The following is a 144,179-nucleotide window of genomic DNA, read 5'->3' as shown; positions in this document are numbered from 1 at the left end:
ATGCAACCTAATAGGGGATGCAGCATGAACATTTTAAAGTCATTTGTGACATGATTCCCAGGATTGAACATTCCCCACATAGCTGCTTCCAAAAGAAGCATTGCATGAGGGAGGGAGGGTTGGCAGACAGATGGAGAGAAGAGCATGCCAGCAGAGGAGAAAGAATATGGAAGATTTTTTAAGAGGAAAACCCATGACGGAGGGTTGTGAACATAATGATTCATAGACTATGTGCTTTTAACAATGAATCTTACTGAACTGAAAAATCAGAACTTCAACTTGATGGAGCTGAAAGGCTGAAAAAAACAGTAATTCAGGTCAAACACTAAATAATACACCTATTAAACTCCGTGAACAAAGCGTTAGAACATGAGGTGTTGTAGTCACTAAACTAAATATTGGCAGCACATCCCACTAATGTCATAATAACTGTTTGATATTTCATTCTGACTCCTCAGCTGGATCTCAAGGAAAACAAGTAACTTCACTGTGTTTCTTAGCTGGTCACCAATTACAGTATATCAGCTGTGTGGCAGGTAGAAAGAGTCCTGTTGGCTCAAACAAACTGTTCGGTGGTGAAAGTTCACTAAATAGAAGTTGAGCAACATTTTGATTATTAGAGGAGAAATGACATTTGCACCCCACAAACAAGGGTTGGGCTGTGTAGATTTCTATCTAGCCTCGTTCAATAAACTAAATAGCCTTTAGCCCTTTAAGGGCTTGTCCAGCAGTCATTTTCTCCTCATATCTCTTGTCCCCATTTCCCCATGGAATGCAGCAGGGACATTGGATTAATCATTAACCTCTGTGCCGCTGCCTGTCATTCCAGACCTGCTGGTTGGTTGGAAAGAACTCAGACCTAAACGCAACTTCTGCCAGGGAATCTCAGAGAGCATGTGACTAAGTAGTGCACAGGATGCACATGTGACAAACAAGACAAAAACGGATACTCAGATATATTCTACTGCCAAAACCATTCCTTTGGTCCTCATGAGGAAGTGATGAGGACTTGAGTCGACCCTGGTGTAGGATTTATATTTAAATATGTTGATTTCCATCCCAACCATCAGGGTTATTGCTTAAATATGAATCCACTTGACTAGTAAACTAACTTTAGAACTTTAGAGAACTGATAAACATGACAACTACAATAACATTATTTAAATCTGGGCTGAACTCCTCTTAATCTCTGGTGACGTGTTGATGTCAAGTTGACCCCACAGAAAGACAAAACACAGGCAAATGCAGGCCTTTGATTATACATTTTAGGAGATGTTAAAGAAAATGAAGAGGAGGGAGACAAGAAGGGAAACAGATTACAGACTGTAACGTCAACAAAGAAAGTATGAAAGATAGAATACACCTCTCATCTGACCTAAATCTCTTAGCATTTATCAATAAATTAAAACTTTATCAAATTTTTCTGTAGCCAATCTCTCTTGCCTGTCAACAGTACCTTGAGTTAATTATACTCCAACACTGATCAATACTTTCATGCACTGACAAAACATACATTAGATATTTATCAACACTCAACACTTTGCATCTCCAGCGAGGAACATGGACATCTTTAGTCTAAAGAAACACTTTATGATCTTAAGGCTGCAAAGACTACCCTTTTTTCCTTATTTGTTTGCAAATATAGAAACTCACAATTAATAAAAACAGGACAGTGGTTATGGCACAGTGGCACAGAACCTCTCGATGAAAAAAAGGATCTTCATATGGTGTAGCACAATTTCTTAAAAGCCACTAGAAATCTCTTCACTGTCTTGCCAAACCTAGACAAACACAAGCTCAAGAGTCATGGTCAACTGTGAAGCTTCACAACTACACTGAAACAGTTTTAACAACAAGATACAAAAACACTCCAAAGACTCTCACATCATCTGCCTGGAAGCTGTGAGCAAACCACTGCACCTGGCCAAGACATGTTTAGAAAAAACAGCCAAGCAGGAAGGTCTGGAAAGGGATCCGAAAGAGGGAAGAGGAGTGGGTCACACAGCTCCAACATTGAAAGAAGGAATGCTTTCCAATAGTCAAAAGGGACAGAAGGAAGGAGGGGGTGAGAGAAAGTAAAAGAGAGGAAAAGGAGGGAGGGAAGTTTGGGATGTGTGCCCTCTCTGAGAAACTCTTCTGGTTCTCATTTACACATCTATGACCAGAGTGCAGAATGAGCTCACTGTGAGAGGGAAACAACAGCCAAACGCAGATAAAAACTGTTGATCGAGTGATTAAAAGAAAAATACAGGCCACAGGGCAGATGGTAGTCATCCATCCACACAGTTTAAGGTCATATTGCTTACCAGTTGGTAATCAATACAGTGTCAAAGTAAAAAACTAGGTTACAAATGTATTGCTAGGAGGTTAGCACATTGACAAACAGGGGAGAGGCCAGTAATAAAGGGGTGAGACAAAACTGGAGGGATGGAGCCACGAGAGATGCAGAAAGCTTTTTCAATGAGGACAAGCAGAAGGAGGCGATTTGTGGTGGTTCTGGAATGCAAGGGTCAGATGTGTGGGCTCTACTGGGACCTGCTCTGTAAATACGACCCTGCCTCAAACGACAGAATACCCCAAATACACATCCAGGCTCAGCATACAACGCGCACACACATTAAAACCACACCAGGATACAAACAAGCCAAACCCACAGCCACAAAGCATAAAAGATTACCAAACAAACCACAAAAATCCCACTAACACCCCAAAACAAGCAAACAAAACAATAACACAAGAACCAGAGAAGCATAGAAAACCCAACAGTCAAAAACGGGGATGGACTAAAATCTGTGGGTCTTGCCATCAGCAAACAACTGGAGCACATTCATAGATGGACATGACACAGCCTAGAGCCACTTCTTATTTAAATAAGGACATCTGGTTCATCTCACATAATCAAATGTGACTGTACAGGCCTGATGAAGACGGAGACCAGACAATTTGTGATCTAGTCCATCTGGCCTCTTATAGGACTTCCAGCACAGCACACTTCACGGGTGGTCCCCTCTCAGTAGGACTGCTCACACGTGCCAACATTTCCCAACAAATATTTAAGCTGCTTGTTTACCTTAAAAATTAACCTTTTAAAAGAAAATAAGCCTGCAGCTGAATTGTGCAGTGTAATAAACTTAACTTTTGCAAGCATGGTAATCTCTGGGAACACCTTTAGAAGCAGCAGCACGACGGGCTGCGTAAGCTGCTCATAAACTGCAGGGAACAGTTAGACTAGGTGGGCTTGTACAATCACTAATGCAATAAAAATGTTAGCTGTGCAAAGCTGCTTCCAAAAGCTGGCCTTGAAGTCTTTGAGGACGTCATGTGCCATAATACTCACTCCTTTTAACGTAGATATATCAAAGAAAAATTCATACCTAAAAAGAAGATGACAATAGAAGCACAATTATGATTAAGAAATATCAGACCAAGAATGTGAGGTGCAAGGCTCTTAAGTGCTAGAGCAAACTTTGTAGTGCCATTGTCCTCAATCTGATTCAGGAGAGATAAAAGAGCAAGCATGGACAAACACACTTTTTTTTTTTCATGTGTGGCCTACCTGTTGTTTTGTCTGCCCTGATGAAACAACAAAGAATGGATGAGGAGCCAAAATGAGCTTTTTGTTAACCATCTACTATCATCAACATCGGCTGCAGCTAGATTCCAAAGCATCCACTGTGCACCAAAGACACAGAGACAGGGGCACAAAAGGAATAGTGGTACATGTCGAGAGTACCTTTTGTTTGAGGTTAATGGGTGCAAAGATGTTACATCAATATTCATTTGCATGACGTAGAATTATTATTTTCACAAACTTGCAAAAGATAAAGGCTTCCCTTCTACTTGGTGATTGGTCACCTTGAGCCCAACACTCCAGAGGAGGTCTGGCTTGCCCAAGACACAGTTACTAGCCAGTGAAGACATGCTCCATACAGCTGGTCCTGTTCTCTCCACACTTGACTGACCCGCTTCCTGGAGCCCTGCTCTGGAGCTCAGGGCATGACTGGTGAGTTGAAGTGGGCTATCTGTCTGCCTGCCTCCAGCTGGAACACAAATGACCTGCCACTGTGGTATGCACCTCAAAAGAAGTTCTAAGGTGGGTTTCAGTCTACTGGTAGTGGCTTAAGATTGTACAACTGGTCGTCTGCCAAGTCAGAACAACAATATTGCTGTTTTGACAGTTCATGGGGAATCTCACAGGAAGTTGTCTGAATGTGGAAGTAATGTATGTGTGAAAAAATATTTTGAATGCAGGCCTGTTTGGTCATTGTCTTGATTTTCAAGGGAACAAGCAGTTGGAACATCTTCAGAAAGACTTGAGGAGATAAATGCAGCCAAGTCTCCTGCAGGTGAGATCTGACACAATAATTGTATCATCACAATGACTACAAACTATGCAATGGGCGCAGAAGTGGACTGTCTAAGTCTTTGTAAGACTACAAGTCATTAGATTTGACAGATGCAAAGGCGGAGAGGCAGCCTGTGTTTGGCGTCAGGTAAATCCATTCTAGCTAATGAGTGCTGAGGATTAGAGTGTGACACACATCTAAATTCACTCATTATGTCTAATACCTATGGACCACCCTGAGCACTTATGAAGAACCATCAAGGAGAAGACTGCAGCTGTCTCATTAAAAGTACATTTGAAGCGGTTTGCTGTCTAATACTTCCTATCTAGTCCTAAGAACAATTTCCTCACAAGGACATAAACAGACAGCTGTGTATAGAACTCCTCAGGCGCCATGGGTTTGCCCTTTGACTCCCTACTGTAGATCTTCAACCTTGTCTCTTTTTCAACGACTCACTCTACTCTTCCTCCCTGGGGGTGCTCTTTCATTCAGGTTCTCACTTGCCCCTCAGCCTTTGGGGCTTTCTGAGACAGTGAGGCCTGAGCTGACTTTAGCCTGCTGATGGAAGACAGGCAGCAAAGTACTGAGTTGTGGCCTGCGTGGTCTGTTGAAAAGAAAGGGTGTGCCTAATGGATTCCCGAACTTCTACATGCTGTCAAATTGAAAGGAGACACATTAATATACTAACGAGGGAGAGTACGCAAAATCGCTTCTTCCTCTGGCTAATGATGAGACTCAGCCACTTTAATGGCTCTCCATCTGTCAGCCACAGAGTGACGCCAATGTGTTCCATAACTTATGAGTGTAGGAGCCAGAGACGTGAAGCAAAACAGGACCGGCAAATTTGTCAACAAACAACACGCACATGGCAGCTGTAGTAGGGTGTCTGCTTAATAGCTTAACTGACTCACACACACAAACAATAAAAACCCACACCCACATTTTTACTCACACAACTGCACGCTTTCACATAAATTGATATTCAGATAGAGGACAATTAATTATTCTTAAGACGGCACAAAATAGCATGTTGTAACATGTCAGTCTCTTGTCAGTCAGTTGGTGGCATTTTCTGCAAAAGTGTCGTCACCTGCTAAAAACTCAGAAAGGATGTAAACACACACGGTATTAGCAGAAGGACATTATCAGTTCCAAATATGTGACAACAAAAGAGGAAATCAATGGAGGGAAGGTAAAGCTAGGCTGACAAAAAAAAAAAGGAATCCAGATCATTACGGTAGAAACCTGTCATCTGGTTGTGGCATGCTCTTTCATGTCTTTAACTAAACAACATTCACACACACACAGTGATGGTAGCCTGTTTCTAGTTTTCTGCTACTAATAACTAAGATTTTCTACTCATCACTTAATATTACAATGGTATTTTTTTTTATTATAAATTACTCTTAAAAAAAAAAACGTGTTAAACTACTTTTCACAGAATATTGAAAGACTGGCCGATTCTATTCATTTCCCAATTACAGCCAAGAGAGTCAATAACTGACTTTATTGGGGGTGATGACAGCATAAAGACCACCTGTACAAGAGGAAAACAGCAGTGCAGGATGTTACGCTTGCCCCTGCACGCTTGTCAGAAATGACTGAGACTTATAACCTCCTGACCTCTGGGTGGCTGGACACTGCATCTAAGACGGAGCCACAGGGCACAGTTTCTGTCAGCCGTATTTCAGTCAAACCCCCCACAGTCCTGACAAGAATGCATGAAAACACTTGAAGCGACTCAGGCATTTGCATTCTACAGCTCGCAGATTGCTTACTGGCACTAAGCAGAAGCAGAACAATCAATCTTTGTCAAGCATCCCATCATGGACACTTCATGTCCAAACAGAGACGGGAACAACATAGTCCGATTTACAGCAACACTTTCTGTCATCAGTAATTAACAGAAAGAATCAAGTTTATTATCACACCACAAGAAAAACTAACTTCTTGTCTACGTGATAATTGCAGAGTAACTGCTTTTAAGACATATGTCGAGATAGAGATAACCTCAGAGCACCATGGAAACCCTCGTCAGATGTTCATTTAATGAGGGTGAGCGCTTCAGGGAAAAAATTCCACAGTTACAGTAGTGAATGAGCCTCTTTAAAGGATGAATAATGCTGGCGGGTCAACTGTCTGGGATGAACTGATAAGGGTATTTATATGGAAAATCTGGTTAGTCGGAGATTAGAAGATTAGGTTAGATGAAGGATCCAATTCATGTCCAATAACTTGTACTATTCACTACTGAGTGAGTCAGAGTCAGGTCTTTGCTGATTGCGAGCTTGATGGTTGGAGGGAAAGACAGGGATGAAGGCACAAGGGAATGTGTAACATAATAGCTTAAAAGCACTGACATTACCAACAATGAGTTTACCAATGCAGTCATGTGAGCTTTACATTGTGTTTTTATGTACACAAAGAGCAACAAGCTATTTTTCACCCGTGACGCACAATAGGGTTTTAAATATCAATAGGATCACTCAGAGAGTGCATATCCTCTTTGCCAGATATTGCCACTTATCTGGATTAGTGATCTGATCATGGCACCATGATCGTTTACACTTTAAAGGCTTGGAAGAATTTTTTATTCCCATTAATATCAACATAATAGGTTCAAATGAATTGTGATAAAATGCGCAATCTTGATTCGTTCCGGATAAAACTCAATGGGATAATTGACGAACCAACCCAACAAAACCGAGTCATAAAGATCGGTCCATTGCTAACCAAGATATGAATTTTTGAAATTTCACCAATGATGGGAGATAGGGATTTTTTTAAACTGATTCAGAATCATCATTGCATTGATCCGGATCCTCTCCGAAATGCAATGAAACCTTTCATGGCTTAAGGTCAATCTTTAGTCAAATCTGTTGAGTGTTGTTGATGTAATATTGCTAACAATCAAACAATTCAACAAATAAATGCCAGTGAAAATATTACCTCTTTGGTGGATTAAGAAATTGAGTTACTCAAGTAAAAGTACTGTTACTTGATTGATACTCAAGTTGAGTAGCAGTACTCTTTACACCTCTGATCGTTTTAAACAATCTATAACAGATAGTATGAACATATTAGTCTGAAGAAAATGGATTATTGTCATATCATGAACTCTCAATTATTCCCAATGGGGACGTGAGTTAAACCGTTACCAAAATTAAAAAAAAAGGAATTGGGACTGCAAGTATGGGCGGCATTTTATTTTGAAAGCTTCATAGGTAAGCGTGTGTGTGTGCGTGTGTGTGTGTGTGTGTGTGTGTGTGTGTTAGAGTCATGGGCGTTGCACAATACTGGAAACCTCAAAAACCACATCAAATTCATCATATAAAAATGTGCTGGAAACACAGCGATGATACAAATTCCTCGTGCTCTCTAAGTGTGTGTGCTTATCTTGTCCAAAAGTGCTGAGATGGGTCGGGGCATGCAGATTTGTGGGATAGCCCGTAGCATGCTCAAAGGATGCCTTGAGAAAATACAGATAAAATATTTCTTCCACTTTTCAGACTGATACCATGTTATAGGCCACTGTCTAGGCGAAGGAAAGGGGCTGCTGAGAAGACTAAAATGTCTAGCGCTAATAGCATACCTGCAGGGTTTATGAATAATGCAGTAATGAACCTAACTGCATCTCATTTTAGCTTTGTTTGCCAGTGTACTGAGTTTTTAACTGCCAACTGGCCCGAGACCTGTCAGTCTGCCTCGACGGGTTGAGCTTCTTTTATTTACTGAGGGTCTGATTAAGCCCGCGCTCAACAACACTTGCTCTGTTTTCCTCATCAGTCGTTAGAGCAAATGACAAATAGGGAATTTTTATTTGTTGCCAAGAAAGCAATTAAAAGGCATATTGTTAGGGAAAAAAAAAAAACCCTGAACAGACTATAAGAAACAATGAAAGTCAACTTGCCAAAATGAGTTCCTGACCCAGAAGATTGCTTAAGTAGAAATACTTGCTAACACAATCAGCAAACTGGCAACAAAGTTCACAGTAGTTCCAACAACACGCCTACTGCACACACATGGAAAAATGACTAATAATTACATCAACTATAGCTTTATGTGCCATTTGTAGGCATGTTGGTTATTCTCTTTCACACTTCTCTAAAGTCAATATTTTTTGATAAATATTATAAAATATTTCTATTTGATCTTAGGTGATACATTTTACCTTAAGGCTCCACATATTAGAACAAAAATGCAGTAAAACAGTGAATTAGAAGAGCACAAAGCAAAAATGTGGGAGTGATGAAAGTTACACTTAAGCTACTAAACAAAAAATTGCTGTTGCTATCTTTATTGGTATTCTTTTGGCACATTTTTTTTTAATTTAATGACCATTTAAAACTGCTAGAGATTGCCTTTAAAAAAAAAAAAAAAAAAACAGAGAGTGTAGGCCTCATAGATCAATGAATCAATGATCATTTGCTAGATGCAAAAGGTTGAAATTGCCGCACAAAAATGTATTTTAATCTCCACTATAAACACTCCATTTATTGACATTGTCAGAAAAGTTTCATTGTGGGATGTGGAGTCTATAGGAGTGTTTTTACTTCCTTTTTTACTGAGATTTCTTGTGTTTCTATGCAAGACTAGGAGAACAATAATGCAATGAGCAAAACTTTTTTGTTTACATTGGAGATCAAAACTTACTAAGTTATGACCAGCAATTTCAACCTTTCACATATTTTTTCAATCAAACGATCTATTTATTGATTTATCTGAAGAAAAAAAGTGCCTCCAGCAGCTTTAAAGTGAATGAATTACAAGATGACTCATATCTAATTTAATAACTAAATGTATTATTTAATGTCTACAGTTTGCATTTTCTCACTGACTGTGCTCTAACATATAGACTCGGGTTATTTGAGGCTTCTAAATTGCCCATAGGAGTAAATGTGTGTGTGTGTGTGTGTTAATATCGTCCTTGTGATAACCCTCTACCCTGAGTGAACTGGGTTAGGTTCCTCTGACCCCAAACCAATGAGACGAGCATACTGTATGCATGTTTCCATTGCAAGTTTGAAGAGTAAACAAACACTGAAAAAACATGAACTTTTTTTTTATCCTTGTCACAAGTTGCCTATTACATGAGCTCGCTGTAATTGCAAGAATAACAGTTTATGCCACTCCTTTATTATGGTTTTTGACAGTGTGCCTCTCAGTTACTGTCCACATGTTGTTTCTGTCATTCTGTACTGTAGCCTCTGGTGAAACCTGCTGGTTTGTGTCATTGAATCCAATGAAGGCTTCATGCCGAGTGCGGTGAATTGTTTGTGGCCAACATCCAGTAATCCAGCGCACAAGCGTGTTTTCAACATCCCAATTCCCACGTTCTTCTCCCAGGAACTTTGGAGGTTACCATGAGAACCGATGAATTCCCGAGACAACTCCACTCCCCCTCCCGTCCCTTGCGCATGGTGGAGAATGGAATCAACTTTTCTGTCCTGATTGGACTTGTTAAAAACTTTTTTTTTTTAAATCAACAAATGTACACTTAAAGTGAAGATTCATGACCTGAAAGCTCACCTGCAAGCTGTTCACAACTTAAAATAAATGTCAAGAAAACAACAAAACAAAACAAAGTTTGTTTATAACATACAAATACAATTGTAGTTAAAATTGTACAGGGGAAAAAAAAAACATAAAAGGCTCAGTGGTTTAACATCTTTTGAGTGTTTATTTACTCTTACCCATTAGTGGGGGCAAAAAAAAAAAAAAACAACCAATGGATATATTAGTCTACCATTGGGAGCAACATGAGCTCTTCAGTAGATGGCCAATGGGGAATTGAACTACCGACCTCCTCGTGCAAAGAAAAACAATTCGACCCACTGATGAATCCTTGTTAAATTTTGAAGTGAAATCATATAATAGTAATCTGCAAACACATATGAGTGCAAATCATAAGTTATCTTACATTTTTTATTTTTTTATTTTTTTTTTATTTTTTTTTTACATATAAACAAATAATCTAATAAACATACTACACTTAAGTTATTACATTTAATTACACAAAGTCAAGATCTATTTCCATGTTTGATTATTCCGGTCCATTTAAGATAAATTAGGGTCTTTTTGGTAATGTTATTAATGCAATAATTACCAAAGTGTAAAGTTACTTTGATGCCTAATTCACACTTTGTTGATTTAAAGAAGCTGTAGGGTCTTACCAACACAGAGGCAGATGAGATCCAAACCGACTAGCATCTTACTCTTGGTCCAAAACGTGTTCTGGTCCTGCTGCTGGCCGAGGAAATGCCTTCCAGCACCGTTTTCCCTCCCTTCCATGGAGCCTCCGCTGTCAGCTAGCCGCAGCTGGAGCTCCGCGTCCCGGGGCAGAGTGCTGCTGCTGTGGCTGCCGGTGGAGTTAAACTTCTGCATGTCTTTAGTAGAGAAACTAAGTCACGGATTGTTCTACAAGTGTTTGAAGACTAACAGAAGAAAAACAAGAAAAAAACAGATTTAAACTTTGTCAGTCCGTCCTTCGTCGTTTGAACAAATCCATGGCGCTAAAGTTTGACAGCAACGGCCGAGCACACGGTGAAGTTCACTGTAGCGGGGCGTCTGTCATCCAGGGAGCGGTGGAGGGAGAGCCAGGCCGGGCCAGAGTGGAGACCGGACGGGTACAGAGCAAGACACATCCGCCTGAACGAAACACACACACACACACACACACACACACACACACACACACACACACACACACACACACACACACACACACACACACACACACACACACACACACACACACACACACACACACACACACACACACACACACACACACACACACACACGCTGACCTCTGACGCTTTCAAAATAAAATGCCGCCCATACTTGCAGTCCCAATTCCTTTTTTTTTTTTTTTTTGGTAACGGTTTAACTCACGTCCCCATTGGGAATAATTGAGAGTTCATGATATGACAATAATCCGTTTTCTTCAGACTAATATGTTCATACTATCTGTTATAGATTGTTTAAAACGATCAGAGGTGTAAAGAGTACTGCTACTCAACTTGAGTATCAGTCAAGTAACAGTACTTTTACTTGAGTAACTCAAGTAAAAGTACTGTTACTTGATTGAAATTACAGTAAGTACACGCATTCAAGTACAAGTAGCACATTTAAGTAGCACTTAAAGTAAAAGTTACTAGTTACTTTCACCTCCCACGTTTATTTTTGGTAATTTTGCCACGGTTCCCTTGCATCGAGATTATAAGCAAAAAGTGCACTTTTTTTGGGTTAAATTTGCTACTCATGAGGAATAGAATAAATCATCCGTCTCTAGTAACATATTGAATTGCAGCTACTTATTTACCATTTACATTTTTAGTATAATTTCTTTTCATTTTTTTGAATTGAATCGCATTGTACAAAATCGCATTGTATCACATTGTGTAGAATTGAATCGCCATCAAATCAATATCATATCATATCGAATTGGGAACTGGGGCGAATCGTATTGCATCGTATCGCCAGGGGATTCAGTGTATCGCTAATGTATCGTATCGTCACTGATATCGAATCATTGTCAGGGATGGAGATTCACACGCTATTATATTATTATAATTATTATTATTTCGTAAACATCTCGTGTGTAAACGCAAAATGTACTTTATAAAAATAAAACAACACCAATGAATTCAATACTTTAAAAAATTCTCTTGCTCCTTAGTAAAGCTACATTTATGAACTCTACAACAGTGCCGTACCAAATGATGTGCCATGTGGGAAACAACTTTCTTGGGTTCACAAACTGAACCCAAGAAAGTGGCTTTGATCAAATGTATTGAATTTTTAAATGAACTTAAATACTAGTAAAAGTTCTGATTTAGAAAAATACTCAAAAAAGTAGAAGTACCCATAAAAGCAACTCAATTACAGTAGCATGAGTACCTGTAATCCATTACTTTCAGCCCTGGAAATGATACACTTTAAAATGTATTTCATACTTTTTGAATTATCTTTTGTTGAGTAATAAATTTATCCCTTTTTTTTATATATATATACGATTCATGCCTATGTCGGTCTGAATTCCAAGTAGGATATTTAGGTGTTTTCAATTGCACAGGTTTCTGTTAGAAACTGGAGCAGGCATAGCCAAATGGTGGCCAAGGGGCCACATGCAGCCGTTGGCCTATATTTGTGCAGCCCCCAAAGTAAATCCACAAAATGACTCCAAAAGCACACACAATAACACAAACGCACACACAATAACTGCAAGAATACACAAAAGGACAACAGAAAAATACACATTGATACTCCAAAAGTGCACAAGACCATAGAAAATGCACAAAAGTAACAGGAAATATATGAGATGAAAACAAAAATAAACAAATTTACTCCAAAGATGACAACAAAATGACAAAAATACACAAAAACGCTTCGAAAAATGCAAAAGGACAACTCGAAATAAAAAAAATAAATAAAAAAACGACAGAAAAATATGCACTATAATAACAAAAATACTAAAAATGATAGAAAAATATACAAGACGTCAACAAGAACACTCAAATCCTTTGTTCTGTCTTGTATTAATGCTCAAATGTGGCCCTTGGAGACATCAGGTTTGTGTGGCTGTGAATAAAAGTAGCTCATTTCTGGCACAGATGGGTGTCTTAAAAAAAAAACATCTCTAAAAATTGAGCCTCACACCATCTTCAAGTTTGACTATTTCAGATTGTTTGTAACACTTTGGTTCAAACCAAAAATGAAGCTTCAGTTGGTGTTATTTATTGCTTAATTTCTGGTCAGTCCAGAATATTTATCCTCTGGAATACAGAGTTAAATTAGACCTTCAATCTCCAAACTGAGTGTGCATTGATCAGACTGCATTCGATCATCCCACAGTCCTGACATCAATATGAATATACACAGTCTCTTTGAACATCACATTTTCCCCCTTCACATTCCAAGCCCTTAACTGTTTTACAAACTTTTATCAATATTCTTTCAAAAGTTAATTTTCCTTTTTGCCCCCAAAAAATCTTTATCGTTAATAATCCCCATCATAATGTGCTTATTTATCTGGCTCCCAGCCTCGTGCCCAATAGGCACCAAAGCCCTCTCGCTGATTTGATCTTTCCACGTCATTGATTTTGTGACAGTACACCAGATCAAACACAGCCTGGGTGTTAGAGCCACACTGTGTGATTCAATATATCAAATTAATTCAACGGCTCTGTTCAGAGGGATTGATTGATTAGTGATGCACTTGTAGTTGTTGTGTCTAACAGACTTTGGGTTGGAGGAACTCTGCCACCTGCTGTGAAGTCGGAGCAACAGCTGTTTCTACGCTACCCTGGAGCTGCACATCATTAAGACTTTGGCTGATGTTTAGTAGAAACATACATTTTCTGTGGGTGTCTTTTTAAAAATTCATTTATCATCGTCTACAAAAGTATAGGAGACCAAATACAGGCAAAAAACAAATAAATAAATAAAAATATTTTCAAGTTGCTTCAATGTTTGAGTCTCATTAATAGCTTGTATGTTATGGAGGTAGATTTGTGTCTTTATTATTCAATCAAAAAACAAACAAACAAACAAACAAACTTTTCAATCAAAAAAAGTTTACTTTGATTCCAAAATAAATATTTTCAATCAAAAAAAAAAAGTGTTCAATATAAATATATATAAAATAAATATTTGAGCATTTGAACAATTTTTTCTTTGATTGAAAAGAGTTTTTTTTTTTACTTTCTTTCTTTGATATCATTTTTTTTTTATTGATTGAAATGTTTCAATTTTTGAATGAACAATTAAGTTACAAATGTACTACTATTATGGTCCAAATGCAAAAAAAAAAAAAATTAAATGTGTTCAAATGCAAAAAAAATATTATTTGAGACCCAAATAATTACATTTGAACACTTTTTTCTTTGATTGAAGAGTTTCTTTTCTTTGATTTAATTTTTTTTTCTTTGACTGATTTATTTTTTTTTCTTTGATTGAAATGTTGCCATTTTTGAATGAATAATTAAAACACAAATGTACTACCCATATGGTCCAAATACAAAAAAAAGATGACTTCAATAAAACATTTAAAAAAATAAATAAATAAAAATCAGTGTTCAAGTGCAATTATTTGAGTCTCAAATATATTTTTGAATAAAGTAAACTTTTTTTTTGATTGAAAAGGTTTGATCGAAGTTATTTTTTTTATTGAAAAGTGTTTTTTGTTGGTTTTTGTTAGAATAATAAAGACACACATTTATCTCCATAGTATCTTAGATGAATACATTAATAAAGCACAGTGACTGTAATTGTTAAGGTGATTGGAAGAATAATGAAATTAATTCAATTTGAATAAAAAAAAAAAAGAATTCATACAGATTGCAGTTTATCATCAGATTAATGCTTTTTCACTCATGTTCATATAAAGCCATGCTTGGACTGCTAATGCAATCTTTACTACAGTTCAGATGAACCTTGGAATCTTACTTTATTCCTCAATAAACCTAATATAAACCAATCAAAACCACTCATATTTCCCTTCCTGTTCCTTGTTAATAGAGTATTCATTAACATAGTAGGTGATTGTGCATATAGCTATGAGATAAATCACATCCAAACACCATCATTGTTAGGTTGACTATGGTTACTAAGATTACTCATTAGATAACAATCACACTGTGTGCAAAAAGAATTCACTCAAAGCTTGTTAAAAGTAACTTTAACTTAAACATTTTGGTGACATTTTCATCATAAGTAACATGTTAATCTGCATTTCTTGTCATATCTTTTTATTATTTTATAATCGCATCTTATCTTTACTGAAATATGGCTTCTTTTTTCTTTCTCTTTGTCTGCATTTGCTGTCAAACGCTACAAGAAGTGCAATCTTTTTAAGACAGCAATGTATTTTTTGTTATTGTATTTAAATAAATGAACTTATTGTATTGCATAATTGTGACCATCACCAGCACTCCCTAAGGAAGGGTAAGAAACACTTTATTATAGGGAGAATATAAAAAGAGTGGGCAGTGTTACACCTAGAAATATGATTCTGAAATGGTGAGTCACTGTTTATACCAAATTTATTGATTCAGTAAAGCTTCCCTCTTCATATTTGTCATCACAGCGTACTGACGTTAGAGATTTTTCAGTCCACGTTATAAATATTTCTATTTACGGATTAGGGCCAATTTTGATGGAGAAAAGTATTTTTTGGCAAATCAAGAATAAAGTCGAAATGTCGAGATTAAATAGTTCAAATACAATATCATTATAAAAGTTGAAGGTCTGCTAATGAAGTCAAATCTACGGAAGCTGATGAGGGCCAATTCACCATACGACAACAAACAGCAGATCGTGGCTATCTACAAAATGTTGTGTATCGATGAATGCGATAAACCCAAGGTTCCCAAAGTGAGGTACGGGTACCCCCAGGGGTATGCAAATTGTCATAGGGGGTATGTGAATGAAAATTAAAAACTGACAACATTGGAAACTAGAATATGAATAGAGCAGTTAATGATAAGTTAATGTTAATGCTCGGCTAATGCTAATGCTAGGTGAATGTTAATGCTTGGCTAATGCTAATGCTAGGTTATTGTTATTGCTAGGCTAATGCTAGGTTAATGCTAATGCTAGGCTACTGCTAATGCTAGGTCAATGTTAATGTTAGACTAATGCTAATACTAGGCTAATTCTATGACTATGTTAATGTTAATGTTAGGTTAATGCTATTGCTAGGTTATTGCTATTTCTAGGTTAATGCTAGACTAATGCTATTTCTAAGTTAATGCTATTGATAGGCTAATGATAATGCTATGTTAAAGCTAATACTAGGTCAATATTAAGGCTAGACTAATGTTAATGCTATGTTAAAGCTAATACTAGGTCAATATTAAGGCTAGACTAATGTTAATGCTATGTTAAAGCTAATACTAGGTCAATATTAAGGCTAGGCTAATGTTAATGGTATGTTAAAGCTAATACTAGGTCAATATTAAGGCTAGGCTAATGTTAATGCTTTGAGACTGCTTCAGTGTGGGGATAAAGCGCTATATAAATCAAGTCCATTTACCATTTACCATTTAAAGCTAATACTAGGTCAATATTAAGGCTAGGCTAATGTTAATGCTATGTTAAAGTTAATACCAGGTCAATATTAAGGCTAGGCTAATGTTAATGCTAGGCTAATGCTATTGATAAGGCTATGCTATTGTTAATGCTGATGCTAGGTTAATGCTATTGCTAGGCTAATGCTAGTGCCTGATAATGCTAATGCCAATGATAAGCTAATGTAGTGAGACGCGGGCCAGCACCTGCATCTTCATTTGCATTTTCTTCAGGAAATGCAAATATTCTAGTTATTATATATTATTCCTCAACAGGATAGGTAAAATTCACTGTAGGGCTACATTGTATATGACATTACATTATTATGTTTTTAAGTGTGCAGGAGTAGGAGGTACGTGGCTTCAGGTTAAATATCTGAAGGGGTACCTGACTGGGAAAAGTGTGGGAACCACTGCGTTAAACTATACTTCTAAGTTGGGTTTGAAGACAAAGAGATTCTTTCTTTTTTTTAGCTCATAAACACAGCGTTGTAATCTCTTGAAGGAGATATTACCAGAAACTGAATCTGTTCAGAAGGAGAAACCAGTGAAGTTTGGCAGAGGTAGAGCATTCAGTCTGTCAGTGGCTATTGAGGAGTTTACGGAAACAGATTAGACTGTTGTCGTATATGGTGAATTGGCCCTAGTCCGCTTTCGTAGATTTGACTTTCGTAGCAAACCTTTGACTTTTATCAGAATATATTGTATTTTGAGGTTATTTTCTAAATTTGGACTTTAATCTTATCTTTTCAACTTTAATCTCGACATTATATTGCAACTTTATTCTCAAAATTTCTACTTTAATCTCAACATTTCGACTTTATTCTTGATTTTCCCCCAAAAAAATGTCATCAATATTGGCCCTAGACCTCTTCCATAACTATTACTGGTCTGCAAGTAATTCTTTCAACCTTTAACTTTATTACACTGTTTGAGCTCATTTTAATACTTTTTATTCTAGGGACATGTCCGGGCTGGTTGTTTGTTTTTCATGTGACTTAACCATTTGACAGTCATAATGGTACCTCTGAGCAGGTGTAATATTCCCTTTTCGACCTACATATGTGTGATGACACATTTCTATACCCAAACTCATCCTGTTTTGTTACCATGAACCTTTCCCCAGGCAGAAAAAGTTAAAACATGCACAGAAAGTGAGCACAGCAAAGCAAGTACAAAAAGTAAACAATCAATGCTGACAACTATGGTTAGAAAAAGAATCAGTGGACCAAGAAACTTTAGTTTAATTTCCACAGGAACTTAAGCTTGGGAGTTTTGGGAATGTTAAAGAATATAAACTTTTCACAGGAATTATTTAATGGAATTAACTGGAAATTGAGAATGATTTTAAATTACTGTCATACCCAAACATGCATGTGAGTAATCAAAAAAGAACATTACATTGCAATTAGGGTTGCAAACTTTCAATGGATTGAAGGTTGGTCCTTGAAAAGTGTAGGTTTTTGAAGAAGAAGAAGTTGAAGAAGAAGAAAAAGAAGATTTGGTGGGGATAATTGCTTAGAATAACCAATTTACAATCCGTTCTTCCAGCACCACCTGTATATTAATGTTCTTCCTTATTTTTGTGTGAATTGTGATGAACACAAACACGGGGCCTTTCCCTAAACACAAACCAGCCTAACTGGGGCCATCTTCACCAACATGGAGTTGGAAAACCCCTGTGGATCCCCTCCTTAATATAAAGACAGTACAGGCAGGGCTGAACTCAGTCAGAGGTTGGGGCACTGCAGGAGAAACATCTACAGAAACACAGACGTCACGATGCCTCAGCATACCCAGCATCCTCTGCTCTGTACTCTTCTGTTGTGGACAACCATTGTTACAATCACCCAGGTCGTGCTCTTCATCCTTCTCTTCACAAGAGGATGCAACAACAGGGTGAGTTCATATTGGTTTACTATAATACATAGTTTTAACCATGTTTACCTTTTAAAACCTTTCAACAGTTGATTAAACTCTCATTGAACAAAAAGTACTCTGTGGGAAGAAATCCCTGCTAGGTGCATCTGTTGTTTTTTGTGGTTTTGATAATTAAACAGGTGGTGAGACATACAGCTGCATGTGTCTGCGGTCTAGATCCGCCACTGAGCCCCAACATCAGAGTAAATGAAGAAATATCATAGCTGTTTACTATCTAGTTGTGAGATATAGACGATGACTAGAAATGATACAAAGTAATATAGTTTAGGTTTGAAAAGAAAACACTGCAACAACACAGTTATTACATGTCAATAAGGACACACTGACATGTGTTTAGGGAGCTTCTTTGGTTTTCATGTGCAATGTAGTTTTTTTTAAAAAGTATTTTTTTTACGTGCAATATACTGATACAACTGATTCTACGTCTGTGTTACATCCATCCCGCAATGTATCTTGTGTTTTAGACTGTGCTTATTTAATTTTTTTTCATCTCGTCATATTGTGTTTTTATTATAACAAAGTTTTTTTTATATATTTCTTATATATGTTGTCTTTTTCGCACTGAATGGCCTGCACCTTACTTTTCATTGGACTTGTTACAATGACAATAAAGCAAATCTGAATCTGAATCTAATTTTGACATTTTGTTTGATGTTTTATTCTCAGAACAGCGACAGGGCAGAACCGACTCCTGACATGCAGAGCTACACAACTCCTCCGGTAAGAGAGTGTGCAATGACATCATCGAGCTGTGCTCATGTGTGGGTTTTATGTGTCTCTATGCTTACCAACACATGTTTATCTCTAGTGATAACCTATTTAAACAATAGTGTAAAAATGATCTACAGTGATCCAGTCCAATCAGCTGCATTATGAAATAGTGCTAAACACACTACTCATGCATTACAGCTATTCAAACTGCAAATACTTCCGCATAATAAATGTTGTTTCCATATTTGTTTATTCTTATTAACAACCATGTTTTTTTTTTGTTTTGTTTTCTGCGGTGGTGGGGTGGGGGTGGACTGGGGTTCTAGCTATGGAGTTAGATTTGTGTCTTTATTATTAAAAAAACAATGTTTTGCATTTGAACACTTTTTCTCTCGAATTTGGAAATATTTACTTTATTTATCTAAACTTTTTCTTGATTGAAGTGATTTTTCTTTATATTGAAAACTTTTTTTTGATTGAATAATAAAGACACAAATCTACCCACACTTTTTTTTCTGAAAAAGTTCTCTTCTCTCATCAGACATGCAGGGGAAGCAGTGATGTCATTTGGGGAAATGCCACCAAGTGTGTGTGTGGGTGTGTGTGTGTACTAAGGCTAATTGAGTATTTTTCCACTCCAGCCACAGTTTGGTGTCCGTTCGGGCAGAGGAAAAATGTTGACCTTCCGGGCAACTCAAGGTAAAACTTTGTGTGAATATTTAATATTTATAGAATATAGAGTCTATCAATCAGTTCTGTATGCAACAGTGCTAACTTAGAAAGATTTTTAATCATCTGATTCAAATTTATTTCAGAGTTGATCTTAAATTTCGAGTTTTTATTGTTTTAAGCTTCAGTTGACATTCATTAATTAGTACATTAGTATCAGTACGACTTGTTGGTAGCTTTGCCATTTCACACTGTATTACCATTACCTCAAAATAAGCCACTAATTAGACAAAGTAGTTTAGATTGGCTAGAGTTTTCAAAAGCATTCTTGTCAGGTTATTTAATTTTTCTTTGTAATAATGTGAATTCATTTCAACGTGACACACTGCATTTCCACAAAATTGCAAGTGAGAATAGAGCCTATCCATCCTCACTTCACACAGTCAGTATAACCCTGAGTGTAACCCCTCGGAGTCAGTATAACCCTGAGTGTAACCCCTCAGAGTCAGTATAACCCTGAGTGTAACCCCTCGGAGTCAGAATGTGTCAAACATGTTCTGATTTAATTCAATGAAAACATCTGATAGGAAAATCCTCTCTGCCTTGATGTTGTGGTTAATGTTTCCTTTGCCCACAGCCAGCAGCACCATTCACTGGTTTCCAAAAAGTCAAACTTCAGGCCTGATCTCTGTACGAGAAGACCGCCTGACCATCAGGAAGGGCGGATACTACTTCCTCAGTGTTCAAGTGACTTTGACCTCATGTGAGGAAGCACAGCTGAGGCGCACAGTGGAGCTGAAGCTGGACAATGAAGTTATCCTGGTGGGTTGGATCGACGCCACAACAAACAGCACAGGTCTCCTCAGCAAGGTGGAGGAAGTGTCCACAGGAGTCACTCTGATGGTCACCATTAACCCGCCTGTCAAGTGCTTTAACTACGGCGAATCCGTGACTCACTTAGACATTGTCTATCTGCCCAGATGATACATCTGAAACTCTGCTCAGATGCAGTGATGAGGGAAAGTACAGGAGTGAGAAAACAAGTGAACACCAGTTCATACCTGGATCACTCTCTGCATTCAGGTTGGTGACGGGTCAGCAGAAAGACATGAAAAGGGTCTAAAGCAGGGGTGTCAAACTCATTTTAGTTCAGGGGCCAAACACAGAGACGTTTGATTTCAAGTGGGCCACAGATTTTATGCGGGAAAATTAGTAAAGTAAGTTGCAAATACCACAACAAATAAACCAGTTTTGAAAACAAACACTTTTACACTTCCAATACACAATGGGTTTTGCTATTTGTGGAGCTAATTATGTAAGTAAATTTGTTTTCAAAATTGTAAAATTTGTTGTGGCATTTGCAAAATTGTTTTGCTATTTGTATTTATTTATTTATTTTTAGCTAATTAAGTGTATTTGTTTTCAAAATTGTAAATATGTTGTGCCATTTGTAAATGTGTTTTGCACTTCTCAGCCACTGTAAGTGTGCACTCATCCACAGCCAAGCAATAAGTGATAGACATCAGTCCCAACAGGGTTTTCACTTAAAATTTCCTACATTTTGTGATAAATTTCTATTCAATGAAAGAAATATTATGTCATATTTGAGGAAAAATTTAAGTTTTTCAACTGTTTAACATTAAAAATAACATGCAATCGTGCGAAATAAAAAGCGGGGGAAACTTTGAGCCGCTGTAAACGCTGTTGATTTTCATTTACACAATGGTTCATGTTTTCGCTGTCACCTTTACTTTCTTCTGTGGGCCAAAATGGATGCTCTAATGGGCCGCATTTGGTCCCTGGGCCTTGAGTTTGACACATGTTGTCTAAAAGGTTTAACATTCCAAAGTTCTGTCAGACCACTGAAGTGAGAGAAACAGAAAACACTCTAAATAATAAAATATCTTGTTATTAAGGTGTTATAATGAGTGTCCACATGATATGCCAAAGTAACACTTCCAGTGTAGGTATAGTTGGGCCATAATGAAGGGTGCTAAAGGTTTCATCATCTTGAGTAAACACTTTGGTATACACAGAATATCAAGTTAATATATAGTAAGTATTGAGTTGATTTAATTTATTGGCTTTATTTGAATTTTATATATTCCTGTATTCATATAGTATTAATTTATTTTTTTGACTGAACACAATCTAACAAAAAAAAAATAAACGTCTTTTCTTGATAATGATTTATGAAAAATGTCTAATTCTGATTGCTTGCTTACTTTACGGTTATGTATTCAAAACGTTCAAATCTCTGTCAAATTTGTGATACCAAAAAGTTGTATATTTTTTGTTTAATGGAAAGTTTTTTTTTATTATGTAAGGAGAGAAGGAAAACACATTTTGTCTGTGTCCATTCATGTTCATTTTTGTGGTTTTCTTGTTCTTTTTTTTAAATTTATTTACATTGGTTTCAATTTGATTGTTGAGGTGAGAAGAACTATTGTTATGGTATTTTTGAATTGAATTAAAATAAATAAATACATTTGACAACTGTTTTCTTTCTTGCTGTAAAGTAGTAGTTCATGCAACAACAAAAAGCCTTGTTTTTTTCTCTGTCTCATGAGACTTGGCCATTGACAGTAAATGCTGCAGAAACCCTACAAATTACAGCAGGATCCTCACTTATTACTGCAGTATTTTCCTTCAGATTCTGACACAGACAAAAATTACTGCTTAACATTCACATCCACCATCACATCTCCTGACAAGTCCCATTGCTCTACCTGTGACAGAAATCATTATATTTCTACAGAGAAGTCATTGACTTTAGATGCAAACAGCATGCTTTATTATTAATGAAAATCTGTCCTGAATGAAATATAATGTACACTAGGGGGCAGTATTTGGCTGTGAAAGTCATTGATGTGTCTGGAAATCCATAGATTCCATTTGTCCTTTGATCACTGAAGAAACCTGACTTTACTTAAACACGTGTCTTCAGCCACATTTTAAGTGCCGTGTACTTCATCACCATTATTCCGTAGACTTTTAAATCTTTCTCCACATTTAGTCTCATTGTAGCAACCAGGGTTCCCTATAGCACACAGAATACCCAAAACACTCCTGCTATGTTGTGGGGTCATTGATTAACGATGACTGATTCATTGGCAAAAATCTATTTGAAAATGACCATCATTAGACATTATACTGATTTAGAGAGGTACACTTAGATTTATACTGACATCAATGGGTTATACTCTCTCCGAGAGCTTATACTGATTCCGAAGGAAACATTCTGTTTTCGGAGGTTATACTCAGGCTAAGGGTTATACCGACACCACGGGGTTATACTTAGAGGTGTCCCGATCCGATATTGATATCCGATATTGATATTAGCCAGAAAACAATTATCAGATTTTATCGGACTGCGTATAAAAATCTCCGATATATATTATATTTATTCAATTGTAGAATACTGTAGATATTATGTTAAAGGTTAAAATGTATGTAACCATTTGGTTAATAATAAATGCTGACTATTGTTTTCTGATTGAGTAACATCAAGCCTTTTCTCACATTCCACACTACAAAATAAGTATGTATGACTTGTGCTGATATTGTATGGCATTGATATCGGTATCGGCCAATACGCAGCGCTACAATATCGGTTTCATATTGGAAGTGAAAAAGTGGTATCGGGACATCCCTAATTATACTGTCTCAGAGGGCTTATACTGATTCCGAGGGGAAATTCTAACTCTACGGAGTTTAGCTTATATCCATCCCCATTTGCATTTTCTTTTAGAAATGCAGTTTATATTTTGTTATTATATTGGATTTGTAACGTAAAGTCTTTTTTTTTTTTTACCAAAAATGTGTTGAGGGTTTTTCCATAATTAAAGGAATAGAGAACGATTCTCCCGAAGTTTAGAAAAGATACGCAGAGGGCGCATGTGTGCGAGAGAGAGCGTGCACGAGCCCAGTTTTCCTCATGCACAGCTCTGTTTACAAGTTGGAGTCGGCATTGGTCATACAGGCATACCTTTCAAAAGAAGATTTGCACTTTTCCCACTATGTGAGACTCGCCACCGGTAAGTGTAAATCCATTTTCAAAGGACCCGGTGCACCCGAGCACGAGCACGTAAGACAGCCTTACGTGAACATATCACCACAATGATTGACAATTAGGAGGACCAATAGTCTTGATGATCCACCTGGAAGTTGAAGCCAAAATAACATCATCCACAATACCTTTAATAACTTGGGATGTAACACTTGAATTTCAAAATAGTTTTAAAAAAGGGATTAAGCTTTAAGTTTTAGTCATAGCCAGATTAACGCAAAGCCAAATTAGACACGTGCCTAGGGCCCGACTGGGGGGGCCCCAAGTTGTTTTTCTTAATGTTTTGTTACATTAACGCCAGTCAGTTAAGTCCAGTGCGGAGGTTAGCCAGTCAGGACTAAGCGGGACAATTAAAGGTTCCATATCATGCTATTTTTCACCCATCTCCATTTGTTCTAAGAACTCCAAAAACATCATATTTGAGGTTTATTTTCTCAAACTTGCCTGTTTTCCAGAGTTTTAGCCTCTGAAAAGTCACTTTCTGAGCAACTCTACACAAACAGGCTGATTTGCGGCCTACTTATGCATATTCATGAGTGGGCGTGTCTATAGATGGGACACTGACTTCCTCCTCTCCGCACGGTGACGTAGGGCCAGAGGACGGCCCGCCCTCCACCCACTCACTCCGTAGCTGAGCTCATGCTGCTTTATATTATGAGACAGAGCGTGGGGGAGGGGCGTTCGCCGATACATACATAGACTGTAGAAAATACATACATAGCACTGCGTGAAGGACGCTGAAATGCTCACCTTCGTGGGCGTGTCTGTTTACATGTCAATCACGGCAGAGAGCTTCCTGGAGGCGCGGCTTCTCCAGCTCAAATTCATCATCAAAGTGGAAACGCGTCATCAAAATGGAGCGAGGTGTTTGGGCTCACCCTGCAGTAAGAAAGGAGCAAATCACCCTCTAACTAACGATTGACGGAATCAATAAAAAAAAAACACTGGGCATGTGTATGAAGCCCTAATGGCACTTTTATCGTGTTTAAAGCACAGAAAAGTTGATTTAGCTTAGCATGGGCCCTTTAAGCTAGCAGGCAGCCTGGTCGTTCTTTGAGTACGCTAACATTCAAGATGCTTCAGGTGAAGCAAAACGTAAAAAGAACAAAAATGAATGATTTCTGGAAAGAAACATCAACGTCCCCTTTCTCTTTCCCTTCCTCTGTGGTTTACAGATACACAACCATGTGGGTGTTTTCAGAAGCAGTTTCCTCGAACAGACACAGATGAAAGGAAAGTGAGACAGTGAGTTAAAAAAAACCACAAAAAAAAAAAAAAGCTGGTAAGACTTGTTGTTCTCACAGGTTGCAATATGTGACAGCTTTTTGTCTTCTTTCAGTGAGGCGCTGAACGATGGGAGTAGGTTTAATAGCGTGTGTGAGGAGCACCTGCTACACCTTCTGCTCAGCCTGCCTTAATTTGTCACTCAAATTGCAATGGCCTCCGTGTGTCGTCTGTATAAAAGCATTAGTTACCTGAAAGCAGGACACTTTTATCCACAGTGTGCTTTTACTGAGTGGGTGAAACCACTTAACCTTCAGTTCAGCTTCACGTGTCACAGTGGGTACGAAATACACTTTAGTTACATAGCAGAACGGGGAATTTATATCCACTGCTTAAAAAGAGTGACCCCACCAAACTGGCACTTATAGCCAGTTTTTATTCCATTGCTGCTTCCTTAAAACTGATATCCAGAGTTTCTGAGAAATCTATGTTTATGTATGATTCTTTTGAAATGCAAAAAAATACCTAACTAGTCTTTTACTATGGTCTACTGCCGGTGGTCATTCATATACATTAATGTATATAAGTCCTGCCTTCATCTTATAAATCCCGATACAAATAGAAACGATCGCCAAGTGCCCCCAGCCAATAGCGAGGACTGTCAATCAAAGTAAATGCACGTGCTGCGTAAACTGAGCACGGAAAGAAGGTATCACACTGAGCAGCATAGCGTCATGGAGGAGCGCTCCGAAACTCCAAAGGTGCCAACGTATAAACCTTCTACTAAAAGACAAAATAAAAGTCTGGGCACAAAGCTTGTGGATAAACATCTTTGTGACCACAACAGGATTCATCTCGGAGCTACTTTTCAAAGGTGGAGGGACTTTTAAAAGGATTCCAAACGGACCAGGATTTGGCCAGGTAATAAACATGTTTTAATCAAAAGTTACTGTATGGCACTCTAACAATAAATGTGTAGTTTTTGTAGTTATGCGACTTGGTTATGTTTTGCAATGCGCTTGCACAAATGTAGAGGCGTAGCGTCAGGTAGATTGACAGAGGCAGGGGAGGAAGTAGAGCTGTTGAGGGCGGGACATCGAGAAGTACTCTCAGAAACTCTGGATAGGAGCTTTAAAAGCACAACAGAATAAGACAATTTCCCTCAGAATAGACTTTAAAGTTCTACTGCTGGTGTATAAATCTGTGAATGGGTTTGGAATCCATAAGTGAGATGTTAGTCAGGTATGAACCCAACAGGTCTCTCAGATCTATGGACACAGGTCAGATAGTGGAGATATTAAATAATTATTAAATGCGAATGTTAAATATAAATATTAATGTGAAATGTAAATCATAAATGTTAAATTTAAATGTCACGGGTAAAACAAAATATTTAGCTAATATGCAAATTCACTGGAATGAGTTTTTATTTTGGTACTTACAGTGAATTTGTATATTAGCTAAATATTTTGTTTCACCGGTTTGATTTAACACTTATATTTACCATTTAGATTTAATATTTAGATTTAGATTTAACATTTAAATGTAACATTTAGATTTAGATTTAACATTTAGATTTAGATTTCAATTAAACATTTAGATTTAGATTTAACATTTAGATTTTTATGTGAGAAGAAATATCACACATTTCACAAGTATTGCTGTAAATCTGGTCAAAAGTAACATTTCTCACATTTTTTTTAAATGTCGTTTGTTGCTAAATGTTGCAAAAAGTTGCTGCTTATTTTAGCAACTTTACAGATGGCGCCTCACGTGTATAATTGAGAGGGAGATTTTAATCATGTTATTATTTATTTAATGTTTTTACTGCTTTACTGCCTTGTCTATGAAATACACTATACAAATAAAAATGTCTTTCCTTGCCTTTGGGGATAAACATTAACTCTATACACATTTGTCTTTGATAAGTGCACAATGTATATTTTATTGAACATAAAATACAAAAAAACATGTTTTTAATTAAAGAAACAATGTATTCAACCACTCTAAATACAAAACAATTAAAGCATTGGTAGCTTCAAAGAATCTGATTTTTTTTTTTTTAGAAGCAACTTGTTTTAAAATAATGCATTTCATCTCCTTTTTGTCAAAAGGTGAAAATACTTAATAACCTTAATATTCATAGCATAAAGGCACCAAACACATTCTCCATTGCTTGATAGACGACCACTTTTTGTGTGTTAGTGACATTGACAAACAGAGCATCATGCTTTTCAAGGTAGAACACTCCACCCAGGAAACTGTTCTGTCTGTAATATTTATTGGAGGGAGGAGAGTAATTCCTGGACAGCAGGAGGGAAATGCTATGCTCTGCATAACGAACAGTATGCTTCTGAACAGAATGGTAGAATGTATCACTGTCAGTGAAGAAAACCTTGGAATAAATGAAATAATAGCCTTCTTTCTGAATGACGAGACGTTTGTTTTCGTAGTCGATTTCATGGAGGAGAGGTTCGCCGTTCACGTTCCATCCCATAACATGTTGATCCTGATGTGCCTCTGGTCCACCTGGGACACAAACCCAAAACGCAAATGAGTGAGTGGCTCATATAAGGCCTTGTGCAGAGTAGCAACTTAATGCCTCGTTCAGATTGTATTTATGAATGAATCGTGCCAGGGTTGGGGTCAATTATAATTGTAATTGATCATTAATTACATGTATGACTTAATTAAGGGGCCAAGCCCGCGGGGCTTGGGGTTTAGTCCAATCAGCGTGAAACTTGGCACGTAGAGTCTTGAGTTGAACCTGATCTAAAGTTGAGTAAAGAATTTTGTTCGGTCAAAATATGCGCAAATTATTAACGGGTATGACCTTGGGTCACTCCTGAGGCCATATCTCAAAGTTAATCACAATTGGTCAAAGTGGGCGTGGCTTATTACATCATAAACAACAAACATTCATATCAGCTGAAGTATTATGTTGAGGGATGTGAAATTTACAGGGTATATATAGAAGAGCATACAGACCACCCATACCAAAAAGTGTGCCACTAGGTGGCGCTATAATGGATGCAAACGCATTTTGGCCTGTAATGCTAAGTTCACACCGGATGCTTCACAAAATGTCCGTACGTCCAGATCACATGCAAAGTAAATGAACAGATGCGTCCCAGATGCGAAATCCTTCCAGTGCGGCAGTGCGATGCGATCCGCACGTCAAGTGCGTTGGCCGTGCGAGCGCGCTTGCGATTTTACACATATCCGCACATTCGCAAGAGTTGAAAATATTGAACTCCTGCAACTGTTTCGCATGACGAAAGCCAATCAGAGTCTTTGTTGATGATGACGTCAGGCCATCAACACAGACACCGGTCTGTTCACCCATTCAACCATGGAGTAGAAGCTGTGTGTGACCACCTGGAGCTGTATGACACGGCCTTTATAACAAGGACCAAACTAGGAAGGAGAATCGGCGAGGAGGTGGTAGTAGCAGATAAAAGTTCTCTCTGTAGTTTTCATCTTTGAAAGTCGGCACTGAGCTAGGATTACATTAGCCGCTAATAACATCGGCTTTTTTCTCTGGTGGTTTATGTTTATGAGAGGAGGTATAGTGGTATACTGACACCAAAAAAAAGTTCAGACGCCCACACCAAAAACAATATTACCAATAATGTCATTGATAAGGACGACTAACAAGGAAACCAATAGATGAAAGATATAATATATTTATATATAATATATATTTTAGTGTATTTTACAGCTGATTTAAGACATGGGTCAAAACTGACCTATTATCATTTGAGATGCTAACGGAAAGCTAACTCAGTAAGAAGGGTAAGTTTTATGGGGTTATTTATCGAAAGGTTTAGTAATTGTGATTAATTGGAATTTATCTTTAATAATTGAGAATGTCATTGTAATTGATTTTCAGGGGGAAGAAATAATTGTAATTTTAATTGTAGTTAGAAAAAAATGACTGTCACCATAATCATAACTGAGTTGTAATTGAAAATGTATAACTAAAGACATAATTGTAACTGAAAAATGTAATTGACCCCAACCCTGACACAGGTTTACCTGCCAAATGTGCAGCAGGTTTCTGGTGTAGAAGAGCATTTAAGCGCGGCTTAGTTGCAGAAAAAACATCTTCATCTGTGAAAATGCAGAAGAAAAAGGTGTTAGTTTCACAAAAAATTGCATAAATCTGGGTGATGTTAAAGATAAAATGCATCGGATGTACCTGCTACTTGCTTGGAAGACATTGCACAGCTGTCCTGCTGTATGGGAACAAACACATTTCATCTTTAAATGTGCAAAAAGCTTTGATTCTTCTGGGTAATGAAACCAAGTAGTGGAGAAAAAAAAAACCTGCCCCAAATGTCACTTCACAGTCCAGCTTTCACACTGTTGCAAAGACCACAACGTAGGTTGTTTTGGTCTTTGCAGATCTGAGGCACAAAGTAGAAGACACACATGCAACAGGAAATAGACCACTTCCTGTGCTTCACCGTCCTTTGTTTGTTCAATGTGTCGGTATCTGCTCGTGAAGGCCAAACGCAGGCGTTTTCCAACATCTAAGCTTTACCTTGCAGCAGTGCTGGAAACTCCACTGAGTGAGCAGAGAGCAGCATGCTAACTGTCACTATTATACATCAACTGTATAAATCCCTGCCACTCACTTGGATGTGGTTAAAGTTGAGAGTTGTCGTAGTAGTAGTAGTAGTTTATTTCTTTGGTTATTATAAACATTTAGAACACGTCGCATGTTTTCAGATACAAGATTACAATAAGAACACATGTACTTTAAGTATTTTAAGAGCTAAATGATACCTGACCGATGGGGTTTAGGCTGAAATCAATACTGCCTATTCCCATTTACTCTAGTCTAGTAGATATGGTCTAGAGTTCGCTAATATTATCTATTTTTACTCCATCTTCACGATGACAAACAAGATTTCATGATAGGATTTTCATCATTCCAACAGGATTTGTACATTTCACAATTTACAGTTTGCATTTTCCAAAAATAGTAAAAATTCAAACAATGTTCATAAAGTTTTGTCTTTTTATACAAAAAATTCTTTCACAACCACAAAAAAATTTACTTGTAGGATTTGATGCCAGTGATTGAAAAAATGAAAAAATATAATCATAGTGAATATGTAATAGGTTTTTAACAATGAGCATTCTCAAGGGAAATTAGTAGATTACATTTTAAATATACATTCAAACTTTGAGATATAAGATTAATCACCATGTATAATAAAAACCATGTGTTTCTAAAATCAATAAACAACATTTTTTTTTTTTTTCATTTTGAATGAAAATGGTTTGATGAATGAGATGAGTTTTTTGGGAATCGATGATACTCACATATTTCGACTGATGCAGAGAGTAGATGAAGAAGGCTTCAACGACCAAGCCACACAGTGCGAGGGTCACCAGTATGAAGAGCAGAACCTGTGCCACCCCACAGCTCCTCTGTGCTCTCTCCCTCTTAGGCACTGGAGGAGCCCTCGCACCATAGGTGTCCACCATGAACACAGGGGGACCCCCACCCTCAGCCATTTCTTTGGTGCGCACTCTGTGGCTGGACTGGGACATCACTGTGGACTGATCGAGTTCAAACCAAAGCTGTTACAGAGACGCAACAAAATGCACAAGGTTTAGACGCGTCAGTGATGCAAAATGGGTGGGCTCGCTTCTGGTTGTCTAGATGTCTCAGGTTAAAGAGTCAATTCAGACAGGGAGAGAGAGAGTACTCACCAACACGTGACACGCCTACACATTTATGTGGCTTGGCCTAAGGTCTGACAACACACAGATCAACTTAAACATCTTTACCTCTGATTTTCATTTTCTATACTTACTTTATCCAGTGTGAAGATACAAAGGAGAAAGCAAGGAACTCCATCCAGGAAGGTCACAGGGTTCAATTCAATTCTGTTCATTTTTCTTCTGTTTGGTTAATGAACAGTGGAATGTGCAACATGCAGCAACATTTGGGATCCTTGTACTTTTCTCAGGCTTTTTCTGTACAGATAGTGGCTGTAATGTCACCTGAGATTATTCTGTTCATAAAAATAGTTACTTAAATCTTTTGTATTATAATATTGGGTTAATTCATTTGTGGTCAGCGTGAGAGAAATGAGGGGCCTCGCTATAACACCATGGCAAAATGAACAGGTCAGTTTTAAAGTGTTTACACTGGCTCCCATGTTGATGTGGAACAAACTGGACTAATGTCAACATTTTTAAATCCATTTCGAAAGATTTTCTTTTCTCTACGACTTTTAACTGAAAGGAGGTTTTTTAATTATTTTATTGTTATTTCATACTCTGTTCAATGTTGTAATTGTTGAATTTTAAATGTATGTTTTCTGTTGTACTTTTCAACACATTGAATTGGCTTCTGTATGAAATTATAGTGGCATGATCAACTCTATCATCAGTGCTCTGAATTAGTTAGAAAAACACCTTTTATTTCTAAAAAAAACACCAACACATCACAAATGATTGAGTTTAGTGAGCGATGCAACAACTTTTTGGTTGCATGAGTTACAAATATATCCTCAGGAAGTGCACAGTCATTTAGACACTGATGCATTGATAATGCTACTGTATAGGAGTTAAGCTTAAAAAAAAAAAATCAATCAACAACATGTTTTTATTTAAGATATTTACGGTGAATTTATGACTTTGTGAGCACTGCAGCACGCGCGCACACACACACACGCACACACACTGCTCCTTTGCTTGATTAAAGTGGACTATGCTCTGCCACCAAGGCACGATGACTTCTCCAACAGCTCGGCTCTGTTTGTCGGCATGTTTAACTCTGACAGGTTTGACTGTGGCTTCGGGGCTCAACCAGGGGACAGAGTTGACCTTTCTGATCCCTGCTACCTGCACCGAGTGTTTTTACCAAACTGTGGCCACAAATGACAGCATGGAAGTGGAGTACCAGGTAAACGTTCCTCTTGGTTTCCTTATCATTGTTCATTCATCGTAGACTGTCTACTTCACTCATTGTAAATGGTGAATATTACACTCAAAAAATCATGCACTCGAGTTGGACTTTGGTCTTTAGTGCTCTTGAATGTCTCTTTAACAATAAACAGAAGAAATTTCAAAGCTGCTTTTTTTTTTTTACCTGAATCAGGAGTCACGCATAGAAATATAACATAATAAGAATTAGGTTTTTTTAAGTAAACTGTTGACAAAAGCCTAAAAGAGACCATAAACCTTTGAGTCCATAGTGCTAAAGATATTTTTTTCTCATGCACCCCTGACCCTTTCTCCATACATTGTGTAACTCCACCATGACTTAAAGCTGATATCCGGACTTTCTGAGAAATCTATGTTTATGTATGATTCTTTTGAAAAGCAAAAAATACCTAACTAGTCTTTTACTATGGTCTTCTGTCGCTGGTCATTCATATACATTAATGTATGTAAGTCCCTCCTTCATCCTATAAACTCCTATACAAATAGAAACGATCGCCGAGTGTGCCCAACCAATAGGCTTCGACTTCCTGTTTTTGAGACTGTCAATCAAAGTGAATGCGGAACTGTGCACGGAAACAAGGCCGTGAGTCACAACAGCAAACATATATTTTTGGCTCTTACCTGACCCATAGACCTATATCAATGTGACCCGAGGCAACCTTGTTCCGTAATGCGCGTGCAGAAAAGTAGAGGCGTGGCTTCTGGTAGATTGGCAGAGGCAGGGGAGGAAGTGAAGCTGTTCAGGGCGGGACATCAAGACGTTTCTCAGAAACTCCAGATATCAGCTTTAAGCATAGGCGGAGTTTGAGATTCTTGCCGGGGGGGGGGGGCAAAAGAAAAATAGAAATATATAGATAGACCGTCTCGAGAGTTGTGCCAACCACAATGTGTGTAACATATAATAAAGCAAAAAATATTAGCAACATAATTGATAATGTTGACAACAAAAATTTGCGTTGCCACGTTGTTTAATGTTATAAATTCATGATAAAATTAAGCCGGCAGTACTGCTGGGGGCAGTGTCGCTTCACCATTTACATTGTGAAGAAGAATTGTGCAACAGAAGAAGAACCAACCTAAAGTCTCAATAGTTTTGGACCATTTAACTAAAAACTTATACTACACACCTGGTAGAACTTCTGTGACATGAAACACTTAAAATATATTGAATGTACATTATATAAAGATTTGTTGGGTGGGGGGGCGGGGACTCCGCATATAGATTGTGTTCTGATGTTTTGGCCATTTCAGATGTCGAATTTTATCTTCTAAATACCGTAGTTGTGTAACAAATAATTGATCTGATAAAATTGGTAAAAATCAGATATTGAGCATAATTCTATAAATAATCCTGATAATTGATCAACGTTTCCATGTACCACATGCTTTCTGTAGCCTAGAAACCTCAACATTAGTATACAAACTAATTCAAACATTCATACTGCAATGTGAACTATCACCTTAATGATCAGGTGGTACTCGCTAGGTTGCCAAGTTTGCACTCGGAGTGTATATTAAAATATATTTATAGGCTTGTCCATGTGTTGCAGTTTCCTTTTACAAGACACGTCAGGCCAATTTGTAGCCAATAGAGGATTAGGGCTTTACATGGCTGCTCTGACGCCATTATTGTGTGAATATTAGTGACTGTAAAGGGCTCAGAAGCTTTTTAAGTGCGACATAAATGAAGTCAATTTACGATAGACTTGGAATTATAGATGTGACACATCAGGAGTGGATTCTCCAGTGTTTTGTGTGTAACTTTTGCTCGAGTATAACTTTCCTCTACAGGTGATCGCAGGGTCTGGTCTGGATATTGGCTTTGCCCTCATTTCACCCAGTGGGATTCGCCTGGTCTCTGACTTTAGGCAGTCTGATGGCGTTCACATGTGAGTGATTTACCTGCAGTATTTAGTGCATTTAAACCCTTTCCACCCTGTGTGTAAGTGCAGACCATTGACGATGGAGGGTGAGAAGCATCTCTGTTGGCAACTAAAAGGTTGACCACAAACAAATGTTTCTCTATATCCTAGTTTCCCAAATGGGGTACGCAAATTCTCATATGTGAAAAAAAACAACATTGGAAACTACAATATAGCAGTAAATAGACCAGCAGTCAGGAGCCTTCATGCATTACCACAAATTACACATTGGCCTATATAAGACTGCCCTCTAGTGGTGAGAAAAATGAAAACAAAATACAGAACAAGACTTTGCGTGAACTATTCAAGCCAAATTCAGCCAAATTTTGAAGAGTTATGTCCTCTCAACCTCATGTTTTTCATTACAGTTGTATTTCACAGTTTCAGGATGATGAATATGTTGTATAACTGCTAATGTTCAATCAACAAATGTTTGGTAGATTTCTTTTTCCAAAATAAAATAGATTGTTTCTCACTAAAAATGCCAGCAGGCTAGTTCATTAACACCCCTATTATCCTCAAACAGTACAAACACATTTTACCCTGGAGGTCAATCTGACCTCAGGGATATTTGCCTCCAGAAAATGATTTTCAGAAAATTGACCAAGTTTTTGCATCAGGCACTTTGTTCATTTGTTGAATACATAAATAACCTCTTGATAATGAAATAATAATGTCTACTCTAGCTCCGCCATCAGGTCAAACTTTTAAATTATAATCAATTTATCTTGAATAGTTTTCATTCAAATCTTCTCAAATTTATTGACAACATTAATCACCACAAGAATACAAACCTTATTGGTCACAGACCGTTTTACGAAGCTAAAACGGCTTCAGGTCAAATTGAGCCCAGAGGAACAGCAATGACATGGTACAGCACTATGAAAAAATATCATAATTATTTTATGCTTAGTTACAGTAATTGTAACCATCAATTAAAAAAATTCATGAAAATTGTCTACTACAGTTTTTAGAATGATAAACAATGAATGGGGTCAACTTGACCCCAAGGATAATAGGAGGGTTAAATAAATGATAATTGAGTAATGTTGATTGTGTGCTTACAGATTATTATTCTTTATATATATATATATATTATTCCGTAACAGGATAGGTAAAATTCAGGGACAATTTTTACCTTAGGGATACATTGTATATGACATTACATTATGTTTAAGTGTGCAGAAGTAGGGGCTACATGGCTTCAGGTTAAATGTTTGGGAACCACTGCTCTATAGAAAGTACATTCCAGAATATTGTAGACAAGATCTGCTGACATCCTCCTCCTGTGTGTTATTTAATCTCTTGCAGCGTGGACGGAACAGAGGACGGAGATTACGGGTTATGCTTTGACAACAGCTTCAGCAAGCGGTCAGAGAAGTTGGTGTTTCTTGGGGTAATGATCAATCCTCAGAGCAGCACAGCTCAGGAGTGGCCCGATGTCACAATAACAGAGACCATGGTGGAATACAAACTGGAGGAGTTTAGGGTGAGGTGTCCCCACCCCCCCCCCCACACATCAATGCTCTCTCTATAGAATCACACAAGTGTCATCCTCCCTATCGCCCTCCTCTAGATGACAATGGATCAGGTACATGTTCACCTGGAGAGGAGCAGACAGCTCCAGGCCTCACTGAGAGCCTTTGAGGCCAGGGATCGCCACCTGCTGGAGGACAACCTGTGGCGAGTGTCCTTCTGGTCAAGTCTCAACATGTTTGTTATGCTACTTGTTGCTGCAACTCAGGTTTATACCTTACGTCGACTCTTTGATAGTAACAAATTGGTCCGCACATAAAAAAACATCCGATAAAGCAGAGTCGGCGCCAGGCGGTATTTAATGGGGGGCATTAGGAAAATTGCAGGGGGCACAAAAACCCTCCGCCCCTGCAGGATTTTATCTTTCAAATTGCATTGATTATGAGACATCTTTATTTAATTTTGGGAAATTATGAGAAATATTTTCAGGAAAATTGAGTCCTTTGAACAATTTGAGATTTAGAATGACTGCAGTCATGTGAGACAAGCGTGGGAAAATTGTGATCCTCCTTATATTGTGGAGTTACATTAAATTAGTGTATTTAGAAGGGCTGAGATAATCTACAACTGAATTATTTGGTAAAATACACAAAAATTCATATTTTTTCTGTCATTGTTTACTTTATCCTGCGGCCCAGATTTGGCCACCGGGCCTTGAGTTTGTCACTGGGATAAAGATCATCTGTGAAGATAATTTAATGCTTTAATGCACTCACTGCAAACTGCTGATTTATGTTTTTATTTATTGTTGATTCTATTCTCATGTCAACACATGGCAATAGGTCCACAGTTGTGTTTATTTTGTATTTATATTCATCTATGAATCAATTCAATAAATCAATGATTGTTTATGTAGTTTCCTGGACGCCATTCTGGGCAATAGAAAGCGACAATTGCTGTCCAACAAAAGCTTTATTGACTTAAACAAATATTTGGCATTGCTATTTAAAACTAATGGCTTTGTTAAATAGAGGGAGCATCCAAACAGAGAGGTGAACATTTAAAACAACTTTAGTGAAAAATACGGTCTGCCACGAACACATTTACGTGTACGTTTCTTTATCTTTTCTGATACACCATCAGGTTAAACAGGCAACCAGTGACTTCATCCCGATTCATTTCAGGCTGTGTCAGCACCACCTTTATATGAACCCATTTTTCACTGAACAAAATTGTGCTAGAATAACTATTTTGAACTGGTCTGCTAAATGGTGTTTCAGTGATTCTGCATTTGTCTGATATTAAAACACAATATTTGACATCACCTACAGTAGCAGGAACTAACAGGCAATCCTTCACCACTAAAACCTCCTCAGCACTGAGATTTCTTCAAGCAGACACCTAAAAAACCCGAGTGGTTCTTCTTTTCCTTTGCTGATGTCATGAATTTCTTGACAGTTGGGTCAATGTCACCACTGGGTTCGGCGAGGAGTTGGGCGCCTGTGCAAGAACAATCAGCGAACATTAATCTGTTAACCGTGTAACATCTTATCAAAAATGTGTGCCAATCATCACCATCAGACAAACAAATACATATAATTAAGTATTAATATAGATGGGTAGAAAATTAATGATGTGCTCCATTAAATACATCATAGTTGGAAGTTTTCATTTCTGTCTTTAAACAGTGTTTTAATGTAGAAATGTGTTTAAGGGTCAACGATGATATTTAATAAAATATAATCGATTTAGAATATTTTTAAAGATATTTTCAAAACAATTGTGGCCAGACTGTCACACTATTTGACACTTTAAACCCCTGCTTTCTTCTGACCTGCCACTAGGAGGGAAATTTAAAAAAAATGCCTTGATTGTGGGCGGGGCTTCTGGAGCATTTAAAGCTGCAGTTTGTAAGTGCTTTTTTTTTTGCCTCATTTGGTCAAAAACCCATAATAATCTTTGTGCATATTGAAATCCAAAGTGTTCTGAGTGAACAGTGAATCTCTTCTCCTGCTTCACTAAATTAAGTTTAGAAATCCAGGAGCGTAACTCACACGTGTGCTCCATGAGCTGTTTTGGGCATTACTATTGGCTGCTCGACTGAAGCCAGGTGCGTTCACAGACCATTGGGAGGAAATGTGCATTAGCGGGCATTCCAGCAGGAGTCCCCATAACAGCGTTAGGCACAACACTTACACGGCAAATCAAGCGTAAAAAGGCAGACTGATGTGGAGAAGCAAGAGTTTAAAGTCACAAACATACTCGGGGAAGAACGGACTGCTTTGTGTCCTCCCGGATCCCCGTGACTGTGCAGGGTCTGCCCCCAACATGGGTGTCAGAGGGAAGTGAGAACGAATGGGATAAATTGCTTGTAAATCTAAGAGGAGCTTATTCAAGGTGAATTCATTTTACAGTCTGGATGTGGAGTGATGGTTGTCCGTGCCCTGAGCGACAGGCAGCTGAGATCACAGCCAACTGTGTATGTGCTTGTGGCGGGGACGTGAATACGTGTATTCATGTTGGTCTCTAAAACACCAGACAAATCTCCAATAACACAAGATAACGTCTCTATATTTGTCACTAGTCTTTATGGAGAAAAAAGTCGCCAAGAGCATTCACAAAATAGAACGTTCAGTTTTGGCTTCAAAACAAAGCGGAGAGAGGATTTTACAAACTGCAGCTTTAAGACACATCCAGTATGTACTAAAAAATCTCCACTGAACAATCTATGCCATGCTACTCATTACTCAATATACCTCTCTATTCACTCTTCTCTCAATCCATCCTACTCACCGCAGATTGTAGAGCCCACAGGTGGTAGTTGAGATAAAAGGGGCGGAGCTAACAGTTATTGTTTGTGACATGTTGGTCCCAAAACGTCACATGATCTTGATCTCAGCCAATAGAAAATATACAACAAAATAAGCCAAATACTTAGTTACTCTTTAAATAACAATAATAAATACTATATATATATATATATACACATTTTTTAATTCAGTGGGTGCATACAGTACTAAGGTATTACGTATAAGGTTTGTTTTTCTCCATTCAAAAGTAAAAGGTAAACTTTTTTTAACTGAAAGAAATGTAGTTGGAGGGAATTTTTTTTTTTTTATCATTGACCCTTAAAGTAATTTCTTTGAACTACAAGATAAAAATGTTGAATGGAAATTAGCAAACAACTATTGTCCACCTGAGAGGGTTTCCATAGGAACACATTCATGTTTCTATCAGTATGTGTTTTAAATGAGAAGAATGGGTAAAAAAAAGAAAAAACAGAGAATGCTCTACTACAATAATAATAATCGGAGAAAGTGAGGAAAACGATCACTACAGACACAAAGAAACACCAACCACCAGAGCCACTCCCTTTATTGTACACACCTCTTTATTCTAGATGAGATCATGCCATTTGTCCAGATCAATAATTTGCTACAGAGGCACTTCTTGACACGTTTGGAAAACAGAAAAGGAAGAAAATCTCCGTGGGTTGCTGAGGCAAAAAATTAAGGACGAAAGGGGGCGTTGCCAAAAGGCATTTACAGTCCAAGCTAAAGTGACAGGCAGCAGAAAGCTATTTGCCAATAAATAAATTACCATCCGTGTCAAACTGCAATGAAGGGAACTATCTTCATCTTTTAGCTAAGAACTATATATACTTTCCAGCACTGTCACCAAAAGCCCGACCAGAGAAATGAGAAATAAAGTACAACCTACAATTTATGAATCCAGTAAAAAACTTTCCATTTCCTTTGTCCAATTCAAATTTATTCTCCGCTTGAGACAGACATTATGTGTTTTAATGCTAAACTCCCACCACCCGCTCACTTGACAAACCAAATGCAAATCCTGGCTCCTTAAACAATATTTAAAATGGTCAAAGACCTTTACAGGGAAATCATCCAGTATTTGTAAGCAAAGTCACAGCCGTACAAGCCCAAGCACACTCCCATAAGGTTCCCTGTTGCTGAATCCCCCACAAAAACGGGCTGTGGATGAGCTCAGTGTACAAAGCAGACACAGAAACAACCTCCAACAAAACAACAAACACAAAGCAGTGCATAAATAATGCTCCAGAAAATGACCACAGACTTTTTTCCTTTGATGTCAATCAAAAATGTGAGCTTTGATTGTGATCAATCATAGTATAGTTTGTCACTGCTTTGAAATGACACTGGTCATCCATACAGTATGCACCTATATACACAATATTATTATTATTATTATGCACAGCAAAATAAACATTTAGCAGAACTAAACACAGATGTAACGTCCCACCCGACGTGATGATTCTATTCTCTGAAACACAAATAATCTGTCGCTCACGCGCTTCATATTTCAACCCAAAAAAAAAAACGGAGTTAACGTCCTGTCCCATTTATTAGGATGACTAACAAATTACAATAGGAGAAATCTTCCCATCAAGCACACAATGTGAAGTTTCCCACCTTCTTTGTGCATAGTGTTTTGGTAAAAAAAAAAAAAAGACTAAAATTTCCTAACTAGGTGTGGCTCTGTCATAAGGCTAGATGGTTAGAAGTGCTTGGATTGTACAGGCCAGACTGATTATTATTACTGGTTCATTATGAAGCTCCGCTCTCCATTTCATATGACCCCTCCCTGCGACTTCTGTGTTTAGTTCCTCCCTCTTAAGTTTAGCATTTCATTTTAAAGCTCCATTCATACCCAATAATAAAAAGGACACAGGAATAAAATGACACAAAAGAAAGAAAAATCACCCAAAATACCAACAGTGATGACGGGTTTTTGTTTTTCAGTATGAAAGCTGTTCGATATTGAAAACCCAGCAACACAAAAACAAATGGTCATGTGTGTGTATTACTGTTTAGGCCAGTTCTATAGAAAGGGGTGGACAAGTCAGCCTGTATCAGTTGGCATTAAAGAAAACATATGGAATAAAAATTAGATGCACGATTGTCCTCTGATCAAACATCTTAATGCATTTTTTGATCACCTGGATTTATTTTGATGCCTAAAATAGTGAAAAATATTAACTAGTGACAGACTCATTAGCAGCTTAGTAACTTTGCTTGAGGAGACGTATCGATAAGGCTGGATGATGAAAGTTATGCAGCTCTCACAGTCAGTCCCTTCCCCCGAGCCCCCCCCCTCTGACCAATAGTGTGCAAATACACACACACATACAGAGAGACATGATTAGGTGGGCCTGACCACATGTCTAATCTAGCAGGGAGGGCTCAGCAGGGCGGATAATGGTGGGCCGGTGAGAGGGAGCACCAGGGGGTCTTCGGCTGCAAGAAGGAGAGAAGATAAAAGGACAAGGAGTGAGACGTGCTCACAAAGACAGTGGAGAAACCCAAACAGCCCAACAGAGGATAGTGAAGCATGCTCAGGAGAAAATAAATGACGGAATGATTAACAGATGATCAAACAGAGGTAGGGGGACTCCTATGAATACTGAAAGAAACATGCTGTTGATGTGGTGATGATGAAATGCTGCAAATGCAGTGCAACAAAAAAACCAAACAAAACCAAATGCGCACAGAAAATAATGATCAATACAGGAGGAAAGGCAGCTGTACCTGGGCACACCGGGTGGGATGCGAGCTGGACGGGAGGGGATCTGTGGGGGCGCACTGAAGGGGTCCTGATAACTGTTGAAAGCGTTAACGGCGGGGCCCGGTCGGGAGGGGATGGGAGGGGCCCCAAAGGCAGGTGAAGGGTTGAGTGGAGTTCCAAAGGCAGAGGTAGAATTCATGGGTGGCCCTGGTGTGGGGCCCCTGACAGCAGGGGGACGGCTGGGGGGCGGGGCTGCAGCGTGTGGCCCTCGGTGCTGTGTCACTGGGCTGGAAAAAAAATATTACAAAATTAAACATCGTACTTGGAAATCATCAAGGCAATCAACAATCTCAGGGAAATGATTACAATAGAACTAATCAATGAAATATTATCAGCTGTGTATACAGAACCCCAGGATCTTGTGTTGAATTGTTTACAGATGCACTTCTAGAGATGTTTGATAAATGCAATACCAAATCAATAATTCTGTGTGGTGACACCACATGAATGTGTAAATTCAATGAAAAGCACTGGTGGTTTTTCCTATGATAACCAAACCAACAAGGGTTACAGCTCTTAGTGCAACTATTATAAATAATATCTTTACCAATTTAATTGGACTAATACGTGCATTTCTTCATTTATATTGGTGAAATCCCAGCCTCACCCTTACCTGGTTTCTGGAATCCAGCTGTCATTGACTGGTGGGGGTACTGGGGTGGAGATGGTGCTGGTGCTGATGTCACCAATCAGGTGTAATGCCTCTTTGAGTGCGTGATACATGCGCAGCATTTCCTCCCTGCGCTGGGCCTGGTCAGCAGACTCCTCCATCAGGCTGTTCTGGTCCCCAGATGAATAAAGGTAGGCCAGCAGCTCCGAGTGGATAAAACCCTTCGCCTGAAAGAGGAATTTACATACTAAGACAGTAGCCACTTAAATAAAGCTGATATCTGGAGTTTCTGAGAAATCTATGTTTATGTATGATTCTTTTGAAATGCAAACAAAAACATAACTAGTCTTTCACTATGGTCTACTGCCGGTGGTCATTCATATACATTAATGTGTATAAGTCCCTCCTTCATCCTATAAACTCCTATTCAAATGGAAATGATCGCTGAGTGTGCTCAGCCAATCGGCTTTGACTTCCTGTTTTTGAGACCGTCAATCAAAGTGAATGCGGAACTGTGCACTGAAACAAGGCCACACGTAACAACAGCAAACAGTTAAATATGATTTTGGCTCATACCTGACCCATAGACCTATATCAATGTGACCCGATGCAACCTGGTAGACTGGGAGAGGCAGTGGGAGGAAGTGAGGCTGTTTAGGGCGGGACATCGAGATGTTTCTCAGAAACTCTGGATATCAGCTTTAAACAATCAACAGTATATTCAGTAACCATGGCCTAATGGTCAGCAATGCTGCCTGTGTGTTTGCACCAAAGTATAAAGTTCCAGAGTTTATTTAAATATCATTGGACACTGGAGAAGTCTTAGCAGGCAAAATAAAGTGCGATAATTATTGACATCAAGTTTTCAACAAAGCGAGCAAAGCTACAGTCAAACCAACAGGAAAATGTACCACTGGTTTCAAGACTGCTAACCTGTCACATTTAAACCTCAACTTCCTTCATAGCTTGCAACAACAACAAAAAAAAAGTACTTTACATTCGGTCTCAGATACAAACCACAAAGCTTGATAAAACAAGCTTGTTGTTTTATGTGTCCAACTTAAGGCTCAAGGGCCAAATAGAGCCTCCAATGGCTTTTACTCTGACTTGCTAATGTCATACCCTGAACTACATCTGAGTCATTTCTTCATGCCACTGTCCACTGTGCAGTAATGCTAAACTCACACTGTTGATCATGAGATGCATTATTGTCTTGGGCACGAGGTCTTTGATGGATTTGTTGATGATGCCGATGTACGAATCCACCAAGTTGCGGATGGTTTCCACCTGCCGCTCCAGCTGGGGATCGATGGAGAAGGTGTCTGTGGGGCCAGTGTCTTCAACCTCCGTCTAAGAAAGACAGAAAAACATACACACAGACATTCTCTATTACTGCTGCGTTAAAGCTCAGAGTTGAAACACTAAGTACTGGTAGATGATTAAAAAACCAGTAAATGCAGTCAATTAATGTTTAAAGCAAACTCATATTTTACACCATATTAGACTAATCATTTGTGTTGCAGCGAAATCCTGGCCACCCCAAATCTTTTGGCCAAAACACTTTTCTCCTTGAAAAATGCTGAATAAAACAGGATGTTTTGATGATGCAAGCTAACCGCATGGTAGAGTAAACGGGCCAAGTTGTTTTATTAAATACATTTTTTTTATTTTACTTTGCAACATAACATAAAAGACAATGACAGAGACAACAGTGTAAAATGCCAAAAAGACACGTGAAAACAATATTTACAATTCCTGTGTGTGCGTGTGTGTGTAATGCATTAATATTAATAATAATGCATTGGATTTTATAGCACTTTATCATAGACACTCAAAGCACTTCCCAGAAATATGGCATTCTTTTACTCCACACTTAGGGGTGGTAAGCTACTAATGTAGCCACAGCTGCCCTGGGATAGACTGACCGAAGCGAGGCGGCCATAGTGCGCCATCGGCCCCTCCGACCACCACACTACATTCATACTAGGCAATGTGGCTGAAGTGCCTTGCCTAAGGACACAATGACAGATACCACTGGAGTGACTGTCCCCCACTGTGGCACCTGGAATTCTCACTGGTCTCCCATCCAACTACTAACCAGGCCCAGATCTGCTTAGCTTCCGAGATCTAACGAGAACGGGCAATGACAGTGTGTGTGTGTGTGTGTGTGTGTGTGTGTGTGGACAATAACTGAAATGGGTGGGAGGAGAAGAAACACTAAAGATAAATAAATAACTAAACTGGAATAAGTGAAAACATTTATTAATTAAATAAAAGAAAACATTTACAACAAAAAGAAAGAAAAAAAAGCAGATAAAGATAAATAAATTAACCTTGGAAGGTCTACACACAAATGTGATGAAATTAAATAATAAATAAAATACTATATATAGCCCTGGCGTCCCGAGAGAAAGAGGGGCCCAACCGGGCAGGCATTTGGAGGATGAGGAGGACTATTCCACCTTTTTTTTGTCTGCGGACTCACGGAATGGGGTCAAGTTAAACATTTTTATTTTTATATTGTGTCATGTCGGGGATAAATAAATATTTTCATATTTTTAATTAAATTATTCTTTGAATCATTGACATTCATTTATACAAATGCAATGTTTTTGTTTTAGTGAGGTTAGTACACATTCAGAGCCATAAAAGCAATGGGATTAATTATTTGCATAATAATTTATTTCTGCGTTTCGGCCTTGGTTTTCTCATTTTCGTTTCTGTGCATCCCTACTAATCATCCACTACATCAACCTTTTGTTGCCTTAAATGTAAGAGAAAAAAAACCCCTGGTTCACCTGGTCTTTCTCTGGATAAACTCCTGCCCTGAGGAAGGATGCTTTCCAGCTGTCCACATCCTCCTGAGAATCACAGGCCAGGTCTATCTGGCGAAGGTCCTTGTACACGTTCCTGAAAAGAAAAAAAACAAAGAAAACAAACACGCCCTCAAACAATCACCGTCGTACACTACAGCTACTAAAAGGTCACACATGAAATGTTCCATAATGCAGCCCTGACCTCTGCTCTGTGTTGAAAATTGCAAAGACATGCTTTGTGGACATGAAGCCTTTCTCAACATCTCGAATCTTCAGATTATCCAAGGGCAGCATATACTTCTTTTCCTTTTCCTGAAAGAGGACGATGAAAAAATCTCAGTCATGCAGCACATAAGCAATAAAACAACAGTGATCCATAACCATAAAACAAATGGCTGCAAAGAATTACAGATCAAACTACATGTGGAGCGGCAACAAGACGCTTTCTGCTGTACAACGATAATAAAGTGATAATGACATGAAAACACACCAGGTGCTTTTTGAAAAGAGCCATAAACATCTAAGCTCCACCTTACTGAGAAAATTGTTTTTTTTTTAATTTTATTAAGCAGACAATGCAGCATCCAAAGAAAGAAATACGAGATAATGAATGCTCTTTACCGTCAATGAAACAATAAATGGTAAATGGACTTGATTTTATATAGCGCTTTATCACCACACTGAAGCAGTTTCAAAGCGCTTTACATGTCAGCTCATTCACCCATTCACACACCAGTGGGACAGGACTGCCATGCAAGGCGCTAGTCGACCACTGGGAGCAACTTAGGGTTCAGTGTCTTGCCCAAGGACACTTCGACACATAGTCAGGTATTGGGATCGAACCCCCAACCTCTCGATCAGAAGACGACCCACTACCACCTGAGCCACGGTCCCCAATACTATTACTACTACCGGTAGTATTTTATTACTACTAGTAATTCTAATTCTTTGTGAAAACTGAAAGATGTTGTGTGGTGTTGCTGTCATTAGAAGCAGAAGAATTATATCTATTTAAAAAATTGAAATACAGCTGAATTGTTTCACTACACAGTAACAAACGACAAAAAAAAAAAAACTCCTTTCCAACAATGACTAGACATGATGAGATGCGTTTCCTTGGGCTGCCAGCAGGAATGACTGCTAAGCACACACACATCTGGAAACATTTATGTTTGCACACAGGCCTCAAGTTACAACGCACACACAGTTTCACTCTTGTGTGTGTGAACCCGTGCCTGTAAAAGCATTGACAAACACAGGAAACACAAGTCTGAAACACATGATATGAACGGCAGGTGTCAGCAGACGTTGGCGCGGCGGTATCTCTGCAATGTGTCTGTTAAATGTTAACACAAAATCATCCCCTCCCCCTCGAGACCCCGCAACACAGTATGATTTCCTGCAAATTCCAAAGTCAGATCCCTGGCTGGAACATTTTGGCCCGCCTGCCACGTCACTTTGTCTCCGCCATCCTCCCGTACTCGTTCTCACTTTGGGAGCTTTTGAAGCGAGTCGCGTGAAACCTGCAGCATTTCAGACGCTGTTTGAGCCAAAGAAGCTGCTGGTTGGGAGTTTTACTTTTTAATCGGAGCTCACAGCGGAGAGTATTTGTGAAGTTACTGATGGACGACGTGAAGAGAACCAAAGATCAGCGTTAAAGGTTTGATGCATGGTGACAGTTTGGGTTTGTCCTTCTGTTTCAGGTAACCTTTTACAATTTTTACTGATTTTACTGTTACTGTTCAATTAATTCCAGAGCACTGAATGTTGTCTGTTTATTTGTTTATGACAATAAATACCAACATCTTTTCAAAGCAAGAATCTATTTACAGAAAACGAGTTTGAAATGACTGGATTGAAGTCACGTGGATTAAAACCTTTTGTTTCCATGGTTGAATGTGAATGTGGTAATGTTTGTTTTTGTGTCCTCTGTCCTACAGTCCTGGGGCAGCGACCTGCAGACACAATGACCTCTGGGTTCTTCCTCCCAATGGAGTCCTACCTTTTACCCTCCACGCCTGCCCAGTGTTCAGACTACCTGTTCATCAGGCTACAGCTGAACAGTAGTCTGCACATTGGTTAGGCTGGGCAGGGTCTCACACACAGGCCTCCTGTCACTGTGGATCCCTCAGCATAAAAACACATCACTGTACATGTGCTGTGGAAGCAGTTACTGTATGTCCCCTTCTGGTCCCTTTCAGTAAAACTTTGACACAAACTCTTCTCACCTCGTCATCTTTGTACCAGGACAGGGACTCTGCGGTCAGGACAAACCAGTACTCCTTAGAGCCTCCTTTCATGATGCTAATGTTCAGGGTGAGCCATCCTTTTCTGATCACCTATCGATAGATAGATAAAAGGGTGTTGGGATGACAGAAGAAAACAGCTTTATAAGTTACACTCATGGACTGGATGAGTTTTGACCCCATCAAGTCTTGCAAAAATAAACAAAAGTCCTACTGACTTACCTGAAAAGTAAGATTGGTTTGCTTAGCGTCTAATTACCAATTGACAGTGAACATGCTCTGAATAGGAGTGAAATCACAAATGCTTTCACATTAGTTCTTTGTGTTTTGTGTGACGGGGCTACTTTATAATAAAGAATGTTGGCCCCGCTTAATTAATCTCCTAAAAAGAAAAAATCATCAAATAGGCAAATCCAACCAGGTAGTGGTTAGCACTTAGCACACATGTGCACTGACACTGGTTCGACGGTGGTATGTTAGTAACGTAGGTCAATGAATTACTGGGCTATGCATTGCAAACTACAACATGAAAAAGGACGGTGTTACTGTGTTTAGTTAGGCACAGGCAAATAAGAGGTAAATACCAAATTATACCAAAAAGATGTAAAAAAAGAAAGAGGTTAATTGAAAGAGATGATTAGTAGAGCAAAGCTGATCACAAATTTCTTAAGTGGAGAGAGAGGAGATGCATCAGACTGGGATGAGTGAGTGACACACTCTGATAGAAGTAAACCTTGAAATTATTCTCCATTTTCTACCTTAGACTCTCAAACGTTTTGAGAAATATAGAAAGGCCTATATTGAATAAACCCATGCTAAGTGGAAATGTGCATTTCAAAGACTTCTTTAGACAACTTCCCTTCAATAGCTCTCCATCCAAAAGAGGACAGGAGTGAGAAATGGGGAAAGTGCATATTTGTTTAAATGGAGGAGCATAATGAGGAATAAGGGGCTGTACTTGAAGTTTGTCTCTGCAGAGAAAAAAACAACTCTTACTCTGTAAATGTCAGCTTGGTTATAGAATTTAAATTGTTTCTTTTTCCTCTGCAAAAATAAGAAATCTGACAAAATCTATTCTGTCAAATACAGGTTATGCCACAAACAATTAAAAAATGATTTTGGTTTTAAAAAAAATATGAAAATATAAAGGAATGTCTCATGAAATCCCAAAGCTGTAATCATTCACCACAAGAAAAATAATAAGAGGGAAAAAAAAAACTCTAATGAGCTTAGCAGGAACACCAGAAGATAATAAATAGAAATGCAAAGTTTTAGTAGTTATTATGTGAAACATTAAGATTCAAGAAACTAAAAAATGAATTTTTATCATGTCGCCGACTGAACCACTCCCAACTCCCTCCGTTTTGGTCTTCAATGATGTTTTAATATGACTCTCACAAAGCAAACTTTAGAGTCACCGTGCGTGAGGCAGCAGAGGTAACAAACCCAACGACAGGAGAACTGATGCCTCTGCAGCCACCTGTGGAAGATTTCCTTCATTCCCCTTTTCTCCCAATTAATGGGAATAAAACTCATCTTTTTAAGGTGCATTAAGTGCTTTGTAGGTGCTAAAATTAAAGCCTCCTTATTAACGGATCCCTGTAAATGTTAGTAGTGCCAAAAATATCAAATTAATGACAATTATTGTCCAATTAAGAACCTTTATAAAGCATAAAAAAGCACCTGGTGTTAGTGGAACAGTCTAAATTACTGACTGTGCTCTTGCTACAAATTGTATTGGATCTCACTTTGGTCAGTCTGACAGACTGTACCTTTTCCTCGTAGCCCTCCCCCAGTGCGGCCAGCTGCAGAAGGGTAGAAAAACTCATTATCTGTATTAGCTCCATGAGGCTAACATGAATCCTCTGCAGCCTTGTCCTCAGTACACTGACTTCCACACCTGAACAACAATGGCTGATTATTGCACGATGGCCTCAGTTCTTCTGCACAGCTTACCCCTGCTGCCCCTGGCAGGGTGTGATTTGAATCTGTGGGGTACTTACCAAAATCTCACCCTGCAGTAACAGGAAGAGGAGGTGAATTAAAGTAAAGGGGGCAGTTTAAAATTCAAGCCAAAAGGAATTAGAAAGTAAGTGTAGGAAATAAAAGAAGAAGGAAGGAGGAAAAATTGGAGGAAAGAAGAGGGTTATATTTTGAAAGTTGAGAAAAAGAAAGAAGAAGATAAATAGGGGGAAAGGGGAAGTCCAAGGATGGCAAAAAAAGGAGAAATGGGGGAGGGATATAAAGAGGAGTTGAGAGAGAGAAACAGAGACAGAGAGAGAAAGTAAGAGAATTACATGCAATTAGAATTACTTCAAACAATTTGGATACGTCATAAATGTTGCACATTTGAAAGCCATAAGGTTCATGCATATTCTGAACTGGAATGCAAAAGTTGCTTGTGAGTTAATGAAAGCAAAGCAATCATTAAATACTATGTGATTTTATTCTGCTTTGCCTCAGAATGACATGCTCAACATGCAAACAGTAACTTCAATTATCCAAGGATGGGGGGAGTGAAGCACTAGCTTCAACAAAGCAATGAAGCGTCGTCTCAAAAGCTCCCACTGTATGATATCATTAAAGCTGGTTAGCACACCTAAAGCCATGTTTAGTAAAAAAATGTAATTTCTTTATTTAAAAAAAAAACAAAAAAACAATTGAAGAGTTCAGCAGCAAACACAAACACCAATTAGTTGAAAAGAAACCGGGGCCGAAAACAGCTGGGTTACCAAAATGTGCAGGGCAATAATATTACTACCAGTTAGACAGACCTAGCTAGCTAGCTAATAGCTGGAGTCGATATCACTGCTCAGGTGTGGTTGGCTTCTTTTCACAAAGCTAATAAATCAGCCAACAGTGGCACTGTGAGATAAAAGCTGTGATTGGTGAAGAGGCCAGAGTTGAGAGATAAACACACCTGGTTGGGTAAGGCTCTTTTCTTGGTTGCAGCTGTGTTCCTCTGCTGGGCACTGTCGATGGACAAAGAGAGAGATGATTAGCAAAAAAAAATAAATAAATAAAAAATAACCCACCAAACTAATCTTTAATCATTCATTTTCCCCATTAAATAACCGCAGTGGTTCATTTGTGCCATGTAACATTTTGAGGCAACCTTGAAATTAAAATACTCACAAACACTAAAATAAAGCCCCCTCCATCCTTTTTGTGTGCCCACCTGTTGTTGCTGTACCCTGGGAAGCTACCATCATCCAGCCTTCTGAAGTCAATACTGAAATTGATGTGATGAGATCCATTAAACAATCCTGTGCTGCTGCATGAGGAGTCATACTAATCCATGCAGACCAAGGAAGAATGTCTCACACACAGGCACTTTCTTTGTTATTTGGTTATGGGGCCAAAGCTCAACCTCACTCAACTCCATGCTCGTAGAACTGCTACTCTACCTCTGTTCAGCCACAACACTCGGCTGTTAGACGTTATCACAAAAACATCAGCTTTTCATAAGCTTTCGTTTGGATGCACAAACGCAGCAACAAGTGCGTGAAGTTAAACAAAGAAATTGTTTACGAAGCTATAAAGGAAATGGAGGATGTCTAGAGGCTGGTTTTCTTGACTGACTTTAAAGAGGGAGGGGTTGTTACATGCATGGACGGGGAAAAAACGGTAACTAATGCGACCTTGATCACTGAGTGATTTGCCTCTTCTCACAGGACACACACCCTCTGATGTGATGGCATCACTAATCGGCATGCTACATCGCAATAATGCACCATGGTTCACAACATGTGGGTAATTATAGGAAGCACTTTCAGTGTGTCGCAACTAAACTGTGACCATTTTAGAAATAGTGACTTGGTTGCACATGTAGTTTGCTGTAAAATTAAGGGTCATTCATTTGGAAATTGTACCAAATCACAAGAGCAAACAAAAGACAGTGTGTTATTAATCGAACACAAGCTTCAGCTGAGACCGGGGTTGCTGCCAATGGGCTATGAAATTGAAAGAGAAAGGTTGAGGAGAGAGGGTACATACTTAGCGAAGCCGATGAAATCCTCATGATTGGTGTTAATGTAGGCCAGCTCAATGTCAATCAGCAGCAGAACCTTAGAGGCAGAAAATTATGATCATGGTGCAGAAGTCTTCATTAATGCCACTTAAGTAGGAGATCAAATTAAAAAGCCTCACTTGTGAGACTTTGTCTTGTTAATTACACAAGTGGAATGCATAAATTATAAGAAAAACACATGGGGAAAAAGGAAGCGACTTGAAATGTGCTGATCAGATTTGCTGGATCAGAGCCAATTTTTTGTGAAATTTCAGGGATTAATAAAATTGGTCAAATTGTCCCGATCCTACTGTTGGTTTGATCTTAACAGAGATACCTATTGGGGAGCAGTGTAAATACTGTGAATTGTGCTTTGGGTTCCATTTCATAATAATTCGTGAAATGTCTCACGATGGGATGCAACCTCTGTCTGCATTTCTCAGAAGCATTTATTTCAATCTGCCAATCCTGATTGGCCGGTGAAGCTCGTCTGTCAACTAGGGGGTGACCCACCTCCTATAAAAGGAGGAAATGGACAGACGCGCACCATTCAAACACCTCTTCTCCTCTCAGCTAGATCACGTTTTCTTTTGCCAGCTTAACTACGGGCTTGTGCCAGTACTGCACCGCATTCAACGCATGGAACCTCCATAGGAGGCTGGCACACCAGACTGGCCTGTCCAAACCGGACTCCTTCCCTCCTCACGATATCCCCCGTAAAGGCAAGTGAGGTTCCGCTAATGGACACTGCGGCTGCTCAGGTTTCCAGCTGGGGTTCCCAGCTCGACCTGGTGACCCCCTGCCCGCTTCACGAGGATGTCCTCGTGATTGACTGTGGAGAGTTTACCGTTGAACGGTTAGGCCGCCTCGGACTGCACGGGAGGCCTCTGACAGGGGGCGCTGTCACGCCACTTTTGGGCTCTTTGATCGCTTATGGGTAGGCAGAGCCTCCTCTCTCAGTGTACCCACTGGGTGTTACGGATGATATCGAAGGGTTACAGGCTGTAGTTGGCATCTGTCTCTCTCCGTTTCACCGGTGTGACTCACTCTGGGGCCCACGCAGAGTAGGCCCTGGTTTTACAGGAGGAGATTACATCACAGGGAGCGATCTCAGTGGTCCCTCCTGCTCGGTCTCGGGAGAGGTTTTACTCCAGGCCCTGAACAGGTGACTCAGGAAATACACCTTCGGGATGCTCACGCATTTCTCCTTACTTTATCTGGTGCGACAAGGCGATTGGTTCACGTCTGTCAACCTCAAAGACACATATTTTAACGTTCCAATATATCCCCCTCACAGGAAGTACAGTACCTATGGTTTGCTTTCCGGGGGGTGTGTTATGAGTACCGCGTTCTCCCGTTCAGCTCTTTGAGCCCGAGGGTGTTTGTGCGCTGCATGGAAGCTGCAATCGTTCAGCTGAGGAGGCGGGGCATTCGCCTGGCTACGTACCTGGACGATTGGCTGCTTTTGGCACAATCAGAGGTGGAGGCCAAAGCGCACACGTGCATTTTGTTGGATTACCTGTCAAATCTGGGATTTGAGGGGAATGCAGAAAAGTTGTCCCCTACACAGTGCTGTGCCGTTCACCGGAGCGGGTGAAGACGTTCGGCGTTGTTTCGGACGGGCAAAACTGTTCAGTTCAGATTGTGTCTTTATTTACTCAGGTTGATGGCTTCGGCCATTGTCGTAATTTGGTCGCCTTCACATGAGGAATTTCCAACTGTGGGTGGCCTCACATGGAGTCAATCCTCTGCGTCATGGCGCATGGAGGGTTTTGGTTACACCACAGTGCAGCGCGGCTCTGCGCCACTGGCGTGCCATGGGACGGAGGCTCCCCTCGGCGTAGACGCACTAGCGCACGTTTGGCTGCATGTGAGTGCTTCTTTACGCGTTCCCCCCGTTGGCTCTGATTCCCTTTACCCTGTCCAGGGTAAGGAAATGCGGATACACACTGATCCTGGTGGCTCTACTGTGGCCGGCCATGCATTGGCTGGCGGAGATTTACCAGCTGCTGTGTGCACGTCCCTGGCAACTCCCGCTGCACAGGGACTTGCTGTCACAGGGGAAGGGCACAGTTTTCCACCCACTTCCAGACAGTCTGGTACTGTAGGCTTGGCCCCTGAGTGGCTCAATCTGTCAGCCGTGGGATTATCACAGAGTGTGATTTCCACCATACAGAATGCCCGAGCCCCTTCCAATAGGTCTCTTTATGACTAAGTGAAGGCTATTTGAGGGGTGATGCCTCCAGAGGAACCACATCCCTTTTCAGTGCCCGGTGGCTGGCTTCGGCCAAGAGGGTAAGTGACATCCATGCACTCTCGGTTCATCCGTCGTGTGCTCATCTTTTCCCAGGTGATGCGAGGATCATCCTGAGACACAACCCGGTCTTTGTGCCGAAGGTTGTGGGCTCGTGTTCTCCCATTGACTTTTTGGCCTTTTCTGCCTCACAGGGTGAGCAGAGGCTGAATGTGTCATGTCCAGTTCGTGTGATCCGCATATGGATATGACCGGGAGCCTCAGGGCCAATCCCCGCAAGGGGAAGCCTGTTACTAAGCAACGCCTGTCACACTGGGTGGTGGAGGCTATTGCTTTGGCTTATTCGTGTCAAGGTCTGCAGCCGCCTACGGGTCTGCGTGCACACTCGACTCGGGGTCTTGCCACATTCTGGGCTTTGTTCAAGGGAGTGTCTGTTCAGGACATCTGTGCAGCGGTGTGTTGGACCGTTTGTGATCAGACTTCTGCCCTGGAGGCTGTTACCACTCAATAAGCATGTCTGCACTACAGGAGTTTCCATATCCCATAGTGAGACATCTCACAAAATAATATGAAATAGAACTTTAGGTTATGTATATAGCCCCGGTTATATGAGTAATGTGTGAGGTGTCTCACCAGATTACCCTTCTTGCTCGAACAAGGAGAAGAGGTGCTTAATTTGAATGGTGCGTGTCTGTCCGTGTCCTCCTTTTATATGAGGTGAGTTACCCCCTAGTGGACGGATGCGCTTCACCGGCCAATCAGGATTGGCAGATTGAAATAAATGCTTCTGAGGAATGCAGACAGGGGTGGCATCCCATAGTGAGACAACTCGCTCATATTACTCATAGAAACGGGGTTATACACATAACCTAAAGATTTAGATCATTACATAGTTGCCATACTTATTTAAATATCTTTTTTTTAATATAAATATAAGTTTGCAAATTAACATACTGGGAGGGGGGTGCTAATGAGACTGAAAAAAATTAGTCTTAGTCTAAACGTGTTTATTTATGAAAATTAAAAATATTTTTTCTCAATTTTTACAGCAAGGTGGGTTGCTTGACATCTAGTTTCAAAGCTCCAAAATACTGTTAATTAACATTTTAGAGTAATAATTTATTCAACTTAAAAATGAAACAGAATAAACAGATTAGTCATGACACATGACATTATCATGCTATTTAAACAGAAGTTGAAATACATGTTGATTTTGACTGAAGGGTGTTCATTTTTATTTCCCTCCTGGAAAGACAACACATCATCAGTAGGATAAAACTAACCTGTCTCATGATGGTCTAAACCGAGTTCACATTTCACATTTTGTAAAATGTTTTTTTTTTGTCAAACTTCTTTTGCAAAATTACGGGTTAAGAGACCAGTGTTAATTTTGAAGACTAAAAATGAACGTCATAGTTTTTGTGACAATAACGAGACTATCACTAACTAAAAAAATACATGTGAACGAAAACTATATTTAAATGTGTTGAGATTTCGTTACCATCATTTTATCGCAGACATTAATACCATCCTATATCAGGTTGATAAATGGTACCACTAATTGAATCTTTATATAAATGCACATTTGACGATGATAAACATCAACAATAAAGTAGCATTATTTAAGCAACATCAAATCACTTACATGGTCCTTGGTTTTCCCTTCTCTTTCTCTGACGTGGGTAGTGACAATCCGCTCCGTCTCCTCTCGGAGTCTGGGGTAAGAACCGAGCTGAAAGGCAAAAACATTCCATAACTGCAGCAGCAGACTGACAGAGACATGCGCGCACTTTCATGTGAGCATAAGCTTCAGAAAACTTACCAAAAAGTATCAGAGACAAACAGGAGTAAGAAGTGAGAATAAGAAAAGGGAAAGACATAGTCAAGTGAAGTGACACATCAGCATCACAAGTCCATGCTGTCACAATACAGCGCACACAACAATAAGGTGAGTGGACACAATGACTGGCCCAGATATTTACTATCAGCCAAGGATCAAATAGGGGAGTTATTGTTGTGAAACTGGAGTTTGTTTCAGTATTCATTTTGCTATAATACAGAATATTAAATGAACCATTCTGTCAGGCTGATAGTAGATTTCAAATGATACCTAATGTTTATGGAAATAGGATGAAAGAATACAGGAATGGGGTGAGGCACGGGAAAAATGGTAAAAAAAAAAAAAAAAAAACGAAAAAGTGCATCAACAATCATTACTTTGATTGCAGTGCTTTCATCCGACCACAAGATGGTAGTGGAGCACTGTTGCTATGGAAACACTTCAATGTTAAATTTTTTTCTCCATCCAATTCACTTTAACCCAGACGTTAAATGTTTGGTTTTTTAGCCGATGCTCGGCTCAAGCAGCAGGTGTGCGTCGGATTGTGCGTTGTTCACAATTTCTTTAAAGAGTATGGGAACTTGCACGGCGATGTTCACTCTGAATGGTAAGACGATTTCCATAAGTGTGAAGTAAGTGGAGATGAAACAATACACGCATCTGAGTATCCGAGAAGAATTCAGGTGGATTTCTCAGGGGTGAAAAACTGGACTTGGATGAGGGATATACAGAAAAGGAAAAAAGGGAATCCTTTTGCTTGACATGCCACTATTTAAACGGGAGCACCTGGTTACCTTAACGGCACACTTCATGACGAGCGCAGTGAGCTCACACACCACTAGGTCCACACATTTGAGGCTGGGCTCTTTGAGTTTGCGGATCTGCTTTCTGACAATCGCCTCGAAAGCCAGGTCAGGGGTAAAGAGCCCCGTTCTGAGAAGTCGTTGAAGGGGTGTTGGATTGCATTTTGTTGTGGTGGTGGTAAAGGGGAGAAATGGATAGGCCAGAATTGAAGACAGAAAGGGAAAGAGAGGAAATAAAAGGAAGACCTTGTTTAGGTTGTTATTTCTAGTTATTGATAAGACAGGCTATAGACGAGGACAAGCCACAAGCCTGAGACCTTCTCTTCTAATTAACCAATTTGGACAAACCCAGTATGAGAGAGTAGGACTTCATCCACAAGCCAATTTTCGACTAACAGATCATACATAGCATTTGTTTTGTTTTTTTAAGTGCACTGAGATGTGAGACCTGCAGCTTGTCCAGTAGAGACCAGAGGTTCTCAATCCTAAAAAAACCCAAAAGAAAACCATCCCATCATCATCACAACACGTCACCCGTCACAACACTCCACAACACGACAGCATTGCCTGCACACAGAGCTCCAGGGGCGGGGCTCCGCTGAGGGCATGCACACTGCACAGAACAGGCTGAGACGATGGCCTGGTGTTGTGCGTATGCGTCCCCCCTCCCCCCCGCCCCACACCTGTGTCCCGGCTGGGTTGGGAGATGCTGGACATGTGCAGTACCTTGGTAGTACACTGCCTGACTGTGTTGATGAGCTCCTGAATGACCAGATCGATACATTTGAGACAAGGCGTTTTCAGCTTAACGATCTGCTTTTTCACGATGGCCTCAAACGCCAGGTCTGGAGTGAACAGCCCCGCTCTGAGGAATCACAGAGAGACAGAGGCACAGCCACAGACAGATGGAACAATTATCAAACACATGGGGAAAGAAAAAAATGAATGTGACAAGTGAACATAAGTAACAATTGGGATGAGCTGAGGATAACTCACATAATGCGTAAAAAAAAGGGAAAATAAATAAAACTGAAAAATAAGTCCTCTGAAGGGTAATGTTCACACACAAAATCACAAATGAGATATGATAGAAATAAAAATTGTATTATGACTTATACAACACAGAACAAAAATAACTAAAAAAAACTAAGAAATGAGTTCTTAAAGAGAGCTAGTGCAGTGAAAAGATAAAGAACATCTGATGCAGTCGTTACACAACAAACAACACTTAATAAATACTCCAAATATAAGAATTACTCTCAGTAGGTGACGTGACGGCCTGAACACTAAAAGTTGAGTAATGGCAGAATGACAGTTTTAAAAACATAACCCAAGCTAACTAGAAAGGCTGGTGCTGTATTGGCATTCAGACAGAACACCGGCGTACCGAGTTGTGTGTGAAATGGTTTTTAAAAAGCTTTGTTGTTATTACTGCTGCTATTCGGCCACCCTCTACTTGCCTCACACCATGGGCATTCTTGATGGCGTGGCTAATTTCCCGCCTTAGCTCCTTCTCGTCAAACACAATCTGGGGAACAGAAAAGGCCAGAGCAAAAAAAACATCTTAATCCGTCTTAGTGCTGGTTTCAAGGCAAGTTACAATAGTAAACTCAGCCATCCTGACCTTGACAAGCTCGAACGGGAAGCGCTCATGAAAGACGCGGTTGATCTTGGCACCCCCGGACAGCTCGTTGGTGTCCACCTGATCCCCAGATCCCTCAATGCACTTCTCAAAGTCCACACCAAACTGCTGCACCATCCTTACACAGCACAAAATTCACTTTAACGACAGCTCCCATGCTCCACTGATCTTACTGTTATTAGTATATTTGATTATTTATGCAAATAAAGCCCAATTGCTTTACAATCAGTGTCTGTAATTTACAAATGTCTAATTGTTGCTAGTATATATTGGTATTATTTATTTAAAGATCAAGAGTAAATATTTCAGCTAAGTAGAAATTAGTGGCTCCTCAACATCCAATTCTTTTTACACTGTTTATAACTGAGCAAGATAAAATGTTTAACTGTCCTCTCTTAATAAACTATCAACATTTTGAGTCAAACAATGTTTTTTCATAATCAGATGAAAACAAGAAGATCATATTGGCTTGACTTGGGATCGCAGAAACTCCAGATCGGAGCCATCGGACAATCGTTGACAGAGCTGAAGTTTTTCTTTCTTTTAAAATCCCATTTTTTAAAACACCTTAAAGATCATAACTTTAACTAATGTTTGTGTTTGAACTTATTCCAATCCAAAGCATGAACCCAAAGTTTGAGACTTGTTAAGGTTTGGGGCGGGACCTTGATATCGAGTATTATTATGAATTTAAAATATAGAGATATCTGTTGCCAAATGGATTTGCACTCACTGCAACAAAGCCTTTGTCTTTCGGGTTGGATCATCTGGACTAAAGTTTTTGTATTCCTCCACCTCTTTCTCCAGTGAGAGGAGCTGGCTCTGCAGCTTACTGCGTAGCCCAGGCAGTGTATCCCTGATGTGGTTGGTCAATTGCTTAAAACAGAAAAATATAAACAATTTTAGACAAGCACTATAGTGATCAAAGAAGGAACACATTGTTGAGTTGATTGCTGACCTGGTTAAGTGTTTTTTGTAGATGTGGTGTACCCATTCGCTCAGCCATGTGTCTATAGCCGGGGTGGGACAGAAAGAACTTTCTCTCTGCAGCTAGAGCAGCACGAATGTCCTTCTTCCCATCGATGTCTTTTTGACTGCGGTTCACTACTCCAATGTAACCTAAACACAAACACACACATGGAGTCTGAACCAGACATCAAAATGGACACTGATGTTTCACAAATTGCTGCAGAGGATCCTTACCTCTACGCAGTGGAAGCAGCTTATTTTCTAAAATGTCCTTTGCATCCGTTCCTTCATCCATCAGGTCCAATTTTGTTATGACACCAATGGTTCGCAAACCTGCATATTAAAAAATACCAAGAATATTCACAAGAATTTGAATTCCAGAATTTCTTTTACAAACAACTCAATCGGTTTTTGACTTATTCTTGCACGAGATGTAAGGTAAAACACACCCACCATCTCAAAAACAAAAGAAAAAAGTGATCTAGACGACATGCAATGTTAGAATGTTTGCTTCACTTCTGTTGACACAGTGACTAATCAGCTGAGGCCTTACCCTGTGGGTCCACTTCCTTGGCAATCTTTAAAGCATCCGAGTTGGCCAAATCCTGGTTGGCAGGTGTGACTGCCAGGATCAGACAGCTATCCTTCGTGATGAACTGCATCAACATCTCCCTGATCTGGTGCTCGATGTCCACTGGCTGATCTCCTACGGCGACCTTCGTCATTCCCGGCAGGTCGATCAGGGTCAGGTTTAGCACTGGGCCACAGACACAGAGGTCATACCAATGAGAATAAGTTGCTCAAAAGTAAAGCTTCAGTGTATGTTAACATAATTTAGCATTGAATTGGAAATCAAGGCAGTGTGATGGATGTGGGAAAAATAAATATTTGTTTTACTGCCTCTATTGGGTGTGAAAGGACAACCTCACTGTTATGTAAACTCAAATACCATTCATTCAGTGTTGCTATTGTGGGTTTAACAAAAAAAAACTGAACACAAAGTGGTACCTCTTTAATATTAATGTATGAATCAGAGGGTACAATACAGTCATTAATATATACATTTAAAGACCCTTTTCTTACCATGTGGGGAGTAGACCCTGAGGTTAATAGGGATGGGAGAAATGCCTTTATTGGAGCCTGTTATCCTGTCAGTCTCTGCTTCAATTTCCGCCCGCACTTCATCAAAATCCACAAACTTCTTCCCTTTGCAATGCAGAAACTCAGCATATTCTAAACACAGGATCAGAGCAAAAAATATAGGAGACATTGTTTTTCCTTAAGAGTGCAATAAAAAAATGGCATGAGGAGAATATTAAATCAAAGGGAGAGGATGAAAGCAGCAAATGGCAGATAGTCAGTGTACCTAGCTGGAGGCACTGTGACAGAGAGGCCACATGCAGGGCAGCAAGGAAGTCTGCCAAACTCACCTGCTTTATTGTTGACCAGCTGCAAAATGAGGGGTCTCCGGGTAACAATTCCAGATCCGCGGGGAAGAAAGTCCCTGCGCGAGAAAAAACGACATTAATAGAAGTGTAGAAATGGGAAAGAATGAAGAAAACAAAGATAAACAGGCATTATGTTCGATTATTTATTATATTTATTGTCCATTTCCTTGCAGACCGGCCTCTGGTAAATTGACCGGCAGTGGGAAATTTCACGCCTCTAATTTATCCCAGCATATTTGACATGACCGCTACTCACTCGGAGCCAGAAAGCAGCTGGTCCCTCCAAAAAACTGTTCATTGGCGCAAAATTTTTCTTATATTTTGTCAACCCCCAGGTTATTAGAGTTAATTCAGACTATTACTGAGACATGCTTTTCCTTTATCACAGATGTGGAATACAAAAATCTGACATGATATGACTATAATATTGATTTCCAATAGGTAGGATTTATTTTATATTACACAAAACTACGACCCTGCAGCCGCCGAAACAATTCCTGTGATGATTCCTTACAGCAAGAACTGTTGTTTTGTTGTTGTTTTTTTTACAAGATGGCTTTTATCTTTTATCATCATGCTTGTATTTAGTCACACTATTATTGAGGTATTCTTTAAGAAAACAGCAAAACACTAACAGAAAATCTTCCTGATGGAAGATCTAATACATGACAAACATTGCTGGAGGACTGTGGGGACTTCTCAGATTATAGCTTGGTTATTTGAGGTTCCTCCACCCAATATTGGACACGTCCTTGCCCAGTCTGTTGAATTTCTTGCTGCCTTACAAACATTTGTTACGAATCACCCATCCAACACTGGGCTGATTCTGACTAAACAAAGCATGTCACTAATAACCTACATTCTCCTTTTGCCTCTAGTTATCAGACCTACAGGTCTAAGGGTGCTGCTGTGTTGTTGACCACAGACTGTGAGTCAGCCACAAAACAAAAATAGAGAGACAAGAAACAACACTACATACTGCTTGCTTATGCTACACAATAGTCACATGGTCACACAGTGGGCAACATTCTGGATGAGCAGTTCCCCACATCAGCAAATGTCCAGCATTGGAGCTGTGTCATGCACAGAATGTGAGGCAACAGGTAATTGTTCATGGCAGACAGTATAGAAAGTGCTGGATATGGTTTGGTAGCACTGGATGACGGCTAGTGAAAATGGAAGAACTAAATTACTTAAGTAAAGGGAGTGAACAGAAACACAAGAAGAAAGACCTCTTTTAAAAAACCATTTAAACTGCATCGTTCGCTGCAAAAATTACCACTTGAAAGTTTGTTTTCATCTCCACTGTAAACACTAAGTTTGTTGAAGTTTTTGCACATTGCATTGTGGGATGTGGAGTCTTGGAGACTGGTGCATAAAAGTTTGGGGTGTCCCGATCCGATATCGATATTGGAAATCGGTCAGATATTAACCTCAAAACGAATATCGCATTCAAATTTTATTTCCCTCAAATTAGTTTCTTATTTTGTTCACTTGTAGAATACTGTAGATATTATGTTGAAGGTTAAAAATTATGTAACCAATTGGTTAATAATACCTACTTTTGCTGACTATTGTTCTCTGTTTGAGTAACATCACTTGATCAAGACTTTTCTAACATTCCACACTTCAAAATAAGTAATTACATTTTTTTGTTAAAGAAAAAAAAAAAAAACTATGAATGATTCATGCTGATATCGGATAATATCGGTATCGGCCGATATGCAAGGCTGCAATATCGGTATCATATCGGAAATGAAAAGGTTGTAACAGGAGCGGGACATGCCTAATAAAAGTGTTTTTACTTCATTTTGATATCACAGGGAACACCGGGAACAAACTACAACAAAAATTGTATCAAGCAAATAACTGTATTGTATTCCTTGTCTGGTGAAAAAAACCCAAACAAGGAACATGTTAAGGATAAAGTAAAACCACTTCTCTGAATCTGTTTACGGGACTGTCACAAAAATGTCACAATTGGAAAACATTTACGGTAGAGATGAAAAACTTTTTTCCTTTCTTTTTGGAGTAACTGATTCGATACATTGATCTATTCTACAGTATGAGGCTAGCACTATGATTTTATCCAATATAAAAAATTATCAGTGATAACAGCTTTAATGCACTGATCCTACAAAGCTCACTCCAGTCAAGTCAAACCCTGAATTCTGACACAAGCTGCAAGAAAATGTTTAGAATGCATATACAAAGAAGTTGCTTATACAAGCAAAGATGTACGGCAAAAAACCTCCTGTCCTCTTCAGTCTTCATCGAGAAAATTGGACAGTCGTGGTACATCGAAAAGAGGCAAGAAGCCAAGACTCCATTATTGATGCCCTGTAAATGATAGAAGAGGCTGAGCAGATTGTGTATCATTTCATGCATTATGTATGGCCAAGCAAAGAGCATCAGTCTGTATGCTGCCCTCCCTCCAACACATGAAATAGAAGAAGAATCAAGAGAGTCGGGCACGGACAGAACGGGGAAGCGCCAACTCCCCTCCCCCTGCTCGCAGGCTCAGAAGTAACCAAAGCAACCCAGAGGAGAAGAAGACTACAGCTGATCCTCCTCTTCTTGACACTTTGAATGAATCAACATTGCTTGTGTGCAAACATTGGAATTTGTGTGTGAAATTTTGAGGTCAAAGTCACTTCTCACAGGAGTGAATGGGACACAAACTGTATTTGAGGTTTAGCGGGCCATGTGGAAAAGCAAAGAACATATCATTATGCCTGGGAACAGGAAAGTGCTTGTTGGTACGCACCGACAGGCATTCATGGGCAGCAAAACCTATGAGAGCTTCCAAACAATCTGTCACTCAGTGGTTTGAAGTCCTTCATGGTAGAGCCTGTTGCCTGTCCACTGCCATGACAGCAGAAAACCAACATTTGATTTGATTTTTATTTTTTTACATTCGTGCCATGATCTGTAGAAAGAAAAGTCTGCATCTCATATCTGATGTGACTATATACTTTTATACAAGCATGTTTTACTATCACACTTTCATGTCTCAACTGCTCTGAAATCATGACAACAATTTAAAACCCCCATGTTTCTTGTTAGTGAGTTTCCCACTGATCTGATAACAGCCTCCACCCAGGACAGCATGCAGTGCAAGATATGCCTTTTACACCCAACCGTGACATCAGGGCAAAATGGGGATTTAGATGCAAAATTTGAATTTGATCAAATCATAACTTCAGCTAAAGTTAAAAGTGTTCGAAAACCAAACATTGCGTGGACACATCGACGAATGAGGAAGAGAAACTTATTTATTTTTGGCTCCCAGACAATTGCGTGTGTTGAATGTTTGTTTGTTGTTAATGACAGTAAACCATGATTTCATTTCAGTTTTTCAAGTTTCCTGGGTTCACTTTTGAACCAGAGAAAAATAAAACTTAAACACACTTAAATTTGGTTCTCACAGAACAGTGTGAGTGATCACATGGATGTATTCTGTTTGTGCTGAGACACAGAGGAAGTACACAGCAAAGCAACATCTCAGGCTCAGCAGGTGATGGGGTAACTTCATGTTCCGCTTCCTTATCAAAACCTCAACATGTAAACAAAAAACTGAGGAGGATCCAGGCTGCTTATCATGATCACGACTGCTTTCTTACCAAAATAAAAAATATACACAATATTGCCCGTACAACTAAAACCAGCTGCTATTAGGAAAACGACAGATCAACAACTTCTTTTTTATTTTTACAAGGACAATGCATATTACCATAACAGCTCAACTGTAGAATATGTTAGAGATCAAAAGGCTAATTTTCATCTGTAGTCCCAGGCCAGATGTACAATAGGCACCCTGGAAATAGGTAAAGCTCGTTGATTATCACATGGCAAAATACAATAAACATTACATTTGCTGCTGCGGCAGGAATAGAGCTAAAGTGGGAATGCAGCTGGAGGCAACAGGACTTCTGAAGGCAACAGCAGCTTGCTGACTCACATTATTAAAGTCAACATAACCACAGAGAGTGATCTTACAACACTCTTAGTTTTGCATATTGTCTAAGTGGAAACTACAGCACATCAGAGTGTTTGTGCTCTGGCCACTCCTGAGCATAAAAAAGCCTTTAGATGAACAAAGTCAGGAGCTCCTTTGATAATAAACCTCAGCTGTAGGACCCTAAATACTCAAACATGGAGGAAAGAGCCTTGCATGACATTTCTAAGATTCAATCCTTTGCTGACAAAAAAGGTAGAAAATAAAAATGATGGATGATTGATAGTCTGTCAGCAGCAAGGAAATGAAAAAGTCACAACAATAGCAGATAGTTTGAGGTTCAACAAGTGTTGTTCTCATAATAACACAAAGACCAACTGATCTACATTAATAAGCACTGAGTGTGTTTCTGATCTGCATGTGTGCTCTTGTCCGCGAGCAGTTGCAACATGTTCCCACGATGTGTTTCTAAACTACTAAAAGCTTGTCATTTTCGCAACTGACGGGAGGCTCTGCTGCCTCTTCTGTTGTGCGCATGTGTACGTGCGTGTTAAGGTTGGGTTGGGTTTAACTTTGTGTGTCTTTCAATGGTGTGAAAACCTGCTAAACTGGCTTGCTACACAGCAAACTTGTTTGGCTTCTTTATCTACTGTGTGATCTCCCTCACTGCTGATGGGGGAAAGGACAAAAGGATCGTCCTTTTGGTATTATTAATTAGTCTGACAATGACAGAGTAATTAATCTATCTAGAAAAGTTGAACAACTTCAATCTGTTACACCCCAAAGAAAGACATTTGGCCAAATTTCCTAAACTTTATCCAAATGAATCAAGTTACAGATTACAGTGGGAAGATGAATAAAAATACCTTAAAAACGTGAAAAAATAGAAAATGACGTGCATTTGAAAAACATATTAGATTTATATTTTACTATAAATACATTTGTTTATTCTCTCAATTAAGATTTTTTAAACATGAAAAATTGCATCAGACTAATGTGGGAAGGTTTCACAGCGGTGTCTCCTTGTCATGTGTTCGGAACCTGCTTATCCTGTACACTGTTCCAGCAGCCTCAAAGCTGCACGACAGTGAATTCCTCCAAATAGGCCACCACTAGTCTATCCCTGCACTTTGTTACAGTAACACACACCAGTGCACCACCAAGCAGCACGCTGCATGTTATATACAATAAAACGACAAACTAAATATGTATATACTTGGGGGAAACATATTTGAAGACCTAACAATAATTGCTATATATTTTCTATATAGGAGCCCTTCGGGTTTTCCAGTCGCTGATAAGTATAAACGCATTGTGTGGACCACAACAGGTTGAGAAGCAACCAGCGCTTACCTTGCTCTGCTCGGTAAGTGCTGCTCCTTCACAGGTAAATGAAATTCAGAGCCCCAGCACAGGCCCTCCTAAAACGTTGTCGCTTCAGCGCACGTTGGTCCTCGAGCGGCTCTCTCACTCACGGTATCTGTTAGCCGCTCTGAGCTCTGCACCGACAGGTCCATAGCTCTCGGACATCACCACTTGACGCCTCCGGGCTTGTGTGTGCTGTTCATTACTTCTGCAAGACGCAAAAACCCTGAGCCTCAGCTCCGGCTGACTGCTCCTTCCAACATTGCTGCTCCGGCGTGCACGTTGGCCTCCACCAGCCTCTCACTCCAGTACGACCCCGGTGACAGCCCTGCTGCTAGCTCTGTGCCACAAGGCCAAAGCTCACGGACTCCATCTGCTGCTGTCCCAGACCACAACTTTCGACGCCCTCCGGGCTCCTGCGTGCATATGTCTCTTTCCCAAGCCTTCAATACCGCGTAAGGCCCGGTTCCAGCTCCGAACCACGGTACCCAAGCTCCCGAAATCCAGCTGCCTTTCAAAAAGAGTCAACGCTGTCCCCGACATCCAGCGCACGTTGCCCTGCATCCCTGCTAGCACCTGCATTAGCCGTCACGTGGTAGCATAAAAGCTAATCCACCTGCTTTTCCTGCCTGCGTCAAGCGGCGAAAGAAACCAAGGTTCCTCTCACCGAGGGAACGGGATGCATTGCGGTTCGCTGCATGGCGTTCAACGCATGCAGCCTCCGTTGTAGGCCGGTGTGAATTCCACCTAGGCCTCCCTTCTTCCTCCTCACGGCACTTCTGCCGCAGCGAGTGAAGACGACACGGCTCTCATGGACTCTGCTGCTGCCCATGGCTCCACCTGGGGCTCCCAGCGGCCTGTCTCCTTTGTCGCCTCTCTGGAGGAGTAGGAGGTTTTCACACCTTCCTCCTCTCTCCCAAGCTTAGATACCATGGAGCTGTGCAGGCGGGCGGTGATGTGACTCGCCATCCCGTGACCCACCGTCATAACGGAGGCCACTATGTGCCGCTATGTGAGTAAGCGACACGCCGGGATAAATCCTCCCCATATTTCCGAAGCTGTTGAAGTGGCACATCCATGGAAGGATCGCCCTTTCTGTGGAAAGTCTCATGTGAAGGGCTCCTCCACCCTTGATTGTGAAGATGTGGAGAGCCTCTGACTGCTCAGAATGCCAACGGTGGAGCCGCTGATTGCGGCTCACCTTTTGCCATGCCAGCCTGCTCTGTCTCCCCAGAGACCCATGCTACTGACCAGGATGGACCGTCTTCAGTGGGACCCATCGGGCAGGGCGAACGCTGCAGCGGCGCTCTCAGTGAGAGCTCCAAATGTCCTCTCCCTCCTCACGGCTTACCAATTTGAACTGTGTGAGGATTTCGCTCGGTCTCAGGACCCAGCGACAGTGGAGGACAAATTCATCCTTAGCAGGTGAGAGTCTCCGCACCCAGCGCCACTCAGTGCGGGCCTTGGGTAGCGCGATGAGCAACATGGTGCTTCAGGAACGAGCATGTCGGCTCAACCACCGGGCTGTCCCGCAGCACAATCTGCTCAGCATACGCAAACGAGGAGGAAGAAAAAGACGGTCTGTACGTTTTCTCCTATGGGGAATAGAGGTTACACCCACTGGTGGTGCAACAGTTATGGGCCTGTTATGGATGGGCCAAGGTGGATCTGTTCGCGGCGGAGGAAAACAAGCACTACGCCTTTTTTTTTTTCCCTGCGCGGCACGGATACTCTCCTTGACGTAGACGCATTAGCGCGCGTCTGGCTGCATGTAGGGGGCCTCAGGAACAGCGATCAGCTGTTTGTCTCCTGGGCTAATTCCCACAGGGGGAAGCCTGTTGCTAAGCAACACCTGCCACTAGGCAATGACTCCCCATTACCAAGAACAATGGGGGCCATTGTTTTGGCCTACGAGGGTTGGGGTCTGCGGCTGCTTGAGGGCCTGCACGCACACTCGATGTCCTGCCACGTCCTGGGCCTTGTTCAGGTGAGTGTCTGATCAGGACATTTGTGCAGCGGCGGGTTGGTCCTCGTCCCTCACGTTTGTCCGGGTTTACATGCTGGACTGTTTGCTGTCCTGATGTATAACAGACTCTGCTTTGCGGGCTGTGTTTTTGCTCGATAAGCATGTCTGCACTACGGGAGCTGCCATATCCCATAGTGAGACATCTCACAAAATATTATGAAATAGAACTTTAGGTTATGTATATAACCCAAGTTCTATGAGTAATATGAATGAGATGTACACTAGACAACCCTTCTTGCTCGAACGAGCAAGAAGAGGTGCTCATTTTGAATGAGGAACTGTACATCCGCCCCCCCCTCTTATAGAGGGTGGGAGTGTCCCTGGCGAATGGAAAGTTCTTTCCAGCCAATCAGGGCTCGGCGGATTGAGAAAAGTGCTTCTGAGGACTACAGGGAGTGTGTATCCCATAGTGAGACATCTCACTCATATTACTCATAGAACCGGGGTTATGTACATAACCTAAAGTAAAGCATGACATGTATAACCAAGGTTATTTTCAAAGAAGTGCTTTCATTATTTAGCCACTTCACGCTTACTGTTACCACTTTTCTCAACCAGGAAGTTTATAATCACATCTATTGTGGCATCCCTATTGTTATGATTCATATAACCTTGAATGACTCCTGTTCTATATGTTTTATGTACTTTTGATTTCATTCTGTACAGAAAATAACATGTAATATGAACTTTTATATTAGAATAACACAAAAACTAAAATATAAACAACTTTTTGGTGTGTCCTGATTGTTTAGAACAACATCAAAGACAAGAAACTGCAAAAACTTGACAAAAAAGTTTTTCACAGGAACACACACACACACACACACACACACACACTAGTATAAATATAACATATGGAAGCAGTATTACAATTATGAATGTGTTGACACTAGTTTGTGTACACTGAATAATTACTCCTTGTCCTGACCATTCCAAAAAGTTGTTGAATATCTGCTGGCTCTCTGTTTATACTCTAGATAAGAAACTTGAGCATTATGACATCCTACCTACCCCCTAAAGCTACACAACTTTTGCTGAAAGTTTACCATCAGTTAGTGACAGATAGTTGATCGTGTCGCTGTACACATTGCCACTTCATAAGGAAAAGTGTTGCAACAAAATGCATGTCAATGGATCTGATTTGGCAGTATTCCATATAGTAAAAGATCACCATGACATAGAAAAGACTAACATACACATCCCTGTAATACCTAGGGGGTGTGCCCCACACTTTGGAAACCTCTTTAACAGGGCGGGGTAGAGGTGAGGTGAAGGGAAGCATAACATGACATACCGTATAGAAGTTGCACTCAGGGTTAAGTTGTCCTTAGGAAAAAAAAAAGGCAAATCAATGACTCACGGGAAGCAGTACGAATGGTAAATATTGACTGAATCCAAATGAGGTCGAGTTTCTGTCTGTACTTTAATTACAAATTGTGATCAGGTCTTTTTTAAGATAGAGGAACCCAAACTTAAAAAAAGCCACATTTGGAGCTGCTTTCCATACGAGCGGAACTTGATACAGACTATTGGTTCTGGCGTTAGCTTAGCTTCGTGTCAACCGCCATATGTTAGCCATAATCCTACACTTTAAGGCCCCTAGGTCAACCATATGTACAGTGGATGAAGGAATATGTTTACTTTCTTTAGCAATCATTCACTTACTTGCCAACAAAATTTTCCAGGACCGAGCTCTTTCCAGCGCTCTGTCCGCCTACAACAGCTATCTGAGGAAGGTCTAAGTTACAGCTCTGGCCGATGGAGCTGAAGGCGTCCTGGAGCTTGTTGATGAGGGGAATCAGGTCTTCCATGCCCCGGTTCCCCATGGCGTCGATAGCCCGGGAAGCCCCTTCAACACAACAAGCCTCGGGTAACTTAGCTGGGTACTATTAGCTTAGCAACCTTAGCACAGGGCTGTGTGGTCAAAAGTGGAGTTCCCGCTTCAAACTGCTCTGGCTCCTCTTCTATGTGTGGAAACTGACGAGAAATGTCTGTAACAGCAGCTCACACTGGTATCATGTCCAAGTTCTTTCAGTGCACAAACTAAACACCGAGCCAGCCGAGCAGGACAGAAAAGTCGCAAAGCAAAACTTCCTCTACACAAACAGACACCATCCGGTCAGAAGAAGAGATGTTTGATCGAAACCGGCGATAAAGTCCCGCCTCCACGCTACAAATACAGGACGTCTATTGGCTTGGTTGAGTGTCAATCTACGTAAACGTGATTCAATTGGTTACACTAAAGGCGTATTCTCTCGCTTACTCAAAAGAGGTGCATTCCAATTGGTCGACATGGATGTCAATCGAAAAAGTCTTCTGTCACATGGTCTCTGAAACATGGCTGCCCCCATGCAGTGTGGAGTGGAAACACAAAGCTCCGAAAGCAGCATGTCTCTGAAGAAAGCTCTGACGGCTGTTTCACCGCTCACTCTGCGGATTGTTGCTGAATGTCCAGTGACGAAAGCAAGAGCTTGTGAACTCGCCCTGCCTCATTGTACTGTCAGTACTCCGGTGTTTATGCCTGTTGGGACCCAGGGGACTCTGAAGGGAATCACCGTGGATCAGCTGGAGAGCCTGGGATGTCAGATCTGCCTTGGTAACACCTATCACCTTGGCATGAGACCGGTAGGGGACATACATACATAGGGGAGGGAATCTTCAGGCATCTCACGATTCGATTGTGATTCAATATAAATAAATTAAATTATAAATAATTTAATAAATAAATTATATATATATATATATAATTTTCCCACCCCTAATACATTAGAGTCAATGATGTGATACCAAAATGCTCTGTTGAAGAGCATTTCCTTAAGTTACGTAAGGTTTATTTGCATAAAAATGTACCATAAAGTTAGGGGTGACGATACGATTCATGATTTGCATGTCTCAATACGATATATCCCGATACAAAACAATATGACATACATCACGATATATCATGATATCAGTATTTACAAATTTGACCTTTACAAGTACAAAATGGTATGAAATAAAAAAAAAAAAAAAAAAATTAGGGCCGTGGCTACGGGTACATGAAACATAATCGTAGACTGCCACTCTATTGATACGCAGCACCCCTCATTGGTCAGTTTAGGTCACGTGATAGGTGCACCACGTGACTCAAAGTTCCGTCGTTTGTGTTTTAGCTCAGATTTATTTTTAGCTACCCCGCTAACCCTTTTATTTTAACCCCAAGCCCAACTGTAACCCTATCCTTAACCCTAAAATGTTTATTTTTGTTGGAAATGTATTTTTAAAGGTGGAATTTGCCTTGTTAAACATGTTAAAACGAAGAGAGAAAATAAAAATTGTCAAATGTGGGGGTCAAACTTACGTTGGCGAAACCCACGATCGCGGTGAGTGCGGCGCCTTTTACCACATGACTATCCCAGCACGGTAGTGACACAGACACATTGCGTCTATGTAGAAAATCTCTATAGTCCCAGGGGCTATGGCTACGTTTAACGTACATCCAGACACTTTGTTTTTTTTAAACTTGCGAGAACAAGTCAATGGAAACTAACTGTAATTTATGTACAAATATCAAAGACAAGTGGTATGTTTATCAAACTGTCAAATGACATTTTCCTACAACATATTCTGATTCTGTTAAGTTCTTAAATTCTTAAAAAGAAACAACCACCACTCATAGCTATAAAAGTGCCCAGTGGTTCACTGTTCCACTGTTATCATAATAGATCATAAACAAATCCGATCACAATAGTTTGTAAAGCTGTTTAATTATTCTTCTCTAAGGGACCTGAATTGATTGAAAAAGCCAACGGTTTGCATGGGTTCATGAACTGGAAGAGAAACCTTTTAACAGTAAGTGTGACCTTTCTAACCTGCATTAAACACGGTTAACTAAACACTTTGATTGTGGATTTCTCATACATGGGGCGTTTGATGTGTGTTGTGAGTGTTTATACTAAGTGACATTTATATTTACAGGACAGTGGAGGCTTTCAGATGGTGTCTCTCGTTGAACTCTCAGAGGTCACAGAGGAAGGCGTCAGGTTCAAGTCCCCCTACGATGGCAAAGAGATCCTGTTGAGTCCAGAGAAGTCTGTCAGCATACAGAATAGCTTGGGTCAGTAAAGACTGAAATAGTGGCGATTTGTTATAGTTTACGCTGCTTTGGCATCAGGAGCCTCATTTGCTGAAATAACAAACAGTGATCCAAATTAGGAAAACGTATTTAATAAAAAAGATGTTGCACAGGTTTTATTAGAGAGATAACATTAAATCCTCAAAAAAAAAAACAGATTGTATGGCAAACAAGGACAATTACTAAATTGTTGATTGGCTTTTTGCATTGAGATGCAACTGCAAATACATTCTCTTACATATCAAATCATAGGTTCTTTGATTTCTTTTTTCTCATGTCTAAACCTCACAAGCCCGTGATAATGATCCCTCAACCCCTTTTTGGGTCCTGACCTATTAGTTGAGAACCCCTGGTCTATGAACACATTGAGTTCTGACAAACATGTTTGATAACCTGCAGGTATACATCGAAATATTGTTTCAGCAAAACAAAGCCCCTTGCAATGCCTGTTGATAATTCTTTTCTATTTTAATATGCAAAAAAATTGTCAGATCTCAGAAATCGATTTTTAATAGTTTAGGTGAATGTATAGATAATTAATTAATGGCAGTGGCTATGGATCCGTTAAATGTATCCATACCCTGCCACTCTATGCATGCGCAGCGTCCCTCATTGACCAGTTTAGTGTCAAGTGTCAGTGACTTAAAGTGTCATCAGTTGTATTATAGCTCATATTTATTTTTAGCTACCCCTTTTATTTTATCTCTATCCCTAACCCAGGAAATACTCTAAAATGTTTATTTTTTTTGTATATGTATATTTAAAGGTGGAATTTGCCACGTTAAAATGAAAAAAATATATGTCAAAAGTGGGATTCGAACCCACGGCAGCAGATGAAGAATCTTTGAGTCAGGCACCTTAGACCACTCAGCCATCCTGACACAATGACGAGGGTCAATGGACGAATAATGTATCTCTAGACACTTTCTTAATTAAATCAGTATTTTTGAAGAATAAATCAACCTTAGCTTCAAATTAGTCTAAAAGGTTTATGAAATACAAAAAGCCAAAGAGCTGTGTGTGTGTGTGTGTAGAGTTTTGAATATAGTGTCGGGCTGTGAGGCCTAGCTACAGAGCTAATGTAGTCAAAGTCAAATAAAAACAAGCTTATTTTACCAACTGCATTTCTTTGGTTCATTTTTTTTTTTTTTTTTAACCAAGAATCAATAAACCAATCGTTTTCGTTTTTGTAAGATGCTAAAAATGTCAATATGTTAGTGGTAGTGCTGCCTGTGTAAGTAAGTATGTTTAAATTTTCTTCTTCAAAAAAGACAAACCTTCAATCAACACATATTATAAACTGTTTTATAAGAAACAATTCACCAAGTCCTTGCAGCTGTTTGTCTTGGAAAAATAATATATTTTACCCACTGCAGTAATGAAGATGTTTGGAACCACATTTCAGTTTCCCCTTTCACTCAGCCTCTCTCTGTGTTTGCTTGTTTGTGTGTTTTCAGGCTCAGACATCATGATGCAGTTGGATGATGTGGTGAGCAGCACAGTGAGTGGACCGAGGGTGGAGGAGGCCATGCACAGATCCATTCGCTGGCTCGACCGCTGCATAGCAGCAAACAAAAACCCTGACAAACAGAATCTGTTTGCAATCATCCAAGGAGGGCTGAATGCTGAGCTGCGCAGGGCTTGTTTAGAGGGTACGTGTGTTTGTATTGAGTCTGACTCTACCGAGAGCAGTGTTTCCCAAATGGGGGTACGTGCTGGCACTACAGGGGGTACTTGCGAAAGAGAGAGGAAAATTAACAAATGAAAGTATTAAAAATATGGTGTTTTTTTAATGTTTATTTTTAGTTAAAAATGATGAACACAATGAATATTACCAGGAACTCACAAATTGTCAACAATAACACGCAAAATAAGAGAAAAATATACTGAATAATAAAAAAGAACAGATAAACAACAACAAAATACACAAAATGACACCAAAAACACACTGAGAGAAAAATATGTATCATTTCCAGCAACACACAAAACGACAGCAAAGACACTAAATGAGAGAAAAATACACAAAACTAACAGAAAAACACATAAAACGACAAAAGAAACAACCAAACGACACCAAAAACACAAGCACTGAGATAGAATAAATTAAATAATATCAACAACAACAAAAACGACAACAATAACACACAAAATAAGAGAAAGAATATACTGACGAAATAAGACGAGCAGACAAACAACAAAAAACTATAGAAATAAATCTATTCAGGAGGCACCAAATACTGTTTCATTCCACTTATTTCCAAAATATGATTCTTTAAAATGTGTGGTATCACTTATTAATTCCATCATGATGCTGTATGGTTGTTTTTTCACAGAATTCTGAGCAAAATGTTGCATTCAAAAGTAAGAAAGAGGGTAGTTCAGCCAAAATTTTGAGAACCACTGATCTAGAGGACACTCGTGCATGCTCAGAGAGAACATGTAAACCCTGAACAGAAAGGAGAGCAACTTATTTCCCTAAAGATCAAGTGATTAAAATACATTTATGTAACATTTTCCTGCAGAAAATCCAACAATCAGACATGGATCATGGATCAGCTTGCATTTGTACATTGTTTCCATAGAAATGACTAAGAGGGACGTTCCTGGTTTTGCTATTGGAGGTTTGAGCGGCGGAGAGGAGAAGGACGACTTTTGGCGGATGGTCACGCTGAGCACTGACCACCTGCCACGGGAAAAACCTCGTTACCTCATGGGCGTTGGGTGTGTTCACCTTTACACGCTGTGACCCATCACCATTGTCAGGCACCAGATTAGCGACAGTGATGCTAACTGTAACGCGGCTGCCCGGTCTCCGTTTCTTACAGGTATGCTGTGGATCTGGTGGTGTGTGTCGCCCTGGGGTGTGACATGTTTGACTGTGTCTTTCCAACCCGCACTGCAGTAAGCTCCTCCCTACATCTCTTATCTGAGAACACGCAGAAAGAGGAACTAACATCATCAAAGTGTCTGACAGTTATTGTCATTTTTTCATTAGAGGTTCGGCTCTGCTTTGGTCCCCTGGGGTTCTGTCCAAGTCAAACACAAGCAATATGCCAAAGACTTCCAGCCTATTGACCCAGACTGTCAGTGTCCTACTTGCAAGCGGTAAAGCACATGACATGCAATTTCATCATCATTATACACATAATTCACTTTTAATGTAGAAAAAAATGTATCTGGGGTCGCCGGATATTTAAATGGGGTCATTACCTGAATAAGGTCTGGAACCTCTGTGTTAAATCCATAGATTGTACTGTTCACTATAAAGAGTTCATGGGTATTTTAGTGATTGCTTTGCTGATGAATGGATGTTTTATTTTTTATTACAGGCACAGTCGGGCATACCTGCACGCTCTGTTTAAAAGTGACACTGCGGCTATGCACCACATCACCATTCATAATATCTCCTACCAGGTCAGTATAGGAAACATCTACTATGTAGTTATATCAACTGAACCCATTAACAATAATACACATATATTTAGAGGTATACGTAGCAATTGACTTTACAGGGTGTTGGTTTGGGTTAAACTAACTAGGGGTGAGTATTGGCGAGGATGTTGCAATACGATACGGTCACAATCCGATATTATCGCAATATTCTACCTAGTTAATATCAAAATTAAACGTAGAGATGAAAAATCAATTTACTGTATATGTTCATCAGAAGATATTGATCATTCAGAGGACCAATTGAGTCAAAACTATTTGCTTCAAAACATCCTATTTATTATTTATTATTAGTGTTTTTGCACATTTTCACTGAAAAAAATAAAATGTAGTGTTACACGCTGCCATCATAAAATCAAGTGCATCAAGTAACCATTGCAGCACATTGAAAGCATTGTAATCACCAATGAAATACTGCACAAATACACAAAAATATTTATTAAATATAAAAAAAAATTAAAAAATCGATTTTTTTAATTTAAAAAATCGATTTAAAATTGGCACCAAAAAAAATCGCGATATATCATGAAATCGATTTTTTTTCACACCCCTAAAACTAACTGTGCACTTAACGTTGCTTACCTACTATTCACAATTAATAGCTGTTGTTTCAAATTGCTTATGCTCACAATTTGTCTCTAATCTGATCACATTAAAGGGATCCTCCACTGTTTTTACAAATGTGGCCTAAATCTTTTGAAATGTCCTTATTAGAAGATCTATGCCTAACAAGACGCATTATTTTGTATTCGTTATATCGCCTTTGACTTGATCTGACGTGTTTGTGACACAGTGCAACGCAGCGGTTGGACAAAATGAATGATTATCACCTTAAAAGCACTATTTTTGTAATTAATAGAGATAAGGATTGAGAAGAAAGTGACTAAGCAGGTGAATGTTTGAAGCAGCTTAATGATTCTTCTGCTGTTACTGTGATAAACACACACCCTAATGCGCTGAGACGGACTCACAATCACAAGAGTCGCTTAAATAGTCACGTGTTTTACTGTAATGTGCAGTTTTTTTGGCTGAAAACAATAACAACAGTTTGTGGATAGCAAAATAAAATTGCTTTGGTGATCACTGATCTCCCTCGCAAGAACGAGGCATGAAGTCTGCGTCTATAGACACGCCCACTCATTGATACACATGAAGGCTTCAAAACAGCCTGTTTATAGAAGCGTCATGAAAGTGACTTTTCAGGAGCTGAAACTCCAGAAAACAGGCGAGTTTGGGAAAATAAACCTCAAATACTATGTTGTTGGGCTTCTCAGAACAAATGGAGATGGGTGATAGCACAATACTGAACCTTTCAGATGTTTACCTTATGATGCGGCCTTTCTAAAAAGATGAAATATAGAGTAGAGTGCACAGCTGAGGTTCACCTTTGGCTGACCTCCAGCTTGTTTTAGGCGCACATTGTGGATCTTTAGTAATCACGTTAGTTTTCGTCAGTTCATCAAACATTTTTCTTTGCAGCTCTCCCTGATGCGTTCTGTGAGGCAGAGCATCGTGGAAGGACGTTTTCCTCAGTTTATACAGACGTTCATGAGGCGGATGTTTCTCTCTCGTGACCAGTATCCCAGCTGGGCTGTGGACGCCTTGGCTTCTGTCAACATCACCCTAGAGTAGCATCACAAGGATATAGTCTGATACAGTGACTCAACATTTTTATTGCCCTTTTTTAACCTGTAAATAAGTCTATTTCAACTTTCTGGTTAGATTTTAATGTATTTTTTTTTATTATTTTGTTCTATATGTACAGTATATACAATGACAAGGATTGTAGCTTTAGTTCTGAAATCAATCCTGACCTTCTCACGTTACGCACTTGGTGCAAACTATCTTGAAAGTGTGGATAATGATCATTTCAGACTGAATGGGTTTTTAATGAGGTTTGAAACACATGAAGTATATCTACAAACATGTTGAGACACTATTTGTTGTTACCATGGATACTCGGCTCGGCCCACCCACTTCAAATGAGAGGCTTTCCTGTCTTTGAACATCATAAACAATCTGTGCTTGTGTTTGAATGTGTTCTTTTCTCTTGTTTTGTTTTTTTTTTCAAACGAAGGTACATCTGCAGGAAATGAAAATCCACATGGGGTTTGAGCTGTCACGCTAATGAACCATTGTTTATCAAGAGATAAATAAGTCCAACTCTCAACATGTTTTGTATTTTATTGTGGCCACTAGAGGGCAGAATAGATTACATCAGCGCCTGCAGAATCATAAATTACTAGTATGACCGTAAAAGGAGGATTTCTTTGTTTGTGTGATTGTTTTTGTAAGATACATTTATCGAACCCCTGTTGCCCCTGACATGCATATGCTTATTTTGCTTTATTGCAACTTAATTTACACATTATCCATTTATTCAAAACTTTGTTTAAACCGTTGCAAGTGTGCAATTTAACATAAAAAAGATGTTTACAGTTAAATAAAAATAGCTAATTTTGTCATGCAATTCATTGTATTTTAACATTTTACTAAAATGTTATCCCATGCGTTTACAACACTTTGAAAATCTGTATTGTTGTTTTTATTTTTAATATTCGCTTGTTGTTTTTCTGTAAAATCCATGAGCACAAAGTGCAGGTCAGGTTTGCACTGGAGATCAAATGTTGTGTTTAAACGGTTAGTACTTAGTACCTCTCAGTAGAGTGTTATTGGCTGGATGTAGGTCATTAAAATGAGGCAAAGGAGGACAATTTAAATAACACCTGTTTGCTGTGGCTTCCAGTCAAATGTCCTCTTGAGCACTGCATCTGATCTGCATTAATCACATATACCTCTGACCATAGGCCAGCATGGAGTGCTGCTCCTGGAGGGTTTAATACATATAAGACGCACTGTGCAAGTGTTTGTTACATTGGGGTTTTTAATTAGTGTTCACAGGCTAAAATGTCATCAATTTTGGCAACAATAACTTTATTATCTCCTCTGATGAGCATTCTGGTGGTAATGGGAGTGCTGGGTGACTGTAGGAACCATCAAAAGCTTGGCTCATGCACAAATCCTGTTAATTGCTGAAAATCCAGAGCTCATGAATTTATTTTCCGAATTCTAAAAATTATTATGCACGAAAATTGTGTGTAATCCAGCAGCCTTTTTTGCTTTCATGACAAATTCATCATCCTTATAACTGAATCAGAATCAGGGACGTTTTATTTGCCAACACAGTTTAAAAACAGTAAAAGTATTTAAAAAAAAAACAAAACAAACCAGAAACACTGTAATAGTAATAATAATACATATAAGGATAAATATATATATATAAGTGCTGCAGGTAATCTGTCAATATATATATATATATATATATATATATATATATATATATTGTCTAATAACTGCACTTTTCATCCACTAATGATCAGAAAAGTCCTGATTACGTGGCAATGAAAGAGAGCAAATAATGATAAGTGTCATAACAGGCTCACGACGTGGGTTCGTGCACGTGTCCACAATCTGACATTTAATGTGGAGCCCGTGTGATAAGGACAGTTTCATTTTTATTTTTATTTTTTTTTTTTAAATTTTTTTAGAGTTTCACAAATCAGATGATAAAACACGAATTAGTGATGATAATGCTTCACAATCACAGGCCTATATCTATCTTAATAACATAGTCTGAGTGGCTCACGATTCATTCCCTCAGGCTTCGTCACATTTGCTTCCAGTGCATCTGTGGCGCTCGGACTGAGAGGATGATGCTGGCAACCAGTTGCTCCCAAGCTGTCTGGGAGTAGTGAAGCCCCCCTCGACCTGCTGTACAAAAGTCAAGCTTTTCTCAAGCAACTTGGTGGTTTTTGATTATTTATTTTTTTAGTGAAAGGAGACGATTGAAGAGGTGCCATGGAGCTGGTGTGTCTGTTTGGTACGCAAGGAGAAGACCCCATTTGGATTTAGAGGGGACCACCACCCCACCCCGAGGTGCGGTGACTGCGCGGTGGGGTCCGTCTTCGTCCCTGGGTTTGAAGAAGGAGCACAATGGTTGAGATGGAGAAGGAGGTGCTACCTCTGCCCCCTCGGTACCGTTTCCGAGACCTGTTGCTCGGGGACTGGCAGACCGATGACAGGTAGGCTACGGTTCCATCGTTTTACGCACGGGGGGCGCACTGATTCCGGAGTGCATGAGCGCACCGTGAGAGCCTATATCAACATGTCCCGAAAGTGTGTTTTTGTTCAGTATTTTCCCGTTTGTGCCTCAGTGGCTCAGGTGCATAAACCATTGAGCTGCTCTGCTTAGACTGAGGATGCTGCAACAGGTTTCACGCTGTGTGCATGCACGCACATCCTTGTTTTTAAACAGTTATTACAGTAATCCTATCACACCCCTACTAATACATTCCACTACGCACTTTGTGCATATCTGTTCATTTAAGGGAATTCACTTTAATCCATTCATAGTAGCCTATCATGTTTGCATTTGTAATGTGTTTGGAGAAGCAAGATGACATACCAACTGAAGGCTTTACCCATAATGCCTTATTACAAGTGACTATCATCAGCTGTTACCTGGACAGGCAGGTTAATCTTACTGTGTGTCTCAGTAACAGGTATTTAACCTTTGCTTATAGCTACTCCCATTGGCATCTATACATGCAATGTAATGGGCTTTGCTTCTTGCAATTTCATCATGTTACCTCATGGGAAATGCTATTTTGTTTTGTTTTTTCTCTCTCTCAGTTTAATGCCTGATGTCTCCCGTTGCTAGGTGAAAATAAAGTATCATGCTTGTGGTTTTAAATGGGTCTCCCAAATATGATAATTTTATGGGGTTATCTCGCTGACAGCATGAAGGACACGGACAGCACTACCACTAACATATTGCTATTCTTAGCATCTTATGATAATGAGCCCACAATAATGATATTATTGGTTCATTGATTATTGATAAGGAAAAAGAACCAAATAAATGCGGTTGGTGAAATAAGCATGCTATTATTTGACTTTAACTCTGGATGTACTATACTAGAGCTGTAATCAGGCCTTACAGTCCAAAAGTTACAGCCCAACACTGTATTCAAAACTGTACACACACACACAGCTCGTTGGCCTTTTGTCAAGAATGAGTCATTTATGCATTTTTTATAAACATAAATAAATTACATTTTGACTTTGATTCACTTCCTCAGCATTTGTGACCGTACCCAACCCAGATCTTCAGCTTCAGACTTACAAACTGAGTCTTAAAACCATAACAATCTGGTACCCTCCACGATACATCTTAAGACGTTTTATTATATCGATATCTTGTCTTGCGGTATTTCGTCCCACCTTTGCTAATTTTATGGGTTTTTTTTGGCATGTACACCAATTTTTAGGTGAATTGCAACTTCCATCTCATTACTTGAAGATCTGTGATACATAAATGTATTTAATTGACAACGTTAGTTTTCTCTAAGAGAGGTGGATACCTGAGAGCATTGATCACCGTGAGAAAACCCAGGTTTTTGAAGGAAATTAATCTCAGGAATCATACATTTTGTTAAACTGCATTTTATCTTGGTCGCCAACCAACACCACTCACAGTTTAGATTTAAGATTCATGGGTAGCACTTTAAAATCAGTCCTGAATTGTGTATTTAAGCTTTTTTTTATGTAGTTGGTATGTTCTCCCTTTGCTTTTGTGTTTTTTTCCCTTAGTTTTCTGTTGATTTAGTCTCCAAACCAGTCATGGAGAATAAATGTGTGAGAATTTGATTGTATATCTTGGTGTGTTGTTGCTGCTATAGAGTAGTCGATCCTGTCCAGGGTGCACACATCTCACAATGATACGCTCCAATGGACTCTTGCATCCACAGGATTACTATTGCAATTGAAAAGGAGGACCAGAAGGTTGTAACTAATGATTTGTTTACAGCGTATATTTACATTTTATTTTATTTTTTCAGAGGTAGATCACTTATCTCTAACAAACACATATCACACCCCATTGAGCAGCTATTTATGAAAACAGTCATGTGTTTAATTTGCCATGGTGTGTAGGACTGTATGGTTGTCAGCATCCATGTATGTGTATGTGTTTGTGAGTGCCAGTATTATCACTTTGTTTAAAGAAGAAACAAAGTCATGGAAAGGGTCAAGATGCTTCTATCAGTGCTCAGGAAGCATTTACAATAACAAAATGGGCAGATTAGGGTTGACAATAGCCATGATTGGAAATGACACATAGTTTAATTACAGCAGAATCCTGCAGTCGTCTCTTACCTGCTGTGGTTTAAGCTTCTTAAGACGCACAGGGGCTTAGAGCGCTCTGAGGAGGGCAAGCACATTCAAGCTCTATAGCTTAAACTTCAATACCTGAATTTCAACATGTGTATGCAAACTTATCTCTTTGACACACATGGATAAACAGTGTTCTGGGAAAACCCCGCTGAGCCTTATAATCCCTCGCCTGTCACCCCCATGTGCTTCCAGTGTGCATTCCTTTTTCTCTCTTCACATCCCTCTGAGACTGTGTGTCCATGTGTGTTTATATACCTCTTTCTCATTCACCATACAGCCTCTCTTCAATCTCTTTTTCTTTTATTCTTATTTCTTACAGAAGTCCCTCCAATACCACCGAACCTGCCCAACTGTCTACTATTAAACTCAATAAAATAGATTTGATAAAAGATAATAAAAGAGAACAACATTCTTAGCACAGATATTGAAAGGAACAAATTCATATGCTGAATCATTTAATTTTTTTGGTCACTTCATCCTCTTAAAGTTTTATTCCATGTACCTTATATCCATAGACAAAAACTGTTCTGGGGGATTCATGGTTCGGAAAAATAATCGTTGCTCCCCTCCAATATTACATTTTTATAATTTATACAATGCTGCAGGAAATCTGTTTTTATTGGTTGATCCTCCAAATAAAATAATACATCACATGATCTTGTCAATCTTGCTCTTCTTGTCAAACAACAAGTGTTTCCTTGTCATTAAAGCTGATATCCGGAGTTTCTGAGAAACGGCTCGATATCCCGCCCTAAGCAGCCTCACTTCCTCCCACTGCCTCTCCCAATCTACCCAAAGCCACGCCTCTACTTTTCTGCATGCGCATCGCGGAACATAACAAGGTCACATTGGGTCACATTGATATAGGTCTATGGGTCAGGTAAGAGCCAAAATCATATTTAACTGTTTGCTGTTGTGACGCGCGGCCTTGTTTCCGTGCACAGTTCCACATTCACTTTGATTGACAGTCTCGAAAACAGGAAGTCGAAGCCTATTGGCTGGGTGCAGTCAGCAATCGTTTCCATTTGTATAGGGGTCTATAGGACAAAGGAGGGACTTATATACATTAATGTATATGAATGACCACCGGCAGTAGACCATAGTAAAAGACTAGTTAGGTATTTTTTTTGCATTTCAAAAGAATCATAGATAAACATAGATTTCTCAGAAACTCTGGATATCAGCTTTAATGCATGTTTGATATAATCCTAGCATTGCTGTCAACTCTTCAGATCTTCCACTCATTGATCACCTTTCAGAGTGACTTATAACTAATTTGAGCAAAGATTATTTCGTTTGACTCAATTCTTTGAAACAACATATATTGTCCAAGACAATATTCTATTTTTAACTCCCACCTCTTGCTGAACTCTGCTCGCCGAGGGTCATGAGAGACAATGGTCAGGGTGATGTCAGCCCTGAAGCTGAAGAGCGAGACTTACAAATAATGGTTGGTGTGTAGATCTCTGGTAGAAACCAACAGGAACTGGCGGGCCATGCGGTTTGTATAGCAGAGGTATGAGAGGAGACATGGAGAAAGACAATCCAACTGCTTCAAAAAAGATTCTGGCAAACTGTTTTATGCCTCACAGCTTATAGACCTTTCTGCCTCGCATCACTGTTTATTACCTCGACTCAATGTTGAACGTCAACTGAAGCCGTCAAGACATGGCAAGTGTTAGAGAAACACATCCAGCTGCTGACATAATTCTGTCAGAACTTACAAAAAAAAAGGTCGACAACAGCACAGAAAATGATACTTGAGTAGACCCTGACACGGTTAAAAAAGAGATACTCATGCCTTTTGTAGGTTTTTTACCGGAAGACCAAATGTGCAATATGTATGGAATTTTAATGACTTAACACTTGTTCACATATGAATAATCACTGAAATTGTGTAAAAGTTAAGCTGGGTACACACACATAAACGATCGGGTCGTTTTTTTCCTGATTGACTGCTAGGATATAATTTTTTTGTGCTCTGACTTTAGGGGGATATGCTACGAAGCGAGATTACCTCTTATCGCACAAACTTCCCGGGATTGAATCAGTGTGTGCTGTCCTACTAAGCTCGCTAACGTCTTACGGAGCTAAACCACCATGGTAACTTAGGCTGAACTACTAACCTGGTCGACACCAGGTTTTTTTCTGCTTGGATCTTAGCGAGTGCTAAAGCCCCGCCTCCTCCAATCAGTTCTCTTAAAAAGTGAGCTGTCCAACAAAAGGTAATGTGTGAACACATCACTGTGTGGATCTGATATGACAGCTGACAGGAGGGAGAGAATATTTAGACATCAATGCAATCCTTTTGTTTACCGATGACATCCTTTAGGAAAGTTAGAGATTTATATCTGATGGCCAGATCTACAGTCAGCTAATGAAGCCTGTGTGTCCGTATGCGCGGACAGGTGATGTCATTAATTAATTCATTCATTTATACGCTAGTGAGGCTGACCGCATCAGCAGGAACATACTACAGTGAAACATTGAGCTCTCATCCCGGTGTGTGTGATAAATAGGTCTACTTGAAGAGAAAAATGTGTCTGCTGTAATAAAGGGAAACTGGTCAGAGCTCTGTCTATCATCCCATCCAATCAATTAATATCATAAATAATCTCACGCTTTTACGCATTCACAGAATCGGCGATTCGCTGCCAGCATTCCTTCCTGGTGCCGCGCTAGGATGCAATACTGGTGCACTGCACTAGTAACACTGTTGCTCTTCACTGTCATCATGTATTTAAATTCATTATATTTGTTTAAGATCATAAGCTGTTCCTCCATTATAAAAAAGGTCGCTCTGTCAGGGTTCTCCATTGATTGGTCAGACGTTGCAATCTCCACGACTTTTATGTGAACGCGCACATACCAAGGCTGAAAACACTTTGCTTAAATTAGCGTGTTGTCATCGACGGCTTCTCTCTGACAGGGAATGGTTGGTTAGGTGAAGCCCGCTAACAGAGATTAATCCAGGATATAATTATCTTGCTTCATAGCATACCCCCCAGGTGGCGTTCGAAATCACTTTTTCAAGTCGAGGGTCTGAAATTACCTAAAGTCCGAGTTGCTTGGAATGCAACGTTAGATCATAATGTTAATCTCATTTGATCATGTGAGAGATCTGGCTCGAGGGAGATCTGTGATTGGACAGAGTCGTTATGTGTGCTGATCTGTGTTGACATTATCGATGCATCAAACACGGTACGATCAAAACTGTTCTATGTCTGATTTATCGTTAAAAAAAACTCTTGAAATTTAAAAAACATTTATCTGTGTGCCCTGCTTTACCATGCCAACAACATATTTCAGCTGGCTGGGTGTAAGATGTGGTTATGTACCTTGAATCAATGGAATGATCATCATAAAAGGCAGAGTAGGCTAGCATGATGTAATGTTGCATCGTATGTTAATAGTACCTTTACAAAGTACATTACATCAAGTTGCACGTCAGATAGTGGTGATGAAACAATGAGCAAAGATAGGCCTATAAAGACTCAAGCTAAAGCCACAAAAAAGACTTAATAATTATTGATCTGTTTTATATCTAAAGATGGTAAATGGACTTGATTTATATAGCGCTTTATCACCACACTGAAGCAGTCTCAAAGCGCTTTACATATCACCTCATTCACCCATTCACCCTCACATTCACACACCAGTGGGACAGGACTGCCATGCAAGGCGCTAGTCGACCACTGGGAGCAACTTATGGTTCAGTGTCTTGCCCAAGGACACTTCGACACATAGTCAGGTACTGGGATCGAACCCCCAACCTCTCGATCAGAAGACAACCCACTACCACCTGAGCCACGGTCACCCACGATGTGTGTGTTTAGTCATTATGTCCTTTGTTATTACTTCCTATACCTTAAATATGGTGTTTGCTATAGAGTGTTAATATTGGGCGGGCCTCCAGCCTTTCTTTCTCTATGAGCTCAACTCTGATATCCTAAAGGTCTTCTTAATGTTGTCGTGCTGTCATGACTGATTCTCTTCATTTGGTTCTCTCTTCAGGTGGTGGTAGAGATCACTTGGCCCAATCTAATAGGTAGGGCTAGAAGCTCAAGCATGTAAGGGCTGAGAATAGACCCATTGCTCCTCCAGGCACCTAGCATGCTTCCCTAAAGACGGTTATGGATTAGCGAGGAGACCCTGTCAACCCTGGACATACAGGGGGGATTTTATTCCTCTAATTGCCTGAGCCTTGAGTTTCCTGCCAAAAAAAAGTTGGTGGAAGTGGTTCAGGTCAAGTTTGTTCAGGCTTCTTTGTTAAAGATAAATACCAGTATGGGAAATCAGGCACACAGAGCTGATGTGTGTTCACTGTTCAGTGTTTGGTTCATGAGTACTGATTGCTAAAATTGCACAAGTTTCAGCAAAACGTACTGTATTTGAATTAATACAGACTTCCAAACTGGGATACCTATACTTTTCTTTAAATAAATGTGTGCACTTCAGTGGCTGATCAACTATGTCCAAACAACCCGGTCTCACAGATTTTTGTGCATTAACACCAAAACAGTATATACAGGTATATTATGTCGTGCTATTAGAGCACAAATATTTGTGTCGTCTTTGTGCAATAACAGCATGATGTATTGTTGTACATTACCTGCATGACATTCAATGGGCTCACGTCAGGTCACGTCACTGCTGACTCCTCAATGAAAAACAATGGCGGGAATCTCATATATTTTAGTGGCAAATTGGCTTATTTCAAGATAGATTGTGGCTTTAGAATTGTTTTGATTACATTTCTAGTGAGAAATGTACCCTTAACTTTCATAGTATCCATTTGGTTTATGTAAATGATCTGTATTTTTCCGGTACAACGGACATTCTTCTGTGGTTGCTACGACAACCTATGGAGGTCAAAAGCATCTATTCACAGGCCGAGTGAATGTCAATTTTCTTGCTTTGTTATTTCATTATTATCAGTATTTTTATTTATATCCCTTCACATTTTGATGTGTTCCTACACCTACTGTACATGTCGTTTGCACAGTGTTTACTATGGGGACACGTAAAGAAGCTATATTTTAAGATATTTCACTTGTTTCAGTTAAAACATTTTTTAGTTCTGTTAAAAACTTTTTTAGTTCTGTTAAAAAATGTTTTTATTTCGTTAAAAATGTTAAAGATTTGTATTTGTCATGCGCATGAACATGATGAAATAACATCCCCAAGTTCCCAGTTAAGCCCTTAAATAATAGAGTAAAGTATTATAGTATAAATAAATAAAAATAGAAAAATAGGAAAACACCATCCATCCATTAATCACGTTTCTTATCTCCAGCTCTCATTGGGCGTTAGGCGAGGGTAGGGCCCTGTACAGGGCACCCAGCTAGAAAAACAATGATTATAAAAATATGTACAAAAATAATACAAATATACAATAATATACAAAAACAATAGAACACCTACAGAAACAGCATTAACAAATAATTAAAAAGAATGTTCAGATTATTTGGACAAGATATTTGTGTTTGCCGAACGCTCCAAAGGCTAAAGAAAATAATTTCAAATGTTAAATATCTACCTGTGTTATGATTCCTCACATCAAATGTTTAATATTGGTTTGACTAAGTGTTCATTTTGTGATATTAGCTGTGAGACAATTTAGTATGTTTCTTTTTTTCTTTTTCTTTTCTTTTTATACATGTAATCACAAAAATGTTTTAGATTTCATTACAAGATTGGGTTTTGGGTCAGGATTCCGTTTTGAGGTTAATATGAATAAAAATAAAAATTAATTTTGGCAAAGCTTTTAATCCATAAGTCACATTTACTAAATCAGTTGTAAATATTTAAAAACAATGTAGATTTTGTTCATTCTGAACCTGTTGTAGAAATATCCTACAATATTGGGATTAAGTTGTAAAATAATCCAATATCAGGAAATTAGGCTTTTGTTGGCTCAAATAACAGCCATGCTAATAGCAGATGTCAATGATCATTGGGACATGCTATGGAACGAGTCAAACTGTTCTTCTAAATGTGTGAATATGCTCCAAAAGACATGGGGTCTTTTTCCTGTTCATGCTGTTAGTGTTTGAACAAAGGCAATTGTTTATGGGGCTCTGAATTGCTGACTTTGCTGTTTGAGTTCTTGCGCTAACTTAAAGCCTGTTAACCTTTTGACCCTGTTGTTGTTGTTTTTTTTTTTTTTTTTGCTTTTATAAAGCCTCAACAAGAGATACAGACCTGAAACTTAAAGGGGACATATTATGAAAAATTCACCTTTACAGTTTTATTTACTTTTTATTACATATTAAGTAAGTTGAGAGTCAACCACCACAGAAAATGTGAAATAAAACCATCCCAGTCATTTGTTTGTGGTCTGTTTAAGTCTTACAAATCAGAGAAAATTGCTCTGTTTCAAATTTGCAGGGTTTGTGATGTCACAAAACCTTAGGGAAAGAAAATACCCTCCCCTCCCCTGGTAACTCCACCCATGGACTCCACCCCCAACCTGATGAAAACTTTTGAGAAAGTCCGCCATTGTATTTCTTGCTCGCAAAGGAATGATGGCTACCGGTAAAACTAAATACAGAACTTTCCTGCTGCCGGTGCTGCTCCTCCCTAGTGAACGTACACTGTAGTGTAAGCACTATTTGTTCATGCGGAGATGTACTCCGCAGGTGTACTCGTATCGCTGATCTGACGTTTTTGTGGCACAATCCGACACAACGATTGGAGAAAACAAATGATTATCACCTTAAATGCACTGTTCCTGTAGTTAGAAGAGCAATGGAGGAGGAGAAAGTGATTTAGCAGCTTAACACTCTGGTGAGGGTTTGAAAGACTGCTGCTGCTGCTGCTGCTGACATACACGGACCCTGAAGTCCTGAAACGGACTCAAAACAACAATAGCCGCTTAAATAGCCATGTGTTTTAATGTAATGTGCAGTTTTTTTGGCTGAAAACAATAACAGTGTGTATAGCAAAAATAAAATCGCTTTGGTGATCACTGATCACCCTGTGAAAGAGCAAGACATGAAGTGAGCGAGCGTCTATAGACACACCCACTCATGAATATGCATATGTAGGCCCCAAAATGGCCCAATTTTAGAACTGCTTAAAAAGTAACTTTTCAGAGGACTAAAACTCTGGAAAACTGTTTTTGGGGTTCTTAGAACAAATGGAGATGGGTGAAAAACTGCATAATATGTCTCTGAGAATCATATTGTCACATAATGTTGGTCTTATTTCACAAACCCCTCCCAAACTGGAAGTAGCTGCAGGAAGGTAGTAGGGCCTCCAAATTTAAAATGTTGTTTTCTGGCAGAAATGTAAATATATCCTATAAAGCTCATCTTATCTGGAGCAAATCCGACAAAGTTATGATGCTTAACTTCCTGTCTTGATTGAAATTGCCACACCCTGTATGGACATTAGAAAGGAAGGAAGGACATAAAAACACCACAGACGTGATCCTTAGGGAGAGCAGAACAAAATACAAAAAAATGTATCTTCCTAGGTTTAAAGAGAAAAAATTGACCCTTGTGAAATTGGGAACATACTCACAAGAGCTTTTGTGGGCTAAAAATCAAGCTTCAACATTTCTACTCGGTCAATAGCCACCATATTTTACAGACATGATCTAGGACCCAAGGGTACCATGTGCTGTGAATTTTACTCATCTAGGAGTTAAGAGGCCTTTGCAATCTCTCAGAGAACCTACTAACACAGGTGGAGGGAAATTAACTCATGAGACAAAGGTGCTAGAACAAAACCAAACACATTAATGGATTCATCTCAGCTTGTACTTTCAGGAATGAGGACCCTTATCGTGGTGGACCCTTGCTTTACAAAGATAGGCCCAGGAAGATCCAAGTCGGCCGGGGCCTCAATATGTTGTAGAACCCCACAGGGGCTTTCCAAAGATGCCCCAATTACTGTAAGTCTCTATGACTTAGGGTACTCAAATTAGAACACTTCAAAATGTTCTAGTGGCCATTCTACCTGTTCTGGACTCAGGTTGATGAGACCTTTCCAAAGAGGTGCGAATCGGATGAAAACTGCCCGAGTTGTGAACTTGGGGTACAAAATCTTAGAAATTAAAATCTAAAACCCCATCAGGTGCTAAATACCTGATGGGGTGAATTTTTGTGAATTTCAATGTGGAGAACCTGAGCTAGGAACCTGAATTTTCCATATGTTGTAGACCTCTGTGAGGCCTTTTCAACAGTACTTCCCATAAAGGGTGCTAGAGCGTTGGTTCTACCACGGCTGGACTTGGCTTGATGAGACCTTTCTGTGGATCTCTCATTCAATGGGATCGGAGCAAGGATGGGTGAGTTGATCAGGCTTCTGACCAGAGAAACAGCCTCTGGGGGCAGGAATGGAACCAGCTAGAGGTCTGGTTCTTACATATGTTTAGGGGCCTGTTAAGCTAATACAGGAACTGTTGTCCCCACCTCGCAATCCTGAGTTAAAGCCCAACGATCACCAAAGTGGTGACAAAATGGCTGCCTGAAAGTGTGATTCGGGGGCTAGCTGTTGGGAATGAGGCCATCTTTTAACATAGCAGGATGCAACCAAGTATGGCTGAAAGTAGAGATTGTAAGGATGCTGTGTTTGAAATTTGAGCCCTTTTGCTCAATGAATAACAATGTTCATTTTAATGCTAATGAACTGTTTGGGATACAAAGTGGTGGAGGGAAATCAAATGTAGCTCCTCTCCAATCTTTGGAGGGTTCTCCAAAGTTGATGAGTGAAGTATTTAGTATCAGAACAGTCTTTTCAATAATTTGTTAATGCTGTCGCTGTCGGGGTTCTATTGTTTTTGTTCATTATTGTATATTTGTATTATTTTTGTATATATTATTTTTAAAGAACTCGAGATGAGAGCCAATGAGAACTGGAAATAAGCACCAGCAGACCCCCGCAACTCTGAAAAAAGATAAAAGACCGTCAGAAAATTGATTAATGGATGGATGTTTTCCTATTTTTATTCATTTATACTATTATTCTTTTCTCTATTTATTTTTTATGGGCTTAACTGGGAACTTGGGGATGTTATTTCATATCATGTTCATGACAAATAGTCATGCACATAACAAACAGGGCTGACAGGTGGTCATGTGACCTAACATGTCCCCATAGTAAACACTGCGCAAACGACGTGTAGGTGTAGGAACACATTCAAATGTGAAAGAATATAAATAAAAATATTGATAATAATGAAAAAACAAAGCAAGAAAATAATTACAACATCCATTCGGCCCGCGAACGGATATTAATCTGCTTTTGGTTTGATGATTTTTGGCCTCCATAGGTTGTCATAGCAACCACAGATGAATGTCCGTTTTATTGGAAAAAATACAGATCGTTTACATAAACCTAATGGATACTATGAAAGTTAAGGGCACATTTCTCATTAGAAATGTCATCAAAACAATTCTAAAGCCACAATCTATCTTGAAATAAGGCAATTTGCCACTAAAATATGCGTAATTTCCGCCACTGTTTTTCATTGAGGTGTCAGAAGTGACGTGACCTGGCGTCAGCCCATTGAATCTCATGCAGTTAATGCACGACGATACATTGTGTCATAATTGCACAAAGACAACACAAATATTTGTGTTCTAATAGCACGACATAATAGATATAATGTTGTGGTGTTAATGCACAAATATCTGTGAGACCGGGTTTGTTCAAACCGTACATCTCAATGCAAAGTGTCAGAAGCTGTGATGTGAAACACATTACTACCTGAATATAGAGTAGCGGGCGTGCTCTTTGGAGTGATAAGTAACACTCAGACAATCAATCACAATGTGAAAGACAAGACTGAGATTTTTCTAGCCATGTGAACAGTGCATGGCTGACTGCATTTTCCCAAGTGTACAGAGAATGGAGGCGTGGTTGCATCATCATGTCAAAAGTCAAAAACCTCTGAACAACTTCACCTCCCTTACATAGTTTGGAGAATACCATTTTCTTCTCTTAATATGACTGCACAGCAATGCACAAGGCCACAAGGTCAATAAGGGAAAAAAACCAGACAGATCTACAGCAGCTCATTCTAAACTTGAATACAGGAAACAAAGAGGGGACTGGAAACCAGGACGTAAACAATGCAAATTGCCTCCCCTATTACCGTAATCAATATTCTTGGCAATGTTTTGTCTGTATTTCAAGTTTTGAATTTTTAATTGGCATACTGACTGACTAACTGATTTGACCAGTGACGTGCAGTCAGAGTAGGCAAGGTAGGCAGTGCCTACCCAAGGGTGGATTGTTTGTGTTTCCAACACTAACAACGAATGTGCTGCCGTGTCATGAGATATATCTTGTTGGGAGAGTATGGAGGCTATATTAAATAATTGTTTCTCTAAGGATGTTTTACAATGTTGATTTTGTTCACACTTGCCAGCCAAAACATATGAAATTGTCATTGGTGTCGACATTGATAGTCTCGATTTGCAACGCCCTGCCTACCCAACCTTAGTGCTCACGGCACGTCACTGGATTTGACTGATTCATTGTTATATTGATGTATTCATTGGCCTATTTGGTTGAGTGTATTGTTTCTTGATATGTTCTCGTCCTTGGCTCTATTGTGTGGTCCTAACATCCTTAACACAAATATGGCTTTACTCAGACTTTGCACTATGCTTAGATTAATTGTTAAAGTTCATGTTCATGTTTGATATTAAATATTCATACAAATGACAGCATAGTTACCGTCGAGTCAAATTTCTTGTTTATATGCACAACCTCTCCTGTTACATTTCAATTTGTGGGACAAAGGAAATTTAAACAAAACACAATTGACAGCCTCAGTGGGAGCTTTTGTCTGGATCTTGGATTACCATACAAATGACAGCTCTTTGTTCTTAAAACTATCTCTTATTGGCTGTCGCCAACACGTTTTCTCTCTTTCAATCACTGTGTGCAATCCTCTCTCCACGTCTATTTTCCTTTCCTCCAGCCTAATTCTTCCTGTCAAGTCTTAATCCAGTAAGGCCAGTGTGGAACATGATCCATCAATGATGTCAATATTCATGCTAGTTAGTTTTACTGTGCACTCTGTACTGGCAGTTAGATGGATGGCACAGTCATTTAGTTTCATCCTAGAGCTCATATGAGTGTGCTTCATCTCATTCAGTGAAGCATTTAGAAGGGTGGACTCTCAGTGTTTTGGAGCTTTTCTTGCATTAAGCAATGCACAGAGGCAGTAGTGGCATTAATAAGCATTTTAGTGAAACAAATGCTTTGTTCAAAGAGAGGAGTCTTTCTGTGTTTATCTCATATCGGTCAGTTTTGACTCAAGATGCAAAAACAGCTCTCACCTCCTTCAATCAAAAATAATAATGTAAGGCTCTTTCAGCACTTGATAAAATGTTTCGGGGAGAAAACCCAAGCAATAAGTTTGAATAAAAAGATTGCAATAACATTTGGGGGAAGAGCATAAGAGGCTATAGCAGGGAAACATCATCCAACATACGATAGTTTATTTTGAGATATAAGAAGAGGGCTCATTGGTTGCATGGTCAAGTCGGCATGAGAGAGATGTTGTGAAAACAAACCAAAATGAAGACTTTTGTTTATATAAGTTCTATGCATGTTAAATTGTTCTGCCCTTTTCTTGAAATTGCCTTTGGATGCACTGCCTCCAGTAGCATATTTTTAAATTAGACGTTTGTCCAGTCATATTTCAGCCATTAAGTGATGCCAAGAGTAGAAACATCTGCCTTGAGGCCTTTAGAATCAGTATTGCAAGCAGCTGTGGCCAAAGTAAATGTACACTCAAACTGTTGTTTTAATCAAACAGATTTTCAGTTACAAGCATAAAAACATGTCTGCGTTTCAACTGTCTTTAATTGGGCAGTCAGAAAGTACAGTCCCTCCAGGAATTTGCGATGTTGCGACTGTTAAGGCAAATTCAGCCTATCCCCACAAATTCTGCAGAGCCCCGCATTTATGTCCAATCATCGCAACATTTTTACAATTTTGACCCATCTGACGAAGCCAAAAATGTTTCTCTTCGATTCTACGGACAGGTGTTGTGAAAAAATTCTGTGTCCCAACAAAATGGTGGTTCCAGTTGATCCAGTAGCACAAGCCACTGTCAGCTAACAAAGCCGGCAGCTCATGGTGGGTCCACCGGAGCCCCTGGTGGCGGGAAATTCCCTTGAAAAAGCTGCCTCAAACTCAGGCATTTTTGGTCGCAACAATCACACAAATTAGCCACGAAATCTCAAAGTCACAGAAAGTAGATCAGTGGCTGGGTTTCCATTACAGATTTTCGCAAAATAAAAGTGATATTTCTAAATTTCTAAAGTACAATAGCGCTTTGAAGGAGCCTCGTAACTCCCGTGAAATCTTATCCCGCGAGACTTCGCTGCAGGAGAATGGATGCTCAGAACCTCCTTATAAAACTCTGTATTTCGTTGTTGTTTGCTGTCTAATGTGGCAGTAATATGCTAACAAATGTCCCAGTGTCCTCTTCTGTTTACACGTACCGCGCCATGTTTTCTCGGAGAGAAGTGGTCATGTGACTATGTACTTTCATGTCATGCGACCATGTACGTCACGTTCTGTGATGTGTATTTGCGGAAAAAAGTGTTTCCATTGCGCTTTTGCGACACATTTCAATATCAAAATATCTGAAATTCCTCCTCATGAAATAATACAAATTTTTTAATGATATTTGAGTGTTTTCTTTTTTTAATATCAGGTGTTTCCATTGCCAGTTTTTATTGCGCAATTTAGATTTTGCGCATTTCCAAGGGTAATACAAAACACAGCCAATGAGAGCCATGATAGATTACTTTCTGTAGTGACTTCAGTGAGGTACAACGCAAGAGTAATTTGTTTCTTATTTGGAAAACATAGGAGTTTTAGTAACTAATTTGATATTTATAACGTCAATGTTACTTTATTTAGTTAATTTTGAAATGTGAATTTTAGCTGTCGATCCAGAAAACAGAGACTTATTGTATTTTTTGAATGTGTTGCTTTGTAAATAATATCCTTTCTTGTTGGTCTGTCTGAGAAATTAAAGACACCTGTAACCATTGCATTTAGCTTTGGAAATAAAAGATCAGGACACATTTATTTCATTCATTCATTCACTCTCTGACATCACTAAACTTTATTAGCTTGGGCACTAAATTATCCCACCAGCCTGTCAGTTTTAGACAATCCCTGTAAAGATATTTGAGCCCTCTTATTGTAGACACAAACATGTCCACAGGGTTGACCAGCATGTGTTCGACTTTTGTGGTGTTTGATACAGCTTGAGGACCTGCTGTTTGATGCCATTTAGAAAATTTTTCGGAAGACTGCTCCCCTGTTCCAAAACTGTGTTAGCCTATACTCCACAGGAGCTGACTTTCAATCTTTGAATCCACAGGGTGAGCCAATATAGATGGTGCTTTTTTTTCTTCTTTTTTTCATGAATCCCTCCTTTTATTTTTCACATTCTAAAAGTGTTCATGTTTTGATTTGCATATCTGAAGCTGAGGCCGTCTCCAAATATCTAGGGCTAGGGTTTAATTCCTTAACTTTTAATGAAGTGTATCAAATCAAGTAGTATTTGGTTTCCTAATTGGTGAAATGAATGTGATGATTCTATTTTCTACTGTCCTAATCATCATCACTTAGTGATGAACTCAAATGGCAGAATGCAACCATGCTCTGCCTCCCTTAGTTTGACATAAAATACCTTTCCATATGGCTGCAGATCCTCTAACAAGATTGTTACAAGAGAGGGCATTTCAAAGCTGGTTACGTCTTGTAGCCGGAGTAGGTATTTGCATGTGCATTTGCTTTGATGATGAATAGAAAGTTTGAATCCACAGGAACCCAGCAGGTTCATAATGCACTACACACTATATGCTTTTATATGACCCATATACCAGGGAATACATTACATATTACTTGTAAATGATTGGTACTCTCCTACTGGGCTTTGCCAGTTGTTGGAGTTTACATGTATTCACTTATTTGTTTCTCCCCGCATGCAGATAAAGAAATAGGTACCATTTAAAACAAAAACAAAACAAAAAAGTTCTGGTTATCATATCATTCTAATGTCCACATTTATCTCTAAGAGCAATGGGCTACTGAAATCTGACATCTCCTCCGTCAGCCTGAATATAGGTTGTCAACTTGTAATTATATGGAAACAAGATCCTGTCAGATCAGAATGAGATTTTCATTTCTGTTGGAAAATAAATACACCTTTTCCTTTAAGTCTTTATTCTTTTCCACCAGCCATCAGCACTGTTTGATATGTGTGAATGCTTGTGTATCTGGGTCAGGGACAAGATGCCCTGTGGATCATTGGTTGTACAGAGTAAAGTACACCAAGCCTCTTGTAAGACATCAGGAGCCTGTGGTGATGTGCAATTTATTTTTCTCCTTTCATGCTGCACCGTTTCTCCCATACTTACTCATGTGCTGTGTGACATGTAATTGCATGTCTTCATCACAAAGGACCTTTTTTTTAATTCACATTTTGCAAAGGTTTTTTTTCTTTTGTGTGTAACGTTTTAAATCAGTCTAACTATTGTTTTAGGGTTCACATTTTTCTGAGCGACACATCTTAGAAGTTTGTGAAGGTAATGCTGCATTTATGCCTCAGTTTAATGTATTTAATATATAAAAATGGAATTAACTTGTTTGAAGTTTTAGCTGATGAATTATGAGATTTGTTCAAGTGTAAGATTAAATAAAAAAGTCAAACAACTTCATCCTTTGACAGTAAATATTTATTCATTTATTTATTGAAATTATCAAGCAAAGAAATGTGGGAACGTGTTTCCATTAATTCTTTACCTCTTTTGCTATAGTTTTCATTACACAGTTAGAGTTGTTATTTGAAAAACATTCTCTTACACAAACTGAACAATAACATGACCTTATTGATCTATTCTGTTGATGTGGTTGCTTATGCTTAAATGACAACTGAGATTTGTTTAAAAATCAAACAAAGCTATTTGTGGGAACATAAACTAAAGTCGAAGGAGCTCTGGGGTTGGCGTCCCGGAGAGAAGACAGTGCACCGACAAGCACACTGTGTTCAAACACTCCTTTGTGAGGGCAGACAGTTTGGGGAATGAAGCACGCCTGAGTGAAAACAGGAGGGAGCGTAATCACTGTCACAGCACACACACTGACAACACCAGGCAGTGTAGAAACAAAACAGCATTCCCAAACCAGACATGTTAAAGCAGCAGAACTAAGTAACTTTTTCACTTGTGAGGGTAATACAAGTGTTTATGGGGTCACGGGGGGGGGGTCATTTCTCCCTGCTGTCTCTGGCCAGAAAACAGCACTTGAAACTTTCCTTGCCTCCGACCTGGTGGCAAGACGTCCTGCTTTACTGCAGCCCAATACAAACTAATGTTTGATTATGACCAGCCTGTGGCTGCACACGGCTGTCTACAAATTCACTTTTCCTCAAACTTATATCATGGCGGAGCCAGCAAAAAAAAGGCAGAGAAGACCTTTGTCCGAGGAGTAAGCAAGTAATTTATTTATAAAGAGCTTTTTGCAGATAAAATCACAAAGTGCTATACAAAGTTGTGGTAAAAATACAAGTGCAACATCATAATAGAATAATAAAACATGGGTTTTTGATATGGGATATACAATCTAAGAACTCAGATAAAAAGTGAAACTTGAATCATTAAAGGAGCAGTACAACTGGATATCGTCAGCATAAAAATGACAAGACACATTTTTAAAACCACTGATCAACTGACCAAGAGGCATCAGATACAGTAAAAACAAAACAGGCCCCAGAACAGAGCCCTGAGCTACTCCACATGACAGGTTGGACATAATAGACATGATGCCGTTAATAGCAACAGTAAAAGTTCTTCCATTTATATAAGAAGTAAACCACTATAGAACAGCACCAGAAAATCCCATCTCAGATTTGAGTCGATCAACCAGTATACTATGATCTACTGTATCAAAGGCAGCTGTCAGATCAAGTAAAACCAAAATTGTGTAACAACCAGAGTCAGTGGCCATCATCACGTCACTAGAAACTTTCAGAAGAGCAGTTTCAGTGGAGTGAATTGATATAAAACCAGATTGATATTTATCATAAAAATCATGCTGTTCCATGTATGAGGTTAGCTGCTTAGCTACCGCTTTCTTCCATGATATTAGACATGAAGGGAAGCTTAGATATGGGCCGGTAGTTTATAGGCTCCCCCGGATCAAGATTGTTTTTTTTAAGAATGGGGTTTACTATCGCATGTTTAAAGAACCTGGGGACCGAGCCAGATAAAGGTGAGAGGTTTATCAATTTTACCACCCAAGGACCAAAAACATCAAAAACAATTAAAAGCAGGGAAGTAGGAACAATGTCTACAGTGCTCAATGAGGGTTTCATCTTTCCTACTAAAACTTGAACATACTGTAGGCTGACAGGAGTGAAGGAGGCCCATGAGCTCACGGGCTGAGGCAGTGCACAAAGGGAGGAGTGATGCTAGCCCTGATGTCTTGTACTTTGTTTACAAAAAAGTTTTAAAAATTGTTACAGTCCTCCTGTGTGTGTACAGGCACATGGGACGGTGAGGGTGCAACAAGATTTTCAATAGAACTGAACAAGACCTTGGGGTCTCTCTTATTTTGCAAAACAAGATTAGTGAAATAAGCAGAGCGGGCGCGCTTTATTATTTCATTTAGCTTAGAGGAACGGAGCAACTCCATGCAGTGACAGCTCAGCAGCAATCACACACACTGTCGTCACGGCGCTGCGCTGGCAGTGTGTGTGATTGCGCAACAGGCACGCACACACACTCGCAACCCAGCGCTCCATCAGGCAGCACACACACAAATATCCGTCCATCTATCTATCCATCCATCCATCTATCCATTTATCCATTCATCCATTTCAGAGCCACTTTGTCAGCACACAAACAAACATCACACACATATTCCCACATCATTCATTTATTTTACTTGTCTCTCTTCCTCACACTGTTCTCATGGTCACATGGGACTACTGTATATGTGTGAAAGCCAACTAATGTCACTGTTGTAATAGGATTTTTCAGTGATCGGTTGCTACCTTCTTGGGAGAGCAAATGTAGCTGTTGGGTGGGGCAGGCGGCAGGGGGTGCGGAGTTTTTACGACAGTGACATAACCAAAACCTTTAGGGGGAGCGCTAAGCGCAAGTTACTTGGTTCTGCTTTAAAGGTGCAGTCCACAATCTTGGAAAGCTAGCATGGTTTGAGCTAGTCTTCCAGAGGCTGTAGAGCGGGGGTCACCAACCTTTCTGAAACTGTGAACTACTTCATAGGTACGGAAGAGTCTGAAAGGCTACCAGTTAGAAAAGCACGACTTAAATACTAAATGTTCATGGTTTTAATTTAATTAGAGACTAGGATAATAAGGAAGGCCTCCAGTAACTTAAAAAGGTAGGAAATGTTGACGTTTAAACATGAAACACTTTATTTCTCCTAATTTATGCAATTGTTTCACTTTCATGAAATTGATTTAAAAATATATATATATATATATATATATATCTTATATATCATCATTTTATATATGACATACCACTGACCATACATCAGATCTGCAACACTAAAAAAACATTTGTCACAATGTTTCAGTGAAAATAAACATGTAAAGATGGTTAATTTAATACTAAAACTGTATCAGCAGTGTTTAACTTTACTAAGTACTAACTACATCTGTCACATGTATTTATCTTTGTGAGTTTGAATTCTGGAAAGTAAATTATCTTTTAATGGAGCTCATTGGTGACTAGAGCTCCTGTTGATGACATCTGCTGTAGAGATTTGATTCTTTTAAATTATTTTTCTGAAAACATAATGTATTGGCCACTCTCAGGATGGAAGAACCAAAATGTGTTTCTGCAGGATTTCAGACTACACCATTAAATACATTCAAACCTGGATTATATATATGACAAGATTGGCTGGAATGAAACCCACAACAGGACCTATGCCAAGCTTGAACAAATATTTGCGCTTCAAACCTAAATTGTGTCGCTATTTAAACAACTGAATATTCTTGCAAAATTAAGCTACAACAGAACCCTATTTACCATAAACATGACAAATAAATCCAAAAACCCACCCAAAGATCCCAAATAGTGACATCCAATTGATTTTGTGATGTGATGCTAGTTCTGAAAGAGATTTTCTTTTTTTTTTAAATAGTTGCCGAGTGTACCCAACACACTGGCCAGTGACAGTAAATGGTTTAGATAAAGCGACTCTGGAGGAAGGTTTCCCACCATTCTCATGCTTGTTTGACTGTTTCTATAAAAAGAATCAGAAAAGTTTTATTGGCCAAGTACAGTTTAAAAACAATATGAGGAATGTGACTTGGTGAATGATGTAAAAAACAAACCAGAAACACTATAATAATAAAACCAGAAACACTATAATAATAAATAAGTGTATATTTGCTTTAATTTGCAAACAATTGCTTGAATAAATTATCATCTTTTTAAAAAATAAAATAAAAACTCAACTAGGTTTTTTTTTCCAACATTTCTCACTACACAATAAAAAATCAATAATGCTTGTTTCAACCAAATTTATTCCAGAAAAATGTCCCAGTGGGTGCCTCTTTTTCCTGTTTACCAGTTTTGATGGTGATGTACCTACTATTCCTGAATTGAGCGTGGAGGCTGTTTTTAGCCGATGCTGTGCTGTCATGAACGCGTAGATGAACACTTCTTCTTCAGTCTCTTCCACTGTGTCATTAGACAGACTGTGCTGTGTCATTACGGAGTGCAGACTAGGGCGGAAGCAGCAGGAGGACAAGTTTCATCTCCCTCCCTCGATCTCAAAAATCCACCTCTGCATATCCCACTCTGTTTGTCCCTTCATTCATCTGTCCATAATCCACTCCAAACTCTCCTTCAAGACCTACAGATAAAACATATCTACAGGCTCAGGTTTGAGGTTTTTTTTTTACAGCTATTTTCTTGTTTTATTATCCTGTCAAATGTTTAAACAGTGGAAAAAAAAGTTATGCACTTAAAGAGCTGCTGCCTAACGCCCATCTCTTACAGCAGTGTTTCTCAAATCGGGGTACGTGTACCCCAAAGGTTACACGATGGCACTACAGCAGGACAGAAGAGAGAGTGGAAAATTAACATATGTCAGTACAACTTTAGAAATAAATCCATTCAAGAGCCACTAAATCAATGTTTTTCAACCTTGGGTTTAAATGGGGTCACCTGAAATTTCAGAAAAAATTAAATAGTATTTAAAAAAACTAATATACATATTTTTTTTATTATTATTATTAAAACAACACACAATCTTAAACAAGCAGTAAAAAAAAAGAATATCTGAGCTCAAACATGATCAAAAACTAATTCTAGAAAAATATGTCTATGAGGTTGCCAGAAATTCTTAAAATGGGGTCACAATCCAAAAAAGATTGGGAACTAAAGCACTAAATACTGTTTCTTTCCACTTATTTACAACAGGGTACCCACGGTCATGAAATTCCTGGAAAAGTGAATTTGAAAAAACAATTTTCCAGTCTTGAAAAGTCGTGGAATATTTTAACTGTTCTGGAGTTAGTTTTGGAAATATAGCCAATTTTATTTTAATGTTTGAAATATGTTAAACCCCCAAAGACGTTAGGCGTTATCTCAAAGTGAAAGTGCTGCATACTACAGCTGGCGTATGCTAAAAACCAGGAAATCCATACGCAAAAAAAAGATCTTAGCGCTATGGAAATTTGGTAAAATATTTTGGAAAAGTTTTGAAAAAAATTGTGAAAAATGACAAAATTAGATTATTTAAAATGTTTTATTACTTGTTCATTCCATCTTTTTGCTCTATAATTAAAAAAAAAAAAGTTTTCTAAGCAAGATGTTGTAGTTGGACAAAGAGGGTACTTGGATTCAGAAATAAGAGAAAGGGGGTACTTGAGCCCAAAAATAACGACTGTCTTACAGTAAAAAGTACTTAAAGTCAGTGCTGCACTGAGAACTCTGGTGATGTCTGTGTGGGTGACTCAGGGGAAATGTATTTACCGTGCAAGCTGGGAGTTTCAAACTAGCCTGTGGCAACTTGTGCCAGTATAGATATAAAAAAAAAATAAAATAAAAAAAAGCAATCTTAGGTTTGCCATGAAACTTGCAGCAGCACCTGGACATGAACCGAAAGCATGGATGGATGCATTGTGTTTTCCTGATAAACTCTTATTATTGGTAATTCTTCGTCGAGGGCCACAGGCGAGCCCTCACACCCACTCAATATCTTGAAAAATTGAGAAGGACACTTTGAAAGGTGCAGGTGTTTGAGCACTTTACACGTGAATATTTTGGATGAAGTGGAGGTTAGAGATTGTGCCTGTTGGCTCAAAGCCTGGACTTTAAACCCACACAGGCTTCCCGAGAGGACTGGATCCATCATTTCCTAACCAGCATGGGTTTGTCCATGCACTCTGGTTTCTCCAACACAGTTTACATACCCTGGTAAATCTGGTGAATTATTTTCCCCAAACACTTTAGTATTAGCACGTGATTAATTATTTGTTCATCTTTTAAAATGCTTTGTGGTCATTTCTGATTATTATTCCAAAATGACTTTGTGTTCTCAGTAGTAACATGCATGTGAACATAAATAATGCAGATTTAAACCAGAGCTTCTTATGGTGATAAAATGAAACTGTAGATTCTTCTTATTGCTTCATCTTGTGTAACCATTTACATTTTTATAATGCTTTTGCCAGATTTTTCCATCATGCTATATTGCCCAAAGGAGCAATTTAGCATGTGTGTCCTAGTATCACTAACTAATATTCTATGAGTTTTTAATAACTTCCTCTTACTCATGCTACTGTTAGATTTAAGATCCAATTTCTCTTTCTTGGAGCTTCGCTGCTTATTGAGTAATAATTCTATCTTACATCACCCACTCTCTTACTATGAAATAGAAGCGCCTCAACCTGGAGAAGCATATCCAGGGCAAAATGACATTGGAATGATCCTCTTCTCCGTGAAGTATTTCCCACCTTTTCTCTTAAGAAGATGAAGGAGTCTTTCAGTACTATGATAGAGGAAGTCAGCGAGAGATGACTGGGTTGGGGATGCATTGGTTAAATGGTTGGTCTCACTGAAAGAGGAAAAAAATAAAAAAAAAAACTTGCATATTTAATGAAATCTATAGTCATAGCTGTCCCAAAGAAGCTTTTCAAAGGAAATGTAGCACATGAAGATAAATTTAATCAGCTCGGTGAATTCTGTCTCAGTTCTCATTTCTGCTCAAGATATAGGAAGATTTGCTAGACACTGTTTTGTTTGAGTCTTTGTTTTGCATTTTCTCTGTGTACCTGGGTGGGTTTTCTTGGTTTTTCTGACAGTTTTTGGAGGGATATCTTTAATCGAACTGATGATATCATTAACAATATTGATGTCATAAGTATTTATGGAGATTATACAATGGTGACCGCTCAAATCTTACAGTAAGTGAACGTGAAAAGGAGGTGAATGTAGATAATAAAATGTAACGAAAAAATAAATCTTGAATAATTACTGTGTGAATAGTAGTTAGCATGTCCACCTCACAGCTTGGGGAGGACACTTGGGCCTTTTTTGTGTGAAGTTTGCATGTTCTCTTTGTGCTTGTGTGGGTTTCTCTGGGTACTCCTGCTTCCTTCCACAATCTAAAGACATGACTTTTAGGTAGATTGAAGTCCTTGGATTGCCTGTAAAAGTGAATAGGGGTGTGAGTGGTTGTCCGTTTGTGTGTGTGTGTTGCCCTGCGATGGACTGGCGCCATGTCTAGGGTGTACCCCTGCCTAGCGCCTGACAAAAGCTGGAGATAGGCACCATCAGGGGCTAAATACGAACCAGCTGGATCTCAAGTGGGCTGCAGAGTTCAGGCTGGAAAAATTAGTAATTTGAAAAATAAATGTGCCCTAGTTTGCTCTTCCACGTATAAATGATAAATATATTATGTAAGGCACCATCAATATCCAAGCAATAAGGGACCGATTCAACAGAGTCAACAATTTATGATTAAAAATGACTATTATCATATGAGAGGGATGAGAGATGATTTTATTTGTCATCATTGCACATGTTACAGAGCAACGAAATTACATTTCAGTTTCATCCCGTCCAAGAAAACATGAAAAGGCAATCACATAACATTTATAATATAACATGGGAGTACAGGAGCAGGAGTACTGGGTTTGCCACAAGGGCGGCACCCCTTATTTAGATGAGAAATGGGATAACAACAATGGGTAAGAAGAAGAGGTTAAAAAAAGGCAAAAAACAAACTATCCCCTTGTAGAGAGGGGCAGAATTTGGGATCATGAAAAAACTCTTCAGCAACATTGCAACAGAAGCCAACATACACCACATTCAATTCAATGCAACAGCACGTTAGCACAGGGGATGGGTCTTTAGGATGGGTAGTTCACAGGTCAGCCACAGTGTGGCGCTGCCCTTATTGTGCGCCCCCTACTGCCAACCGCTGGGAAGGAGGAGGATATGACGTATATATAGGATACGATGTACTGTACGTACGGGTAAACTGCATGCCCTGGCACGTATTGTGTATTTGGAGGGTATAAGATATCCACAACTGAATTATTTGGTGATTTACATAAAGATTTGTGTTTTTGTGGCATTTCTACTATTTCGTGTTGGCCAAATGTTCCAAAGTCGACCCCCAGACCTTGAGTTTGGCACGTGTTGTAGATGGATTAAAACTAGTGAAGTTGGAATTCACAAAGTACAAGCGTGCGTGTATGTTTGCGTGTGTTCACGAAAAAAAGGAGTTGACTAAACATTATTGAAAGAATGTTTTCAGTACCTCATTTCAGTATTGAGAAATAATGACGCTTTCTGTTACACAGACTGCATTCTGTGTTTACAAAATGTGGATGAGTGAGGGGAGCTGCCTATTCTGTCATTTTTCTTAAGATCTGTACAAATGTCAATATATTGTTGTGACGGCTCAGTGCAAAGTTAGCCATTCACAGGTTGCACTACTGTATGTATAAGGTATGTTTGCTCCTATATCGTAATGTGAGAGTGCACGAATGAGAAAGAGAGAGATGAAAAAGCTAACCATATCTCTGTTACCATGACAACCAAAGGGAAAGCAACATATCATCCCCTAAATGTTGCCAGAATGGTGTGGAGGTGGGTTTTTTTCTTCTTCTTTTTGGTGGGGTGCTGCAACAGCGAGTCACTGTGGAACCCTACGAAGTCCAAACCCACAACCTCTTCCTCTTCCCCTCCCCGCTGACAGGAGAATAGACCGCAGTTGTTCTACCTCTCTTTCATCTGTCCTCATGTTGTGAAGAGACCACCAGCATGCCAGGCCGGGGGTTTTTTCATCCTCAACCTGAGTCATTCCCTCCTCCCTCCATAGGATGAAAGCAGCGCTCCTGAGTGGTCTCCCTTGAGGTGGTCAGACAGGAAATACGGTCACCTACGGCCTGTCTGATTACATGCCTGTGTTGTAAGAGCTGTCTGAAGAGTTTCTTTTTGTAATTTTTCATTCTACAGTCTCTCCACGAGAATTTATGTTAGACGTGAGTGCTAATAATACTAATGACCTGGCCGTGGGTGGATAGTACAGGCCGATGCGTGTGTGTGTGTGTGTGTGTGTTTCTCAAACAGAAGGGTGCCAGAATAGAAAGGGAGAAAGATCAGTAATTATGGCCTCCCATGTTCAGCAGAAACATCAGAGGGAAGTAATTTGTTGCTCTATATTTAATCAGTGGAAATTATGAGACTGACTGCAGCTGTCCAACCTATAGTCTGGCAGACGAACATAAACACAATTTTCCATTAGTGGTTACTTCAGCACTGCCTTATTTCCATACCTTTGTGTGCTCAGGTAATGATTAGCACCCTTTCTATATCTCCGCCATCTTTGCACTTTGATCCTCTTGCTTTTTATTCCACATTTCTGTGTCCCAGCTTTCCACTTTGTGCTTGACTCTGTCACTGAACTGTTTTATTTCGTCGGTCTCCTACAGCACTTCCTGCATATTTCTATTTGTTTTGCACCCCAAGTCATTGAGCTCTCATTCACCTTACTGCCTGTGCCTTTATCCCTCCCTCAGGGTGCAGGTGGAGTTTTATGTGAATGAAAACACTTTTAAGGAGCGCCTCAAGCTGTTCTTCATCAAAAACCAAAGATCCAGTGAGTGACCTTTGTTTGGGCTTGTAATCTGTTTCATCCCGAGTTTAAAGGGTGATATCCACTTTTTGACTGTTTTCCCACTGCACATCTGTATTTCACCCACTTCAAAAACAATATAAATGCAATACAAATACAATGACAAAGTGATAAATGGGTATGTGATCATCCTGAAACCAAAACCTTGGAACAATTCATTTGAGAACTTGTAAAAAAAAGTAAATCAGTTATAATCCTTAAAGAATTTTTTTTAAAAAGAATGTAGTTTGTATGTGGTCTTCTTGATTTTCTAACAATTCTTTGGCAGAAAAAAAAGTCAGTAAAATGTATATTTATCCATGACAACATTCATTGTCAAACAAGTCAATGACAAGTGCCTCACTTTGAAATATATATTGTTCACAGACTAATAAATGCAGTCTGCAAATTGCAATAAGTGTGAGACTGCAGAGAAATTCTATACAAGTAACATGTTGGACAGGTGTTGGTTAGCTTAGCACAGCATAGAGCACGGTTTATGGATAAAAAGTGTAGGTTTGTGTTATTAAACCAGCTTGTAGATTCAAAATGTTTAACCGGGATGATTAAAAACAAAAACAGAGCTTTGTTATAATTGACTACTAAGTGATCTGATAAGAATTGTGCATTGCTAATTGTAAGAAAACTATTCTACTTAAAAGCAGCATTTTAGCATAGCATTTCACAGAATTTTACATGTACATGTAGGGCTGGACGATTTTGCCTGAAAAAAAAATTTGAGTTTCGATTCCATTTTTTTTTTCAATGCACTTAAAAATGACTGCAGACATAAGATATATAGTCAAAAGGGCAACTTTATTGCTGTGATTGTCCTCAAGAGTTACAATTCATAGAACAATTCCAAAATAAAGAAAAAAAAATGAGGCTCTGTCATTCAACAATTTCAAGCTTTAACCCAGGTTTAAGCAAAAGTGCAACAGCAACTTCACAGTAGCTTAAAATTTCTGATTAGGAAATCAGAAAACTACATATTTTATAACATAACATTACAATAAAAAAAACTCTCTCCTTAGCATCTCAGCATAGTGTGAATAAAAAAATTAAACATTCCTGTGGCACTCACATAGCCTACTCAAAGCGTAAGCATTCCGTCCGCTCTAATTGTGGACGGAACGCAAAAAAGTCAAAAAAAGTTATGGTGGGGGAAAAAAAACAGTAATTTTTAGAAAGTTTTTTAAACTTGAATTTGCAAAATAAAAATCGTTTATCTACAAATATAACGATAAACGATAAATTGACTAAATCGATTTTTTGCCCAGCCGTATGTACATGTTATCAATTTCTTAGAACAGTAAAATGTATTAGCTTCGCTAAAGATATTCCAAGCCTGACACGATAAAAATGTTAATCCATTTAAAAGAAGATAAATTGGTTTATTTGTATTTTTTACAAATGTATCAGCTGTTGTTTGCATTAATGCCTTCTCTTCTTTTAAAAAATTGCAGGTCTGCGGGTACGAATGTTTAATTTTGCCCTGAAAGTGCTGAGTTGCCTCCTTTACATTGTCAGAGTCTTATTAGACAACCCACAAGAGGAGAGACAGGACTGGTAAGAGAACGGGTGATAACAGATGCCTAATGAGGTGAAAGAAAGTGAGTGCGAGCGTGAATGTCTGATAGCAAACAGAAGCGGGAGCTAAATCGATGAGATAACACTGTGTGTAGAGGATAAGACTATGATGTGTGTTTATGGGGGGGGGGGGGGAACGAAACAGTCATTAAATCAAACTTGTTTGTGCAGGTCAGGCTAGTTTGATTGAGAGATCTGTGACATGCATAAATGATTGTTTTTTTTTTTTGCGTTTGTTCCTTGTAGTGTGAATGGAGTAAACTGCACCAAACAAAACACATCTTCCCGTCACTGGAGTGAATTTGATTGGTAAGCATGCAGTTGTTTTTGTCCTTGCAATGATCCAGTGTGGACAAAAGTTGATATGAAGACAGCAGCCAGAAGAGAGACCTGAGGCTACATCTTCTGCTATTGATCTAATTGTTGGCTGGTGACGCTGGCTAAGGTCTGGCTCCATGAGGAAAAGGAGCCTGACTAAGTGAGCTCGGGAGAGAGATGGACCTCCTCCTGCTGCTGGCTGCTCGTAGCATCAGTGGTGACAACATTTATGGCAAGCAGCCATGGTGATGAAAAGTTCATTGGCACACACATCCCAGAGGATGACTGGCTAATGGACTGAAAAAATTATGACAAAGTAGCAAAAGGGAGTGCGCATATCAGATATAGCTCCAAAAAACTGGTTTAATGAATGACTAAATGATCATCAGTATTGTAGCTTTTGGATTTAAAACTAATACTTTACTTTTTTTGTAATGTTGCATCTGGTGGTGTGGAAGGAATCTTCGGGACAACTGAATTGCAAATATTATGACATTTATTGTACAATCAGAGTCCAAAGTGTCAAAACCTGCTGAGAGCAACTGGCCAGATCATTGCAAACACGACAATTTTTGCAAACTCCTAGCAAGCTAGTGCCTGTATAGACAAGGGTAAGGTCATACAAGAGGGTCATATCTCTAACCTTAGCTCTAGAAATAGTTGGAGAAAAAGACAACCTATAAATCAGTGAAACAGGGAGCTTGTTGTTTGACCTCCAAGTTTAAATATATATGAACTGACTCAAAAATGAAGGCCTCTAAGCTCTTTACTATGATGTATTGAAAACAGTTAACTTTAGCTGAAAAGAATATAAACCTTATAATATCAGGATATCAAATTATTTGATACACTTCAGTAATCTTATGGTTCTATATACACTAACTGTCAAAAGTTTTAGAACACCCTACTTTTTCCAGTTATTTATTGCAATTTAAGTCGTGCAATTCCAATGAATAGCTTGAAATAGTACAAAGGTAAGTACTAAACAGCCAGAGGTAAAAAAAAAAAAAAGGTTTGGTTACCAAAAACTGAAAAATAATGTACATTTCAGAATTATACAAATAGGCCTTTTTCAGGCGACATGAAGTGTGTTAAGAATTTAAAGCTGTTCTGCAGCAATGAAGGTTGGATCAGCCTTGAAAGCTGGTGCTACTAATTCCTACAGGTGTTCCAACTTTTCTTGGTTCCTTCCAACTCCCTCTGTCTACATAAAAGCAGTGATGGAACACACTGTGGTACCAGACCCTCATGAACATCAGGTGAACAGTGTTGTTCATGGATTCCATCATTTCATTTTCAACTCAAATTGCTTATTTGTTCTATGCTTTCATTTCACAATAACACAATAAACTGAATAAATGTCAGTAAAAAAACTGGAAAAAGTGTGTGTTCTAAAACTTTTGACCGGTAGTGTACATTACATGAATTTAATGATATGAATTAATGTGTTGTAATATGTTTATTTTTGTCACTTGTCCACGCTAGGTGTTTTTGATCATGTTACCTTTATAAGGAAGTGTGTACCTATTGTTCGTGCTCTGTCTAACAAAGGGTTTGAACCCAAAACGTTACACTCTTCATGAAACCAGTTTTTTGGAGCTATATCTGGTGTGCGGACTTATGTTCTGCTACTTAAGCAGCCATGGTGAGCCAGAAAAACACAGCCTCCTCTTTACAATTGGTCAGTTTAAGATTAAATTAACAAAGTGACACAAGTTGTGTTAGTGATCTTGTCTGTTTCTCTTCTTTAGGCAAGATTTAAAGATTTTCTCTCTTTCTTAATAGCCTCTGGTTTATTTTGTGTCTTTCCTGCATCTGACAGTTATTCTCTTTAATTCCGCTCTGCAGGAAACTGATCATCTGGGTTGATAGACCTCTTCCGCTCTGGACTCTGCAGGTCAGACAAATCAATGTCCTTTTTTTTTTGTTGAATCTAGGCTTCTATTTCTTTCTTCTTCCACACATGAATGCTCACATTCATTACTGGCTTGCCTCTAGTAAATGGTGTAAATAATTGTAAGAGTACAAATGTACATAAACAAAAGGTGACGAAAGGCTATGTTTTATACCTTAACTTGTTACCTCTGGAGCTCAAAAACCAGCACGCCCACTGATTCCACCTACACACTCCATTCCTGCAACTTCTAATGTGTCCCTGCTCTGTGTCTGCACCATCACCCCCCCCCCCCCCCACACACACACACTTGTTTTGCAGGTGCTTGTGGCTTTCATCAGTTTTTCAGAAACTATGTTGCTGTTGTACCTCAGCTACAAGGTTAGTCCCCTCATGGCCCTGGTTTTTGTGATAGCTGTCGCTTAGATGTGAGCATGTGTCCTCATTTGCTCTAATATTGAGAAAGCACCTCAAAGGGTATCAAGGCCAGCTCAGCATTTTCCTATTATGAACACATCAGAAAGGCTTTAGGTGACCTCCCTGTGTTCAGGCAATGGGGGTCCAAACTTTCAATGGTTTCCGACCTTTGATGCCGGACACTGTAAGCCTATGATGGGCTCACTGCAGATTACTCTGGAGGCCTTAGCATTTAGAGCTGACTGAATCCTGTGGACATTGACCGTTGCTGTCCACCTACACCAGTCAGACTCAGGCCATTCATTCACAGGCAGCCGACACATAAAAACACCCAGGCTGACATTTTAATTGAACATCAAGGCTTAGTGGAAGCTGAGTAATGCTCCTTATTCTCTCAGAGGACACAAGAGAGTTGTGTAACATTACACATCTTGATCAGCTCTTTGGTGCAAGAGCTCATCAATTTGTCCCGCTTTCTGCTAGTGCAGCCTGGTAATCCCTGAAGGTTGCCTAGACAATGGTGTTTCCTGACCCATGTGTGTGGTTTGTGTTTCCAGGGCAACGTTTGGGAGCAAGTATTACGTGTTCCCTTCATACTGGAGATGATCAGCGCCATTCCCTTTATGATCACTGTGAGTGGACGGATGCGCACTAATGGGTGCTGAAAACAGGCAGCCTGCAGGTCATTTAGTGGTTGAAGCTCAATCGTTCCACAGGATCTACTTCAGAATATCAGGAAAACAGACTACAAGCTGTTTGATAGAAATAGAAATAGAAATCACATACATGACATATTCAAAATGAATGTAAATATAAATAGTTGCAATAATAAGAGGAATAACAATGGTTGTGTATTATAAAATGATCTGAAATTGGAAATTAAACACCTTTTTATAACAGTTTGGTAGAAAATGTGACTTTACATGGAACCAAAGCAACTCTGTAGTATCCTCTCTTCAGGTTACTGTGTGTCATACACAGGATGTTCATCATGAATTGAATTATATTCAGTTGATACACAAGTTAGCACAACAATGGTACAAAGTTGCTTTTCAGTGTTTCAGCCTGATACGCAAAGGTTATTCAAACAGTAGATACTTGACCTGTAGGGTTTACCTGACAGTAGTACGACAAGTGGACACCCTGACTAACTACATGGTACTTATAGATAATGGAGGTTTTTCTCCATGGATTCTTACATGTTAAAAAATCCTAAAACAGTGGCAACATAACATTGTTTTTGCTGTGCTCAGTCATTCATCTGTCTTCTTTAGCACTTGGAAAACCTGTTCAAGACACAGACTGCTGAGGATTCCCCAACTCACTAATTTCAGAGAGCAAATTGGGTCACAGAGCTAAAGATAATCTTATTTTTATAAGAAAATATTGAAATGTGGTGATAGTCGGCCTTTTTTTCCTTTTTTCTGGTGATAATCTTCCATCGTAGCTCTTAGTAAGTGCTATTTCATGCAGTTCGAGTGATTACCACATCACATTTTCTGAATATTTCTGGAAGACGTTAACTGTGACGACTTTATGAAAGTGTAAATAAATAGCAATTGCTGTGCTGCATTAAACAATCCATAGACCTTAGCAATTTTATCCCTAACATAATAATAAAAGGTACATCTAAGTTTATCGAAGCCTTTACTGGAGTCATGGTTAGTTTCGCTGTTAAACTTATAATGATGTTGACGCACCACTGGCATTGCATGATACAGACATGACATGCTAAACTAAGATTAGCTACATTTGCATCTGCTTGGGTCGTGACTCGCAGTGTTGTCAAGCACCTGTCCTGCTCATATTCATTCCTACAGAAGATTACATTTACATACACATTTTGGACTGAAGCATAAAATCTATCATTATTAACACAAACAGCTCATAAACAATATGCTAGCACAAATATATTAGCAGCATTAGATCAACTTTTCTTTGTCTCTTACCACACAAGATTTAAAGCTGCTGGAGACAACAATAAATTAATTGAAGATAATTTGTTCAAAAAAATAAAGTTTGTTTCTAATCTCTACAGTAAACACTGAGTGTATTGATATTTTTGTAAAAGTTTAGCGCATTGCATTGTGGGATATGGAGTTCCATAAACGGATGCATAGAGATGTTTTTGTGTCATTCTTACCGTGATTTATTGTGATTTCCCCCAATACTCTGGCAAAGGGATTTCCCAAAACATTTTGTTATTTTCATGGAATGAAAGTCGTGGCAAAACAATTGCAGATTATTATTTTAAGGTTTTTATGGAAAGATCTGAATTCAGCCGGAATTGAATGTATAAAAAAAATAATACATTTTTGTTTATTTTTGTTTTCAAAGTGAACTGACATGTGTTTTATTTGTTTATTGGATTAGGTTCGGGCTAGGGTTAGGGTTATAATCACAGTGCGGAGTTCAACTCAGTACGTGACACCTGGAACAAACGAAATAGGAAATTATCCTTGATTTATTGATTTATGAGGCCTACACTGTGACTTTACCGATAACCCTAACCCTTGCCTCCACTAGCTTTAAGGTTAGATATCAATGGATGTTAGAAAAAAAAAAAAAATCAAGCTAAAAATTGTTTCTTTGCAACTGTAATTAAATACGTTTTTTGGTGAAGTGAACTAAGTATTAAAGAAATCATTAAAATTATTAAGAATAATTTGCAAATCATTTTTGCATATACATAATATATAAATAATAATGTATTTTGGACAATTTATATAAGTAAACACAACTTATTTCCCATTTTGATGTCTGCTACAGTAATGAGTGAGAATGCGGATAATCTCCACAGACATACGCTCACAGTTTCTCCCTCTGCCTGTTGAAGATAAAGTGTAAAAATGGTGATGGAACAGAGAGAGACTAAAGCTTTCTTCTCTTCATAGGTGATTTTGCCCTCCTTTAGAAATCTTTTCATCCCCGTATTTCTCAATTGCTGGCTGGCCAAACATGCCCTGGAAAACATGATAGTAAGTAAGGCACTACGTGCAGTTTTTCTTCATTTTTTAATTTTTTAACATCTCTGTTGTGTGTGTGTTTATTTTGTTGGCATGAAATCGCCCATCTGTGTTTCCCGTTTCAGCTGCCCAGTTTTATTCTAAACACTCTGCTATAAAGGTAAAGCAGAGCATTTTAACTAATAACTCTGCCTTGTTCTTGAAGCTTTTTAACACGATCTTGGCCTCCATCTGTCCAATGAATTCCAATAAGGTTACTTCAACCTCTTTAATCTCCTGTCGCCTTAACTGCTAGACCTCCTATTAATTTGCTGCTGTACATACTTTCACCAGAGCTCTTAAAAGCTTTAGACACATTGTCTTTTTCCATTCATTAAACAATGCAACACTTCCACTCTGAATTGTTTATCTGTTCGTCACCCTGCAGAACGATCTCCACAGGGCCATCCAGCGGACGCACTCAGCCATGTTCAACCAGGTGGTGATTCTTATCAGCACGCTGGTCTGTCTCATGTTTACATGGTGGGTACCCTCACGGCTTCTGTCACTATAACACACAATGACACATGCATGGAAGAAGTGAGGTGGAACAAGTTAGACATTGAATGGAGGTGGAATAGGAAGCAAAGGGTGTTACAGCCCACAGGAGTGAGGATGAGGGGAAAAGAGTGTGTGATTAGCAAGCAACGGTGTGATATGCGCAGTCGGAAATTAGATCAGGGAGAGGAAGATGCAGCTTTCAGAGAGTAGAAAGGTATTTAACCGTGACAGGAAGACTGCCAACAATTGCTTGAGTGCACCGTTTTTGGTGTGTATCGTACTCCTGAGCTGCCCATGATGAGCATGGATTCAAATCTCACTGTTGCAGGGTTGACATTTGCCTGTTGACTCGTTTATCTCTGACAGGGTGTAATCACTGCAGCTCCATATTTGTCTTTGAGCATAAATATATACAAGTTAAGTACAAAGGTGCTCAGGCATGCATCCCCCCGTGTCTGCACGTATGTGGTCACAGTTATAAGAACAGGTGTGAAAAACAGTCCTCAGTGGATATTATTCCCCCTGAGCAGCCTGTGAATCCTCCTTCACAGTGACACTCACTTCCTTCCTTTCCTTGTTTTGTGTCCTGCAGCATCTGCGGTATCCAGCACCTCGAACGGGCGGGCAACAACCTGACCCTGTTCGACTCGCTCTACTTCTGTGTTGTCACCTTCTCCACTGTGGGCTTTGGAGATGTCACCCCTCAGATCTGGCCCTCACAACTCTTGGTGGTCATTATGATCTTTGTGGCACTCATTGTGCTTCCTATTCAGGTGAGAAAATAGGGCATACCCTCAAACTCAGGGGAATTTTTGTAACCTTTTTACACTTTTGTGGCAGGAATTGTCCTGCTAAAGCACCTAACTCACATTTTTAAAAATGTACCTGAATGACATCCAATGTGTTCTAATAAAACCTCTGATAGGGGTTTACTCATAAATTAATGTCACAAGTACTAAATGCCGCTTGAAATTTTTGGTTTTTTGCCTTGTCTGCACATGCTGTTGAAGGTCAACACGACATGAAGTGAATCTTTTTACGACAGCAATACATGTTTTTATTACTGTAATTAAATATATGAATGTATTTTACAGTATAATTGTGACCATCACCAGCTCTCCCTAAGGAAGGATAAAAAAAAACTTTATTAAAGGGAGAATATAAAAAGAGAGGGCAGTGTTACACCTCGGTGAGGAGGAAGGGAACAGGGAAGAGGGAGTCAGGGTTGGAAAATGGAAGGGGTGGGGAAGAGTTGACTGTTTTTATTATTGACTCCCTCAATAACACTGGGTTTGTTGTCATATTGTGTGACTTGAACGTTGGAAAAGGTTTGCACATTGCATTGTGGGATTTGTAGTCCAATAGAGGAACGCAAACAGTTAGTCTACTGGAGAAATGTTTGTACTTATTGTACCTTTATTTGTTGTGTATCGACATTTGTTTTACCAACATTTTTCAATACAGGTTAATAGTGGCAGTTAAAAAAAAATATTTATGTGGCTATGCAGCTTTAGATTCAATGGCAAATTCATGAACAATTATTACTTTCTGGTACTTTTTACAGTCTTAAACTCCTATTTTTATTTAAGGATCTAAAATGTTGTGTTTCTATAGCAAGGCAAGGGAAATGTACTTGTTTAGTACATTTGGAGATGCCTCAGGGATCGATTTTAGGCCGTGTTTTATTTAATCTATATATGCTGCCTCTTGGTGATGTCATCAGGAGGGACAGCGTGAACTTCCACACTTACGCTGATGATACACAGCTGTATATCTCCATGTCTCTTGTTGACGCCAGTCCAATGGATGCTCTTTTTAACTGATATCAAATCCTGGATGGCAGAACACTTTCTCCAGCTCAATCAGGACAAAAATGAAGTTTTAGTTCTCGATTCTGAGGCCCAGAGAGAGAAACTTTTACCTAAACTTTCAACTGCATCTTTGATTCCCTCTGAACAAGTTAAAAACCTGGGTGTTATAATAGACTCTGAGCTCAAAATAAAACAAAATTAGGTTTTTATCATTTGAAGAACATAACCAGAGTTGGCCCTATTCTCTCTCAGGCCAACACAGAGATGTTAACGCTTGCTTTTATCACCAGTCGGATTGACTACTGTAATGCCCTGCTTTCTGGTTTTCCCAAAAAGACAATTTCAAGTTTACAATTATTACAGAATTCAGCAGCACGTGTCCTGACAAAGACCAGGAGGCAGGAACACATTACACCATTTTAAAATTGCTGCGTTGTCTCCCCGTGTGTTTCAGGATCGATTTAAGGTTCTCTTACTGGTTTTTAAGTGTCTTAATGGTCTTGGGCCTTCTTACCTTTCAGAACTACTTTTACTCTATTAGCCTTCTAGAACCCTGAGGTCCTCCGGCGCTGGCCTTTTAGTAATCCCAAAAGTCAGGAGACGCACACAGGGTGAGGCGTCGTTAAAGTTTTACGGCCCCCGTCTGTGGAACAGTTTGTTGAAGCACCTCAGGGCTGCTGAGAACGTTCATGTTTTTGAAAACAGGCTCAAGATCCACCTTTTTAAATTAGCTTTTAACTAATTATTTATTCATTTTAGGATTGTTATCTTTTATATTTTTATAGTTTTACTATAAAGACTACTATCCCAGATGGGATGGGTGCAATTTGATCGGCTTTAGAAGATTAAAAATCCAACATTTACACAAAAGTTATAGCAACCCAAGAATTTTGGGAGCATTTAGTGTAATGCAGTAGTAACCCATTGAACAATGTTAATCCTTATTGGGTACATTTGGTTGAAATGTTGAAGGCGAAACCAATTACTCCAGCTTGTTTTCATTTTCAGTTGAGTTTTGCTTTTGGTATTTTTAAGCATTTCTTAAAACAAGAAGATTACTGCTACCTAAAGCTCATTTATTTTTCTTTATTGCGCCCCTGAACTCTGTCTCGCTATCCCCAAACACGTTTTTTTGTCTCCCACTTTACACAACCTCGCAATGTCTCATTTTCATTGCAAGTAAATTTACAACATTATATTTATTCAAGGTGCAACAAAGGGCTATTAAAATGTGATCCTCATCCGCATTTGTCAGAAGAGCTCAGGACAAAGTATGGGAGTCACCATTTTTACACACACACACTTTGCAGAGGGAGCAATAACACGTCTCAACAAATGCATGAGTTTTACTCTATTCTGTTGGTATTTTTAACAATATTGAAAACCATTGATTCCTGGGGTATGTCATTGTGTGTGGATTGGAAAATGTAAAGGAAAAGCATTTCTTGTGGAAGGTGCCATTCCGCAATATAGTTTTACTATAGTTTGGCTGACATGGTTACTATCAGTGTGGGTCAAGTTACTTGGAAATAGTAATTAGTTAGTTATTAGGGATTACTCCTTCAAGGAAATAACCGAGTTACTTTGTGATTACTTATTTTCAAAAGTAACTAAGTACTTTAATTACTTAACTTAATATAGTTGAGTTACTTTCAGCCTACAACCGTGGCTCAGTGGTAGAGTGGGTCGTCCAATATCCGAAGGGTTGGCGTTTTGTTGTGACCTTGGGCAAGACACTTTACCCACATTGCCTAGTATGTGTTGGTGGTGCGGTCAGAGGCACCGATGGCACACCATGGCAGCCTCGCTTCTGTCAGTCTGCCCCAGTGCAGCTGTGGCTACAATACTTGCTTACCACCACTGTGAAAGAAGAATGCACATTAATGTAAAGCGCTTTGAGTGTCTATGTCAATACAAATCCAATGCATTCATATTATAATTAATTCTATTCTTGTGGCATGTTCCACATTAAACATTTTTTCTTTTTGAATCTTGTTTTATTTAATTTTTCAACACTACGCACTTTGCATCAAGCAAAAATGAAGTTAAATGCAACAGATTCTGACTTATTTACTGCACATTCCACCAAATTTTAATAGAATAAAACAACTCTTGCTTCTATTAACTTACATTTCTGACTTTCTCTGGAGCAGTTTGAGTCTGACGCCATTTTTGGTCGGTATTTTTTCTACAATGCGTCGGAATGATTCAGAGTCTGCGGTGAAAATTGGCAACACGTCCTCGACAATATAGCCAGCGACGAGCTTCGAGAGTTCGGCAGCACTAACTCCTGTCGCTCTTAAATTTATTTTCACTTGAAAATATGATGATGTTGCGTAGCTTACGTCATTGGCTTGAGTGTACGGTTACGACTGGGTTTAGTGCACTATAAAACGCAAGACACCCAACAAACAGTAGCGATACATTTTCATTTAGTAACGCAGTAACGCAGCCTGCTTGCGGGAAAATAACTGTAATAAAATTATTGTTTCTTCAATAATAATCCCTTACTTTATTAACATTAATTGGGAAAAGTAATCAGATTACAGTAACGCGTTACTGCCCATCACTGGTTACTATGTCGCCACCTCCTCTCTCTCACTCACCATCTTTCATCCATAAATACCACTTGACATTTAGAGACTGACCCAACCCCCCCCAGCCCCATTGCCGAACCGACTCTTCTATGTGTGTGTGTGTGCATCCATCTGTCTCTAATCTCTACCCTGACCAGTCTCTAGGCTTCTCATGACAGAGTGAGCACTCCAGGACTGAGATTTTTGTTTGTGTTGTTGTTGTTGTTATTACTACCTTCACTAGTTTTCATGTAGTGGCACCTTTCCAGGGTGTACCCCCACCTAGCGCCCCATAAAAGCTTGAGATAAGCACCAGCAGACCCCCACGACCCTGAAAACGAGCATGTGGGTCAGGAAATTGGATGGATGGATGGTTTTCATGTATCTAAAACACAGCCCGAAGTGTTCATCCTGACTCAATGTTATTATAAACAATTTATACCCTGAAAAAACACTAAAAAACGACATTCTTGAAATAAAAAAAACCAAGCATTTTGATAGATTTTGTGTAATTACTTTTAATGTCACTAATCAATTACGCTGTATGATGCAGCTTCTTTAAAAACAAAAAAAAGTCACTAAATGATTCAGCTGAATGTTAGGAGAGGTTTACAAACTTGGTAACCTTATTGACTAAAAATGAGCCACAAGTTTACAACTTTTATTTATTTATTCACTTACAAAACTTCAATGGGGCCACATTTCCAGCTCACATCAAGCACATGGCAGGGTCACCGATCAAGACAGCCAAAAATTCACACACTTCTCCAGGAAATCTAGAGACTCCAAACAACCAATCATCACTGTTTTAGACTGTGAGTAACAGAGTAAAGCTCCACACAGATCAACCCCTGTCTCCACTGATGGAATCAACCCATACAGCCATTTATCATGTAATGCAGGAGTGCTTATTAAAACACTATTATTTATGGTTGCAGATTTTTTGGTGGATGGGGGAGGCTGAGTGAATTTGTTGTGAGTTTAAATTATTTTCACGCCAGTTTCCTCCCACAATCCAAAAACATGTATTTTAGCGTTTTTGGAGTCTCTACATTGTCCACAGGAGGGGAAAAATGTTATTTGTATGTGGATGTTTGTCTTTCTGTGTTAGCCCTGTCATTCGCTAGCGTCCTGTCCAGTGTGTATCCCACTTTATGCCTGCTGTCAGCCGTGACAGGCATCAGCAGACCCCAGAGACCTCATACAGGCTGAACCAAGAAGATGAATAAATGAATGAAGGGAGCACATTGTAATACAGTATGTGTATTTGTTCATTCTTGGGTTATTCAGTTGCAAAAACCTAATAAAACAACAATGAAATAGTATGGTTATTTAGTTTTGATTTGAAACAAAAACAGAAATACAAAAAAAAAAAAAAAAAAAGAATGTTTTTCTGTTTCAGAATTTAAATAAGAAAATGTGATATTTGGATATTCAGAAATACATTTTTAGGTGAGAGCTACTGAACATAAAAATCTTGGTTGTGCATTCCCGGTGTCACGGTCTGAGTTTACCTTCGTACTGAGATTGTTTTAAAAAAATGCTTAAAACATCAGTCGACAATCGATTAAAAAAAATATGATGGAAAATATACAATGAGACTATTACTTACTCAAGTTATTGACTGTGATTGTCACTCAGATTGCCATACTAAGCTAGCTATGGGAAATTAGTGAAAGGAAGAATTAATTCTTAAAAAGTATATTCCATCATGTACTTTATTTTTATCCAAACAGAATGCATGTAATAATAAAAAAAAAAAAACTGCATAGAATAAATTATTAAACATATGTTTCTTTTTAAATAAACACATTGCTTTGAAATTGAATTTTATCTCAGCACGGTAGAAGTAGCAAAACTCACAACAGAACTGGCAAATCATTTTCCGGGAGTGGGCATGCTCATAATCGATCTTAGTACGAGGTAAACTCAGACCGTGGCACCGGCTTCATAATAATGTTGCGCCTGTGTACAGGGTTGAACAGTAAAGGTATGTAGGGGAATGGTGGTGTGTTCAAGAACTTGAAATGACTAATGTTTTTTTGTGTATTTAGTTTTTTGTTCAAAATTTGCTAAACAAACTGCCACCTTTGTCTTATTTTGAAATTGGTTTTGAAACAGAATAAACCAACAGTGTTATTACTAAAACTTAAATTAAAACCTTTCCGCTGACAACCCTTTATTCTGTGACTAATTTGGGACGAGAACACAAAATTGATCAACTAATAAGTAAAAACTTGACGAAAAAGATGACGATCTAGATTACAACCATTCTTAGTGCCTTGGTAGTTTATTTTATTTTTTTAACAAATTAATTAACGTAAGTATAACGCAATTTTTCAATACTTTCTAGGAGTTTGAAGTCTCTCTTAACAGGTTGACCATCTAGCCAGAGACTGACAGAACAGAGGGAGTATATATAACCTCCTCCAACTTGACGAGGGAATGAGGAGCAGCTGTGGAGAGCAGGAAAACTGGGCAGGCAGGAAAACATGGACAGGAACAGGCAAAATCAAGGAACAGGGAGTGAATAAGGAGGTAAACCATAACTAACTAAGCAGACTCGTGACATGTTCTAACGGGCTTTAGACAGTTTTTAATATACAAGAGTAATATGGAACATTCTTAGTTTAAAATGACTAAACATAAAGGTATACGTTCACGTTAAGTTATACTACCATGACTCAAAATTTGACTAAAACTAAAACTGACCACGGACCAAATTTGAATTAAAAGAAAACTAAACTATAAGACAAAAATGTGATTTTAACTAAATCCAGTCTTTGGTGAGTGAATAAGATTAGAATCTAATGAAAAATGAATGACAAAATTAACGCAGATTCATTATCCTCTGCTAGATTTTAATAGAAACAATCAAGAGAAATCTCAGCATTTCCTGACATGCCAAATAAATTCAGAGAACCCTATTATCCCCAATCACTTTATTCCCTTTCAACAGCTTTTCTAACTAAATCCTATGTCGTCTTCATTTCCCCGCTCTCCCTAATCAAATGGAAACACTATACAGTACAAAGCGATGCTTTCTTTTCATATACCACCTGCCTCCTCTCTGTATTCTAGCTAACTTAATCCAGTCTCCATCTGTTGAATGTGATGGATGTCATCCGAAATGCAGTTTGAGCAGCTGGCCTTTTTGTGGATGGAGCGGCAGAAGTCTGGAGGGAACTACAGCCGCTATCGAGCGCAGACGGAGAAGCACGTGGTGCTGTGCGTCAGCTGTCTCAAGATCGATCTTCTCATGGACTTCCTCAACGAGTTCTTTGCTCACCCAAGGCTGCAGGTCTCTCCAAACCATAATAAGTGTGTGTGTGTGTGTTTCTGTGCACATTTTAAAAAAAAAACTCATTTCCAGGACATTGAGCAGCTCTGATTTAAGCTGCAGCTTTATTCTGAAAGAACATTGGAAGCTATAGTGTTCAGACTGAAGGAGTTTTTGGTGTTTACTTCGGGATGCGTCACAGCGGGACTTTTGATTTGTTCTAGGATTGCGTTGATCTCCCTGTCAGTTGGCAAATAACTAAACTAAAAATGTTGTCCTATTATTTTAGCTGTTTTTGCTTGAAACCCTTTTATTTTGAAGGGAATTTTGTTTGCCTAATGGATTAATAAATAAAAGCTTGCATAACAGTAAAACTCATTCATTCATGCAGGGTTTCGCTTTGACAGTGCAAAATGTGGCATGGAGTTAAAAATAATGTAAACTAAAATCTAATTTCATCATTTTTTTCTTCTGTCGTCATTAACTAATCTTACACTGTTTGTCCGAATTCAACAAAAAAAAGCTTTCAAAACGTTAAGAAAGTTCCTGAGATTTATGCTTGTACTTTTACAATTTGTAAACTATAAACTTTTCGAGTTATTAGGCTAATACAAAGTTAGTGCTAATGCTAGGATCATGTTATTGCTGGGCGACTGCTAGGTTAGTTCTAATGCTAGATTAATGCTAAAGCTAGGCTAATGCTATAGCCAGATGAATGCTCATGCTAGGTTAGTGTTAATGATAAAAGAATGCTAAAGCTAGATTAGTGCTAATGCTAGGTTAATGCTAATGTAAGGTTAATGCTAACATTAGGTTAATGCTATTGCTAATGCTTGGTTAGTGTTAATGTTAGGCTAATGCTCATGTTAGGTTAGGGCTAATGGTAGGTTAATGCTAATGCTAGGCTAATTCTAATGCTAATGCTAAGATAAGGCAGTGCGATGCGGGATAGCATTTGCAAATATTTTAGATAAATATTCTTGTTTTGTGTGTGTGTGTGTGTGTGTGTGTGTGTGTGTGTGTGCGTGCGTGTGTGTGTGTGTGTGTGTGTACACAGTAGATGTGAAGCAACAGAAACTTAATATTTATCTTGTTGTGTTTCAAAAAAGAAAGATTATGATTTTTTGACGCTTTACCAGTGCATCTCTTGGTCAACCTTGTCACATTATGTGTGTGTAGGATTACTATGTGGTGATCCTATGCCCAGCTGAGATGGATGTGCAGGTTCGAAGGGTTCTCCACGTGCCCTTGTGGGCCCAGAGAGTGATCTTCCTACAGGGATCAGCCCTCAAAGACCAAGACCTGATGAGAGCCAAGTGAGTACCTCTCTCACTTTTATTATCCACAACCTGATTAGCTGTGTTATATTGACTGTAGAATAAATCTGCATATGATATGCGTCTATATATATATATACACTTGAGCTCCGGAACATAGAACGGAAAAGCTGTGGAAGTGAAAAGTACTTATGAATAATTCTGAAAGCACCTTCAGCCTCTTACTTAGAGATGTCATTACAGTTTGGATCACATTACTTTTTGTTTGCTCCCTTTGCTTCTGATATAAGACACAGTACGTTAGCTTCACAGGGATGTTTAATCTGTATGTCTCCTATGATTTCATGTTTAAAAAGCCTTGGCTCTTATCTGAGACATTGGTACCTTTATTGTCCCATTTATTTCATTTTTTACCTGTTCTCGAGAACATAACACCCTCCTTCCTGTGTCTCATGCTTTTTTTCCTCTCTCTGTGTGTGTGTGTGTGTGTGTGTGATCTACCTCCCTCGGCCTCGTGGCTTTATGCTCTATAACTGTTTGCAGGATGGACGATGCTGAGGCCTGCTTTATTCTCAGTAACCGCTTTGAAGTGGATCGCATTGCTGCTGTACGTTCCTCACTGCTCACCTGTTTCCCCTAAAATGCACCATGCAAAACATTCACACTGCAAAACATTCACAGCGAGGCTGGATATTTGTTTGAGGGCCCTATTTTGACAGCACCAAGCATGGCTCACAGCAAGGAATAAGGTTTTATATCCACAAATGAGTAGTTCTTAAAGGGAACTACTAACGAACAAGGCCCCATGCGTTCACAGATTGTTTTCGGGTCACAACTGCTTTCATCCACTTTCGGTAAACAAAAGAGGGTTACATCGGCATCTTTAACGTTTTCTGGTTATTTAGATCAGTGTTTCTCAAATGGGGGTATGCGATGGCAGAGAGAGAGAGAGAGAGAGAGGGAGATTAACAAATAAAAGCTGGAAAAATATGAAGATTTTAAAATGTTTATTTTTGGTTTAAAATGATAAGCATAATAATGATAAAAATTATCTTGATTTGAACATGAACTGAAAATACAAAGGTCAGTCTTGGTCCCACACCAGGTGGGAGATGACAGGACATGATAAAAATCTATTCATGAAGCACTAAATACTGTATCTTTCCACTTATTTACAAAGTTATTAAAAAAAAAAAGAAATGTGTGTTAACCCTCCTTCATTCCCTCATTGTGCTCTATAGTTGATTTTTTGTATTATTCTGAGCAAAATACTCAGTACTCAGTGTTGTAGCCGGACAAAGGAGGAACTTGGATTCAGAAATAAGAGAAAGGAGGTACTTAAGTTTGAGAACCGCTGATTTAGAACAACCAAAAGTTGTCATTTGGACTGAAAAAGCTGGCTAAATGATAAAAAAAAAAGCAGGCTGAATGCTTCACTCCAATAGAAAGCAATGGGATGTTTACAGGCAGTGGGGCCGTGTGACATCATCAGTCATGTGATTTCAAGATGGTGGAATACAGCCTCTAAAACTGTAAAGTAGGAAAAAATGAAAAATAAATAAAACTGTAAAATAGTCCAATTTTTTTAGAAGTTAATCAAATGAATATCGTGCATAATTATGTTTTGTTAGACGTAGATCTTCTAATAACTACTTTTCAAAGATTTTAGGCCAAATATAAGAACAGTGGAGGATCCCTTTAACTAGGTCAACCCTCACTATTCACTACTTTTACTGCTCTGTGTAACAAACAACTTTAAAATTCTACTATTGTGTCATATTTTTGCTTTTATCTTGCTTACTTTTCTTGTTAGTTTTTACGATTATGGTGTCTTAGTTTTATCTACCTGATACTACTTTATCAAATAAATAGCAATGTTTTTTTCATCGATCTGTGCATGCAGTCAGTCAGAGCTCTTCATCATCAAAATATAGCCCTGAAAAAAAATTATAGTCTGTTAAAACAACAAACACAAAAACTTTGGTAGCAACAATGTTTAAAATTCCCTTTGATGTTGGCTATTTCATAGCAGTTATACCTTTGATGGTTCCTGGGTGAAAGTTTGTCACATCCTAATAAGAGAATAGAACAAATTGTGTGATACATTTTGTGGCTGTTCACACACAATCAGTGTAGATTCAAGAGATTATAATGAAAGAACGACTGTCTGAAGCTGCTAATGAGGCGTCTCTGCTTTCTCTTACGATGCATCATTTCTTTATCTTTTCATTGTTTTACTCTCGCTCCATCTCTCTCCATTTTTCCCAGGATCATCAGACAATCCTTCGGGCCTGGGCAGTGAAAGACTTTGCTCCAAATTGCCCCCTTTACGTGCAAATTCTCAAGCCCGAGAACAAATTCCACGTCAAATTTGCAGGTGGGTGGAGAACGTGCAATCCAATCACACGGGCACTCTTTTCATGTAAATGCATATCTTTGTGAGTCTTCTTGTACATATCTCATGAATACTGTTTATCATGGCACCATGCCCCTTGGATGTAAAACACATGTTGAGGGTATCGAGGAGGAAGAGTGTTTCCCTGTGCTGCTGGAAGGTTTCATTTAGCCTGTATTGGCCACTGAGCAGTCATGTTTCTACTTTATTACCGTTTTCCAGCCCTTCTTGTTTTACTGATTTGTAAGTCCTGGATATGTATTCTCAGCAGAAGGCTTGTGCAGCCTAAAGGACGACTTGGAAAGGTTGGCTCAGCTTGACTATAAATGCCCTGAGGGTTTCTCTCAGCTCTTAGTTTTCCTCTTTTCAACACTTCTCATCTCCACCAGAAAGAACAGTCAGTACATCGCTGTCAAACATCAAACGTATAGTAATAAGTAATAGGTCGCGCACTTTCTACTAATGATTACCATTGAACATGGGAAACAAAGTCTCCCCACTTTAAGAAGTTCTGCTGTTGTGTTAACCAGACAGACGAGCGCTGCCCACGGTGCTGTTTAAACATCTCACACTGTGGCTTTTGTTAATAGCTTGAGAGGAACTTTTTTTAAAGCAGATGTTTGGAGTCATTTTATGTATTTTTAGAGTGCTTTGGTGCATTTACTTTACACAAATCTAAATCAACACCTTCCGTAGCTGAATTACTTGGTCTACTGCACACGTGTCAAGCTCAAGACAAGGGGGCCAAATCCAGCACTTTAAAACATCCAAATCATTAGTTGTAGATATCTCAGTAGGGTTGCAAAGGGGCGTACAATTGCCACAGAAATTCAAGGTCAGGAATTTTATGCAATTTTCAAATAATTATTTATTGAAATGAAACTACTTAAATCACTGTCTCATATCCAAACATAAATATTGGCATCTATGCAACATAATACACTTTAAACAAATAGCATGTCAACAGTTTTATTTGGAAATAGAACTTTACAATTATTCAAGTGGAGTTCTATTGAATTCGTCACAAATTCTATGAAATTCTACAATATTTTCAGGGGTTGATAGATTTCCCATGCTTGTATAATATGATGGGAGTCATATTTACTCTCAAATTGTTGAAAGAAACCATTTTTTTTTGCCCCAAAATCCTGCTCAATCCTCAAATTATTTGACAAAATTTCCCCAAATTAAATAAATATCATCGCTACCTGCCACCTATTGCTTGGATAATGCCGCTGCCTTATGTATGAACAGGGTATGAATGTATAGTAATGGATGCAGTCATGATACTTTTTCTGTTTTTGGAGCAGAAACAGGCAGGACAGCAGCTCTCCAGGACCTGGAAGTATTAACCTTGCTCTAAAGCTAAACTGGGTTTCACTGGTATTGCTGGATACATATGCAAAGCTTGTGCTTGAACAATAAAAGGTACTCAAAATTATGCACAGGAAGAATTAATGAGCAGGATTCACAAGGGACTGATTTAATCTTTGAAAAAAAAAAAAACCCTGTGCTAGGGCTTCATTAGTAGCAGATCTGTCCTTATGATGTGCAGCAGGGCAAAGGTTCCTATTGTCAGTAGACTATGAAGCAGCACTGCTGATTGGCCATTAAACAATAACAACTACACGTTGCTCTCCGCAGCTTTCTAGAGGATTTATTGGTAGATCAGGGGTTCATTTTTAATTTTATTCAGGCAGAGAGTTCAAATGGCCAAATCTGCACTTGTACATGTGGACGTGGATGTGAAAATTCTTCAACACTTTGTAGTCGGGAGGCAGAGGCGTGCGTGTGTGGTGTGCAGCCAGTGAGTGTGTGTATGTGAGTGGTTCAACGTCTGTAATTGGTTTCTCTCCTGGTCTGAGTTCAGGCACCTGAAGGACAGGGTCTGTGAGCAAAGGTAAGCATGGAAGTCAAAGGATAAGGCGTGAGGGAACACTGGGAATTGAATACTTTACTGGGTTTGATTCCATTTGATCTGTGTGTGCGCGCATGTGTGTGTGTGTGTGTGTGTCTGTGTGCATGCGTGTGTGTGTTATGAGGATTAATTAATTACTCATCAGAAATAATCTTAATGTCTGTTTCCTCTCCTTTGTTGCTCTATAAAAGCTCCCACGGTGAAACAAATCCACATTCTGAATAACAGCAAACGTCCAATGTGTGTTAGCGTGAGAGCTGATGTGTTGCACAGAAACAAAACAAAACAAAACAAAAAAAGACATTGTTATTTCAACAGCAGATTCACCCTCAGCAGTTTTAATTGAATCTGTGTCTAGCCTCTGGCACACACACACACACACACACACACACACGCACACACACACACACACACACCTCACATTCATTTGGAACATGCTGCTATTAGCCCTCTCTGCCTCTCAGGCTCAGGTGTTTACCACCAATCATTTTAGAGCGCACACATAATGTGCTTTAATCACTAAGCTCAGCACTGCTGCTAAACAGGGAAACATAAATATGAGTTTATGCTTCACATTGACAATAATCCAATAAAAGAACTAAACACAGCAGGGATGCTCCTAGTAATTGATCTGGGAATGGAGAGAGAGGTGTAAAGAGTACTGATATTTTCTACTCAAGCAGAATCAAAGAAAAAGTTACTAGTGACTTTCACCCCCACGTTTAGTTTTGGGAATAAATCTTGCCACAGTTCCCTTGCATACAGTAAACATCTCATGTATTAACTTAAAAAGCAAGCTTAGACCAAATGTTGTACAATTGAAACTTAATTTATTTTCCACAAAGGCATCTGTAAAAGATAAAAGGTTTGTCAAAATGTACAATTCTTTTTTAAATAAAATAACACCAATGAATTCAATTCACCTCCTCCAAGAATAGCTAAATTTATGAACTCAAACAGTTTCATGCCAAATGTGCCATGTGGGTAAAAACATGATAGGTAGAAACTCCAACCTGAACCCAACAAAGTGACTGGACATTGATCAGAAATGGCACAACAAATAACATATGGATTAATTGATTGTTGTCTGGTAGTTTTACAATGTCCGTTGATCATTTTAAAACAGCAAAAAAGTTATTTACTCAGTAATGGTTGGGTGTAGAAATGTAACAAATGACTTAACTTCTTTTAAAATGTACTTAAAGGTGCAGTCCGCAACTCTCAGATCCCTCTCTCCTCCTCCCTCCTCGCTGCTCTCTTGCCCTGCCTCCAAACTTTCCAAAGTCCTTCCCTCAGAGGAGCTAACAAGCTAACGTTAATCCGACAGCAACATCCCGGTAATATAACATGCACTGTTAAAAGCATATTACTGCAGCGCTTCTCTCTCTCAATGTGCACACACCTCAGCAGCAGCAGCAACAACACAGAGTCACTTACAGCAGCCCACACAGAGGCTGCTGCGTGCACACAAACAACACATGCGCTACAGAGTTCTAGTGTAACAATTACAAATCAAACATAATGTAAATCAAGCAGCAGTAATTACCTTTTAAGCAGAAAAGTCACAAATTCCATCTTCTACTCCTCCTGACCATACACTGTAAAAAAGACAGCGCTACTCAAAAAAGTAGTAGTGCCCATAAAACCAACACAATTACAGTAATGTGAGTACTTTCACCTCTGGATATATATTTATATACAGTATTAGAGATGGCCAATATTATCGGCTTAACAATGTTATCAATCGATATTTGCCATGAAATCTCTAATATCAGTTACCATCTGTATTGATTATTCCACTGATATTTAAAAACCGACAAGCGCTGTTGTTTGAGACAAAAGCTCCTATTTTAAGCAGCGCAGCGCAGCACAGCTCGCACGGCATGGGGTCTGTGGGTGTCTACGATGGTGCCTGTAATATTGATTTAAACAATAATCACTCATTTACATTGTCTCCTTTTTTTTTTTAACCATCTTCTCTCCTGCACGTCTGCAGCCAGCCTGCACCGAGCTCTCATTACACACAGGCTGCTGCCGCCATTTTGCATTAAGCTGACAGGAGATAAGTCTACCTGCCTGTCAAACGTGAGAGTGTCTTCTCTATTCTAATGTAGAAATATTTTACTGTATGTGTTAAACTAAAGGAAATCCTTTAAGAAATGTCATTTTGAATCTGTGAACATCAGCTGAGAGGCAAAGATTTGCTTGGATGCTTCAGGCTGGTGCAGCTTGAGACTTATGGACCCAAATTCATATCTCCATATTTCTTCTCAAAATGGCAATATACTGTATATACACAATATAAATCTCGATATTTTTAACTCGATGAAGTTTTACGAGACTATTCTGGGTTATATTTGCTGATAAAAAATGCCACACAGGTATTAACAAACAGCTGATCAATATGTGACACTTTAGTCTTTTTCTCCTCTAAGGGACAGCACGTGTGAGTGAGGTCTTTAGTGTGGCTTGTTTAGGGCAGATGTTCTCAACCTTGGGTTCAGGACCCCATTTGGGGACACTGGGAGGGGTTCACCAGATGCCTTCAAGGAACTAAGAATATTTTTTTGAACAATTTGAGCCCATTTTTGCTTATTTTGACCCTTTTAACCTGTTTTCATCACTTTTTCTTTCCATATTTATCCTCATTATTATCCCCAATTCTGTGAATTCTCCATCAAATTTCAATGCCTTTTCTGCACTGTTTTTCCACTTTCAAGATATTTTCAGCATTTATAAACCCTTTCCACCACTTTTCCCACCTAATGTCACATATGTTGATCCATTATTGTCACTTTTAACCTCTTTTCACCATATTTCATGTTTTTTTTTTTTGCACAATTTGTATTGCCTATTATTTACCAGTTTAAACTAATTGTTCCTACTTTTTAAACTACATTACTGACTCCACATGACTGTTCGTCATTGTTCATGTCTGTGTTCAACCACCTTCAGGTACAGTGTGGTCCCTGGTCTCTGGCACCTTTCTTTTTGGGAAGGGGGCTGAAAAGTTTCAGAACCACAGATTGGTTTTAAATGATCAGAACACTGTTCATGGAGGAAAACAGTCAAGTTTACCTGTTTATATAGAGTGTAAGGTTCCATCTGGCAACACTAATTGGATTTCAGCGTACAGCCCTCAACATTGACATTTCTGCTCATGGTTTCAAGTGACGCTTCCATAATCCTCAGGGAGTCATTGAAACATACTTCAACGTGTTACTGTAAGCCTGGTGTGTCATGTGTTTTTGAGGGGAAGGCCTGTGATGGTGAATCAAAGCTGAAAAAAATATATACTGTATATATTAGGATAAACCTGTGCCAATGAGCATCTGACCCTAAATCACTGATTCATGTTTAAAAGCAGAGGTCACAAATTTTGATCATATTATACAGCATAATGGGTGAATTTAGTGCATGTGTAACCATATCACAATTAATATTTTTTTGTGATTTTTGTTCCATTGACTCAAATTTCTCATTGTTTCTTGGTTAGAAGGAGCTCTGTCTGTTACATGAAGGATTTTAGCGTCTGTCCTTTTCGTCTGTGCCCTCAGATCATGTGGTGTGTGAGGAGGAGTTTAAGTACGCCATGCTTGCGTTAAACTGTGTGTGCCCTGGTACCTCAACCCTCATCACTCTGTTGATCCACTCCTCTAGAGGACAGTGAGTTTCTTCCTTTCCTTTATGCTATTATTCCTATTTCACTGATGATGTTAAATTGTTTGACATGAAAGCACAGAGTCACTGACAGAACCTGTCGGCCTCATTCATTTTTTTGTTTCTTTTCATAGAACGGCTCCTCAAGAGGCCTTCAAGCAACGTGTGGGAGCCTTTCAAGCCCTCAACAGGTCGGAGGCAGCTCTTTTATAATGATACTCCGGATTGATGTCATTCATAAAATTGCTTTCATTCATGTTTCAAGTTAAAACAAATCCTTCAGTGAATTTGGGACATTTTTGTGATGATTTTGGTTCCTCAAAGAAGACATTAAATCTGTAAACGTGTGTCTTTTAACAATAATTAGAGCCCTTTTTTTGGTTTGGTTTGGCAGTACTCGTCTCCACGAAAAGAGAAATTAATAAATGGTTAATGTTTTCATAAGTATGCTTCTATATCTGGATCTACTGGCATGTGGCTAGTACATGAAGAGGATTAGTCCTCCCCTGCTTTACACTTAAGCTGCAAATTTGCATCACTTGTTTTTCCAAAGCTGTCTTTGTTGCAGGCCACCCACACTCACACTGCCCCCACACCTATGCTTCCTCCCATCTCCTCTTTAGCCTCCATATCTACAGCCTTACCCCCCATTAGAAAGATGATCCTACTTTATTTTTCATACAGGAGTGATGTTCTTGTTGCCAACCATATCATTGATTGAAGTATTGATCAGCATACCTGACGACTCTGCAACTTTAATCGAAATTCTTCAGATGTGCTGTGAAGCTCAATTTTTGTAATAGATCTTCTAAAGGTCAATCTCTCCTCCAGTCATTCCACTTTTATCATTTCAGGGAGGGTGGGGCCTACTCCGCGGACCAATGGCACAGAACCTACCGCCGCTGCTCAGCCAATGAGGTGCATCATATCCGCCTGGAGGAAAGTAAATTCTTCGGGGAATACCAGGGCAAGAGTTTCACTTTTGCCTCCTTTCATGCTCATAAAAAGTAAGCCATTTTGTTCATGTTAGTATATTGTGAAGAGACCTAGTAGCTGAGTGATGAACTGACAGTGTCTGTGCTGCTGCAGGTATGGAGTGTGTTTAATCGGAGTGCGCAGACTAGACACCACCAACATCCTGTTAAACCCTGGTCCCTGTCATATCATGGGAGCCTCTGACACGTGTTTTTACATCAACATCTCCAAAGAGGAAAACTCAGCATTCGTCCGAGGCCAGAGGGAACCATCCTGGGGAGGAGGAGGGGGTGGAAATACCAGGGGAGTGCAACAAACCATCTACCATGGACTTACCCGCCTGCCAGTCCACAGCATCATTGCCAGCATGGGTCAGTCAGATGTGTGCTGTGCAAAGACTTTGACATTTCTACACGCTGAGCTGGTGCCTGCGGCTTTATTTTATAATCACTGTGTTTGAGAGCAGCTCAGCCTGCACAACTGTCACAATGCTGCTGTCTTTTTTACATTTGAAACAAAAGCTCCACGGAAGAATCAACATTCAGCACATTGTAAGATATTCCTGATAAGAATAATTGGCAACTGAGCTGAACCGTCAACCACTTTGTTTTTATATACACGGCACTGAGTAAAGAATGACAGCCAAGTGACTATACTTACATTTATTTAGTGTCATCGATCCAGATGTCTTCTGATTATAGATTAAAACTACAATTACAAAATGTTATTTCACCCATTACTCTATGTGTATTCCAGGCACGGTGGCCATTGATCTGCAGGACTCCAGTGACAGCAGCCCAGAGGGCCAGGATGCAGGGAGCACAGGCCTGGGCAGCGGCAGAGGAAGCAGAAGCAGCTCCAGAACCGAGATGGGAGGCACCAACACCTTGGCTCTGCCAGCCATGGGAGACTCAGCCGAAGAAAGACGGCACAGCATTGCTCCTGTGCTGGAACTGGTGGACGGTGTCAATAACCCCACCTTCGACCTCCTGGGAGACCAGTCGGAGGACGAGGGAGGTGAGGAGGGGAAGGAGGACAGCGAGCGAGATGAGAGTGCCCACTGGTGGGGTCGACACTCTGAGTGAGTAGTGTTTGGATTTCAGATAATGCTAATTTTACCGGTGGAATAATGAAGCTAGCAAGTTTGGTTTCATTCTACAGGTGGGTGAAGGGATACCCGCTAAACTCTCCATACATCGGCAGCTCACCTGCACTCTGCCACCTTTTACAAGAAAAGATGCCTTTCTGCTGCCTGCGCATGGACAAGGTAAGGAACCAGGATTCATTCCATTTGTTCCATGGACAAAGGATCAAAAACTATAGAATAAAAATAATCAGTTTTATTTCAGTCATCAGTTCCTGCACATTACCAGGATGTGGACGTACTAACAAATATTTCATAGTCCACAATAAAAAGCCTCCAATAAGGAGAATATTCCTCCTTATTTGTTACCTGAATACTCCATTTTCAGCTTGTTTTCCTCTAACCAGCACTAAGTGTTTTTAACTGGAATTGAAGAATGCCAAACAGTGTTAAGATGTCAATGCTCCATTAGAAAATATTGTCTTTGAGTTTATCTATCATTCTAAACCAATACAAAATACCAAACATAAGGACAATCCTTATTAAGTTTACAGATGCATTTTGATAAAATATCTCTCAATCATTGATTTTCAAAGGATTTCAGCAAGGATGCTCATATTCTACTTATATATAAGTTAATGTATAGACAGTAAATACTGTAAGGGTCATGTTCCAGGTCTATGGTGTTCTCTCACATACATTTGTGAAAAAATTTTAGAAATATCAACAACAGATGCACCGTATCCCTTTATTTATGAGGCCAACATTGATTTCCCCTCCCGTGCTTGTGTATCATCATCATTGCTGTTTTGCTTCCCTCTCAGGCATGTCACCACATCCCCTTTGAGGACGCTCGATCCTACGGCTTCAAAAACAAACTGATCATTGTATCTGCAGAGAGTGCAGGGAATGGCCTTTACAACTTTATTGTGCCTCTTCGAGCCTACTACCGACCAAGGAAAGAGCTGAAGCCCATTGTGCTGCTGCTGGAAAGCATGTGAGAACAACAGCTGTATTGTTTGTTAGTGGGGCTATTTCCAACACTCAACTTGAAACTAAAGCAGGTTATGTGCTTGCTGTGCCTGTCACCTGTGCTACAAATCTAGGCCGCACTAGATGGTAAAATGGGCCCTGCCTGAAATAGCAGTTAGAGGAGGAAAAACTGCTATTTAAGGACACAGTAAACATGATTTGTGAAAAGCTGAATGCTTTCAGGACAATGCGCTCCACAATTTCTGTGTCATCTTTTGTGGCTGGTACACAAACTCAGTCAGCCAAATGAGAATGAAATCCAATAAAAGGCAATAAAATGTTGAGTCACTCAAGTGTAGTGCTGTTATTTTCAGTTTTCTCTGCAGGCAGGTTGGCTGCATGGTATTTTTAAGGCTTAGAGAGGAAAGATCTGTCACCGTGGGTGTGTTTGCTCTTCATCACAGCAAGTGTAAATCTGTACCGGTGGGAGTCTCACATCTATTTGTGTTTGGATTGTTTCAGACCTGAAGCAGATTTTCTTGAGGCAATTTGTTGGTTTCCCATGGTTTTCTACACAGTGGGATCCATTGACAAGTAAGACTAATCAAAGTTCTAAACTCTGACATTTTTCCTTATTCACACACTTAGAATACATCAAGGCGCAAAGCAAACCATGTAAAATGTCATTCACAACTAATGAAATCTTTCTCCCTCTGGTGCCAGTTTGGACAGCTTGTTGCGATGTGGAGTCACGTTTGCAGACACCATGGTGGTAGTTGACAAAGAGAGCTCCATGATTGCAGAGGAGGATTACATGGCTGATGCAAAGACCATCGTCAATGTCCAGACACTCTTCAGGTGTGCCCAGGTTGCTTCCCTTATGCAAACTCACACTCAAACTTTAAAGTGTTTTCTGACCTGTTGTTGGTAATTTTGTATGTCTCTTTTTCTCATTAAGACTGTTTCCAGCTCTAAGTATCATCACTGAGCTCACACACCCAGCCAACATGCGCTTCATGCAGTTTAAAGTCAAGGACCACTACTCTCTTGCACTGTCCAAACTGGAAAAGGTAAACGCTTCGCAGTTTCACTTTCCATTCACGCTGAACAGAAAGCATAGTAGAGGGGGTGCACAGTGGGGTAGTGGTGTGCACGTCTGCCTCACAGCAAGAAGGTCCTGGGTTTAAGGCCTAGCGTGTTCACTTGGGTCCTTTCTCTGCAGCGTTTGCATGTTCTCCCTGTGCTTGTGTGAGTTTTCCCTGGGTACTCCGGCTTTCTTTCATCCACAATCCAAAGACATGACTGTTGGGTTGATTGGGAGTGAATGGGAGTGTGAGTGGTTGTCTGTCTGTATGTTGCCTTGCAATGAACTGGCGCCTTGTGCAGGGTGTACCCCTACCTGAAGCGGATGAAGAAAGCTGGAATAGGCATCAGGAGACCCTTGCAACACTAAAAAGCAGTAACAAATGTCCAAAGCACAAAATAGTCTTCAGTTTTCAACATTTGTATTCAGCTTGAACTCTCAGTTTGTTGAAATTTTCACGCATTGCATTTTGGGAAGTGGAGTCTCTGAGACTGTGTTTTTTTTTTCATTCTTAATACCAAGAACAAACGAAAACAAAAATGTTGTCAAGCAAATCATTGTCGTTGTCTGGCAAAGAAACACAAGAAATCACGGTAAAAATAAAGTAAAAATACTTTTATGCATCCATTACGGGACTCCACATCCCCTAATGCAATGCGCTAAAATATCAACAAACGCAGTGTGTAGATTTAAAAATAAACTTTCAAGCAGCAATTTCAACCTTTTTCCTTTCTTTTTGGAGTAATTGATGTATGATTAATTGATCGCATACACTATGATGTTATCTAATAAAAAATATTGTGGGTAACAGTTTTCATGCATAAATGAGCTACTCTGTACAATTGGGTGAGTTGATTAAGAACAACTTCTAAATTAGGGCTGAAAAAGACAACGGCAAATTTGTTTCGTAAAATTGCTCGAATCATTATACAAAGCTCCTAGTCCGTGTATTATTTTCAGTCCGTATTGCTGCTTCTTTTCAATGATTCTGTCTTTCAGTACTCAATGCAGTGGGTTCTGACTGAACCCAATGCATAACTGTCTGTTCATCTGCTGATAGCCTGCTGAAGCACTGTAGAGGCAAAGTCTGTGTGAGATGCAAGAAAAAATACAAAAGAGTGAAAAGGAATCATCACAAAGAAATCAAGTTCAGGGTGACTGCAAGATAAACAGAAACGACAATAACACAGACTCATTGTGTGTATGTAAAGAAGCATTTCAGAAAAACACGCAACAGCTCTACAGCACCAAAAACTGTGGCTGTCTGAGAGAAAGTCAATGTTTTGGGAAAAACCAAAAGAATAGTAGCTAAAGTCAAGGAAAATATGGCAAAATAAAAAAAGAAACGTCGACTCGAACAGAAAAGTTCAGTTATTTCAATCACAATTGCTTTGCCTTTGTGTGCTCCTTTCTACAATGACTGCAGCCATCTGTAGGTAAAGCTGTGACATAGACTGACCAGTCAAACGTTCAAAATAAATAGGCAAAACCCTTACCGTTTTTAATCAGGCTCTTTATTGAGTGTAATGGCTTAAATAACCTCTATGAACATCTAAAGTGAAATGGTCTGAGAAATGCACCTGACCACATATTTTGTACGAGTCATCACTTTAACATGTATTGAGAGCCATCAGGCCTGTTTCTTGCTCTACGCTCCATTCTAACACCGATAGGAAAAATAGTGATAATTAGATGTTTTCTATGTTTGGATGTGAAACCACAGAAATATTTGGCATATTTTAACGAATCCCATAAGGGATCTACGCAATCAAGTGGTTACAGATATTTAAAATATTAAACAGCACTTGCCTCACAGCAGCAAATGTTTTGTGTAGCTTTATTTCCTCTGGGCTGTGCACGCTGGGTTTAATGGTTTGAGGCTGCATTACACAAACATACAAATCAGACACAGTGGAAACTAATTAAGCCACTAGAATCAATGTCGGCTCATCGGCATTAACTTCTTGAGCGCTGTGTTGGCTTGGTCTCAGTGAACGCTGGGAAAGATCAGATCTGTTGAGGTATAATCGTGCTTGGAGATACTGCTTTCTATTTAATCTATTGGAAGGTCGCTGTTATAGAAAATTGCTCGTGTGTTTTTGTGGGCTTGTCCTGCAGAAGGAGAGGGAGAAGGGTTCCAACCTGGTCTTCATGTTCCGCCTGCCGTTCGCTGCAGGGAAGGTGTTCAGCGTCAGCATGTTGGATACTCTCCTCTATCAGGTTTTTTGTAGTGCAGACTAAATACATCTTTTATGCTGTCATGACACGTTGTCTAAAAATCTCTTGTTTTGACAGTCGTTTGTGAAGGACTACATGATCTCCATCACGAGGCTGCTGCTTGGGTTAGACTCCATGCCAGGCTCAGGGTTCCTCTGTGCTGTGAGTGCATTTCAATGTGTTCACGCCCTGAGGTGCCTCCGAGGCACATCATTGATCTGTTTGCTTCTCCAGATGAAGATCACAGAGGACGACCTGTGGATCCGCACTTACGGCAGACTGTACCAGAAACTGTGCTCTTCCACAGGAGACATTCCCATCGGCATCTACCGCACAGATGCCCACAAGCTCCCGGTCTCTGAGGTCAGCAGCACCCCGCCATTCTGCGTTTGATGTTGACATTTGAAAACAAATGCATATCATTCTTCACCATTTCACAAGTCAACCATCAAACTGATAAATTAGGTTTATTCTGAGTTCTGTTGGCCCTCAGCGGGGTTGGGGTCAATTACAATTTTCAAAATTTTAAATTCTATATTTAATTATCCATTTTCAATTGCATCTCAATTATGATTACAGTGAATGGCATTTTTCACCAATTATAATTAAAATTATTATTTTTCCCCTGAAAGTCAATTACAATTACTAAAGTTCAATTACAATTAATCACAATTACTGATCCTGAAATCAATAACCCCATGAAACTTCACCTTCCTCTTGTTTTAGCTTTCTGTTAGCATCTCTAATGAATTTTGACCCATGTCTTAAATAATCTATAAAATACACCAAAAATATGATCTATTATGTGATTTTTCTTCATTTTTTGGTTACCTTGCTAGACTTCCTAATCAATGAAAATATTGCTATTAATATTTTTGCTGTGGGCGTCTCAGCCTTTTTACTGTCAGTATATCTTGCCAATTTATAATTACAAGGTCAACTTTCTGAAGTCAATAAACTTACGATTACAACAGAAACCGATTTTTACAATTTCGTCATAATGGTAATTATGATCAATTACGCAACTATGATTATAATTGACCCCAACCCTGGCCCTCAGTCCCAGGTATCCATCACAGTGGAGGACTACGAAGACACCAGAGAGCCCAGAGAGCCCCTGTTGTCGAGGACCAGCACCCACCGTAACTCCACCTCGTCAGAGCCCGTCTCCACCTCCTCCCACTCCTCAGACCACCCTCTGCTCAGGAGAAAGAGCATGCAGTGGGCCCGGAGGCTGAGCAGGAAAGGGGGTCGCACCTCCAGCGGAGCAAAGGGGGGTCCGGGCAGCGCCGCAGAGAGGATCAGCCAGCAGAGACTCTCTCTGTTCAGACGATCAGAGAGGCAAGAACTCAATGCTTTGGTGCGGACGAGGATGAAACATTTGGGCCTTTCTTCATCTGGATTCAGTAAGTCTGTAGTTTGTGCATGAACAGTCCACTAAAGTACATGTTGCTCAAATAAGGGTTTGAGGACCACAGTGGAATCATGAGGGCACATTTATGTTAATTAATACAAGTAATGGATACCTGAAGTTCGCCTGGCAATAAGCCACACCCACTTCTTTAAGTTTTTGCAAGAAAGTGGGTGTGGTAATGCAGCCGTTTCTGCTCATTTTCCTCTGCTCGAAAAAGACAGAGCCAATCAGAGTCGTACAGAAATAATGTCTTATCTCCTTCACCAAGCAGTGTCAAAACAAACATGGTGCCCGCCACGGAGAAGCCATTCGACACCTGGTAACATCATTGAACCCACAGCAAGAAGAGGCTTTAAAACCCTAAGTCTGTACTGTACTACAAGCCATTTTCCCCCCGCCTGCTCTGTTGAGGGAAAAATATCTACACTTGTCGCTCTATTGTCCTCAGGGGCACCGCTCGTTGTTTGATTGGTTACTCTGCACGTGTTTGTCCCACCCCCAAACTCAAGCGCTTCCTGACTAATCGCCTGTATTAAACACTGAATAATACAAGGGATTAGGATGGATTCCAGGCTAACCTGATGTGGAAATATATAAATAAAATGTGGTTAATGTGTGTAAGTATTTTTTCGGTACAATTTTATACCTTAGAACACAATCCATGGGGAGCAACATTTATTCGGCGGCATGTGACGTGAAGTTGGTGATTCTGGTGCAGAGTTTATATTTGGCCCCGGCCTGATTTCACTGATTTTCTTGGTTATTAATATTTTTATAAAGCTTTTCTACTCCTGACTGCTCTGCAAGGACTTTTAAAGAAAGTTACTCAACTAAACCTCTAGTATTGCATGTAATATTTTGACAGAGCTTAAAATTAAAATTCATTACAGGTACCATTTTTCATCTTTGTGTGTGTGTGCGTGTGTGTGTGTGTTGCATAGCATCAAGCCCATTTGAGATGCACTACATCGAGCACAGAAATGATGAAACAATAAAACAGAAGTTGGAGTTTTTCAAAATAAAACAGTAAAAAAAACGTGTTTTGCAACTATGTTTTGTACATGAGTACAGATGGCCGTAAACATGTCATTTGCTTGACGATTACATGATAGTCATGGAAGTGTGAACTGATTATCTGCGTTAGAATTTAAGGTAATGTAAAAAGAATGATATACATTGTTCTTCTAATGGTTTTTTTTTAAATAACGGCATGGTTTTTCAGCATGTATTGGGGAAATGTGTTTCTTTCAACTACGCTGCTTTCTTGCAATTAAATGTTCATGTACATTTCAAAAGATAAAGTGAGCCTTTGCTGTTAACATGTAAAATTACCAGTGAAAGAAGAGGTTTTACAAGCCAGATGTATCGGCTTTGTTTATAAAACTGATGTTGTAATATTATTTATAATTAACGCCATAATCTTTTTGATTTTTTCTCTTTACATTCAGAATTTTATTTTGTGATGCGTCATCTTGAGTGTAGAAGTCCTAAACCTTATTCAAAATAACTTCTAATGTTCTGCAGTTATCAACTCTACTTACAGAATAATGCTTTTATATCACCATCTTTAATATTTAAGCTGAATGCAGGGCACACAGTGATCATGTGCACCACTCTGGTATGCATTGGATTTGTGTGACTGATCTGTGTGCACGGATGCAGCACCACCTGCTGTAAATTTGGACTCGTTTTCATTTTCCGCCTCTTTCTTCTGTGTCAGATGGAATGACAGACCAAGGGAACAGACTGTCCTACATCCTCATCAACCCTTCTCCAGATGCCAGACTGGAGCTGCACGACATTGTGTGGGTACACAGCAGCAGCACGTATATATATATATATATATATATATATATATATATATATATATATATATATATATATTATAATCACGCTGTCAATTGAGCTCAACATTACAAATACTGACAGGTTGGGTTTGTTGTGTGCAGATACCTGATTAGACCAGACCCCCTCTCTCTGGTGCCCAATCAGGGGAGCAGCAGGAAGTGCAGCGCTGGGCTCTCAGAGAGCCACAGGTTTGATACCCAGGACAGCACCCATCTGTGAGCAGGTGCCAGAAAAAGACTGCCATACTGTTAAAAACACTGCCAGAGCTACAAAGAACTGCTGCAGAAGAAGTCCTCATCTCCATGTTCAGTGTTGATGAAGTCAGAGGTCGCTCCACATGCATGGACTTTTTCTATAAACAATGGGAATGCTTTATCTTATGCACCTTCCTATTTTCACAGCAAAGAGCTGCGCACACAGAAGTGCATTTACTGAAAGACTGTGTGTATTTATGTATGTAAGTGCATGTGACGTGCTACATCGTGTGTTGGTGTGAATGAATGTGTGCGTATGCTTGTGGAATCGGAGCTACACACTGCCAGTTCAATCCAAACAGCCAAAATGAGTTCGCTGCCTAATGACAGTCAACACACGTGTTGTTTTTGTTGTTGTTGTTGTTGTGTCCCCCTCACTGTGCCGTGGGTGTTTTTTTTTTGTTTCGCTGAATGTTATTAAAGGGATCCTCCACTGTTTTTACAAATGTGGCCCTAAAACCTTTGAAATGTTCTTATCAGAAGATCAATGCCTAACAAAATACATTATTTTACACCATATTCATTTATTATCTTTTAAAACTGGGACTACTTTACCCTGTGGGCCGCCGTGTCGAAATGACGTCATTGATGACGCCAATCGCCCCTTTCGGCCCACTGAGTTCTATTGGAGGTGAAGCATTCAGGGCCGAAATGACAACTTGTGCTGCTTTGGGTTGCTGTAAAAATCAGTAAAATCAGCTGAAAGGGACGATTAGCGTCATCAATTGTGTCATTTCAACATGGTGGCACACAGGCTGTCAAACGGTAAACTAGTCCCATTTTTAAAAGTAAAAAAAAAATGATTATGGTGCAAAATGATGCGTTGTGAGACATAGATCTTCTAATAAGGACATTTCAAAGTTTTTTAGGCCACATTTGTAAAAACAGTGGAGGATCCCTTTAAAGCGTATTTAAAAAGTCACACCACACTCTCTGCTTTTGTGTTTGAATGTCGTACCTGTCGCTAATAACACTTGTTTTATAGTCACCAGCATCGGAGGAGTCCAAAGAGCAGCAGTCTCAGCGGTGGACATAATTAGACAGCTTACATCATCACTGCAGGGAGTTCAGTCACACTGCTGTCTGGAGTTATGTCACCATTTTTTTTGTTTTATGTGAGTTCATGTTAGACAGACCTTATTGAAGTCAATACATTTCCCCCTCAACTCTGCGTCTGTCCTTTTTAAATCCCATTTTGTCACTGAACACTGCCAGTAGCAAACGTGATCACACGTTTCTGTTGCTATGAAGCATTAAACACATTTCGTGCCATAAATAACAAAAGGTATTAGAAAATTCTGCCTTATATGTCTCCGAATAAATAGAAAATGTGTCCACTAGGCCATTCTGCACAGCCTTGCTTCTTTAAAAGTCATTTAAGATCACACTGAAGTAAATTCTTTGTTACTGTGAAGATTTTTTGCTGTTTGTTTATCTTATCAAGAACTTGTGGGTGTCTGTAGATCTTTTGCCAGAAATTCAGCATGTGCCATTTCAAATGGAAAGAGTGCAGCCCTGTGGTGAGAATGCAAACTGACATCCAATGCTGTAGCTTCAGTGCCATTATAACCAATGGAAACATGTACATATTAAAGTCAAGTCTACGTGGCTTTGTCTTTGCTGTTCTGGTGTCCAAATGTGAAGCCATCTGCTGTTTAGGGGATATACTATATTTAATCATAAACTTTATCTTCACATTTTATTGATTTCACTAATTGACACAACTTGTGTGTTTGTGTGCACTCACATTTCTAAGTTTCAATACTTCCATGGGTCACAATAGCTTGAGTTTTTCATCAGTGTGCAATAACTGAACCACACAACACAGCCTAAATATGTGTTTTACCTGTGAGTTTGTACGCACACACGGTTTAACGGTTGGATGTACTGCCAAATTCTCTGAAACGCCTTTGGAGATGGCTTATGGTAGAGCAATGAACATTCAATTCCCGAGCATCAGCTCTGATGGACATTCCTGCACTCAGCATGCCAATTGCACGCTCCCTCAGAACTTGCAACATCTGTGGCATTTGTGCTGTGTGATTAAACTGAACATTTTTAGAGTGGCCTTTTATTGTGGCCAGCTTAAGGCAAATTTATGCTGTCTAATCAGCATCTTGATATGCCACACCTGTGAGGTGGGATGGATTATCTCTGCAAAGGAGAAGTGCTCACTAACACAGATTTAAACACATTTGTGAGAAATAGGTATATTGTGTTTATAGAAAATGTTTTAGATCTTTCAGTTCAGCTCATGAAAAATGGGAGCAATAACAAAAGTGTGGCGTTTATATTTTTGTTCGGTGTAAATTAGTTTAATTTCATAAAAATCAGTCAATCACAAACCAAGATATGAATTTTGAATTTATTTATTTTTTTAAAACTGATCCAGAATCAGTATATTGATCCAACTCTCCAAAATGTGATGGAATCCTCCATGATGTAAGGTCAATCTTTGGTTAAAATGTCAAAATCTGTTAAGTACTTTTGATGTAAATCTGCAAACAAAAACAAACAAATACATGGAGTTAACCATTATTGATCAAGGGAGGAGGGAGAAGGTATAACATGTATAAACAATATAAATGCCTTGTGATAAGTATGTATTAGAAAAACTTTGGTAAAGATCTGTGATGGTTCATCTGGAGTGATCTTCAATGCTTCATGAAAGCCTCATCAAACCATCAGATGTGTTTATGGGATTAATGAGATGCATTCATGGAAATGTACAGTAAATACTGATGTGGATCTCTTAATTTATTGTGTTCTCAGGCCTGCAAATGAGCATTGTTTCTGTTATTGTGAGAGCTTCAGGTTTCCTCAAACAGATCTTTAGTTCCTTTATGCTGATGCTGTCCACTTGTGACCATCAGACTCTGTGCTTTCTTTCCCTCTCAGTCTGACACCAGTGAACCTGACAGGATAAATCTGTGCACTCTGCAGGTAAGCTCTCAGATTAAACTGAACTTGTTGAGTTTCTCCACAGGGTTCCTGATATCCTGCAGAAACAAGTGAAGAGCACGTCCAGTATTGATGTCAGACTCCCTGCGAGTCGTACCTAGAGCATCAAAAACAGCGTGGGGAGTGCAGCAACACTTCCTCTGCTCTCCTTTGTTCTGCCTTTCACTTGCTGATGGTTCTTCTTTACGTTCACTGAAAACCTTCCTTTTTCATAGTTAAACTTATCACAGGCTGCTGCCCAAGTCGTACACATACTAATGTCAAACACAAAGTAGCTTGAATGCCCATTAAAGTTTATTTTTCTAGAAGCCATCCTTAGCAAAAAGTAGTATACTTGTAGTTCATTTTATTAAGTATGCTTGAGTAAGTGCAAGTATAGCAAGTACACTATGGACCATGTACTTGTAGCGTACTAGAAAGTATAGTAATATGATACTTTTTCAAACTAAATTGGAACATCTTAAGTTTATAAAAGTATACTTTATAATAGGAGTGTGACATTATCTCAATACGGTGATATGTCGCGATATTTTTCCACAAAATCGATTATCAATATGCTCCCGCTAAGTATCAATTTTTTTTTTTTTCAAAACCTTTTCTGCTTTTTCACTAAAATGTGCAGGTCCGTCTTCACAGAAATGTTGTCACTGTTTGTTGAAGGAACCAATATATTGTTTACTGGAATATTGCACTATAATAGTGTCACTGGTAAGAAAGACCCTATTTTTTGTTTACAGAAAGCACTCTTGGAGATACTTATTCGTTTACATTGGTATGTTGACACTTATTTACAGAAATGTTGCACTAAAATAGTGTCACTGTTCATAGGACACTTTTTCAATTTATTGTCTTTCAGAGATAGAAAATAAAAATTTTATTTTTTCACTTAATTTTTTTTTTCTTGTTGTGTCATAGATTATTGTAGATTGTTTTCTGACCAATATATCGATATTCGCAGTATCGTCATATCGTGAGATAATCATTATCGTGAGCTTCGTATCACGTATCGTATTGTGAGGTACCCAGAGGTTCCCACCCCTACTTTATAAGGTCATTTTAAGTTTACAAATGTACACTTTCAAGTATACAACAAGAAAAGGAATCAAGGCTTTCACCTTTATTTATTGTCTTATATGTTTTTATACATATATTAAATTTGTTCTCTGCATTTAACCCATGGCGCCCGGAGAGCAGTTGGGGTTGTGAGATTTTCTCAGCATCCTACAGTGTTGGCCTGAGTGAGACTTGAACCAGTGACCCTTCCATTACAAGCCTGCTGTGCACTACTAGTGTACTAAGTATATACTTTTTGTCCACATTTTAGTTTATTAAAGTATACTTAGAGTATATTTTATGAACTACAATATTTTTACTAGTTTACTTGTTGTTATACTTTAAGCATGCTTGTAAGTTTGCTTAGCATCTTACTTGTAGCATACTATCTATATACTTGAAATATACTTCTTAAAGTCTAGTCTAGTTACTGTACGTACACTAGACTGCAATGAACTTGATCAATAATGTCAAGTCAAATGTTTCTGTTTTTGAGCATGTTTTTAAGGTACATAAAGTTAACGCAGTTGAGCACACAAACTATTTACTGTAAACTTTTAAACTCCAGCACTATATGATCTTGAGCATGTAAGTTTATAACAGGTGTAATACCTCAAAGCAAATGTGTGTCGTTAAAAACTTTTTTATTCTTCTAAATTAAATGTAAGCACAATGACTTGACCTTATTCTGTACTTGTAGTACACTTGAATAAACTACTTTTTGTTGAGG

At 39.2% G+C, this 144,179-nt stretch overlaps 6 protein-coding genes and 1 non-coding gene across 16 annotated transcripts in view; 3 read left to right on the top strand and 4 right to left on the bottom strand.

Moving 5' to 3' along the window:
- Positions 1-11,032, bottom strand: part of ppap2d (phosphatidic acid phosphatase type 2D) — a 19,645-nt gene extending 8,613 nt beyond the window's left edge. The window contains exon 1 of the mRNA XM_028454957.1: positions 10,520-11,032. Within this exon, the coding sequence (XP_028310758.1) occupies positions 10,520-10,730 (211 nt within the window). The 5' untranslated portion in view covers positions 10,731-11,032. The remainder of the gene's footprint in view (positions 1-10,519) is intronic.
- Positions 11,033-26,945: 15,913 nt separating this feature from the next.
- Positions 26,946-32,459, bottom strand: tnfsf14 (TNF superfamily member 14). The gene is made up of 4 exons (XM_028454963.1): positions 30,366-32,459; positions 29,233-29,269; positions 29,070-29,144; positions 26,946-27,560 (listed from the first exon to the last, which is right to left on the bottom strand). The coding sequence occupies exons 1-4, from the start codon at positions 30,594-30,596 to the stop codon at positions 27,172-27,174; spliced, it is 732 nt and encodes a 243-aa protein (XP_028310764.1). The 5' UTR covers positions 30,597-32,459; the 3' UTR covers positions 26,946-27,171.
- Positions 31,716-36,309, top strand: tmed1a (transmembrane p24 trafficking protein 1a). Its single transcript, XM_028454964.1, has 4 exons — positions 31,716-31,959; positions 33,792-33,889; positions 35,234-35,411; positions 35,499-36,309. Exons 1-4 carry the CDS (start codon positions 31,765-31,767, stop codon positions 35,715-35,717), a joined length of 690 nt encoding a protein of 229 aa, XP_028310765.1. The 5' UTR covers positions 31,716-31,764; the 3' UTR covers positions 35,718-36,309.
- Positions 36,310-36,355: 46 nt separating this feature from the next.
- dnm2a (dynamin 2a) lies at positions 36,356-69,103 on the bottom strand. Of its 7 annotated transcripts, none has more exons than XM_028454902.1 (22): positions 68,654-69,103; positions 59,622-59,695; positions 59,275-59,424; positions 58,745-58,948; positions 58,426-58,524; positions 58,181-58,341; positions 57,956-58,098; positions 57,205-57,340; positions 57,041-57,108; positions 56,307-56,445; positions 54,583-54,669; positions 50,671-50,741; positions 49,853-49,906; positions 49,595-49,646; positions 48,678-48,689; positions 46,657-46,767; positions 44,631-44,740; positions 44,411-44,522; positions 42,798-42,962; positions 41,616-41,839; positions 40,966-41,229; positions 36,356-36,898 (listed from the first exon to the last, which is right to left on the bottom strand). In XM_028454902.1, the coding sequence occupies exons 1-22, from the start codon at positions 68,812-68,814 to the stop codon at positions 36,868-36,870; spliced, it is 2,628 nt and encodes an 875-aa protein (XP_028310703.1). In that variant the 5' UTR covers positions 68,815-69,103; the 3' UTR covers positions 36,356-36,867. The 7 variants fall into 7 exon arrangements, with proteins under 7 accessions (XP_028310703.1, XP_028310701.1, XP_028310708.1 ...); XM_028454900.1 differs by lacking the exon at positions 36,356-36,898 and adding an exon at positions 37,293-40,674; XM_028454907.1 differs by lacking the exons at positions 36,356-36,898; positions 68,654-69,103 and adding exons at positions 37,293-40,674; positions 68,283-68,301.
- Positions 69,104-69,142: 39 nt separating this feature from the next.
- Positions 69,143-76,867, top strand: qtrt1 (queuine tRNA-ribosyltransferase 1). Of its 2 annotated transcripts, XM_028454927.1 has the most exons (9): positions 69,143-69,613; positions 70,751-70,819; positions 70,946-71,084; positions 72,560-72,754; positions 73,685-73,823; positions 73,928-74,003; positions 74,098-74,207; positions 74,432-74,516; positions 76,032-76,867. In XM_028454927.1, exons 1-9 carry the CDS (start codon positions 69,326-69,328, stop codon positions 76,182-76,184), a joined length of 1,254 nt encoding a protein of 417 aa, XP_028310728.1. In that variant the 5' UTR covers positions 69,143-69,325; the 3' UTR covers positions 76,185-76,867. The 2 variants fall into 2 exon arrangements, with proteins under 2 accessions (XP_028310728.1, XP_028310729.1); XM_028454928.1 differs by lacking the exon at positions 70,751-70,819.
- trnal-caa (transfer RNA leucine (anticodon CAA)) lies at positions 71,903-71,983 on the bottom strand. The gene is given in 2 exon segments: positions 71,903-71,937; positions 71,946-71,983. It is a non-coding gene; the product is annotated as a tRNA-Leu (tRNA).
- Positions 76,868-78,254: 1,387 nt separating the features above from the next.
- Positions 78,255-139,818, top strand: kcnt2b (potassium sodium-activated channel subfamily T member 2b). 3 transcript variants are annotated; one of them, XM_028454894.1, is made up of 30 exons: positions 78,255-78,634; positions 104,851-104,930; positions 106,412-106,514; positions 106,782-106,844; positions 108,702-108,750; positions 109,069-109,128; positions 109,722-109,796; positions 112,059-112,142; positions 112,558-112,652; positions 113,263-113,443; positions 120,194-120,358; positions 121,517-121,653; positions 122,158-122,221; positions 123,883-123,991; positions 129,485-129,593; positions 129,722-129,778; positions 130,442-130,594; positions 130,677-130,933; positions 131,319-131,643; positions 131,724-131,829; positions 132,471-132,643; positions 133,141-133,212; positions 133,342-133,476; positions 133,577-133,688; positions 135,824-135,922; positions 135,998-136,081; positions 136,154-136,282; positions 136,980-137,325; positions 139,054-139,138; positions 139,283-139,818. In XM_028454894.1, the coding sequence occupies exons 1-30, from the start codon at positions 78,546-78,548 to the stop codon at positions 139,398-139,400; spliced, it is 3,714 nt and encodes a 1,237-aa protein (XP_028310695.1). In that variant the 5' UTR covers positions 78,255-78,545; the 3' UTR covers positions 139,401-139,818. The 3 variants fall into 3 exon arrangements, with proteins under 3 accessions (XP_028310695.1, XP_028310694.1, XP_028310696.1); XM_028454893.1 differs by having other exon boundaries at positions 135,821-135,922; XM_028454895.1 differs by lacking the exon at positions 109,069-109,128 and having other exon boundaries at positions 135,821-135,922.
- Positions 139,819-144,179: the final 4,361 nt, after the last annotated feature.

The sequence above is a fragment of the Gouania willdenowi genome, chromosome 8, assembly GCF_900634775.1.
Source record: "Gouania willdenowi chromosome 8, fGouWil2.1, whole genome shotgun sequence".
In the NCBI taxonomy this organism is placed as follows: Eukaryota; Metazoa; Chordata; class Actinopteri; order Blenniiformes; family Gobiesocidae; genus Gouania; species Gouania willdenowi.
This window is presented reverse-complemented; position numbering and strand designations above follow the sequence as displayed.

Excerpts from the sequence above, each read along its gene's own strand:
- tnfsf14 (XM_028454963.1), bottom strand. The coding sequence starts at position 30,596 with ATGTCCCAGTCCAGCCACAGAGTGCGCACCAAAGAAATGGCTGAGGGT. Across the intron at positions 29,270-30,365 it reads CTCTGCATCAGTCGAAATAT|CAGGACAGCTGTGCAATGTC; the intron begins GTGAGTATCATC and ends GTTCCCATACAG. Across the intron at positions 29,145-29,232 it reads GTCTTCCAAGCAAGTAGCAG|ATGAAGATGTTTTTTCTGCA; the intron begins GTACATCCGATG and ends GCATTTTCACAG.
- tmed1a (XM_028454964.1), top strand. The coding sequence starts at position 31,765 with ATGCTCTGCCACCAAGGCACGATGACTTCTCCAACAGCTCGGCTCTGT. Across the intron at positions 33,890-35,233 it reads CAGTCTGATGGCGTTCACAT|CGTGGACGGAACAGAGGACG; the intron begins GTGAGTGATTTA and ends AATCTCTTGCAG. Across the intron at positions 35,412-35,498 it reads ACAAACTGGAGGAGTTTAGG|ATGACAATGGATCAGGTACA; the intron begins GTGAGGTGTCCC and ends GCCCTCCTCTAG.
- dnm2a (XM_028454900.1), bottom strand. The coding sequence starts at position 68,814 with ATGGGGAACCGGGGCATGGAAGACCTGATTCCCCTCATCAACAAGCTC. Across the intron at positions 59,696-68,653 it reads CTGGAAAATTTTGTTGGCAA|GGACTTTCTTCCCCGCGGAT; the intron begins GTAAGTGAATGA and ends TTTCTCGCGCAG. Across the intron at positions 41,840-42,797 it reads TGCATCTCATGATCAACAGT|GCGAAGGGTTTTATCCACTC; the intron begins GTGAGTTTAGCA and ends TTCCTCTTTCAG.
- qtrt1 (XM_028454927.1), top strand. The coding sequence starts at position 69,326 with ATGGCTGCCCCCATGCAGTGTGGAGTGGAAACACAAAGCTCCGAAAGC. Across the intron at positions 72,755-73,684 it reads GCGCAGGGCTTGTTTAGAGG|AAATGACTAAGAGGGACGTT; the intron begins GTACGTGTGTTT and ends TTGTTTCCATAG. Across the intron at positions 74,517-76,031 it reads TTCATAATATCTCCTACCAG|CTCTCCCTGATGCGTTCTGT; the intron begins GTCAGTATAGGA and ends TTTTCTTTGCAG.
- kcnt2b (XM_028454893.1), top strand. The coding sequence starts at position 78,546 with ATGGTTGAGATGGAGAAGGAGGTGCTACCTCTGCCCCCTCGGTACCGT. Across the intron at positions 106,845-108,701 it reads CACTGGAGTGAATTTGATTG|GAAACTGATCATCTGGGTTG; the intron begins GTAAGCATGCAG and ends TCCGCTCTGCAG. Across the intron at positions 123,992-129,484 it reads ATTCCACGTCAAATTTGCAG|ATCATGTGGTGTGTGAGGAG; the intron begins GTGGGTGGAGAA and ends CTGTGCCCTCAG.